This window comes from Emydura macquarii, unplaced genomic scaffold, assembly GCF_026122565.2.
Source record: "Emydura macquarii macquarii isolate MOO-44397 ecotype Brisbane River unplaced genomic scaffold, CSIRO-AGI_Emac_v2 contig_2205, whole genome shotgun sequence".
Taxonomy (NCBI): Eukaryota; Metazoa; Chordata; order Testudines; family Chelidae; genus Emydura; species Emydura macquarii.
In genome coordinates, this window is record NW_027132342.1 from 21,637,698 (window position 1) to 21,744,232 (window position 106,535).

The 106,535-nt window shown below is 43.8% G+C and overlaps 8 protein-coding genes and 1 pseudogene across 9 annotated transcripts; 1 reads left to right on the forward strand and 8 right to left on the reverse strand.

Moving 5' to 3' along the window:
• Nucleotides 1-1,644: 1,644 nt before the first annotated feature.
• LOC137160826 (histone H1) lies at nucleotides 1,645-3,001 on the reverse strand. Its single transcript, XM_067559692.1, has 2 exons — nucleotides 2,976-3,001; nucleotides 1,645-2,381 (listed from the first exon to the last, which is right to left on the reverse strand). Exon 2 carries the CDS (start codon nucleotides 2,365-2,367, stop codon nucleotides 1,714-1,716), a length of 654 nt encoding a protein of 217 aa, XP_067415793.1. The 5' UTR covers nucleotides 2,368-2,381; nucleotides 2,976-3,001; the 3' UTR covers nucleotides 1,645-1,713.
• A 1,557-nt stretch (nucleotides 3,002-4,558) lies between these two features.
• LOC137160510 (histone H2A type 2-C-like) lies at nucleotides 4,559-5,049 on the reverse strand. Its single transcript, XM_067559075.1, has one exon. The coding sequence runs from the start codon at nucleotides 5,011-5,013 to the stop codon at nucleotides 4,624-4,626; it is 390 nt and encodes a 129-aa protein (XP_067415176.1). The 5' UTR covers nucleotides 5,014-5,049; the 3' UTR covers nucleotides 4,559-4,623.
• Nucleotides 5,050-11,330: 6,281 nt separating this feature from the next.
• On the reverse strand, nucleotides 11,331-15,721 carry LOC137160395 (butyrophilin subfamily 1 member A1-like; annotated as a pseudogene).
• A 1,916-nt stretch (nucleotides 15,722-17,637) lies between these two features.
• Nucleotides 17,638-34,953, reverse strand: WBP11 (WW domain binding protein 11). The gene is made up of 12 exons (XM_067559694.1): nucleotides 34,550-34,953; nucleotides 30,964-31,078; nucleotides 30,265-30,296; nucleotides 29,513-29,606; nucleotides 28,793-28,989; nucleotides 27,892-28,025; nucleotides 26,879-27,078; nucleotides 24,149-24,343; nucleotides 23,355-23,456; nucleotides 22,500-22,808; nucleotides 19,649-19,831; nucleotides 17,638-18,786 (listed from the first exon to the last, which is right to left on the reverse strand). Exons 2-12 carry the CDS (start codon nucleotides 31,025-31,027, stop codon nucleotides 18,368-18,370), a joined length of 1,929 nt encoding a protein of 642 aa, XP_067415795.1. The 5' UTR covers nucleotides 31,028-31,078; nucleotides 34,550-34,953; the 3' UTR covers nucleotides 17,638-18,367.
• A 6,395-nt stretch (nucleotides 34,954-41,348) lies between these two features.
• On the reverse strand, nucleotides 41,349-42,026 carry SMCO3 (single-pass membrane protein with coiled-coil domains 3). The gene has a single exon (XM_067559076.1). The coding sequence runs from the start codon at nucleotides 42,024-42,026 to the stop codon at nucleotides 41,349-41,351; it is 678 nt and encodes a 225-aa protein (XP_067415177.1).
• A 4,353-nt stretch (nucleotides 42,027-46,379) lies between these two features.
• Nucleotides 46,380-50,107, forward strand: CUNH12orf60 (chromosome unknown C12orf60 homolog). Its single transcript, XM_067558957.1, has 3 exons — nucleotides 46,380-46,464; nucleotides 47,579-47,583; nucleotides 49,316-50,107. The coding sequence occupies exons 1-3, from the start codon at nucleotides 46,380-46,382 to the stop codon at nucleotides 50,105-50,107; spliced, it is 882 nt and encodes a 293-aa protein (XP_067415058.1).
• A 5,654-nt stretch (nucleotides 50,108-55,761) lies between these two features.
• ART4 (ADP-ribosyltransferase 4 (inactive) (Dombrock blood group)) lies at nucleotides 55,762-59,086 on the reverse strand. Its single transcript, XM_067558958.1, is given in 3 exon segments — nucleotides 55,762-56,215; nucleotides 56,217-56,456; nucleotides 58,875-59,086. Coding segments are annotated over 3 exon segments (906 nt in total).
• A 2,380-nt stretch (nucleotides 59,087-61,466) lies between these two features.
• LOC137160512 (osteocalcin-like) lies at nucleotides 61,467-73,281 on the reverse strand. The gene is made up of 4 exons (XM_067559078.1): nucleotides 73,172-73,281; nucleotides 69,690-69,725; nucleotides 66,067-66,139; nucleotides 61,467-62,828 (listed from the first exon to the last, which is right to left on the reverse strand). Exons 1-4 carry the CDS (start codon nucleotides 73,236-73,238, stop codon nucleotides 62,699-62,701), a joined length of 306 nt encoding a protein of 101 aa, XP_067415179.1. The 5' UTR covers nucleotides 73,239-73,281; the 3' UTR covers nucleotides 61,467-62,698.
• Nucleotides 73,282-85,098: 11,817 nt separating this feature from the next.
• LOC137160513 (matrix Gla protein-like) lies at nucleotides 85,099-92,869 on the reverse strand. 2 transcript variants are annotated; one of them, XM_067559080.1, is made up of 6 exons: nucleotides 92,805-92,859; nucleotides 90,167-90,278; nucleotides 89,611-89,749; nucleotides 88,522-88,557; nucleotides 86,784-86,859; nucleotides 85,099-85,477 (listed from the first exon to the last, which is right to left on the reverse strand). In XM_067559080.1, the coding sequence occupies exons 3-6, from the start codon at nucleotides 89,669-89,671 to the stop codon at nucleotides 85,333-85,335; spliced, it is 318 nt and encodes a 105-aa protein (XP_067415181.1). In that variant the 5' UTR covers nucleotides 89,672-89,749; nucleotides 90,167-90,278; nucleotides 92,805-92,859; the 3' UTR covers nucleotides 85,099-85,332. The 2 variants fall into 2 exon arrangements, with proteins under 2 accessions (XP_067415181.1, XP_067415180.1); XM_067559079.1 differs by lacking the exon at nucleotides 90,167-90,278 and having other exon boundaries at nucleotides 92,805-92,869.
• Between the last annotated feature and the right edge of the window lie 13,666 nt (nucleotides 92,870-106,535).

The window sequence follows — 106,535 nt, forward strand, 5'->3', positions numbered from 1 at the left end:
GTAAGAAAAGGGGGGTTTAAAACTTGCATATTCTCACGAATGTCTTCTGAAGGCTAAAACATATAGGTGTGTGGATTTCAAAAGTCCCTCCAACCCCCTCACCCCCTCAGGCCGAGACCGAAGGCAAGTCTGTTCGATATTATTCTCTAGTGTGTATCCTAGTTGACATACCGCAGAGCAAGCAGGTAACCCAGGATAAGAAATCTTTGAAGTCTAAACTGACTTGATTTATTACACTTTCATTTTCCTCCGGTTCCTGATTTGAGGAACGCTCCCCAGTCTTTTATTGAATACTAGACGTTGGAAATAAGCAGTTGTTTTGTTTGTTTTACAGCGCAGGAGAGTTTATTCCCTCTTGCTTTGATTACAGAGCTCTTTCTATAGACTATTCGTGTATGTCCAACAAAACACTTTATTTTATGCAGTTAATAACTTTCTGAAAGTTACTCCTTCTGCACAGAGAGTGTTTTCGCCATTTTTGAGTATTAAGAAAATGGGGATCGGTTGTCATTACTACTGATCAACGTAGGTTGCAAGGATATTTTTTGAACAGTTGTAAATCCCGATTGAGGAGACGTGCCTAGAGTGTCACAGTGAAAACGGGGGTGAAGTAAATGCATAGTGATCTTGAAACACTGGGAGGAAAGGGCATCTACACTGTACTATAGATACGGACACTCCATCTGTGTAGGGGCTGTCAGCTGGAGGGTGATACATCTAATATCTTCCTACTTGGTAAATATGCGTTTAAAAGGTTGGTACTAATTCTTAGACATGTCCTGGCTTATAAACGCTTGAAATTAATAAATGGCATGCTCGTTCATTACACCATTCTCGGTTAGCGAAGTGAAGAAAAAGGTTGTGATGTTGTACTATGAACTGGGGGGGGGGGGGGGGAAGAGGGGGAATAGGTATTGTGCGGGAGAGAATATTTCTATTGCACTAGGAGGTGATATTCCTAGCGAGTGTGAATAAAAATACAAGGTAAAGGAGTTGGAGAGGTTAAACAATGAAAACAGAGCTACGAAAAATGTAAGCGCCCTCCTATCAGCGTTCAGCATATCTGTGTTGAGATTTTAAACGTGTACAAGTCCGCCGCTCAGGCATGGCCTGGAGTAAACCGCGGGTGGGAGACTCTGACCAATCCTTGCATAGCGCGGGCTTTTCAAACTCTCCCGCAGCTTTAATTCTGCTTCCGGCAGCCACTCAGGTAATTATTGTTTCTATTCTAACCCAAACATCTGTTCACCGTTCCGACTACTCTCCTCCCCTCCACCGCTGTAGACAGATTCGACACCGAATGACAGGAGCGCTACTTTTAAACTAAACGTGTGTCTGACTCATACCCCCCCCCCATTGTCCCTGTGTGTTTATAGGCTTGGTTACTCTTATGCTGAATCTTTTCACTTTTTCATCTCATTTCATTTTTTGCTAGTTTGTCACTTACTAACACGCCCGTACCCCAAGGCGGAGTAAGAGGTGAAGTGTTGAGTCTCCATAAACTAATTTCTCTTCGCTTCCCCCAAACCGTCAGAGTAACTTGTAGAAAGCGATTCTGTATTATTTCAACAGCTAGTCCCCCCGCGCTAAAGTATTTGCTTTACGGTGAGTGCAGGAGTGTTTCAGCCCTTTTGGAAGGGGGTGGGTGGCTCTTAAAAGAGCCGTTGGGTTTGTTTGCACGAGTCAGACTCTCTTTTCCTTTCCAAATCCCTTTTACTTCTTCTTGGGCGCTGCCTTCTTAGCCTTCGTCGCTTTAGGTTTCGTTGGCTTGGGCTTGGCCGCCTTGGGCTTCACCGCTTTGGCTTTAGCCGGGCTCTTGGCTGCCTTCTTGGGCTTGGCGGCTTTCGCCTTTTTCGGGCTCTTGGCTGCTTTTTTGGCCGCGGAGGCCGCTGGCTTCTTGGCTTTTTTCGGGCTCTTTTTCACGGCCGCAGCCTTTTTGGGCTTCTTGGCGGCGCTGACGGGCTTCTTGGCAGCCGGTTTCTTAGGCTTTGCCGCTGGCTTTTTCTTCGGCGCCTTTTCCTTGATCTCGCCCGGCTTCTTGTTAAGTTTGAAGGAGCCCGACGCGCCGGTGCCTTTGGTCTGCACCAAGGTGCCTTTGCTCACCAGACTCTTGAGCCCCAGCTTGATGCGGCTGTTGTTCTTCTCCACATCGTAGCCTCCCGCAGCCAGAACCTTCTTCAGAGCGGCCAGAGAGAGCCCTTTGCGCTCCTTGGAAGCGGACACCGCCTTGGTGATCAGCTCGGTCACGCTGGGACCCGCGGACTTGCGGGCTTTGGCGCCTCCGGCCGCTTTCTTCGGCTTTTTGGTGGCAGTTTTTGCCCCAGGCGCGGACACGGCGGGAGTGGCAACAGGCGCAGTTTCCGACATTCTAGCAGACGTTCCTACAAATCAGAAGAAAACAATTGGGCTAGAGTAGGTCAGATGCCTGGTATTTATAGAGAAGAGCTACTCTGTGATTGGTGCGTTAAAGAGCCCGCCCAGCTGCAAGCCAGAAAGTACTCTTCTTCCCGTTCAGTTTGTGTTTCTTGGAAGTCAAAAAAGTGCGTTTTTTGCAGTATATCCGCCACCAAATCACCCCCGTTTTATAGCTGGGTGAAGGGGAAAGAGGGTATTTTCATTCAGTAGAGTTTCCCGTTGGAGAAACAAAAGATGAGTTTAAAAAGAGTCAATAAACCCTGAGTCCTGGACCTGGAGAGACCTCGGGAGAGAGAAACTTTCGTTTTTCCTTCGAAATAAAAACTACACCGGAAACAATGAAATCTCCAAAGTGACTAAACGTTATTCTTTGAAGGGTCTTCTCCCCCACAAGGCTCAAAGCCAGAAATTTGAATAAATGTTTTCATAGTAAATTGGTTTCAAAGAGAAGGAAGTAACACAAACTCGTCCCTGAGCGTTGAATATGGTTTAGAAATTAGCTTCTGAGATCAAAACCATTTACCCTCCTTAAAACATGAAATAATGTTAAATAAATGCACCATGGAACGATACCAAGAGCAGATTGAAGTCCCGTGAGGGACGGTTTATGCATCAGAAGGGGATGACTTGTTAAAGCAGAGCAGCTCTTAATGTGTTGCTCTGTGTACAATACGGAGCTAGTTCTATCCTATTGCTGTATTCCGGGAACATTCATTATCCTAATAAACAAGGTCATATTAACTTCAGGTGGAAGAATTATTGGCGAGGTTTTATTATAGATTACAAAGAAAACATTAACCTTCATTAATGCAGCACTGCATTTGTGAATTGAGCCAGCATCAACTTTTGAAATCCTGAGCCATTGTCTAAAGGACATGGCTATTGCTAAGGTCTTTCCATTCTTGTACATTATAAACTTCGGCAAATCATCACTTCCATTTATCTTACTTTAGGACTAGAATACTGCATATCATAGATTTTCCTTCTATAAGTAATGCATTTATATTCATTAGGAACAAGCTACAATAGAAATAACAGTCACACATCTCTTATGCAAAGAGATGGAAAGGCTTGATGCAAACTTTGAGAACAAATTTATAAAATCAAAATATGTTGATACACAGGGAAAGAAAAATATTCCCTTATATTATGAAATCAAATGCAGAGCTCTTCCATAATAGGCAAGAACACATCCCTTTGTTAAAAGGAGACTGTCATTTTAAATCACATGTTTTTACCTCCTGTTGTTACAAGTGATTCCTAATGGTACTATATTAGATTAAATTTTAAACCAAGATAGCCATATTAACAGGTATTTTCCTATTACCACTATTTCCCTCCATTTGTGACATATTGGAACCCACTAACCAGTTTAATATGCAATATCTAATCATAAATGGGGACGAAATCTCTAGTATCACATTAACCAATCACCTAACTGGGAATATCCTCAATCTCCCACAAACCTTAATTTAGCCAAACTACAGAGTTAGAGGGAATGGGTTAGGCGGGCAGTATGATGGGCTGTATGTATTTGAAATTAAACGTGTTAAAAACTGTTCAATGTTCTTGAGGAAGAAATGAAAGCCCCTTTAAAAAAAAAAGTATTCAGTTTCACTATTTTGGGTTCAAATGGACTAATCAATATTTGGAAGACAGTTCTTTAAATCTGAGCATAAAACACCCCAGAGAAAATGAAAGATAACTTGGGTAAAATTGTGTATATTTGTTTGATTCTTTGTTGCAGCAACATTTAAAAAAAAACACACACACACACACACACACACACACTGGTCTTTGAGAACAGAATCGATTCAATATACAATGTACCTTAATCACTTGTTTCTGTTTAATATTTTCCTTGTGAGCTTCCTAGGATTTCATATTTATATTTACACCATTTATTGTTTGTTGTGTCCCTAATGATTTTTGTGGAACCTGGAAGAACAAAGGATTAGCGTCTGGCTTCCCCTCCCCCAAAAAGGGTTTTCCATTACTCATAAAAAGTAGTAATGGGGGGGAAAGGTCACTCAGGATAAATTCTAAGTTTTTAATGCAAACCATAATAACTGTGTGAGTTTTCTATTAAACAAGACTGCTCCTTCTGTTTCAGTGACATGCAACTCTTTTTAAGAGCTAGTGGGTGGCTCTGAAAAGAGCCTTTGAATTAACCTTGAAGTCGAAGTGTTTATCTTTTTTCCATCAGTTTCATTTGCTCTTGGCCTTGTGACTCTCAGTTTTTTTAGGCAGCAGCACGGCCTGGATGTTGGGCAGGACACCCCCCTGAGCAATTGTGACTTTCCCCAGCAGTTTATTGAGCTCCTCGTCGTTCCGGATGGCGAGCTGCAGGTGGCGGGGAATGATCCTGGTTTTCTTGTTGTCCCGGGCAGCGTTGCCAGCCAGCTCCAGAATCTCAGCGGTCAGATACTCCAGCACCGCGGCCATATAGACCGGGGCTCCGGCCCCCACTCGCTCAGCATAATGGCCCTTCCGGAGCAGCCGGTGCACACGGCCCACCGGGAACTGCAGCCCGGCTCGCGAGGAGCGAGATTTAGCCTTTGCTCTCGCTTTGCCACCCTGCTTTCCCCGACCTGACATTGTGAATCACACCCTAGACACTAACGAGCGTACAAAAAAGCCTATAGTAAGTGGGTGGCGCGACACTACGAATTCTGTCCTTTTATCGTGTCTGTGTGACTGATGATGTGATTTGTGATTGGCTAAAAAATTAACACGTTTCGTTCAACCAATGGTGATGCGGATCTGAATCTGACCAATGGCTAGGCAGCAGTTACTCTTGTTCCATCCTTCATCCCTCTCTGTCCCTTACTCCCCCGCATTTCTTAAAAACAAAAGCAGTCTTGGTCGGTCTACGTTTCTGTCAATAGTGACAGCTGATTAACCTGTCTTTGTAAACGTGAGGATTTTCTTTTACAGCATGTACTTTGAGCATGTCTCCTAGAATCTTTTAATGCTTTTCAGTCTGCAGAAGTAATAACAAGTCCTTCCACATCGATGTGGTGTGGGATATCTAGTTAACTGTGAAGCATGACTCAAGCATGATTAAAAGGACAACCGAGTAGGATTATTTTTATCATTTTGCCATATATGAGATACTTGTATGTAATTTTCTGCCTGCCCCACACGAATAAAGAAGGGGTAATTATTGTCTTTAACGTCTTAATGAAAGACCCAACTGTAACTTCACACTTAGAGATACTTTCAGCCAGTTAAGTAGGATATATAATGTTATCCAAAATGTATACAGTCAAAATACCATGAGGGTAAGGCAAGCTCAGTAGCCATTCTTCCTTAGCAAAAACTATTTAGAAGAAGTGGAAACAGTTTATCTTCAATAGCAATAATGTATATCTTTTTAGGAATGGGAATAATTGAGTAAACTGTATTTAACTTCTCAGAGATTCAGTTAGAATATCTAGAAAAGTGATCAGTTTGTCAAGAAAAACTAAACAAGAAATTCAGATATTTTTCTCTGGGGAAGGAAGAGTGTTAAATTAACAATATTTGTTACCACCACAGTGACAAAATATGGTGGGTTTAAAAAAAAATAAAAACAAACACAAATAAGAGTATGTTACTCTGGAAACAAATTATCCAGGTTAAGTATTATATTGGTCAAGGTTAGATAACATCCCTTAGAATGTTCTGGAACCTAATATAGTCTAACAGTCACTGAGGAACAATTTGTGATACCATTAGACAAAATGAAAAATATCTGACTATACAAGTAGTCCAAATACTTCAGGAGGACTTCTTCTGGTGTAAGGCTATCACAATTGGCCCTAAAAGAGAACAATCAAACAGGTTCAGCGCCTCAGTTAGGGCAGAGACCATAACCTCAGCCCAGTTGTAATGATCTGCCCATGATAAAGGTTTCATCACAGTACCCCCTGTATTCAGTATTTACAGATCCACCATGAATGGTGCTCCACAAATATCAGCCATCAACCAAATCTGAGTCAGAAACCACCCGGGAGAGTACCATGGAAGCTATGCTGTGTGGTCCAGAGGCAACACAAGAATCAGCAGCAGTGGCGGTACAGTAATAAACAGCAATGGTCTTTGAGAAAGAGACTGTCACTTCCTGTATGTTTAGCACAATGAGGACATAACCTGACTAAAGTTTCTAGATGCTACCACAATATGCATTTTAAATAATAATTAATAATTTGCAATTTCATCAAGCCTGTAAACAACTCAATTAGATTGGATTGAATCCTGATGATCAAAAGGCGGTAGTTTGTACACTAAAAGGATAAGGATTCTTAAATTAAATTTGTCCTGGAATTCTCAAAGTAGATGGATACACTTCAGTGAATCCACCTTCATAGAGGGACAACCCAAAGTCCACAGTCTAGTTCAGATAGTAAATTCTTTCCCCCTCCCTAGCCCTTCAGAAACTGAAATTGAAGTGAGTATGCTGTTGGACAGAGCTATGCCAAATCACCATTTGTTTCAGCCATCCTGACCTCAGTAACACAAACAAGGGTGAGCATCCCATCCTATATTTGAGGTGGAAAGTGACGGTTTTATTAGTAACATTTGTGCTTTAAACAGTAAATTGAAGATTAGGGTCACTGCCTACCATTTCCCCAGGTGCCCAAGCATTGTTAGATGCCCAGCTACTTTAAGATGACCAACAGTAGCAGTGACCAGGATGTTTTGTTTGAAGTGATTTTGGTTTGTTGGTTGTTCTTATTTTGTTTTCCTATCTGAATCTGGTCCAGGATGGTTACAAGAACGGGTTAGAACTTTTCTGATGGAACATTTTTCTACTGGAAAAATGCCAATTTATTAAAATTGAACCTTTGTGGCTGAATGTGTCAATTTTCACAACATTCTGATGGGGGGGGGGGGGGAAAGGCAGGTTTCTGATTAACACTGCCATGGAACCCTGCCTGATTTCTGGTCTGGCTCCTTTGCAGCCCACCTGATGAGAAGCAGAGATGCTAGAAGCAAAGATTCCCAGAGCATCAAGGCCCTGGTTCCTCAGTAGCCCACCTGGTAGGTCACTGAAGAGCCCAGACCCTCTGGGATGCTTAGCTCCCTGAGGAGCCATCCTGGGGGACAGATAGCTGGGAAGCCATTCCATAAAAAGTTCCAAGATTTGTTGTTGTTTTCACTACAGGAGTATTTTAAAAATTTTATGAGTTTTTCATGGAACAGAAAATCCCATTGTCATGCAGCTCTAGTTGTGATCTTTTACATGCAGACTTCCCTTCCATAACTCATGCTTTGGGCACCTCTTAGATGGACTCTTCCAATGCATTCTTTCCATAAGGCTACACTTTAAATCCATTTGTGAACTTAAACTTGTGCAGAATGTGGTAACTCAATTGTTAAGCAGAGTACTTCACAATAAGCACATGAAACCAATGTTCTGGTTTTGCATTGGTGGCCTATATGCTTCCACACAGAGTTTCTATTGGTAGTAATGAAGCTCTACGAGGCCAGGCACCTCCCTTCATGAGGGATCACTTCTCTCTGGTGTCATGTTGCTGCAACTGAGATCAGGGGAAGCACTCACGTTGGTGCTCTCTTGGTCTGTAAGAGAAGGAGTTTAGGAGGACAGTCTCCAGAAGTGCTCCTCAGCTTTGGAATGCATTCCTTCCCTCTCCCCCTCCCACCCCAACTAACTCCAAATTATTGACCATTTAGGCAGACCGCAAATACTTGTTTTTGAGAAGGAACTTGAGGCGTGCTAAAGTAGATATGGGGGAGGAGGAAATGTAATTAGTGGAATATTTTGATTTGTAATATATTAATTAAATATAAAATATGGTAAATAGCATAGCGGGTAGAGAGGGGAGACATGCTACTGTTTTGAGTTTTGTGTTGCATTTTAAAACTCATGGCAAGAGATATCCAGATCTTAAGATGGGTCTTCCACTTTGTTTACTGTATTTTAAATCTAAATTGATAAAGTTGGATCAAGTAGGGCAATTAAATGCCTACCACATAACTCAGTCCTCTTATGCCTTGCATCTCCATTATTTACAACAGGAGTCCTTTCTCCAGAACTGATTTTCCTCCCACCACTCACACTAGATCCTAGAGTTCATCAGTGTTGCAGATTTCCAAGCTGGGGACCTGATAATAAACTAAAGATCATGGTGGAAAAATAAGTCTTGTATATCTGTTGCAAACAAATCAACCCCTACATTAGGCAGATCCATCCTCCCTCAACTCCAGAGCACACTACATCATCTGCTTCCCAAGCCAAAAGAGAACCTATAAACTCATATCCTAGATATTCTTGCTGAGTGGGCTATCACATGATCCTGTCAAAGAGAGCATTGATTCCTGCCCAGTCCCACTACACCAAGACAAGTACATAGTGACCCAATGAGATCTTGCCAAAGATGCATTGGGGGTGGCCAGAGGGAAGATGGCCATGGTAACACATCCAATCTTCTCACCATCCCTCCTCTCCAGCTTCCCTCATCCTGGTCCCAGAAAAGTCACTCCAAGAATGGATGGAACAGAAGAACAAAAAATGGCAGGAACGTTATTTATCATGTTATAGCAACACACACACACAAAACATGCTAGATACTTCATAGAACATATAGAAATGAACTTTCCCCAAAGAGCTCACAGTCTAAGTTTTAGAAATGAGACTATCACAGCCACAAAAGACTAGTCACTTGCCTAAAGTCAATTTGTACCTTAGCACTCACACCAAAGACAATGCTTGCAGCCAATCCTATCATAAACTATCTAAGGATTTATAAACTAAGAAAAAAATTAGAGCATTATCACATGGTTAAACATATATATATATATATTATTATTCAGGCAAATATATACATACCAGTCTATAGTTTCAAAAGGTGGCAAAGTTGTAGTAATCTATCCGACAAGAATGTCATATAGGGCTAATCCAGTTTGACTCTGGGGATCTCTGCTTCTGTTTTGTAGCTCCGGCCCCGTGAGAATCCAAACAGCAAAAGATGAAAAATTTTCCTGTCAGCTATTTTTATTTCCTTCTTCCTGAATTCAAGCTGATAGGATGATCTCTTTTGTAGCCTCTTCATGCTGTAAGGGGACAATTAACTTTTGTACTGTGATGCTCCACAATGTCCCAGTTAGTTTTAAATGGCTTTCTTGATGGGCAGGAGACAATCCCTACTGACTAGGTTCACATTTTCAGAGCAAACATTTTTTTACAGTTACAAGGCAAAAACTTAAATATTATAGTTATGGGATCCTCGGGGTACAACTTGTACTTTGGGGCCGCTGAGTCCTCCAAACACACCATCCTGGCTGCCTCTCACATGGTGATGCCAATATCAAGCTACAGGCCTCTGACAGGCTCTGTACTTACCCAGGTATCCACAGGCAGGACACTCCCAACTGAGTTACATGAATGATCTCCCAGCTACTGATGAACCATCAATAGTGAGGCTTCAGCCAATTCCCTCCAGCCCCAGCCCTACAACCCAGAAGTGTCTCATCTGGCATTGGTCAGAAGCCTCCACTCCCTCAATGTTGAATTGACCTGCACCAGCTTTTGTAATTAGGACTGTCAATTAATCACAGTTAACTCAAGTAATTAACTAAAACAAATTAACTTGTTTAAAAAAAATTAATCATGATTAATTGCAGTTTTAATCAGACTGTTAAATAATAGACTATAAATCACAATGTATTATAAATATTTTTTATATTTTTCTACATTTTAAAATATATTGATTTCAATTACAACACAAAATACAAAGTGTACAGTCCTCACTATTTTTTTTACAAATATTTGCACTGTAAAAAAGATAAACAAAAGTAATAGTATTTTTCAATTCACCTCATACAAGTAGATTTTTTTTGTTACATAACTGCACTCTAAACCAAAAGAACGTAAAACTTTAGTGCCTACAAGTCCACTCAGTCCTACTTCTTGTTCAGCCAATCTCTAAGACAAACAAGTTTGTTTACATTTATGGGAGATAATGCTGCCCACTTATTTACAATGTCACCGGAAAGTGAGAACAGGCATTCGCGTAGCACATTTGTAGCCAGTGTTGCAGGGTATTTACATGCCAGATACGCTAAACATTCATATGCTTTGGCCACCATTGCAGAGGACATGCTTCTATGCTGATGATGCTCGTTAAAAAATAATGTGTTAATTTCTATTTGTGACTGAAGGAGTTCAGTATGTCTTTTGTATGTCTCCTGTTCTGTGGTTTTACCTGCATTCTGCCATATATTTTGTGTTATGGCAGTTTAAGATGACCCAACACATGTTGTTTGATTTACCTTGTTTCTACCTTATTAGCCTCAAGCACACTCAAACACAATAGGCTACAGAGCACCCCAAACTAATAGTTACCTCACAAGCCTTAGGCAGTCTTCAGGCAGTTCAGCCATAGAGTTCTGCCTGGCCGGTCCTTCCATTTGCGGCTGGAGATCTTTCCAATGTGTCCATGAAGCAACCCGCTTGACCCAGACCCACAATTCTCTTCTTATAGTCAAAAAGTTACAGAGATGTGCCAATCAAAAATGTTACATAACTGACCAAACAAAATCAATCACTAGGTAGAAAGCAGTGGTTACAAAAACATGTCACTAAAAAGGAATTGTTAAGCAAGCAATTTTGATCTGTTAGTCTAGCAATATATTTCCCCATAATGACAGTCCTAAAGTATGCCCAGGTTTTCTGTTTTTAAAACATCTACCCCATGCATATCAGAGAGAGGACACAGAGTCAGGTTCATTGCATGTGATTGTTGTCTACCCTGCCGCCCCCCATTCTCACCCCCTCCAGCTGCCTTAGTTATACTAAGCTTCCTACAGAGGCCTATTAACTAGCTAAGTGCAGCAAGCAGAATAATTGATAGTCCATCCCAGTAACTGGTAATGGCTTAGACATCCGGCTGGTTTCTAAAAATACCCCTCTACAGCATTATTTTTGTTGTATAAGGGGAGAGTTCCGCAGCCACATCCTTCCCGTTAGTGCCTCCCAAGTGTTCCAAACTGGAAGTGGGAGGTGAAGGAATGAATGTTGAAGACATCAGATCACAGAAACCAGGAGAAAGAGAGAAGTGTGAGAGAGTCTTTGTTTTTCCCATTTTTGTTCAGACCAGGACAAAAATAAGGATATGCATCCAGAGAAGATTTCATGCTAAAAGTGTACATATGAGACATCTCTGAAACATCATAGAAATCTAACCTCCTAGCCTTACCATCCAAGTGAATCCCAACTACTTTAGATTGGTTGCCAAGTCTTAGTTTAACTGCAAAATCCTCAAAGGCTATATAATCAGTATTGTTAAAAAATCGTATCCCCCAGTACCTATTATATGGCTTCACATCCTGCCAGCCTTTCCTATTAGCCTTCCCATCCATTATCCCAAGATCCCAGTCTGTCTTACTTCCCACATACACTTACCAGTAATATTCCTTCTTAGCTTTGACAATCTTAGATCCCAGCACACAGGCCCATCCATCAAATCTCTCCGGAGAATCTGTCACCTCTTGCTTCTGGTTAGTGTGCTTTACATTTAGGCAATCCGATGAAATATGAACGTTGGGATAGGCTGTGTTAGGATCCAATCTGATTTGCACTGTAGAGTTAAAATGGTGATGTGTGGAAGAAAAAAATAAAAGCAAGAGTCGGTGAACTCTCACCACCTGCATCAGCCAATTCACAGAGGCATCCCCTACATTCACTATTATGTCCTCCTGATTCCCTAAGGTCCTTCTACAGCTTTAATCAATTTTCAGTGTAGAAATACACTTTAAGTAAACATTATTTCTGCTTACTCATCAGATCTGTGCCCAGAATTACATCTGCTTACTTTACTGACTAAAACACTGCTTCTCACTCCTGTGAGTGCCACACAGATAAGAGAGTGAGCTGGATCCCATTCCTTCTTACATTTTATTAACAGAAATCTTCATTAACTCTCAGTTCACCTGGCCAACCCTACTGAATGTTTTCAGTGATGGCTTAGATTTGGAGACAGGCGGGTTGCAAGAAAGATCCTAGCTGGACTTCCAGAGCCCAGACTGTGTTTGTATAGTTGGTGGCTAGAAAAAGTATCTTGTTCTTTGTAAAATGAGCAAATTTTCTGTGGAAATTATTGACCGACAACTATGGAATCGCACTGGACATTTTTACAGAGAATTTTCAGGGCAAAATTAACACTTTGATTGGCAGGGACTCTTTGGGAGGTAGTGTCCGATTTCACACACATTTAAAAACAAACTCTGCTCTCAAAGACACCAGTGTAAATTAGAGTAACTCCGATGATTTACCAAAACTGCTAATTACTAACTTTCATGTGGATTTATTCCTCTGCAATGAGGTCTACTAAGGTCCCCTATAGCACCCAACAAGAAAAAGGAATTTGACACATGGTGACATAGAGATTGGGAACGAGAGCTACAGCTTTCAGAAAGGCTCACAAATTACTCTCTTTTTTATAGGTTCCCTTCCCACCCATGCTATGAATAAACATTCCTCTCCAACAAGAAGGCAAAACACTGGGTTTAGCTTGTCCACCTCCATTAGTGAGGTAACTTCTTCATGTGCACTGAGCAGAGAACAGGCCCTCAGAACCCGGTGTTGGACTAAAAAGAAGGTAATTTCATTGAGATACTGAAGAATAAATAAAATAACTGCTTTTTTGGTTACTTACCAGCTGAGTTTCGGGCCTTCAACAACTCTGAAATGTCAAACAAAAAGTAGTTAGGAAAGCATACCAAAGTTAACTGAGTTTGCATTATAAGCCCAATGGTGACACTCCTCTTACTATCCCCCAAAAAAGAACCATTAGTCTTAAAACTGGTAAATTAGGTATGTCACTGAGGTAGAATTCTTCTCTCGGATTTGAAATGAACTGGACAAGGAGTTCATTAGTTAGGACACCTTAAAAAAGGAAGGCCAAGACTTTCAAATGCTCATACTTAAATTTAGATTCCACCTATATAAAAACATTTAAATACCTAAACAGATGACTTTCTAAGTGCTGTGTACCCAGCAGCTTCAGAGAAGTTAATGGGAGCTGCTGGCTGGTCATAATTTTTGAAAAATTGGGCCTCTGATTTTGGTATTAAAATATGGGCTTAGGAACCTAACTTTAAACATCTACTTAAAAAATATTGGCTATAGGTGCTCAGAGTTACATATAGATATAGACAGATTTATCTATGTATTATCTAGCAAGAAAACAGAATGAGAGAGAGAGAGAGAAAACATAGTTTACTGGATTCACTTAGCTGAAATCTAGTGCACAGGACCAAAGTTTAGTTTAATATGATATTTTAAATAAGTTTTCCAGAATGAAACGTTCACATCTGTCAAGATGATAGGAAGATCTGGAGACCAAACCAAGGAGCAGCAGGAAGCAGCTAGAGAAGTTCTTCACTCTCCATGTCTCTCACATGGAGTTCAGGGAGAAAGTTGGAAAAAATGCCCTTTTCAGTATGCTGCCATTCTCCCTGCCCTCAAAATCCCTTTTTTCTTCTTCCTTATCTGGCATGCATTTTGCCCACTCTTAATGAGAACTTTGACATGTGCCAGAAGGAGGCCCCCCGTTCCTGAGCAGCTCCTAGGGAAGTGTATATAGGGGCAGGGAGAATAGAGACGTCAAGACAGCATGGGGAGCGGTACATTGGAGGGGTATATCTTCCCCCTGCACATACGCCCCTCTCAGTGGACTTGCCAAGGTCTGCTAGAGCTCAATAAAAACTAGTGCATAAAAGAAATGTGCAATTTCTAGATCACAGTGAGATACAAAAAGCTAGATTTTTCAAAAAGCAATGATCATTCAAATCAACGTCTCACATTCCCCAAACTGCCTTGTCAGAATAACCTCAGATTTCAAAAATAAAAATAAAAAACCACCTTCCTGCTAAGAGATCACACATGCCAAATTTCAGGAAGAAAGTTAAGTTTGGCTTTTGTTTGTTTTAAGAAAGTTATAGGCAAAAGTAAAAAATGGGCTTATAATGACAACTCTCTTAGAATCTTAACTATGGAGTCACTAAAGCAGCTCCAAAATATAACACCAGAAAGCCTTGAACATCATTTACAGATGACATAGTTGAGTTATGTCTTTGGCTATGCCTGTTGGTTCACAGCACTGCTGGTTCCGGATACCACCCTTCTGAACTGCAAGCGTCACTGCCTGGTCCTGGGAACGGTGCACAGAGATCGGGGGGCCTGTGGCAACAGCTATGTCAAAGCAAACAAACAACTAACTCTTTGGCAGAGAAACACCACTCCTTAGTTCCCATTGGGAGGAAAAGGATTCACCATAATGGCATCACTAGCATGTGCACTGATGCTCTATGATAACATGTAGCCAACAGAAGAACATCATGGTACTCTGTAGCTACAACCAGTCACTAGGGCCTCTCAGTAACTGCTGCCAGCTCCCATGTCATCTTGGTGACTAGAGGTGGATAATAACTGCTTAGGTACCTGGCACAGATTTGAAATGGCTATTAGCCAGGATGGGCGGGGATGCAAAGCCATACTCTGAAGTGTCCCTAGTCTGTCTGTGTTTGCCAGAAGTTAGGAATGGGTGGCAGGGGATGGATCTCTTGATGATTACCTGTTTTGTTCTTTCCCTCTGAAGCACCTGGCATCAGCCACTGTTGGAAGACAGGATTCTGGGCTAGATGGACCATTGGTCTGACCCAGTATGTCCATTCTTATGTTCTTATGAAACAAAAGAATGCCAGAAGAAAGTGTGTGTGTATTTGTGGAGGATGCATGTCAGTGAAGGACTCATCACCTCCTGAAACAGAAGAGCAATTCACTGAGCACAAGAGCCTACTTTACCTCCAACCTTTAACTCCATAAAGTCTTCCATATAATTCAACTTGCTGCTGATGAAGCAGACATATCTGCCTCCACCTGCCACCTGTACCTTCTCTAACAGAAGAGAGATGTTGCCGTTGGGAAGCTCCTCTTTGAACAGCATTGTCCATCCCTGGTAGTGTAGGTTTTGCTTCTGCAGGGCATCATCCCCAGTCACATAATGATGGGTCAGGCCAGGAATCTCACTGCTATACCATCTCACCTCCATCTGTTTGGCATTGGTGCTAGGAGAAAGCTGGCATGGAAGGACAACATCTGTGCCAACTGTGGCAATCACTGGAGAATCTGATCCTTTCAGGGTAAAGCTTTCTGAAAGGGATATTATGAAAGGTATTAGTGACACCGGACCCTTATTGCCTGTTGAGTACCATCATTACCAAACCCCACCGCCGCCACATTCTGGAGTATCACTATCTGCGTTCCCATCACTGTAGCTCTCCTCACTATTACTACCATCTTCATCACCAAAAAACAAAATCCCAGCCCACGAAAGCTTATGCCTGCAGAAATTAAATTTGTTAGTCTTTAAAGTGCTACAGGACTCTCGTTGTTTTTGCTGTATACAGACTAACACGCTTGCCCCTTTGGAACAAATACTAGAAAGTCAAGGAAGTCAGAGTTAGGTCCCAATCTCAATTCTGCCCAGATCTCTACTCAGCCTCTACCTACTGACTGAAAACACTTAATTGTCAAGTAAAATTTCAGTATCTCTAACTAAGCGATAAATTATACTTAGTATGGATTTTAGTTTTAAAATTAGCTCACAACCTTCCTGCCTATACCAGATAGAGGGAGTCTGTCTACAGATGAGGAAAATATAAGCACAGGTTAAGGCCAGATTCTCGTAACCTTAGGATCAGAGCTCAAAAAGCCGCAGTAGAGGGCACGTGACAGCTGAGCGCTAGTGTCTTATGGCCTGTGCAACCTAGAACATAGAGAATGGACAAGCAAGAACACATTGTGCATGTTTTCACCTCTTCTATTTGTATTACTTGACTTGAGGATTGCCCTGAGGGAAGAGAGCAGGCAGTAAGCAGCAGGTTCTGAGGCACAAGGAGGCAATCCTCCAAAGCATATACACTAGTTCCCCTTTCCCTCAATGGGTATATGAGATATATTGGTGCTTCTAGCAGGTACTTAGACCAGATAAAGGTAGGTGTCCCACTTACTGCTAAAAAGTAGATGCCGGAATAATATCAGGAAGATGAATGGGTTTAGTACACTGCAATATCTAACCATATAAAAAGGGTGGATAAAGTGAACTGGATCACAATTGAATGATATGCTGACTTTGGACCATGTCTGGAGGAAAAGACTTACCAATGGTTGTGGTAGATTCTCTATCATTGGAAATATTTAAATCAAGATTGGACTTTTAGGGGAAAAACTATATTTTACATACATATATACACATACATACATACCACAGGTATTGGATTTGAAGCAGGATTTAATTCAGGGAAGTGCAATCATCTGTGTTATACAGGCTGCAGATGATCACAATTGGTCTTCTGGCCTTAAAAATCTATGAGATACCGTGGGGTTTGGTCCTCATTTGATACAGACACATTAAGGTATTGATATCTCTTGAACACCAGCAGGTGGACTACAGGAGCAGGAGGTCTGTGTCCTGCATGTGGTGGGAGTATAATGGTATATATGGTTAGTATGTAAGCATGTGCTGCTGATAGTAGTCTGTAACTCACATTGGAAAAGGAGATGGAGTATGGTGAATGGAACTAACAGGATTTTATGGCCTATAGGTGGAAGGAGAGTTGGCTTGTGGAGGAAGGTTAAATTTAGAATCTCAATTTATGTTAAAAGGTGAGGAAACCTTAGTGTTTAACTATAACATTTTAGTGCAATATTCTCAAGTTTTACAGAATTTGGGCCTAGAATTTCCTCTTCAGTGAAAGTACTATTCATGCTCTTAACATTGATAATTTGTTTTCACTTCTAACTTGATATGCTTTCTCATCAGTCCGAGGGACATCCAGTGTAATCAAGTATTTTAGGCTTGACGTAAGTTAAAGCTTTTGCTGCATAAACAGAGGAGCTTGTTAACTGTTGCAAGTTCCACATTTCAGGCCTCAAAATTACATGTTCCACCAATGAAGCTTGGTGAGCATGATGGGGATTATAAATTAAAAGTGAGGTTATGAATGATACTGTGAAGTACAGGTGCTGTGATGGATACGGTTTCAGTAGATTTGCTCATGACTTTATACAGCGTTTTTCAAAAGATTGTACTTAATTCACAATCTAGCCAGGCTCTTCTTCCATGGGGCTCAGAGCAACAGTCTCACTCTATGAGCATGCACTGCCTTTCCCCTCCCGGCATTAAAAGATACCAGACTACAAGGAGACAGGTGTCTTAATACATCAAACATTTATTGTTTTCATGAGACACAATGAAGTTTTCCCTGTCAGTAGGAAGTCACCAAGTTGACCATGGAGGGAATAGGGTGCAAAACTCCCATGAACAGAATATGCTTCAAAATACCCTCCCTAATCACCCCCTTACAGGAAGTGATCGAGCAATCTCACTGCAACTAAAAAAACCCAGTATTACAAAATATTTACATAAATCAATCAAAATGGAACATTAAAAACTTAATGACCAGGTGTGGATATGAAATGTTGCCAACATATTTCCAGTACCTCAGGAGTTTATCCTAGCACCCTACCCAAAGCATTCAGGAGGTGAAAAGGTTCCAGTGGGAGTGCCAGACACACTCGTCTTTCAGTACCACCGTGCCACAAAATGGAAGAAAGAGCCAAGAAAGGTTCCATCGTAGTGTCACTTCTGGATTTTAGTCTCTTCCCACAAAGAGGACAGAAGTGGCAATTCTGCATCTCAAACGAAGGCCCCATCAGAACCTGTGTGCAATGGTCTCTATTCTGAGCCTGTTGGTAAGTAGCCTGTGGGTAGGTGGAATATTCCATCACACAACCCTCCTCCCCACATACACTGCAGACGGAGCACAGGGGTGGTCTCCTTCAGTGACTGGGTCTATTACAGGAAAGACATCCCACCCCCACACCATACAGTAGTCTGATCTGAGCTCAGCAGCTAGGAGGGTACCCTCAACCTGGTCAACATCACAGGAGCCCCTCCATTTCCTTCATGAAGGCTTCATATACATCATCCTTAGTCTGCACAGAGACAGGGGCAGAGGAGCCAATCTTAGGGGTTGCTTTGGTTAATTGGAGAGCAGGCTCATCATCATGTTTTCTCTGGAAGACAGTACCAGCCCCCTTATTCTCACGTCGCACTCGCAGGGCCGTGGGTACAAAGCGGGTGATCTCTGCTTTGGGGTTGGTGATCTGCGGCTTGGCACTGATTGTGGCTGTGGCTTTCTTCTCAATGGTAGCTCCACTCGTGTCATCTGCCTTGGGGCGCTGGATCAGACTGGGTGGGGCACTCAGAACCCCTGGGTTTGGAATGGGAGCCGGCGGGAAAAGTCCTGGTGGGGGCACCAGAGGTGGACGCAACATCCCCGGGCGAGGAGGAGGAATACCTAGGGGGTTGAAGGAGGAAACAAAGATTGAGCAAGCCTTATCTGAAAGAGCACTTGGAAACAATCCACAGCAAGCTCATCAGTTGGCGGTAAGGCCCCCAAGTTAGAGTAGCATTAGGTAACCTTACAAATTGCTTTCAAGTCCCTCAGCATCAGATTGTTCTCTATCAGGAAGAATGTGCACACACATTTAGGAAATTCTAGACAGGTACATTAGCCCTGTATGGAGGTTAAGGCCCCTGTGTATTCCCCTCCCTTGAATTCCTCCTATATATATATATCCAGTGCTAGACCACAATGGACAACCTCCCATCGTGTGTGCGAGAATTTCAGAACTATCAGCAGCATGTGATCAGTGGGACGTAAATATAGTCCCTGCTTCTGGAGGAAACAGCTGACAGGACTGTCCTTTTGTTTTAGCCTAGCACAATGGGGTCCTGGTCCACGACTGGGGCTCCTAAGCCCTAAGAAAATACAAATACATAGGTGAATTCTAATAAGGAGGTCAATGCAAGAGGCAATCTGGAACAGTCCTGGGATACAATACAGTGAAAACTTATACCCTGCCATAACAGGAATTCAGATCTGCAGATGCAAGTCTGCACAGAACAGCAGTGACTTATTCATTGATGTTAAAGGGAAAGTAACAGCTCCAAGAGACTTGCAGTGGAGGGCAACAAGTTATGCCACCCAAAGCTGTGCTTGTAGTAATGTAGCTTGAATATAGGCACATAAGTGATGTGGGATCATCGAAGGCCAGGGTATTGGAAAAGTCCTTTTCTCCACACCTCATGTACTAACTCAAGCACCAATAGAAAGGTTTTAAACGAAATACACATAATAAGGAAGCAGAAAAATTTACCTGGTGGTGCTGGAGGTGGCAGACGAGGCGGGGGTCCACGTGGGGGAGGGCCAGGCGGCAGACCTGGAGGTGGGCCCGGTGGAGGGCCAGGGGGCCGACCAGGTGGAGGTCCTGGCGGTAAGAGGCGTGGTAAAGGCCCGCGAAGACCTGGCAATCCTGGCGGTCTCAGGAATGGAGGAGCCCCTGATAATGCACACACAAAACAAAGGCAACTTAACTCATGGGTGGAAAAACATTGTATCATGTAATATCAAACAGCACCTCAGATTAAGGGGAACTTTGTCTTCCAGTACCAACCAACCCTCTACTGTAACTGATCTTCTAAAGCAGGAGTGGCCAACACAGGGCTCTCAAGCTGCAAGCGGCTCTTTGCATGCAGCTCTTTGGGGCTCTGTGGAGGGGAAAGTGAAATTGACAAGCTGCGCTGAAATTGACCCATTACTAATTCTGAAGAGGGTAATTGAGAAGTAAAATTGACAAGCTGTGGCAGAAAATGAGGGAATCTGCCCAAATTGTTGGAGGAGGGTAAGGAAAATGTGGCTCTTAGCATTATCAACAGCTATTTTTTGGCTCTTTGTCTCTGACTGGTTGGCCACCCCTGTTCTAAAGTCTTATGGTTTCTTATCCCTTAAACAAAGGCTACGTGTACACTTCTTGTGTACAGATATTCATGCTTGCTCTCACTGAGCTAGGCAGAGCATAAGAAGCAGTGTGGCCACAGTAGCACTAGTAGCAGGGGCACATCTGAGCCATGTGAGTACATACCGACCAGTTTCAGGCAGGTTTGTACTCAGCACAGCTCAGCCATGCCTCCACTGCCACTACCTATGCTACCGTGGCTACACTGTTATTTTCCACTAGCTCAAGGACAGCTAGCACAAACACATATACATGAAGGTCTATGGTGGTGGCCAGAGGCTGAGGGACCGAAGAGACCCTACAATAAGTTCAGATGTGCAGCTCCAAGACCTTCCTCTTCTTGCAGAAGTACCTTGCACAGTACATTTGTCTTCACTCATTTTAAATGCATATAGTGGTAGTCCTAGACAAACATGGTGGAGTCAGAAGATAAGACTTCTGGTTTTCAGTGACTTAACAGCTGATACTGTTAGCTCCTTAGCAGAGTGGCTTGCAATCTGCAAGTCAGACTAGATGATCGCTATGGTCCCTTCTGACCTCAAAGTCAATGAGTCTATGAGCAGAATCACACCCCTATCCTCGTCGAGTGGGCACAGCCACAGATAATGTGGTCTCTTGGCTGTTCAAGCCAAGTCACTTCTCTGTCTTCTCACCAGAGTCCTCAGTTCTGTTATCTTATTGCAGAGGCTCCCATGCTGAGCTGTGCTCCCAAGAAAACAACATGCTGATGTGATCCTTCTGATGGACAGATATTTGAAAGAATCATTTTGACAAGCTGGTCCCTGAACTAGAGTCATCAGAGGTTTCCCTTTTGAAAAATATGTCAAGATTACATTAAAGTCTATAATCCTGTCATAACTACATTACCAGATGATACCAATGGATTATCCACTCTGGTGGTGCCTCTTTGGCAACTATGAAAGCCAACTACTTGTGGGGATTTTATGCTTTCCGCATGATGCATCTGACTGCGCAATATATTATGATGGAGGGTATTTTCTTCCTGATCCAAAGTGGTCATCAGCATTTGTCATGAAGCATAAGAACTAAACCTGGCAGCCTCACTAATCTTAATGACTGTCATGGAAGAGATCATTGTTCTTATAAAATAAATCACTTTTTGGAAACTTAATGAGTTAATATACTGCAGTATCAAATTCCACAGTTGTGTGGAAAAAAAAATCCTTTCTTCTATTGTAGCACCATCACAGATCGGAGATTGGAAAAAAGGGGAAATCCTGACATTTCTCCTATACAGATAGTGTTTAAAGAGACATTCCAATTGCTCCATATCACAACACATTCCCAAAACATTGCATTCTAGTACCCACAGTTCCTTTTCTTGATGAATCTGCAGTCCCGCCCAGTAACTATCTGGGAGACTCTCTCCCCCACTATATACTCCAGGGACATTTGAGAGAACAGCTATTAAGTCAACAATGCCTAAATTAAATAACTGAAGATAAGGTCTTCAGTGGAAGTCTTTCACTCTGGAATCTGCTTCCCCAACTGGCATGGTGGAGCCAGACTTTGTTGATTACATGGAAACAGTAATGGTAGAGGGCTGTTGTGGGTTTTTTTGGTTTTTAATTTGTGTGTGTGTGTGTGAGGGGGGGGAGGAGAGGGAGAGACAGTGGTGAGAAGAGCAGAACTGAAGGACATGCCTTATGTTTACTTGTTAAAATCATGTTTGTTATTTATTATGTGTGCGCCCAGGAACACAGCACTGGGGGCTCATTTAAATGTCCTAACTCTACCAAAGTCAATATTCTATTTCATGAAATTAGATGGCCCAGAAAACAGGTTACAAAAACTTTCACTTCTAGGCCAACTGCTGCAATGCAGTTCAGGTAGGTGGTGACCAAATCATTCCCCACTGATCTATGTCAAATAAGTTGTTCTCTCCCTCCAGTTCCTGGTGAAATAGGTGCTTAACTGCAAAACCGTCATCAGAAAAGGCAGTAATTGGCCACCTGGCTCGCTGGGGTGTCCACTACTGAATAAGAATGATATCAAATTTCCTTCACCTGAGTATGTTTCCCTCCCCTGGTAAAGGTTGAAACACATTCACAGGACAGTTTAAGAGAAGCCTGCACTGCCACTGCAGCTGGTCAGGGAATAACTAGTGGACTCCTGGTCTACAGGGTTGGAACTGCAACCTGATGCCTTTCAGCAACAGCAAGTTAATTTAAACAAAAATCTAAGTATTCACCTGGTGGAGGGCCAGGAGGAAGACCAGTAGGTGGTCCTGGAGGCCGCAGGGGAGGGGCGGGAGGTGGTCCCAGAGGGGGAGGCCCAGCCATGGGCGGTGCCTGTATCTGAGTTGGAGGAACAGGCTGTGGTGGTGGTTGTTGCTGTTGCTGCGGCTGAGAGGATGTAGTAGATGACCCAGTCTCCGTACGAGACTCCTCCTTGCGTTGCTGCTGTGACGTCTCTTCAGATTCGGAATCATCTTCATCCTCCTCATCGTCCTCTTCTGAATATTCCTCCACTTCTCGCCCCTCCTCAGGGATTTCCTGACCTGAAGACACAGAAGAGAAGATACATTTATAAGCACCGTAGAAAATGAGGGATGAGATGGAGGATCATTTCCTCACCACAAAATGATGATGGAGATGAGGGAAGAAATTGGTCACATTTAGCTACTGTATAAAATAGGTAACAAGAACACAATTCAGCTCTTGCTGGTAACACTACCATGGAGTGCATAAGAGCATGCCATAATAACCCCATATTTTCAGGAGTTAACAATTCCCTTTGGGCTGAAATTTCTCTTGCATAACCTCACATGGTTACAGTTTATATGTCTGCAGAAGGATATTTTATGAGCATCTTAACCCTGAAAGGCTTTAGAATATTGAGAACATAGTAAAGATGCTTCAAGAGATAAATTACTTAAAAAGCAACTCAGTTTTAAGTTTTCCCCCCTTTCCGCCTCTTAAAAACAGAAATATTAATGTTTCATTAGTCTAAATTATCTTCATTACGGATGAGGAATGAAGCAAGCAAAAATAATTTTTACAAAGCTAAATGTTTTGTTCACCAGCTAAGGAATCTATGTTCTCACCTGCCATTCGCAACATCATGGCCTGAAGTGGAGTCAGTTCCTTCATGTTCTTTTTCTTTTTTCGTGACTTCCCAGGCATGTCAGCAAATCGCACACTAAGACCTGCAGAGAGAAAAAGACAGGGGAAGGGGAGAGATCAAACACACACAAGGAAAGTTATCATTTAATGTGGATAGCAAATTAAATATCTCATTACTTTTTTCAAAATAGTAAGAATGTTAACATTGGTATTATTTGCCTTATTACATTCTGCAAACCTAAAATTTCCATCAGTTTCAAATGAATACAGTGTTCCTGACTTCAACTCAAACAGCTGAATGGATGGTTGATACTCTTCAGTGGTAAGTGAAGTAATCTTTGTCCATGATTAGCCTGAAATTCATGCACCTTGAGACTTTTCAAAAGAACTGTGCAAGTCATTCAAGTGTGGTTCTACTCTGACATGGAACTAAAATTGCATTGTGGAGTTCCATGTTTCTGACTCAATGCTTCGGGTCAAGTGTGTATATATTTTAACAAGATAGCTAAATTTGAATACTAACGTTGCAACCTCAGCTTGGGATCTCAAAATCCAGCTGGGTACTTTGACTCATTTATCAGCAGTAATAAAAATTCTGTAATAGGAACTTAAGTAATAATTTAGTTAGCTGAGCCAGAACAGAATTCAGTTTGCTCTCTTTTCAGCCTCATGTCTGCAGAAAAACAGAAATAATAGTGTTACTTTTCATGCTATAACGAAGTCCCATTTTGTTACTTTTCAGACTGTAATGAAGTGGACCTCCCATTACACACACCTGATTTCTTGTCTTCACCACCCTCTCTTTCATTGTCATTGTCACGATGCAGGAATTCTTCGCCTTCGCTGTCTGCATCTGATCTGTCACTATCGCTGTCATCACTGCTATCATCATGCCTGTCTTGATCCATGTCCTCAGGATACCCTTCATCTTCACTGGTACTAGAGGCATCATCATCGTGCCCTCGCTGACCTGAGAAGGAGAGAGCAGAATATCAAGAACCAAAGCACACCGGTGTGGAAGTGTAAGAATATATGACATCTTAAGTTTATTTCTAGTTAGAGAACCCCCATCTATGACAAACGCCATTCCAGAGAGGAATGGACATACATTGTCTAGAATTTATCCTTTCAGACCCCTCCTCCAAGTGGAGAGATAATCAGTTCTATTGCTCTATCAGATACTTGTTTCAGAAGACAGTAATTTCATTTCCCTGTCTAGAAATGGGGAGAGGAGGAAAAAAAAAAAAGGGTAAAAAAACCTGTAGGATGGAGATCTTATTTGAAGTTGTTTTGTTACTAATCCAATTAGTTATCACCATTGCTTGTTTTTTTAGCTACTAAACAATATCTGCACTCTAAAATTCACCAGTTCATTTTTATTTATCCATTTCTACTTTTCTGAAATTCCCTGGTCACCCTATTTTGTGCCTTTGTCCCCTGGGTCCTAATGTTATGTCTACATAGCACTTCATTATGTTCATAAGCTGATAAACTTAGTTTCACTATGCACATTGATGCAATTTATAGGGGTCCTGCAGGAATTCAATGAGATTGGAAGGTTTAATTAGTTTCACTTCTGGTGCTACTAATCCTACAGGTACTAATGGGAAACACTGAGTAGGAATGGAAGAACATTTTCAACTTTTCTGAATGATGCCAGCTGGGAAGATTTTAAAATGTGGGATTCCACAATCTTGCAGCCATCAACCCTTGGAAGAGAAATCACTTCCATTCAACAATACATTAGTGTAAAACCAAGTATTTGAAAGTTATAACTTGAAGCTTTGACATTTGATAAGGAAATGTAATTGATATTAAATTAACTGACATTAAATTACGCAGCACACCAGCATCTCCACAAAAGGGTTTAGGAGTGTCATGCTGTCTGCACTGGGGGGGCATTTACTGTATTTTTTAACATCAATACGTCAGAATCATAATAATTCATGCAGGTACCATTAGAAATACTATAATGTGCTAAGTAAGATGATGATGTTTATGTTCATGTGTTATAGGTGTAATGGAAGGTATGGATATCTGTATTTTATCTGTATTTCATATTGTTCTGTGTTTCTGGGCGACTCCCCAGACAGGATGACTGCAGCACTAGCCTGCTTAATGGCCCATTAAGGAAATTCACAGGTATAATGGGCCCAGGGGGAGAAGCCAGGGAATATACCTGATGAGTCACCAGTCACTCATGTGACCCTGGACTCCATCTTATTCCTGTAAATTTCCACAAGCAGCATGGCAAAGGCCAAAGGACATAAAAGGCAGCTGCACAACATCCATTCAGTCTTCAGCCTACCTCTGGATCAACTCATCTACAACTGAACTGAAGCTGTGAAACAAAGGACTGAGACCCATCCAGGTACTGGATGTATACCAGAGGGACTATACAAGCCTGCAAACACCACAATTCTACTAGAAACCTGATATATATGGACTTCCCAGTTATTTGTATGTATGTGATTGCTTTAATCCTTTAACACTTCTCTTATAGTTTGTCTCTTTTTTTTATAATAAACCTTTAGTTTTAGTTACTAAAGGATTGGCTGGCAGTGTGGTATTTCGGGTAAGATCCAAACTTATATTGATCTGGTAATGTGGCTGACCCTTTGGGGTCAGGAGAAATCTTTTTGGTAAAGAGCATAGAGTTTTAAATAACTGGTCTCTTTACTGGACCTAGTGGCTGACTGGGAGCCGGAGACTGAAATGCAGTGAAGAGGGCTGTGTATATTTTTATTTTGGCTTCTTGATAACCAATGTGGGGAATCAGAGGGACTGTTTGTGGCTGGTTGGGAAGTCTGACTTCAGTGTAACCCACCAGTGCTGGGAGAATCTGCTCTCCTTTTACAGACTGCTCTGACCTCGGCATTTTCAGGTGGCTACCCTAGGCACGGTCGGGTCACAAGGAGCAAAATCATTTAAATGAAGGAAGCCATCTCCAAAGCTAAAGGGGCATTCATCTGTGACATGAGATTTTTGCTCACAGAAGTCTGAGATGGAAAATTATCTATCTTCCAGTAGGATAATTTTTCAGATGGCTTTGTACAATCAAATGATGGATTTTTCCACCATTTCCCTTAGGAATGAGATTTATCTAGTCTATGAGATTTAACTATTAGCAGCAAAAGCTTATTGATATTCAGTCTCATTTTCCCGTTATTCAGTCTCATTAGCTAAGCCATCTGGACAGGTTCTTCAACTCATCGGATTCAACACTCTTCAAACACTTGCAGATTTATCTTATCTTAGTTATCCTTTAAGCCAAGCTATGCAATTATTTCAATCTTTCATACAATAAGAAAATTCTCTGTGAATCTACCAAAGCCAGTTTCAGATAATACAACTGTGCACATTCCCTCCCAGTTAAATCATAATGGCAACATCAGTGCACACCCCATATTCTGTAGCACTATCAGTGGAACAGCAGACAACTCAGGATAAATCTCCAGTACAGGGATAACATGAAGACTGGGGGAAAGGAGAAGCAGCTTTTTACCTAAGTCGGGACTGTAAGAAATCTCTTCCTCTCGCCTTCGAGGGGCCATCTCTAAAGTGAAGCCCACCTTACGGCCATACATCTGCAGGACTTGAGGTGGGGGAGGCCCTGGAGGAGGTCCAGGGGGCTTCCTGCCTGGGGGTAAACGTGGAACACCAAGTCCAGGAGGTGGAAGTACAGAAATGGGACGGACTGGAGGGCTGGAAATTAACAAAAAAAAAAGTGTGTAGAGGAGATAAACATGAAAATCTGTCCTAATTCCTCATGATCACCTTCACAGCAACTGTTTAGACAATGATCCAGCTGTCCCCTTGCCCTAGGCATTATAAAAATATACAGAAATTTACAAAAACAGAGTGAGACATGGTCCTTGCCCAAAGAGTTTATGAACTGACTCAAACAAAGTGATCAACAATTAAATATGGGAGGGTTTGGAGACACTGCTGATGGAGATTGGAGATTATGGAAGAAATGGGCTTAAAGGAAGACAGAAGTAAGTTGGAACTGGTCCAAACATATGGAGACAAAATGAAGAAATCATGAAGCTGATAGAAACAAAAGGATGCTGGAGTAATCAGTAAGAGGAAAGGGATAGCAGAAAGATGTGAGAAAGAGAGAGGCCAGATTAAAAGTTGAATTAGAAGCTTGAATTGAACACAGCAGCAGACAATAAAGCCTATGAAAGTATTTAAGAGAAAAAGGGTATTGTAGTGAGAATAGTAGGAGAAGAGAACTCTAACAATGGAGCTTAAGGTGAAAGAAGAGATGCAGGAAGACCATAGACACAGAGTCAGTATGAGAGATGACCAAGGCACAAAGAAGGGTTTTAACAGCAAAGAGAGGGGAAGGGATTTTGACAGAGGAAATACAGATAGAACTTAGGATTCATCACTTCCCCAGGACTTTCAACTCCCCTCTCCCCAACATCACATCTACCAACAACCCCTTCCATCCACCTACCAAAACTACCTGTTCAGAATTTATTACTCCTCCAGGACACTTCCCCCTCTTACCCATAGGCTGATGTCTTCTTGAGGATAGAAGGTGGCTGAGCCCCAGGTAGTGGGATGTCCTGTATAAGGATGTTGGAGGGGGCATGGGGCATGTCTGGCAGGGGTATACTCTCCACCTCAACGTGTTGTGCATTCTGGAAGAAATACAAACAGCAGGCAGGTTAATTTCTTAGAAGGCAGAGGAAAGAGGATAATGTGCACACTCCTCACTTTATAGAACATGGAGGGTAGGAAGTCCGTTCCTTCCCTCTTATATAAATAACCATTCACTAAGGGTGCCTGTCCAACTGGTATGTCACTCTTTGTATTAGACCCCTGAATAGACATTTGAATAAACAGATCACGAGCATTAGATAATTAAGGCCTGAGTATCTGGGAAGCACCAGTTATAGGAAGTGTTTATAGTTGACTAGGAGAGAGCTTAGGGACTCAGATACTAAAGGAGAAATACAGAAACACTTATAAATAAATGCTGAGAGATTCATCACACGCATACAGATTTAAGAGTTTTAAAACAAAATCTGCTTCATGTAACAAAAGATAGATATCACAAGCCAGGGTACGCAAGGTAGTTAAGGGCTTCTGTTGTAAAATCATTCCGAAGCCATCCTTCACTGTAATCCTCCAAAAAATAAAATCTAGTACATCACAGAGACACTGAGGATGGTCATCTTCATGGTTCATCATGTTGTCCCTGTCAAAGTATAATGACTGAGGTGGAGGCCAGAGTGCATGATATACAGCTTGGTAAAAACACTCAATGTGGCAGGGACTCAGGACCAGATATGGAATATATCAGTCTCTTATAAAGCTCTTTTCTTTTGCAGTGGCCAAGCTTAAATAACAAAGTATGATTACCATCACAGCATTACAGACACTAAAACATGAAGAGCAATGTTACCTTGACAGCATCGAAGTATTGGCTGAGCTGCGATCTCTTCTGCTCATATTCCACTTCCAGCTTGCGCAGTTCCTTGTAGATGTCAGGATTCTCCTTCTCATAGAGCCGCAGGATACGCTCAAAGGTCTCACGCAGCTTCTTACGCTTGTCCTTCAGCACCTTCTCATTAAGTTGTGGTTGCTGTACTGGATTAAACTCTAATCCGGGAAAGCAAGACCAAAGCAACAAACAAATTCAAGAAGGAAATTACAGGGGAGACTTGAAACAGAAGTCATGACTACTCCATTGTATATACTGCACACACATGTTCAATACAGCAACTTCTACAGACAATGACAGTGACTATCTGAATCAGCTTTCCATCAGGTCTCCATAATCTTAAAGTGATTGTCTCCTTTTACACAGCTATGTATAGACAACATGTACCACTCCTATCCCTGTCTTCCACAGGAACGTCTAAGTCATCCAGATTCTCCAATATCCAGTTACCTTGAAAAAGATCACCAACTCTTCCCCTTCCAAGAATTATTTACCCACTTTCCTTCTCCAATTTCTCTAACAGGAAAAGCCCAGTATTTGGCACAGTTTCTGCAGCTACAATCCACGTAGTTCCTAACCTCATCTTGTCCCATCTCTCATTTCTCATCTTCCATTTTATCTGATCCCTGCATCTCCCCTCTCACCCTACCACACAAGTCCCTCCAAATGATACCCACTCACCCATCTCATCCAATTTTTCCATGTCCCGAATGATCTGTTTGGGATCTTTCATCTTAAGTACAGCTGCTCGTACCATCATCCGCTGCTTCTTGTTCTGAGAAGGTCAGAGAATAAAGAGTCAGCAAGTGTTGTTGTAGGATAAATGGGGGAACAGTTATAACCTATGGTATCACAGATTTCTCTTGCAATTTAGGTTTGCAGGACTTTTAAACATGCTCACAGAATTCCCTCAGGAAAGATAAATGAATTAATCCATTCATTTCAAAGTGCTTTATAAATGTTAATCACTTCACACCACCAAATAAGATCTATTCAAAATGTGAGTTAAAATACTTTTGGGTATTCCACATACACAGTTTCCCTGCATTGCCAACCACTGTAATGTTACAGTCTTTTTCCTCCCCGTGTTTAAAAATGTTCCTCCTTCCCCAGTTGCTTTGGAAAAGACACACACAAACAACAGGGAAAAACAAAAAGTGCTATCAAATGCACAAAGTAAACTGGAAAAAAAATCTTACTTTAGATACTACAAATAGAAATAGTACGTTAACAAAATTCATACAAATGTGATTGACAACATTCCTTTAAATTATTTGATCAGACAATATTTTCCCACAAAGAAAATTACTCTTGAGGAGCCAACCAGAAAATCTGGATTCTACCCATTGTCTCAAGCCCATAACAGTTGGCAATGTGATGCATATTAGAATGGTGATAGCCAGATGTTCTTAGGGATAGTAATAGCATCTCACCTTCTTCAGCTCCCTCTTCCGGGCCTCCTTTCCTGCAGAGGAGAGAAAAGGCAGACTAATTGAAAAAGGAAACACGATCATAACTTCCCTTGTGACTACTGGAGTTCTGTTTCTCAACAGCTTGTAATTTGAAAGCCAATTCTATCCACACCCCTTTCAGTCTCGGCTATACGGTTAAAAACAGAATCATATTTCATATTCACTATAGGAAAAGAAAGGGGAAAGATAGCCATACTGGCAACCCCATGCCTCCAAAAGCAGAAATATTTCTATACACACCCACCTAATTGAAGTAACAAGTTCTGGAATAAGGAGACTTTTTGAAACAAGATTGTATGAATTTAGTGCTCATTAAATGATTAATGTCATGGAGACTGAAATATTCTGGTGTACAGAATAGATAAAACACAATTATTTTAATCTAAATTTTGGACAAACTTAAAACATTGCTAATCATAACTAGCTGAATTATTGTATAGTGTGAGTTGATCTTTTTGCTTTTGTTTCTAGATGCTTAGATAAGACCATCAGAATCTTAGTAATTACATTAATGAAGGAATAGGTGTGTATAGTCTTGTTTCCTCCTCTAACTACACAATACTTGTGGAATCTGACCTGACTCCTCAACCAGCTTTCATTCTCATCTTTATCTCAGATGAATTAACCATGTTTACATCAAGAAATGTATTGGATACTTACGGGCCTGGTCTGTAGGGTTCATGAACTTCCCACTCTTGGTGGAGGATGTTGATCTCCGCCCCATTTTAACCACTTTTTTTTTTTAATCGCTTCAATAAAAGGGATGAAAAGACAGCTGAAAAAGAAAAAGCCACATCACATCCCGTATGCCAGTCGTCGTCATACTCCTATTCCGTCTCTTCCCCTTCCCACATTAATGCTTCCGTTGCCAGAAACTCAAATGTCTATCGCCTCCCTAAATCCCAGCTCTCAAAAATGTACAGAATGCCACTAAGCGACACAATCACACCATTTCATCAGCAAGTGACTCCTGCATCTCATTCATTTCAATACTGAAATCAAAAGTGTAATGTTTGTATTTACTAAGGTTTTGCATGCTTTGTTGCTTCTGTAGTGAGTAGAGCCCTACAACTCAACCTAAGCCCGACCCAACTACAAGTATCGGATCTGGGTGAGGGTTGGGTGTACAAACAAATAGACCCTCTTGGGTTCATATTTGCTCGGCTCTGCTCCTGCCAGTGAGGCGTGCACAGCAGCAGCTGCGTGCTCTGCTCCTGGTGACCACCACCACCTCGCTACGCTTTGTGAGCTGCAGAGTGAGCATGCTGAGGAGTCCAAGTGCCTCTCACTCCGCAGTTCTCAGAGCACAGCACCATCAGTGGCAATCCCTCAATTCGAGGATGATCTCTTCGTCAGCATTGAATGTTATTTCCTCTGGTAGAAGCCTGCACCTGATTTCTTTTAACATGGGGAGGCCAGTGTGCCTACAGCGACAAGATCATGACAAGCTGGAGGTCTAGAACCTAGTGGCAGGGAAAGGTCCGACACAACTGGAAATCTCCAACTTGCATCAGCCTTCATCCACTTTCACAGCCATTGAGATCCAGGAAGTCCTCTTCCGCCTGATCCCCCGTTGAGCATAAAAGTAGGCAATGAACAGCATGAGCACGGTATACAGCTGCTGCAACACCACCATCAAGGGCACAAGGAGAACAGCAGTGCTGAATCAGGTTCAAGGACAAATGTCAGGGTTGGGTTGGAAAATTACTCAACCCACTAGGGCTTGGTCAGCTACATTTAGGTCTGGTTCAGGCATTAGGCCTGAGCAGACCTATAGCTCATTGCACAAACCAGAGGCACCTTGCATTCCTCCTTCTCCTCCTACCCCCAACTCTCCATATGCCATTATCTCATCCCCCTCTATTTCAGGGACTCCCTTAAACACTCCCATCCTCATGACAGGATCTCTGAGTCCCCTACCATCCTCCACTGCAGGGTCCCCCATTTCCCCTCTCACCAGGGGTTCTGTGTGCCCCACATTCTCCCTTCCCTCATACTTTTTCGTTCACACTTCTTCACTGGCCTACATGCCATAGCTCTGTGCCCCTCCTTCCCCCACCACTATTACTTCTTTCTGTCTAGGAGAAAAATCATTCAGGATGTCAACATCTTAAACTCTGTTGGGAAGATGGGCAGAGATGAGACACGGGTACTGTTATGTTGCAAGGTGTTAGTGTCATCAACCAGTTCTTTAATCTGTAAACAATTGCAGAGGTACTTGAAGCTGTGGGCAACAGATGGCAGGAGCTCTGCATGTCCCCCACTTTCCCCTTCTCACCCTCCTCAAAATCAATAGGGTTCTTCTGCCCAATGATGCTTAGAAAATTCCCTGAATTTTAGAATTGATCCAGTGCAGTGTACAAACGTTATTGTGTTCCATTAAACAAACATTCAAACAGAAAAATGCCATAAAGTTGAATGTAAGACTGCACAAGCTTGATCAACAGCCCTCTGTGGTCCTGCAGCAGCCTACCATACGTACCTCTCTGTACTCTCTTCCCATACATCCAGAGCCAATCATCTCTCTATCACAGGGATGCCAGCTTATCATCTGCCCTCCTTTAAGTAGGAAATCTCAAAAATGTGCATTGCTGAACATTTCGATTTGGAATTTTTCTTCATACATTGTGTCTCTAGTACGAAGTGTGAAGATTTCTCAGCACACTAACCTTTCCTCTTTGTATGCGAGTGCTCTAATTTCATGATCTGGATCTAAGAACTTTGGATATGACAATGTGCTAACTTATGTGTAATGAAACTTTTAATAGTCTGCCACACGGAATAATAGTTCAACCTTTTAAGGTGCTGAGCAGTGCACTAATGTTGGCATTAGAAGTCCTCAGTATGTGAGAAGATTGGGTCCTTTACTGAAGAGCTAGGAATGATTGCGTTCAATATGTTGTTTTACTGAACATTTGTAAAATACTTTTAATCTGTGCTGTATGACTATAAAACACTGCAACAGCAATGCTGACAACTAAAGAATTCTAGCTTTTGTGACCACAGATAAAATAAACCAAATCTTATAGATAGTTAATGCAGCACAAGTTTGATTCTTCAGATCATTATTTTTCTAACCAGGAACGCTATAAGGGGACATGGAGTTAAGAGTTATACCTCTCACACCAGGGCCCCAACCTCTGCAATTCTCAGGTTTCTAAGGGCTTGTCTATACTTCAAAGATATGTCAACCTATGTTAGGTCAACTTACAGCTATATTAATTACTGCGGAGGCTGATGTACACACTACCCTCCTTGGGTCAGTGGTTGGTGTCCTCACCGGGAGCACTTCCACAGACCTAAGAGGGGCAGTGTGGAGAGCTGAGAACCATCACTGGCACATCCCTGGCAGGAACTCAATGCACAAAAGGCTCCCACTGCCCCAGGGAGTGACATCCAGCCACCTGGGGCATCTCACCTGGCTCCTGCCACCTGGGGTTCAGCCACTCCAGGGGAGTGCGGGGCAGCTGGGCTTTAGCTGCCTGGCTTTCTTAGTCGTGACATTAACAAGAATGACAGCCAAGAGCCAATGTAAGGAACACAACGTTGCATCATCCTACCTACACCAACATAAGCGCTACACCCTTGTTGAGGTGGTCTTATTATATCGGCATAGCAGGGGAGTTACATCAGTGGGAGAAGCATTTCAGTGCATACACCTCCTCTATTTTGTCCACAAAACCTTGTAGTGTAGACCAGCCCCGACGATACCAGCTCCCCCTCCCCCGCTTCGCACTCTTAGGACACCAGACCCTGGGGCCATTGCCCTGTTTGCAGCCTTAACTTTAAACTCCTCTCTGGGCAGGATACCTTCCCCCCCACCGCAAACTCCAGGCCTGCAGGACACGAGGTCCGAGCCAACAGACCACAGGGGGCCCAGGACGCAGATGCGGCTGGGAAGTGGGTACAAAACCCTTGTTCTGCGAATCACAACAGGCCTGACACCGATAGCCCCCCTCGAGAACTTCCCCGCCTCGGCGGCTCCTCCCCCACAGCGCCGCCCGCCTGAGCTGGGCCTGTGCGCCGGCTGGCGGGGGGAGGGGAGGCCTGGGAAGCGGCAGTTCCCCCCCCCCCTCTCCCGCCTGGCGATATCACCGACCCGCTCCCCCGGGTCCTGGGCGGCTCCTCTGCCGAGAAGAGGGGAAAGGAGCAGCCCAGGGAGCCGCAGGACCGCGGGGGAGGAGGCGGGAGTCGGTCTGTCTCTCTGTCTGTCTCTCTGTCTACCGCCCCGCCCGGCTCCTCTCACCCCTCTGACGGGCGGGGGCCGCGCTCCTCTGCCGCGCTCCTCGGCTGCGCCTTCTACGCCAGCAGCCCCCCGGCTCCTCCTCGCCTTCTCGGCCCCGCCGCCATCTTCAATGGTGCTGGACGGACCACGGTGGGGGACACTGACGCGCCGCCGCCACCGCCGTAACCACGCGCCACTTCCGCCCCCTGGAGGAACCTCCCGCGCGTTGTTGGGCGCGCGCGCGAGAGAGAGAGAGAGAGAGAGAGCGAAAGAGCCTTGGAGAGGCTGGAAATCGGATTCTGCAGCCAGAGCGTCGCCTGCCTCGTGCCGCTCCGCCTCACCCAGACCTCCTCCAGCTCTATGGTGCGGCGCGCGGGGCTCCGCTGTCTATATGGGCCCAGTCTGTCACCCGAAAGGGGTCACGTGATCATCATCGTGCTGCGGCGGGAGAGGGCGAAGCGTAGAAGAGCCGACTAGCAGGAGTCGGGGGGGGGTAACAGCGGGGAGGGGGCGTGTCCTAGGCCGTCGGGACGCCGCACGGCCCCTCCCTACCCGCGTTGCCGTTGGTTCAGCCTGCGTGTGTGACCCTCCTTTAACCCCGCCCCTCACCCCGCTCCGCCTCTGCTGCTGCTCAGGCATGAATCCGCCGGCGGCTGCTGCCCTCTGCCTCACTGACCGCTGCACGCGCGGTGGTGGTGATGGCGACGACGCCCAGGCTCTGCTGCTCGGTCGGTCGGTCGGGTGCTCCCGAGCACTGGCGTGGAGCCTTTGCTCCGCTCCTGTTTTCTTAGCCATCGTTGTCCCCCGGATTAGCTGCTTGCTCCGCCGCTTTGTCCCTTCGGAGCGGGGAAAGGCGCTTTTGGTTTGATCGATCGATTCCCCCTTAGGGCAGCCGCGGCGGGGCTTGTCTACACGTGGATCGCCCACCACGGAGCCGCAGGTGCAGCGCTGTTGTGTAGACATGACCTATGCTGACGGGTGGGAAGGGGTTTGCCTGCCAGTGTACCCCGAGATGCAGTCACCAGGTCGAGAAAAGAATTCCTCCATCCCCCTGGCTCTGTCTAGGCTGGGAGGTGGATTTTTCACACCCCCCTGAGGGACCTGGCTGGACCAAACCTAACTTTTTGTGCAGAGCGGACCTAAATTGTAGGCACCAACTAGGCCTCTTGCAGGTTTCCTGCACTTTTAATCTCCCTTCTCTGTTCCTTGCATAGCTTGTCCATTCCAGGCCAGCGCTTCCAATGTGCAAGGGTGCTGGTTTTCCTTCCTTGCACCCGGTCTGGGCTAAATGTAGCTACATGCAATATTACCAACCTCATACAGTAAAGAATCATGAGTCAGATCCTCCCACCCACAAAAATCATGAGATTGTTTTAAAATAATAAATATTGGGTTAGTTTTAATTTGCCTTTTAACGTTTTTGAACTTTATGCAACACCTAATCACACTTTGAGGCTATCTTCCAGAATCACGAGCACTAGAGTCTTCTTTGTTTTAAAGCTGAGATTCTCACATAATTATATGTTTCATGGAGCTGGGATTTTAAGAAGAACACCAAATGTTACAAGAGTTGGTAGTGCTGCTATGTGCCAGTAGCCATTTGCACCCTGACCTGCACTATGGCTCTCATCTTTGCTGCCATAGGGAAGCTGAACTACTAGTAGTAAAACTGGGAAAATTTTTACCAAAAACATAAAATTCTAGTGGTTGCTGTTAGAAATAACCAAACAGGTTGTAGAAATAACCAAACAGGGTGGATTGGGGAGACGGAACCCTTTCTTGCCTGCTCGTTCTACCTTGACGCTGTGAGTGAGCAACGAGGGGTTACTTTACAATTCTTTTATTCATAACAGTATGTAAATGTGTATATTTCCTGCAACTCCCTATAGATCCTCATTTGGTTACATTGACACCTATAAAATGAATATTAACAACTACATAATGAATATAATTATACCCGCCCCTGTTTGTTGTTTACAGGATTATCATACAGAGGTCAGGCACATCAACTTAAAACCTATAAATTTTACACTAACATTCTTTGAAATAAAGGCATGCCAGAGGGGAAGGAAAATAATGCTTTCTTCCCACCATGGCCTTGCGCAGGAGTGGTGATAGACTCATCCCCTGCGCAGATGGCCAGGAAGGGAGGAAAAGAAGAGAGATAACAGACTCTAACAAGAGTTCATACCAAATAGCAAAAACAAGATTTGCCTGTGCCTTGACCCCATTCCCTGTAACATAGGCCTGGCCATTTGTCCAGCTTTTAACTCATTACTCTCCTACAGTTACAACTATAATCTCTGTCCTTTTATTTTTTTCAGTCCTCCCTCAGCTACTTCCAATCTCTGTCATATGCCCTTTGCCCCTTCTTCATTCTCTCCCAATGACTTCTCTTTCCCTCTTCTCTCTCCATCAGACATTCTGCTGAGTAGTGATGGGATAGGGAAGGGGAGCACCTGGAAACTGGGGAGGCTAAAAGAGAGCACCTGAGCTGCAGCCTCAGAAGCCCTCTGGTATATTGAGAGTCAAAAATGGAGGAAGTTCAGAGATGAGCAACAAAATTGACTAGGAGATTGAGCAGGATGAGTTACGAGAAAAGGTGGAAGGAAGTAGAATGGGAAAGAAATACTGACACTGGGGAAACGCACCAGCTCTACTGGTCAAAATGGAGGAGAGAGAGAAGGAAGGATTTGGGACAGAGAGGAAAAGGGGAAAGAGGGAAAACACTAAAAATAAAATTAGCTAGGGTGGCAAAATATAGACAAATTAGCCCGAGACTGAAGGACTCTGAAAAAGTCTGACAATGTATGGAGGTGTAGAAGGTTAAAAGAAGACTGGAGGGTGCAGGGGGAGGGAGAATCAGTCATTTTTCCCCCTATAGTTTTGTTAGAAGATTGTAAAACAATTTGAATCTGGGTTAATGGTGGTTTGACTGCTTCTTGCAACAACAAAAAAATCTGATCATTTTCCAAACTTTGGACAAGGAAAGGTTGACACCCTTTCAACAGACCAGAGCTCCTTTTAGAAGCTACTGATCAGTCATTTTCTTTTGGAGAAGCTGACGTATATATTTAAGGTGATTTTTTTTTAAATGTGTGTTGTAGAAGGGAGCAGACAACAGGTGTTCTGTGGTGGACAGAGACGACCTGGGCCTGCCAATAGTGGAGGGGCAGAGTGAGGGCAGCCAGCTTCAACGGTGTTAGTGAGCATGCTCAGTCTGTATGAGCGTATTCAGTACAAGCCAAGCAGCAAATTTGGGAGCGGCACATGACCCCGCATGCCCCCATGTCGCCTCAGATTGGGGTTATATCAGCATAACTGCTGTGGCTAGAACACAACATTTTTCACAGCCCTGAGCATCATAGCTAGGTCAATCTAATTTTTAAGTGTAAACCAGGCTTAAAAGGTGAGTTGATTATGGTGGATTAGTACCTTCGTGAGGAGAAAATACCAGGTATCAATGGGCTATTTAATCTAGCAGAGAAAGTATAACAAGAACCAATGGCTGGAAGTTAAAACCAGAGAAATTCAAATTAGAAATAAGGTGCTTGTTTTTAACAATGAGGCTGATTAACTATCGGAACAAACTACCAAGGGAAATGGTGAATCCTCCATCTCTTTGTCTTTAGATCAAGACTGGATGCAAACACGAGTTATAGGACTCTCTGAGGCTGAAACTGGATGAAATTCTATGGCCTGTATTATATAGGAATTCAGACTACATGATTTAATTGTCTCTTTTGGCCTTGAAATCTGTGAATACATTAAACAAATTTCAAAAGATTTAGTTTGGTTAAGCATCTACAACTCCATAGACTTTTTCCAAGCTCTTTGGTCTGGGGTTGTCATGAAAACAGAAATTCTAATTTCAGTTAAGTTGGACAGTAAGAATAGCATTTTCTGTCAGTTATTTTGATATTGAGTGCATGGGCAGATGACAATTATAGATACACGGAAAATGTTAATCAAGAATTCTCCCCCTCTTTTCTGAACCTCAGGAAATACCTGGGAGGGATCATGTTAATTTTGGAGTGAAGTTGTAGGTTATCAGAATCAGTCTGACCGATAACCTCATCAAATATATATTTAGCTAAAAATAAAGCTGTGTGGTCAGAAGTGACAAAGTCTGATGGCTCCTTAGTAATCTGCGTGAAATAAGTTGGTGATCATTCAGTCGAGTTCCTACTGGACTTATGCCCACATCACAAAAGTCGACATACATTTGGGACACTAACTGACCCTTGGTAGTTTCACCAGGAAAGTCCAGGACTAAATGAGCCTAGTGAATAAACACCTCTCTACCCCTTAGAAGTAGTCCTGGTGGGACCAGAATAGAAGTCTTGTGAGATTTCCCCCTGGCCGATGATCACCCACTAAGTAACCAGAGGAACAAACATGTGGCCCTGGCAAGAAGGACTAGGGAAAACAGACATTCCTTCCAATTTCAAGAAACACTGATTCACTTGCAGGTGACACTAAAAAGGAGAAACAGGCTGCTTCCACTCAGCCTTCTCTTTATTCACACCAATGATTTGCTGGCAGTTGAGTGCATGCTGAAAGGTGGAACACAAAACACGCAAGTATTTTTTACAATAAATAAAAACACAACTGTCAATAATAAAAATAACCACCCACATTATATTTTGGTAGGATTTGGAAAGAAGAATTTGGTAAATGTCTGGGCTAATTTACAGTTGACTTTAACCTGTTTCAAAGGTAAAGCACAGGGTTCCTCCTGTCTGGTGTATCTGCATATACCTCTGTGAGGTAGAGCTGCCTCATCTCCTGGATCATGCAAGACTGCTGACCTGCCACAGGCCTCTGTGAGGTCATTGCCTCATGCTCTGTATTCTCTGGGACAGCTCGCCTGCCGCAACCTCTAAGATGAGCACCCTCTTCCTTCTTCTCCTCCCCCAGTGGATTTGCCTTTCCTTCTTTGCTACCGTTGTCAAGGAAGTGTAATAAGGTGAATGACATTTGTTTTGTCTTTACATTTTTTTTAATTTTTATTGAGGATTTCCTCATGTTTTATGGTGGATTATCCGGATACAGATTGCAAGGTATCTGTCTGTGAGTCCTCCCAGTGCCCTTTTGCTGAATGGATCATTGTCAGACATGCGGAAGTGTACACAACCACTTTGTCCTCTAGTGGCTGCAGCCTACAGAGGAAATGAAACATAAGAAAGGAAAGGGGAAGGGAGGACAAGGGGAAAAGGGAAGTGGGAAATAAAGAGAAGGAGGGGAAATAGGAGAAGAAAAGATCAAAAAGTGGAAAAGAGAATGGGAAGGAGATGAAAATAGAAGGAAGAGTTACAATCTTCCCAGTCTGGTAGTTTTTCACAGATACGAGCTAGTTATTACTATTATACAAACACACTGCTAAGTATTAATGAATATTTCTGAATTGTTTAGTCATAATATATTTGTTGAGTATGAAAAGTTGGACCTGTGTACAACCCTGGGATGATAATCTATACTGCATAATTTACTGAGTAATTTATATATGGCATCCTATAATATAGATTGTAATCTTTCTTTTAGTAAGTACTATGGATGATATGGTTCCGATTTGATTTTTGAGATAGAAGGAACACGTACCTATGGATTAAATCAGCCACAGATAGGGAGGAGAACTCTCAAAACCTATAATGTGTATTTCTAATTCTTTTCAAATTACAATTTTACTGCAAAGTACAAAGCAGAGAAACAAATCACAGCATGTCAGAGAAAGAGAATATAAATCAAACTTTCTGCTCTAGCCTTTTGTTTTCAAAGTACGCAATTTAAGGACATTTAATTTTGTGCTGTTCCTGTAATGATGTATGAAACTTAGAACTGTATTGAACAAACCCTCTGTATGATCACATCACTAGCATGTGAATCACTTTAAAGGAAAATAAAATAACATAACAAGTCCTATGATTTATAGGCCAACAATCCTGCAAACACTTTTGCGTGTAGTCCCACTGACCCTAGTGGGACTACACACGTACACAAAGTTAATTACGTGTGTGTTTATAGGAACAGGGCCATGAGTATATAAAAAGTTATTAAGAGATACTGTAAATAAAGCCCCCTGGGGTACTTGAGCCAAATTCTCTTAACTACTGGGCTTAGGGAATTTTCAAAAACCACAAAGCTGTCAAGATTAGAATTTATCTTAAGATGTGCACTGTGGCTCCACCAAACTGGAACAACAGTTGCAGGAAATAGCAGTTAAATATTCCTTGACCTTTCCCTATAAAGGTTACTGAAACAAGCTGCATCTACATTATAAAAGTTTTGTCAATATAGCCATAACAGCAAACCCTCCTAGGGCAGATGCAGTTTATTTCAGCAAAAACTTTATTTTATTTTATTGCCAGGATAACTACATCTCCACTAGAGTTCTTGTGGTATAGAAATGTCATTTAAAAATCATGTCTCTAACTAACATTTCTAATCCAGTAAAAGTGTCTAATGTGAACCTGGTCTTTTTCCAGACTGTAGAAACTAGTGACAGTTATGATGGTGGTTTTTGTACTTTGATCATTTGGAAGTGGACTGGAAAATGATCAACTAATTTCACATAAGCTACCAGACATCTGGAACCAGTACTGTCATATACTGCCTACCTGGAGTGGGCTTGAACCAATTACCTATTGAAATATGTCTGTGCCAATTCCCTGAGCCATCAAGACCCCCATTTCCACAGCTATTTTATGTGCCACTAAAAAAGAAGTAAGAGCTGTCACTCTACCATAAAGAATCTGAAAAAATTAATGTAAGTATAATTGTTGTGGTCATTGTGATAGCCAGAGAGAACATTAAAAGCCATTCATTTAATTTTACATTTCACCATGGAAGTTACTTCATTTATGGCACACTGATATTTTTCTGAGGCTGTCTTAAATTCAGCCAGATGCTCCTCATAACTTTTAACAGTTGCCAGAAGTTGATCCCTCTCGACTGCTCCCAGGATGGCCTGGAGGATCATGTCAATACCTAGCCCAAGAATAGCAATGCCGATACCTCCAAGAACAGAAGCACCAATTTGGGCAAGCAGACTGACCAGCTTGTTAACAGCAAAAATTATAGTATTTGAGCCAATTAGTTTTACAGCTACCATACCAGCAATAGAAGTAGCTTCTCCTAGAACAATAGAAAAAGCTTTATGTGCTATTGCAATTTTCTCTACCTCTGCCTCTTTGATATCATAAAGCTTTTGGTACAGCATTGGCTCCAGCATTTCCTTCATTTCTTTGTCAATCTTCCATACTTCTTGTTGGATCTCACTCATGGCTCGGATGATGATGTCACAGTTTTCTTTGATGGTGCCACCTTTTTCCATCTTAATCTGGGCAATTGTGCACCCCAAGTGTGCATTCAGTACTGCAATCAGTTCGTTTGTGGCATGGAAATTAGCCAACATGCCGTCCAGCAGCTCCTGGTGCAGATGTATCACTTCTTGCCGTCTCTTCGGGTTATCAGGATAGAAGAGGTCACTCAGAGCCATTCTTCAGAGAATAGCTGCTGAGAGAGAAAAATAAGGTATGTTACCATCTTTAAAACCCAGAACACTGGAAGGGGACTGAATTGAACTGGGATACAGAACCTCTCGGTCACAGACTCATTTTAGACCCAACAAGTCAAATACATAGGTGTGACTCAGAATGTCTTGAAGTAGTTTTACGATGACATAATTTACAACTTCTGTATCTGTCCAACATGTACATTACACCACTATAGACTTCCTTAAACTTGTATCTGCTTAGCACTGTGCAGCTGACATCACCTTTGAATTTAGCCCAATGACTCTGGCTGACTGTAAGGGAATTTGAATAGGTGAAAATCATGTCATCAAAGGTCTAGAAGAGAGGGCTGTAGCAAGAAAAGCAGCTAAATAGGCAAGTCTGTCCTCTAGCTAATACTTTTTTCTGGTTCTTTGGTGCATAAATTAAACTGACTTGACTCCCTTACACTCACTCACTCGCATATTAGCAAGTTGGTGTAAAATAAGTTTAAGGGAATCAGAGAAAGTCAAAAACCTGTTCCACACAGTTTTTGTACCAGTATAACAATTTCACATGGGGATATGATTTATGATTTATATCACATGGGATATGATTGGATTTAAATGGAGAGATGCTGCTAAACATCTATTTCAGCTGACGCACTGAAAGCAATGAAAAAAAATATGCGTCAATAACAGTCAGCTCAAGTGCAGTTTCCTCCTCTCAACTCCTCTATCTTGTGCCCTCAGGGATCGGTTGTGACTGGCGCGTCAGCTGTGCAGAGAGACCTTTGCAGTTCTGCTGTCACAGCTTGGCTCTCGCGCCAGCTGGGGAGCGCTGGGGTCTCTTCTCCGTCCCAACAGGCCTGCAACCTTTCCTGCACCTGGTGTCTGCAGGGTCTGGATGTCACCAGTCCTACAGCAGCCAAGGGAGCTCTTTACAGCCCTGCTATCAGAGTTCCCAGCACTGCTTCAGGCCGCTGTCAGTGACACCCAATCCCTGCAGTCACACAGTGCAGGGAAGGCTGTGGTCCTAGCAGGGCAGAGCAGAGACACCAGGCCACTGACTGCAAGAAGGAGGAGGATGTGCCCCCAAGCTCCCATCCCCAGACAAGCCATTCAGCAGCAAGGTAGCCTCCTGCACAGCCAGTAGCTCATCCTCCTCCTTGCAGCCCTGGCCAACGATCTGTCCTGTGCCCCGCCAGGACTGCAGCCTTCCTTGCACCTTAGTTGTGCCTACAGGGATCGGGTGTCACCAGCTCCACAGCTGGCCATAGACGGAACCCTCTGCAGCCCTGCTGTCATGGCCCCACTCACCAGCCGGGAATTCAGGGGCCATTCCCAGCAGGCCTGGGGCTCGTCCTCCTTGCAGTCCTGGCCAGGGATCTCTGGTCTGCCAGGCCAGGACCACACCATCCCCCGCACCTTATGCACAGGTGTCTTGGGCCCCACCACGGCTGCATCCTCGCTGTCATCACTCCTCTAACCCCAGTCCCACCCTCCCCCTTAATTTCCCACAATTATAAAAATAGTTAAACATTTTTTGAAAAATATAATTAATGTTAATTGTTAAAATTGGTGGGGGGGAAATACAAATTGAATTCTGCCAAGCCTAAGTATAGTTTATTCTTGTTCCCACAGGGGAATAAGCGATCCTGATATATAAGCACCTTTATACCAATATTACCCATACTAGGGAGGTTGTACTGCTTTAACTATACCGGAACATTTAATATGGTACAACCTTTGTGTGTAGCCAAGGCCTAACTTATACCACCTGACACAACACCTAATATATCTCACTGTATTTTTGTCCTGATATATTTAACATAAACTTTCCCTTTCTTAATTTGATCTAAAATACCTGTTTTTTCTCTAACACCATAAAAATCTTCTCTATCCACCAAGCATCTGAAGACAGTTATCTTGTCCCAGATTTAGAATTTGATCATGCCATTTAGGAACTGCCCATATTATGGTGTGATGCTTGATGGCACTGCCCCAGTAGGAGCACCAGGAGGCATTCTGCCTCAGAGTTAAAATCTCTCTCTCAACTCCCCAGGTGCACAGAGAGAACACATCCACTTCCCCACCCCTGTGGGGGGTAGTAACCTGCTCCCCACTGTGTGCCAGTCCTGCTCCAGTGCAATGGGTGGGAGACCATAGCCCCATCTTCTCTCACGTCTTTTGGGACTGCTGCGTGCCTGGGAAAGTAGGAACTGAGCAGTCACTGCCCCCCTTGACTGCAAAGTTTGCAGTTCTGCCTGAGAGCACAGGCTGCTTGCATTGGCCTAACTTGAGCTCCCATGTAAAGGCAAGGCAGAATCTGTCTCTTAGTTATCACTTAACCAAGCTGTGATATATGATTTTAGCTCTTTTAATCATTCCCTAAAATCTTCTCCCTAATCATTTTTCTTGTCTTTGTCTAGACAGTCTCCCGTTTGTCACTATTTTTATAGCACTAAAGCATAAAGAAGGGAGTATTATTCCCCTACTTCATGACACGTTGCCTTTGTATATGCAGCCTAACATTTATTGGCCTTTTTTGCTTCTGTATTGCATTAACAAGCCATATTGAATGTGTTATTTACCTTCATCCTTGGGCGCATAGGTTTTCTGGTTTGTGTTTTTGCATTATCCTCTTTCTCATTGACAATTGGGGCTTAGGGTTATTTTTGTTTATTAGGTGGCATTTTTCCAAGATAAGTCTCATTTTGTTATTGTGCTTAAATAACACAGTGATGGGCACCTTAGAAACATCTAAGATATGGTAGATCAGATAGCCATTTCTTACTGCTAGGCTCCTTCATGTCATTCTCTGTCCTCAGTAGTTTTTCTCAATATAGAATCAGCTGGCACCTACCTTGTGGTGCTTTACTAGGCACCACTTCCTTCCTCAGCAAATTACAATGCTATATATAATTTTTTCAATTGTCCTTTAACCAGCTTTTGATCCAAGTGACAATGTTCAGCCACAAGCTATTTGGAATTTAAATAAGTAGTAACACTGTGTAGAAAATTTACATTGATTTATGAAAATCCAAATATATTACATCTACTGTGTTTCCTTCACCCACTTATTTTGTAGATCTGCCATACACAAAAACAGCAATCACTTCACCTCGTGCTTATTTTTCTTTTCAGGATGGAGGCGGTATTTTGCGTGTACATTAAGAGTTTGTGCTTTTGATGAAAAGCCATGAACTGAACTGAAGCAAAGTCTTGTGAAAGCAGGTCTGATTTCTTATCAATTCTACCTAAGGAAAATGGAGTACGGGCTTCTTTCTGATTCAGCGTGGTATTTGGGTCCTTTCACTCTAATACATTCTCTGTTAGATGTTGTTGGTTAGTAGGTATTGTACAAATTTGGACAGGATTAATTGTGCTGAATGGAGCACAACTTTTGTGAATGTCATTAGTATAATAGAAGTTTAAGAGATGGAAGAGGTCTATTAGCTCACATTCATTATTCCTGGCCAATCTAGGATTGTTTCAGTTTATCCTATTGCTCCTGTTGACATGTCCTCTGAAGACCATGATGTATGTTATATCACTCCTATAGTCAAATAGCCAAGGTATCCATACATATTTATTTAAATATTCGTGCATACTATAAGTCAGCCTCTGCAGCCCAATATATAATTTATAAGGGATTCTACACAACAAATCATAAAGGCTGCCTACCTGCTTTTTAGTCAGAGCTCCGTAATCAGCTGTAGGTGTGCAGAACAGTGAATTCTCTTTTCACTGGGTTTCTCTGGCTGTTTCTGGTGGAATGTGATGACCTAAGTCTGCAGGGACTGTTGATTCAGCTGGGTCCTGTTGCCTGCCTGGTCTGTAGATAATTTTAATGTAACACTGCTCTCTCGACTCTATACCCACCCTCAACTCATTGTTTCTCTTTCCCCCTTTCAGTTTTAAAATTGTTTAGTTTATTTCAAGTTGGTCAGAATCATTTGATTGACAACCCAAGAGCCCATAGTCTTCTGTTTATGCAATGAACAGGTACAGCACAAATCTACGTGCATCTAACGCATGTTCCATCAAAAATATTTCTAAAAATATGTACTTCATAAACTTGAGCGTCCTGCAAACATAATCACAAACACCTAAATGTTGCTTAACTGCACATCTGTGAATTCTAAATGAAAAATTATGGGCAGTCCAACACAAATAGAGAAGTATATACCCAAAAAAATAGGCTTGGTAGTACAAGCGTCTGTCACAGCAGGGCAGCCTGTACTCCAACACTAATTCCATTTAAACTCCATAGTGGGAATCTCACAAAAAGACAAACTCACTCCTATGCATCTAACTTTGGGTAGGGGGACTTCTTGCATATTAGATGCAATCACCATGGCCATGCCAACTGACAGACCCTTCCTCAAGTCAAAATGGATACATTCTGAGAATAAAAGGAAGAGATCTGTTCTACTGCCAGGTGAGGAAAAATTAATCCATAATTTCCAGTTTGGTTTTCCTCTGAATAATTGGTTCAGTACAGAATCAGGACACAAAACTTCTCTTGACTTCAGAGTTTTGGGTGTGCACAGAGAGAGAATTCTAACAGTGGTGTATCATGGGGCTCCGGCACCCAGGGGCCAAGCCTGCATTTGCGCCTCCTCCCAGGCCTCATGTGCCCTCCGTGCAGGGCAGGAGAGGTCCCCAGCTCCCATCAGATGGCGCTGCCCCCCCAACTGCCCCAGGGAAGGGGAGTCTGTACCTGTGGAGGGAGGTGGGGAGACACGCTGCTTACCTCCTCCTGTGGGGGGGACTTTCTGGCACTTATTGCAGCAGAGCCTGGCTTTGGCTGCACTTACCCACCACGCAGCACCTGCATCTCCTGCTCCAGCCCCACAGCCCAGCGCTGGCTCAGGTGGGGCAGCCTCACCCCTCAGCCAGGGGGAAGCAGGAAGGGGGAGCTCCTGCTCAGCCACAGCTCACCCCCTGCTCCCCCCACACCTGCCCCTGAGCTCTGTCTGGCCATCTCCTGGGCCCCCTGCCCCCTGTGTGTCATGAAGGGCCAGCCCGGCGCCAGCTCGGCGCCGCCCTCCCCGCCCAAGCCAGCACCTGGGGGCCTGGCTCCCCTCCCACCCTTCAGTAAACCACTGAATTCTAACTACATACACACTAATTTCATGCAACAATCTGATTTTTGTTTTACTTGAAAGTCTCCCAGTCAAGTACTGACCAGGGTCACCTAGTTTAGATTGCAAAACCTGATGATATCACATCCCTAATGGGTGGAGGTGCAGGAATGTGCCTTTTCTTCTCTGACTGGTATGGAGAGACCTTCAACTAAGCTTTATTCCTTTTAAGCATTCATCCAGTTTGTGTACGGCTTCCTGCCAAATTCAACTCCTTGATACTCCTTGTAAGGTTTCGGGTCAATGCTAATCCTTCTTTTCTGAGTCTTCATGCTATAGGTTAGAATGTGATTGGCAAGCATTTAACAAGAAATTAAAAGTTATTCCTCCAGGTAAACTAAGAAATACCCTATTTGTAAATATTTTTAAATGTGTTAAATATTTTAAAATATTTTCTTTCTTAATAAGATTTGGTAAGTCCCACATGCCAGGCACTGATACAGTACTTGGAATGCTTCTTGGTTTCCATTTCATTACCGATGGTTCTTTAGTCACTATTAGACCTTGAAGTGTTTTTCTTACACAAGAGCATAACACATTTCAGGCCTGATTCTGCTCCTACTGAAATCAATGGGAATTTTGCAACTGACTTAAAAGGAAGCAGAGTTGAGCCCTTCATGAGCAGGAAATACACATCCAATCCTTCTGCCTTTTTGAAGTAGATCTAAATTAGAGCTGGAGAAACCTCAAAAAATTGACCTTTCTTTTCAATTCAGATGCTTAGCTGTAGACCGTGAAATTTCAGCTAAGATGGGCCTTCTTATAAAATTAAACTACCAAATTAATAAGTGCATATTGCAGAGTATGTGAAATGGTGACTGGAGTCCATTTTGAAAAGGGGTGATTGTTTCTCATTGCAACACACCCATGCTGTCTTTCTATTCTCAAAGTATGTCTGGTATTTCATTAAGATAACTGTTTATTAATTGCCTCTCTGTCTGGACCATTTTCCCTAATGAATTTATCCTCTGGGAGTAACTCATCTATGCAGTAAACAGAAATGTGTTAAATGCAGGGCGTGCTAGACCTCCACGGCTCCAGACCTCTCAAAGCTCAACATTATTAGTTTGAAAATCAGACTGGAAACCTGAAGACAACAGGGTTTTTTGGGAGATTACTGGTGGCTCCTTTCTACGGGGATACAGAATACACACATTGTCTCTCTCTTGATTTTTCAGAACTTCCACTTACAGCCCAAACTAGGAAATTCATGGATGCCTGACTTTTTTGTTTAAAGAATGTTAATTGCAACTCTTGCAGAGCTCTTGAGTTTGGAGAAAAGATTTAGTCTGGCTTGCCCATCACTAATCTTTTTTGTAGAAAATTCAAATGCTAGATCTTACCCTCTGTTGCACGGTGAAGGGGCTAAAAGGTGGAGAAACTTTTACGCTTCACCACCCACATGCACGAAGTAGGGCAGAATTTCTCCCTAGCAGTCAAAAGAATGGTAAAATGAAAGCCCAGCCAGTGAGTTTGCTTGTGCATCAACCTACCAAGAGCTGTGGAATAATGACTAAGTGATGTGTACATAATAGCTGGATATCAGAAGTGCAGCATTCCACAACACTTGTGCACTGAGATGCTCACTGTTCCAGAAAAAGGAAGAAGTAGTATGCCTGACACTGAGCCATTCTACCCTGTGAATGAAGAATGGTGCTTATGTAGCTAGTACCTTTCTGCTTCCTCCACAGAGGACCTTGCTCTAATTTTATGTGGAGCACACAGTATACACATATGGGGGGGGGGAAATAAAATGTTAGATTTAACCAAAACAATTACAACTAGTAAGGGTGAAGAAATGTATATTTTTTCCTAAAAACAATAAATCTAATCAAGCGGAATGCTTTCATCCCTACTCTTAATTCCATTTTTCTGCTTACACTTAAAGGGTCAGATTCATTCCTAGTGTAAGCACCAAAATCAGTTGAGTTGCACCTTTTTATATCAGATCTACATTTGGCCCAGGGAATAAGGCACATGAAATGTAGAGCTACACTGGAGATACACTGTTTAGGAGGAGTTGTATTGTAGTTTTGATTTGAAAAAAGAAAAGTGTATGGTATTATTATTGGAGATGCATAGCTCAGGATAAAGGTACTGTATCTCTTAGATTCCTCACTTGTGTTTTTTTGGTTTGTTTTTCAGTGTCAAATCTCTTCTCTGGAAATGTTGTCCATCTTTGGTATGGAGAGAGATAAACAAAGGGTGCTTGCAGCCAGCCAGACTCTGTATGATTTCATATACATATATGTCTCTTCCACCAATACAATATTCCGAATCCTCAATCAGAATCTTGGCACCAGCCTCCCGATCATTACAGTGAGAGAAAACCTGAGCATTAAAGAGAATCTTCAGCTCCTGATCAGTACTCTAAAAGAGATGCAGGCTGTTGTGGAAATGAAAGACAAAGATGTGCAGCAGAGCATCAGCCACCATTTATATACTAAGATTGCTGGGCCCATCACTTCTCTGCAGGAGAAGATTACAGTTGTGAAGGACCTTTATGAGAATTATAAGGGAATTTTAGGAAGCATCGGTGGTCCAGTTGCTGCAGTGCTACTGAAACATGGCAATCTCCCTGAGACAGTAGAGTCTGCCATTCATCACCTAGTGACTTCTCCTGCCCTGTCCCTCCGAGTGGCTGACCTTCTCGTGAGCCATGATGAAATTGCCAAAATACTACCAACATTCACTGAGAGCTACCCTTCAGGGAGTAAGACTCAAGAAGCTAGACCTCGCAGTCCATCAACTGCCTTCTCGTTTTCCAACTTCCTGCAGACTGTCCTTTGGGGACAGACTTCTACGAGCCCCATGAAAATAGCTGCAGACTATCTGGAGGAGGCTGTCAGAGTGCTGAGACCATCTTGTCAATCTTTCCAATGCATTGTTAAACTGGCTGAGGCCTATATCTCACTGATAACAGACAAGTTGCAGTGATCCATATGGCAATTGTTCATGTGTTAGAAATACACATCTGTGCCTTCTTTTCTTACAAGGGAAGTTGTACAAAGAAACAAAAGAAGGCTTGCTGCTAATTGCTGATTCCATAATAATTTCTGCCATCACTTTTAGTGTCTAGATTTCAGCATTGCACTAAGGAGTCAAGGTGGAGTCCTTTTGCTTTGTTAATTTAAAACCTTGATAAATAAAAATCAACAGGAAACTAGCATAAATGGGGGGGAAAGTGCAAGCAAGAATCAAAATGCTGAACCAGTGTCTGTTTTAATAACTATGTTTGAACTTTCTGGACAAGATTTTTAGATTATTCTGATAGCAACAATTCACTTTGACAGGTCAGGTTATAGTGGCTAGCTAACAGAAATTAGCTTATTTGAAATAAACTGTGATAGTACTGATCATTGGGAGGTTAACCACCATGATTGGATTTTCATCTGATTGACCAACTGGGAAGAGTAAATCACTATGATTTGAGATGAAAAGTAACTGGATATCTTGTTATCTGCCACAGGCTTTATGTGCAATTTTTGGTCAAGTCGCTTAATCTCATTTTGCTTCTGCTTGCTCTCTGTGAAACTGGCATATTTTTTTCCTACCATAAAGGAGTGTTGTGAGGCTAAATCCATGAATGAATGTTTACCACTCTGAGATTCTTGAATGGAAGGTGCTGTATAAATGCAAATATTATTATGGGGACTAAACTTTTATGATGAGGCAAGTAAACCAGAGAAACATAATTTATGGAAGGGATATTTGGAAGCTCTTCCATATTTCAAGCCTTCGGAAACTAATTTATTTTCTGTAACTCTCTTTTGAAGTCAAAATAAAACCTGAAAGAGACTTTGCTGCTTTAATGCCTGGGCTGGAGGAATAACACAGTGGCCTGGGTTAGTCTTGCAAAGCAGACCAGATGAGTAGGTCATTGAGCAAACTGAAGGAGGAACCTGGTGAGGTGATTTAGGGGAGGGATTCAACAAGGCGAGCTAAAGAAGGGGCACAGATGATAGGCTGGAGGAAAGGCATATTGAGCAGGTTAGTGGAAGACCACATCATCTGAGATGCACAACAAAATTTTAAAGGCAGAGTAAAGGTGATAAACAGCTTCTAAAATGGAGGAAGGTTGAGTGAGTGGCCTGAAACAGAAGGGAGTCACCTAGATAGTTTGGGGGGAATCCCAGCTGCTATGAGCTATGATAGGAAGGGACACTGCAGGGTGAGTTAGAGGAGAGATTTGACTGTATATTCTAACAAAAAAAAAGTCGTGGTTTGGCTTGGTTGAACTAGAAATAGAGTGAGGTAGTTGGCAGGAGGATTTACTTGCTGAACTGCTGAAAGACCCAATGTGTTGGGCTAGAGAAGGAGCAGAGTGACCAGACTGGACACAGGACATAGGGGTGTGGGCTGGAGAAGGGCACTTGCTAGCCACTTGATTTCAAAGAGAATAATAATAGAATTTAATTCTTGAACAGTGCTGTTCATCCACAGATTTCAGGAAGCTTTTCTCCTCAACCACTTCTTTATATTCAGCTATCCAGTGATCAGCAGTTTTGGGGAGTCAAAGGGCGAGGCTGTTTTAAGTTCAAGTCTGTAATTTAGACTACTAGATCTGTGCCTACTGCATGGGGCATGAAAATTCTTGCCTTTTGATCACCAGTTCCATGCCAGCTCAGGTTGATTGCTACCCACCTGACGGCTGTTTGTAGCTTATATAAAATGTGTTAGTGAAACAGTTCAGTCAGTGGTCAGATGTCTATATTACAAAACGAAATCATCACAACTGGTCCTTTTGTTAGTAGTCTCAGCTCTGTCCAAAGACTCAATGGAACAGAGGCTATAAAGCAATCTCATCTCCAAGACGTGGTCCCTTCAGGTCAGGCATATTGGAGAGAGGCAGTAGGAGTGGGAAATTTGCATTACCATTAACATGCTGTGTCTCTTTTGGAACTAGAGAATTTCAGGTTTATTGCCTTGGTGCCTTGCCAGAGCAATAAATTAACATTTAGAAGTTAGGGAATAATATAGTTAAACTGGGAATGGGAATTCAGTAAGGGATGTGAATTTCATCACTGATATTACACATTGAAAAACAGAGTACTAGAAATATATATGTATTTAATAACATCAACCTCTCTTTAAAAGCGACACTTAATCCAGTAGGCTCTAGAACAGTGGTTCTTAACCTTGTTGGAGGTACTGAACCCCGCAAGTTTCATACGTGCATTCACTGAACCCTTCATAGTTGGAAAAATAAAATGTTTTTTTTTTCAAATTCAAAACATAGATATATATATATTTTATTAGTGCACAAAATGAACCATGCATCAGTTGCACATAAAATCACTGTGTTCAAAGAACAAAACCAACAAAACATGAATGTCACACAAAAACAAAAACATAACTCAATGAATATTTACTGCAAATCAATGTGACTTTTGCTGTTGGCTTTCAGAGACAAGTTCAGAAATGCGCGGCTTCACCTTGGCAAGTGCCACTCTCATATCATTTTCGCAACAAAGTCTGTTCCTTTTCTTCGTTTTTATGTCTACCATCCTCGAAAAGGATTGCTCGCAAAGATATGTTGTAACAAACGGTATGAGTATCTCAAGGGCTTTCTTAGCAATAAGAGGGTACGGTACGATTTGGTGACACCAAAACGTTGAGAGCGTTGTTGTTCTGAAGAGCTGCTCTTGAACCTGGCTCTGCTGAAGTTCAATGATTTCGTCGAGGTACTCATCATTGACATCTGCTGTCGCAACACTAAACGTGAACGGCTGTCTCACCCATGCTGGATATGACTCTCTGGTGGGGAAGTATCCGTCGAGAGACTTTGCGAACTCATCTAAGTGCATGGCAATTGCTTGCTTCAGTTCCCCGGGTACAGAAATGTCTCCGATTCCAGACACGTCTTCGATCTTACTTACACAGTCGTCCAGCAGGGGAAAGTTTGCGAAGTTATCATTCTCTGTTCGTCGTTTCCATAACGGTAGCTTTTTTTGAAAAGCCTTCAGGTTTTCTTCCGCTTCGATGATATTGACTCCACCCCCCTGCATCTGTTGATTGAGATGATTGAGAGCATCGAAGATATCGGCCATGTACACCAAAATGAGAATGAACTCAGAATTTTCGAAGCAATCTGCATGACAATGTTGGTGCTCTTGCAAAAACAGGGCTAATTCCACACGCATGGCAAAAACACGATTCAGCACCTTTCCCCGGGATAACCACCGAATGTTAGAATGGTACAGAAGTACCTCGAATTCAGAGCCCATTTCATTACGCAGCTTTTGAAGATGCGGTGCTTCAGAGCACTATTTCGCACATAGTTCACACATTCCACTACAATTTTTAATACTTCTGCCAGTTTTGAAGGCAAGGTTTTTGTTGCCAACGCATGCCTGTGCAGAACACAGTGCGTAACAATGATGTGTGGAGCATCGACTTTCACCAGCGCACCAAAACCAGAGTTTCGTCCCAGCATGGCTGGAGCTCCGTCCGAACAAATTGCAGAAACCATATCCCACAAAAGATCATTGTCTCTGAAGAAGACATCCACAAGTTTCTTCATGTCGGCTGCCTTAGTTGTTGTTGTAAGAGGCTTACAAAATAAAAAATCTTCCTTTATCATAGTCGTCTTTCACATAGCGCACAAATACAACAAGCTGGCTTAGATTGGAAACATCGGTGGTCCCGTCGAGTTGGAGGCTGAATTTTGCTGGGCTTGATATCAGATCTGCAACTACTTGAGCCAAGATGTCATTGCTCGTGTCATCTATTCTGCTGCTGATGGTGTCATTTGAAAGAGGAATTTGGGACAACTTATTTTCAGCAGCTTTTCCCAGCATGATATTCGCCATCTTCAACTCAGCTGGTTTCACGAGTATTTCACCAATGGTGTGTGGTTTTCCCTGCTTTGCGATCAGGTACGCAACTTCGTATGATGCTGTTAAGATCGGTTTGTCGATGGGTACAAAGCCGAGAACAGGCAGAGTAGCCCTTTCATCGAATCTGGCTCTCTTCACCTTGAATTCAGCAAGCGTCGTGTTCTTGTATTTCCCATCTCCATGCAGCTTTAGGAAGTGTTTCCTTAGTTTTGCCGGTGCTAGACTAGAATTGCTCAACTTGGCATTGCAAATCATGCATTGAGGACGCTGACTCCCATCACATTCCGTTATACATGTGAATCCATATTGTACGTATTCGTCCGACCACTTTCTTTTTTTGCTCGACATAGTACGAAGGGATTGGAATATTAAAAAGGAAATCACAAATGACGTACAATCACGACAGTCACAAGTCGACTACTGAGCGACCAAGTTCTCTGCAGCACAGATATCAAGGCCAAGCGAGCAGCCAATGACGGCCGTGCGGAGCGTGACGTCACGAATCATAGGAGTGGGGTGAACGGCAGGGCTGCCAGGTCGTGCCATGTATGGCATTTTTTGCCATAAATTACGCAACAAATTTTAGAATTTGCCATAAATATTCGTCAATATCCTTCAGTTTCTTATGGTGAAACATTGAAAATGCCATAAAAGTATTGTGTGAATGCCAAAAGTATATTAATGCACCTGGCAACCCTGGTGAACGGAATGGACACACACACACCTCTGCCGAACCCCTGACACTGACTCACCGAACCCCTGGGGTTCGATCGAACTCAGGTTAAGAACCACTGCTCTAGAATTTCTAGTTACCTTCATGGGAATTTACAGGTGCTTTATTATTGGCCACCAGAGGGCGCTATTACTACTAACTCAGCAAAAACAACTAGAGTTCTGTAGCACTTATAGACTAACAAATTTAATTTCTGCAGGCATAAGCTTTCATGGGCTGTAACCCACTTCGTAACTCACTTTTTTTGGCCTACCACAGTACTGAAAGGAGTTAGCAAGGAATGTTTAGGACCCTTTTTATTGACTGAGATCTGCATTGGAGCTGCAACTTGCTACCGTGCTGTCAACTAAGTGAACAGAATTAGTCCATGCTTCAAGTCTACCTACTATTATGTCATAGTAGCAGGTAATTGCTTTCATTTTCTGAATGGCGCTCTGTGCTTAAAGGTTGCATTGATCATTATTGTCCTGGGACAAAAACCAAGAGCCCTGTGTCAGTGATGTGCAAAGTACTTATTCCTTCTCTCCAGCAAGATAGGGAACCGCAGCCTGCTCCAGCCAGGACTTCTGCTCCAAATGCGAGTTTTCCTGCTCTTTGCCAATTAAATGTTGTCCAGACTGTAATTCTTACAAACCCCCCAAACCTCTCACTGTCACTAACTCCCTTTAATCCACACCACTGTTAGCAACATTGGGAGCCCTGCTGTAGATTGCTCTGCAGCTCTGGCAGTCATTCCCAGCAGCATGCTGGGAATTTGCCAAGGGAATGTAAGTGGGAGTAATGGAAGCCTGGAAGGAGGAGCAGATGGTTAAGCCCACGCTCCTTTACCGGCAGTCTCTGTTAGAACTTTCCCCTGTACAAAGCAAAACGTCCACTTGCTTCCCACACCTTTCATAGCAGCCAGAAAACACCACGTGCACATGCAGCCAAAGGACACTCCTGGCTTCCTCTGCCCCAGGGAAGATATTAGGCCTGAAGCATGAGATGTGGTGCAGCAGGATGAGCACTTAGGGTGCCTGTCAAGACCATCCTGGATCTCTATTATGAGAGTTGCTATATACAATATCTCTCTGGCTGTCATTTCTCACAGAGAGCAGATACAGCCAGTTATCACTTGGTGTCCGGTTGAAGTTTGGGACCTGGACTATCTCATAGGGTGGGATAAGGACCTCCCTCTCAGAGAAATAATGGGAGAAGCATTGCACAACTACCCCAAAGCAAGTCTTCAGGGTGAAAATTGTTTCATTCCCAAATCTCTGGGTTGCCTTCCAGAGGAGTGAAGTGGAGGTGAATCAGCCAAATTGCACTTTGGTGCCGAACTCAGCCCCCAAATACAGGCCTTTTACCCCCCGGTGCACCTGGAAGCACTTTTTTCTAGTTGTGCCACTCTTCCATATCCTTACCAGTTGAATGGCTGTAGTCAGGTAGAAGTGGAGCTATTTGAAGGGGAAGCTGTGTCTATAGTGCTCCGGATACAGCCCAGTTCAAATCAGAGTGCAGCAAGGTATTCTTGGTGTAAGCCATGAGGGCTATGGTATGATTCTCCTGCATCTCCCTTAGCAGAGCCATTGGCTTTTTGGACCAGATCAGCTTTGCTTTCTCCCAGATGCTGGAATAGTTCTTGTTATTACCCAATTCCTTTGGGAAATAGTGTCCTCGTTCCAGCTTTTCCATTACCTGCTAACTGCATCCCTGGTACTGGTCATCAAAGGAACTGGTGCCGTATCCATGACAATTTGGAACACGGCCTGCAACATAAAGGTAATAGACATTTATCCTCAAGCATGTGACCCTGTTAGTTTGTGTGTATATGTATGTCAATAAATCAGATTTTTTTCTACTGTTTTTGTCCTGCTACAGAGATCCCAGAGTGCATGGTGGAGCATTAGAAGCTCACAGCACAGTGAGTTGACAAATATTGCAGTCATTTTGATGTCGTCAACAGCACATATGCAATCTCGGACATTTGTACCAGTTTCACTGTGAGATAATATTGGCCAGGACACTACCATTATTTCACTTCATGAACCTCAGCATTAGAGGCCTGAGAAATGTTTATAGGTAGGCTGGGAATGCGTGCAATATTGTATTGCTAGAGGAGGTTAGGACACATTGAGGGGGCTGGTGAAAGGAGCATTCACTTGGGTCTCAGATAGATTTGGGGTCTGGGATGTGGTAGAAGTTCACTCATCTAAGTTCCAGACAGACTAAGAAACTTGAGGTGACTGGCTAGTCAGCTCAGAGCTATGGATCTAGGTTGCCTCTGACATTGTGTTCCCTGCACTGGGTACAGAGAGGGTATTACTTGTGAGGCTTTCTGCATTTTGCCAGTTCAAATGCACAAATGTGCTGTTGGAGACCCATGTGCACCCATGGGTATTCATCTCAGCTCTGACAAGTGGGAGAAGCCCCCTTAATGAATGAGAGTAACTATATCTCCAGTGTCTCCACTCCCTTTGAATGAGAAAGGTAGGTAGGTGAATGGAGGTCGTAGGGTGGACCATAGGTAGCCTGCCTCTGCCTGGCAAGCACCTCAGGGGAAGGGAAAGGTACCCGTAATGTACTATGTTTATTGTGCAATGCTGTGAGTGCACCAGAGAGATGAATTTCTTCCCAATGTTCTGCTTAGAACTAGTTGGATTTTTTTTTTTTTTTGTCAAAACAGTTGTCCATCAGAAAAAGCCCTTTCACCAAAACTGAAATTTTTCACAAAATTGTATTGATTTCAATGAAATTTTATTGAGGGAAAAAAGTTTTGAAAACATCAGTATGTCTTATTTTGACATTTTCAGAATAATAAGTTTTGATTTTTTTCATTTCAAACTTTATTTTGTATTTGAAATGTTAAAAAGGGTTGAAAATGAAGCAAAATGCTTTGATTGAACTAAAACAATTTTTTGTTTGTTTGTTTGTTTGTTTTGGAATTGTGGAATGTGAAAATCATAGAAATTTTGGCTTCTTGATCTGATTCAGGACAAAAAAAATTCAAAATCTCAAGATTTTTCATAGCATGGAAAATCTATTTTTCACCATCTCTAGCCCTGTTGAATCAAACTAGATGTTCTATCTGCAAGGCCTTTTACATAACGTGAGATAATCATAGTACAATAGCAAATTATCAACAAAATATGGTCCAGATCTGGGAAACCCTTAATTACCTGAATAGTCTTTACTCATATCATGCATCCTAATGGAGCCAGTTGGACTAATCATGTGAGTAAACACTTGACCATAGCTGGGCTGCAGGTGTGCTGAGATTACAGCCTATCATTCTGATCACTATTTTGTCATTGTTTCCATTTACTGCCCTATCTGTATCCATCTGTTGTCTCTTGTCTTAGATTGTAAACTCTTTAGGGCAGAGACTGCCTTTTTGGTCTGTGCTTATACAGTCTCTAGCACAATGGTCTGTGGCTGGGGCTCCTGGATGCTACGATATATGATATACAATATAATTGGGTCCTATAAGAGGACAATAATATCTAGTGTGTTCAATTTTTTATGTGATTGTACAGCTGATTAACCGTTCATATTGTTTGTCACTAAAAACTTTCTGCAATCAAACATCAACATAATGCATGTGAAAATATCATTGATTGTTCTTTTTGCTGTTAGGGTTCTAAATGGGCTTTGGCCAAACATTCTATCTCTAGTTATTTGATATTTGGCTGAATACAAGTAAGATATTCAGTTCACCGTGAACATTCATCCTCACTCCTTATTTGGAAAAGGGCCCCCGAGTGAATGCACCAACTGGGCCTGTGGAATTAGTAGCATGAACTGCAGTGTTTTGGGACTCAACTTCTCTGCCCATAGTATCTTAAATATCTTTTGGGGGAATCCCGAACGTAGTCACATGGGATGGAGAACTTCCAAAGAACATCTCTGTACCATCTAAGAAAGATTGTATCCGCTGGAGCACTTCTTTGAGCCCGAACCAAACATTCCCTGGGAAAATCCATGACTTGAAAATGGAGAGCAATTCTAACAAAGCAATCAGAAGGATTAGAGCAGATGAGAAATGGAAAACAACAAGTGAAAGCAAAGTAGTTCTCATGCTATGCTTGATTCAAAGCCCACTGAAGAGAATGGAAATACACCCATCATCCTCAATGGGCTTTGGATCAGCCACTCTCTTCCCAGCTTCAAATAAAGCACAGCCTTTTCACCTCCCATCAGCCTCAGCAGGAAGAAGATCAGCAACAGCAGGCTGGTCAATAAATCAGCTGTTATCCCAGAGTACACAGGAAGTCTGCTGCAGGACTTCGAACTCCCACAGAACCAGCAGAGGGGGCTACTCTCTCTTTTTTGTAGCTGTTTTTCTCTTTTCTCTTTTAATGTCATAAATTGAATTCCAACAAATCAGCAGTGTGAAATTTACACTCGGATATGAGTCAGTATTCTTTCTTTGCCTTTCTCAGAGCTGGGATCATGTATTGGACTCTTGCTGCAATTTGAAGGATAGTAACTTAGAACCAAGGCAAGGACAAAAAGAAATGGCCTGGGTCCTTTAAACAACAGTTTCTTCTCCTCTTCAGTCCCAGTCAATATGCATTCACCTTTATCAGTTCACTTAAAGTTGAAATTTCCTATGTTCTTTTTCTCTTTTCCTTCTGTTTCATGAAGGTTTCTTATGCCAGCCCCTGTTCAAATCCCATTGATAGTCCCAAAGGAGAGGAGACTCAGACCTTCGAGATATCCCAGACAGCTCTCTTTCATGGATTTACATGACAAGATGAGGTTGAGTGAAGCAAGCTATCTCCAACCAAGAGTTTAATGAACAGCATTAGAAGGAATGCAGGGTTCTGATAAAGGCAGAACCAAGGTGCCTCTCTGGTTCAGAACCCATCTGGCATCACAGATAACACAGCTGCCCATCCCTTCCTTGTCCCCTCTCTGTCCGAGCCCCTCAGAGTGCTGCCAATCCCACTCTCATCCTTTTTCATGTATATTTTAATTAATGTATTGCTTGTGAAAGATGCCTGACTAGTGGCCACACAACCAGGCTCTGGTTGCCAGCTGCTCCACACCAAACAAGAGATTGCCATTCCTTGCCTCCCTTGCTAAGACTGCCAACAAAGGAGCCTAACAGTGGCCAAAGCTGAAGGTGATTTTTGTGATATGGGCATTTGCCCCATAAAGGCACTAGACTGAGATCCACTAGCTCATTTTACACATCACAGAACAGCAGGCAGAAGGTAACAACTTTCTGTCCCTGCTGACTGGGCTGGATACCAACTAGTACCCTGGCCCTTCCCAAATTGCTAATTAGACTAGTCTAACTAGTCATGACTAGATCCCAGCTAGAGTGGAAAGAGTCCTGGTATAAAAAAGGTTGAGAACCACTGTCTAGGGTATTTCAATTTTTGCAGTGCTAGTTCACTGGGGGCCCTAAGCAGGAATATCCCCTCCCCTGACCCAACACATACTAAGAAAGAGAATAGGGGCCCCACTTGAGCTGCTCAGGGACCGAAGCAATTGCTTAGTCTGCTTATGCCTAGCACCGGCATTGCTTGAATAATCAGGAGATAACTCCCACATGTATCTGGTTTATAATTTCAGAGTTGGTAACAGCTCACAAATTTGACTGTGCATATCATGCCCACTGTCCATTTATCCCTTCCCACTGAACACTAAGGCCTTTGCCTCTAAGTATATTTTAGTGTGAAGATAATGGGAGATTAGCCTGAGTTTGTAGTGCAGTGCAGAGCTTTGAAAACTTAAATGCTTTAGTCCTGCCACCTACTATTTCAATGAGTGAAATGAAATGGCCATAAGGTGGCAGCAGAGGATACGTAATGACAAGACAGAGATGCAAAACCATAAGCAGCTTGTGCCACCATGAGTCCTCCTCTGTGCTGACTTTACCATCCACTCTCAGCAATGCATGCTTGCTCTAAACAAAGCCCACCCCAAAGTATACAAGCTCTACTAGGTTCAGATTCTCTCTATGAGCTTGTTAGGATGCCCATGTCAGCAGTACATCGTTATTTCAGTTTGTTAAGAGTGTATCCCACACACACATGCTGGCCCCAAATGGGGTGGGATTCCACGTGAAGAGGGAACAATTGGTCTATTCCTTTGAAGGAACTCCAATCACCCAGTTCAAATCTATATTTGGGTCTGTGCAGACTGAAAGGCCTAGTTCATTCTGACCCACATGGTACAGTACAAGGTAGTTGTCTGGGGCTAGAAACTCCTGTAGCCGTTCCTTCCACTGCAGAGCCAAGAGGGTTAGGCATTTTGTTTGGAGCCACATCTTCTCTTTCTGTTTACAGTTGGAGTGAGACTCTCCGAGGAAGAAAAACATTCTTTTCTCAGCCCAACAGAGGACGTTTCTCCGGGGGAGAGTTGGGATTCCCATTAGAGTCAGTGGGAATTAAGTCTATTTCTACATCAACATGGAGGCTAGTTCCCCTTTTATGCAAGCAAGAAGAAGGTCTCTCCAGGGGAAGGCTAATTCAAATTATGATGGAGTAGGATCCACCTCTCACTTACACAGTCTTATGCTGTTATCACTTCATTGATTTCAGTGTAGTTACTCCTGATTAACACTGGGGTAAGTGAGAGGAGAATCAGCCCAAAGTTGTTGTTCAGTTCCCATCTTAGCTACAGAGAGAGAGCTTTATCTTCCAGACTTCTCTTTCACCCCAGCTGACTCTCACCACTTCTCACTCCCCACTGGCAACTGTACAGATGAACAGAGAGAAGCAGAATACACATCTGCTTTACATAACTAGCGTTTATTACAGACAACCGCTGAGGATGACTTCACCAGCCAACATGCACATTGAAAGATTTTCCTCACTCCCAGTCTTTTGCTGCTGAGCAGACACCTGCCCCTCTAGAGAGCATGACATCTCCCTCACCGAACAGAATATATGACGATACAGGAGAAATCTCAGAAAGTTGCTAATGCATAATATTTATAAAGAATACCTGCATGAATTTGCAAAGAGGGAAGATACATATTAGAGATCGGCAAACCAATTCGGATAAAACAAGCACTGACCCAACTTCAACCCAACTGAATCCTGAACTGACCCCCCCCCCCCCTTTTTTTTTTTTTTTTTGGAAGATTCATAAAAATTCAGTTAACTTTTTATTTTATTTTTGCAGCTGCCTTGGCATTTTTTTGTTTGTTTGTTTGTTTCAACCAGAACCAGAAATATAAGTGCCAAACTAATTATGAGGAACTACTTTTTGTTTGGGTATTTCCAGCCTGACAAGAAACAGGGTGTGCCAGAAGCACCAGAGATTTCCAACCCAATTTTTCAGCTCCAAGAAACTCAGAGAAGTATCTGAAATCAAGGTGCTTAGTTGAATGAAACCACCAAATCTTTGGCGGTTCACTTATTGTCTCTAACATATACTTGGGTTGATCACCCCATCCCAGAACCTGGCAGTGGCAAACTGCTGAACCATCACAACAGGAAGCAGCAGGATCCCTTCCTTTCCAGTGGGTACATGAGGATCAATGTCTTCCACAATATATGCACACGGTTGCATTTCTCATATTATTCAACCTTGACCTTGTATTTTTTGGGGGGGAAGCAGGGATGGGAAGCACAAAAGATCTTACTTCCATCCTTTGTCATATTTTGAGTTTCTTCAGAAGAATCTCCTCTTCCTACACTTGCTCTGGAACTTTTGTGGCAAGCAGATAAGATGGATTTTCCTCACCCTTTTCTCCAAAGAATCTCAAAATACCATGGGAGGCCATAGGAGTGGAGGGGGGGTATGCCTCTGGTAAAAGGATCGCAGTTAGTGTTCCTCAATCTCAGGCTGGAAAATGGACCCATGGGAAAATATCGCCATTGTGCTCTGATCAGTGCTGAGCAGAGTTGAAGTGGGCCTAATCTACCTCTCCCTTTTCCTTCCTTCCCTCCCACTACCCCAGTCTTTATGGAGGTCAGACTGGACCCTAGTCAGGTGAGGGAAGGAACAGTCTCTTCTTCAGATTCTCCCAAAGTAACGTTGATATGCAGTGTAAAATCCCACATGGTCAGAGAGATAGTCACAGGGGGCATAGTTTTCACACTGTTCTTTCTTCAGCTCCATTGGGGACTTGTGCAATTCATAGTACCTGCAGCAGACAAAGAAAAAGATACTACTCATCAGACTCTGCTACCTGCTGAACTCGGGGAGAGTGATTACCCAGCAGTCTCCAGATATGGACTCCCTTATGCTGAGTACAGTATTTATCTACAAAGGACTAGAACCTGATCCCTTAGATTAATATCTGCGGGTGGGAGGGAGCTCTATCAGTTGGGGATTGAAGCCAGTTTCCCATCTCATCCACAAGGCTCTAACAACTGAAGATAGAATCCAGGCTCCCTGGTTACTGTTGTGGGAGGGTCTATCACATAGGACTTTAACCCAGGACCCTTAGTTGTCATCTCAGAAGCTTTATTAACTGGTGACTAAACCCAGGCCTTTAACTACTGTCCAAGATTGCTCAACTAGAAATGTTTTGTCCCTCAGGGCCTCCGTGAGATGTGGTTTGCTGACCTCTTCCAGGAGGTATGAAAAGCAAGTTCTTGTGTCAATCTGTCAGCTGAAGTTCTCAGAGTCCCTGTCTCCAGGGGTGTTGTTAAAAGGCATCTGCTTGCTATAGAATCTGGCCTTAGTGCCAGTCTGATCTAACTTCTTCCCTCCAGCAGAGCTGAACTCAGTGCAGGAACTGAAGACAAAAATGAAACCTCTGTGCTGTGGGTTGCTTCGGTCCCTGATGCAGGCTAAAGCAACTTCTAATAACTTGTGTCCCACTCTCCCTAGCCCCTATGGACAGTTCAAGTAGCCAGCAGCCTAGGAATGCTGGCCAAGTACCCTCTGTGACACTCTGTGTCTAAAAGCAGCACTCTGGAACCCCCATATTCACCCGTTATATAATTATGATAGATTTTGTGCTAAGTGTGCCTTGTGAGATATCATTATAAAAGTCTTAATCTGCTGAACATTAATATGTTGTTGGATTGTATGTGCTATCATTGTATGTGTAGTTATAAAGTACTGCTGTATATGATAATAAACTATGTTGTGAAGTGGGAAACACCTACAATTAGCCTTTCAAGTATAAAATACAGTAACCAGACAGTGTTAATGGTTCACCAACACCCATCCAGGAGAGAATCCATCCATCCAGGAGAGAATCCATCCAGGAACTGTACACAATGGAGGTTTCTCAGAGGAAGCACACAGACATTGAACACTGCTTGACCAATGGGGGCAAACCCTCATATCACATGCGAAGGATCCTTCCATCAAGCTGAAAGAAGCTATAAAAGAGGTGGGGTAACATCATCACTTGGTTTCTCTCCCCCCAGAACTCAACACCTGGAAACACATCTGGAGGACAAAGGACTTTGAACTGGTGGGGGGATCCCGCACTGGAGGAACGTCTAAGCCTGTGTATTAAGAATCTGTAACCTGCTTGTACCATCTTTCAGGCTGAAACATTGCTTGATTTAAATTCTGTTTAGTTTGTAGATCTTTGACTGCAAAATTCCTCGTTTTTAAAGTAACCAACTCTGATCTTTTAGACTTACCACTTAAAATCTATCTTTCTGTAGTTAATAAATCTGTTTTATAATTTACCTAAACCACTGTGTTTTGGCTGAAGTGATTGGGAAATATGCTCATTTAAAGTCCAAGGCCTTGTTCTTTGGCTAACCAACTGCAGCCATATTAGGAGAAACAGCAACCATAAGCTAAGTAGCAGGTAGTCACATCCCACATTCCTGAAATTACATCAAACAATATCATATCGGACTGTTAAAAAGGTGCTGCTGTCCTATAGAACCTACCACCACCAGCTAAAGAAACAGCTCTTAAGATGTTTAAAGAAAACTTTGTTTGATAGCATTCTGTCTGACAAAGTCATTTATCAACAGTTGTGGTTGTAAAATCTACATTTCTGTATTGTTTGTCTTATGGTCCCCCCTTCTCTATTGTTTATCTGAATGATTTCTGTCTGGTTCTTTAATTGTTTCTGTCTATTGCATAGCTAACTGTACAATATTTAAATCAACTAAGGTGGTAGGATATGATTGGTTAAAGAACTGTTTTGTAATGAACTAGGATTGGTATTTTGTAGTACTTTATTTTAAAATGATTGGTTAAGGTATAGCTAAGCAGGCACCAAGGTTAGTTATATAACGGGGGTCCAAAAGGAAGTTCTTTGGAAACTAACTCCAGGAGACAGACCAAGATCAGAGCTGCTGGACCTCAACACCCTGCCAACTGTATTTACAGAAGCTGGAGTCCCCAGATGATCTAATCCTGATTGCCCACCAGGAGAAATTTGTCTGCCTTATTGAGAGTGGTGAACATTGTATGCTTAGCGCATGTATTCTGTTTTGGTAACTGTTACAAAATTGAAAATAAGGATATTACTGTGTAAGTTTCCTTCACTGGCAAATATTCCCACAAGCCCCCAGATTACACCTGGAGCCCTACAAATTGGGAAAGGACAGGTACTTAAAGTAACCAGGTTACACCCAGAGCCCTATGGACTGGGAATAGGTGACCCTGAGCCCTAGAATGTGAATTGGGTAAGGATAGGTGCCTTTCCCCCAGAACCCTATGGATTGCAAAAAGGGTGGGGGTGCCTTAACCAGGTTATGCCTTGAGCCCTATGGACCGGTGTAAAGGTAGGGTGCCCTAGTGTGTTCACATAACTCAGTTAACAAATGTTGGTGTATATCCTCTCCCCATCAAGGGAATGGCAAATTGGTAAATGAACTTACACTAGCCAGGCTTCTTACCAGACCAAGATGGTATAATTCTGGGGTACAGTGCTGAAAAGTGCTGCTGTTGGTTCATGAATAGTTGGAAAGCATTCATGTAACTCCGTTGGGTGTGTCCCTGCCTGTGGATATCTTTGTAAGTACAATACCTGTTACAGATTTGCAGCTTGATTCAGCATCACAGTGTGAGGAAGCCCAGAGGGCTGAGTGGTCCCACAGTTTTCAGGCTGCACCCCAGGGGACCCCATCACACTCTCCTTCCTGAAATACCCCCAGCAATGCATCTGGTATACCCCATGCTGGGGGCTCCTACAAGAGGTGATGTAAAGCTGACTGTGGTCCCTCTCTGTCTATCAGACTTCCCAGAGGATATTTATGGCCCTTTGAGTAAGAATAGGCCATCTGTCTCCAGTAAGTATCTCCTGTATCCCCTTTTTTCTGTTTCTGCATGTGAGGATGTTGTCCCAGATATGAATCAAATTCCTTGCCACATCCCACTGCCTTCCTATCCCCCTCTTAAATATTCAGTACAGAGTTCAGTCCTGAGCCCAAATGATGAGGCAGGGAAAATTTTACCTTTCATATAAGGAGTAGGACCTCTTCTGCCTCCTCACAAAGGCATTGGCAGTTTCTCTTTTTGCCTTGATACCTGCCATAGGAGAATGCAACAGTGGTTAGAGCCATGGGGCTGCCCTCCTATAGTCCAAATACTAGAGTGTCCTCTGGAGATGGAACATCTGCTATCCTTCATCACAGTCCTTCCCTGCCTACTTCCCAGAGAACATCTACCCACCCCAGCCTCCACAGGAGCACAGTTCTGCCTCCCAAACATCCATAGCTGCTGGGACCTATCTCCCTTTCCACTCCAACCTGCTTGGTCTCAAGGGCCAAGTTCCCCCTTGCACATAAACACTATGAGCATGATTCTCTTGTCACTTACCCTGATGTAAATCTGGAACATAGCTATTGAAGTCAGAGGAGTCACATCCATATGAGAAGACACTCAAGCCCCAAATCTGCAGGGACATGGCTCCCTCTCTCTCTGGTCCTGATGACTTCAGAATTTTGCTGCCTTCTCTACAGTCTGACCCAACCTAACACGGACTGTCCCACTGGCCCCTGCACAGTGAAGCCTTGGTATCAATGTCTGCAGAGCATCCTATCCTATGGTGACTGAAGGCAGTGGAGGTTGTGTCACTGTTGCCTGCTGAGACACTGGTGTCCATGCAGCCACAATACCTTTAAGGGACTGGTAAGAGGGCTGTGCTTAAAAATATTGGTGCACATGTGTGCAGAATGCTATGAAAGATTTTGAGAGTATTGTCAACGGGGAAATATGCCAGTAATCTCTGCACAAAGAGATTCTGGTGCTCATGTGTGGAGAATCTTGAGAGGACAAAGGACTCTGCAATCCTTGCCCCAGAACACTGAGCACTGCATGGAGAGTTTTGGATACGCATGTTTGGGGAATGCTCAGAGAGGGCTGCCAGACCTTTCCAGCATAGAGGCACCATTCCCAACTCAGCTCAGCTCCCTAACTCAGGCTTTCAACTGCCAGCAAAATGTCCTTGCTGATGCCAGATTAGTTGGCCAATGACAGAGCCCAGCTGTTTATCTCATGGGGAGGGAAGGGGTTGTATCTGTGGACCAACTGGCAAGCTGAGCTCAGGTCAGGTCTGAAATACCACCTACAAATAAACCTTCTTTAAGAAGCACCAGAAATTACAACCTTCCTTGTAAAGATGTTTCTCTCTCTCTCTCTCTCTCTCTCTGTTTTGATTGGCTCTCTGGGCAAATGCCAGCATTAATGATCCCCTGCAGCAATTTATCTCTCAATCTATTGGACAAGAAAGGGGATAGAGGGGGCTGAGAGAGCCAGGGGATATTTTCCCTAATGGATGTCTGTAGTGAGCCAGGTTGCAGAGCAGAATGATGGACAGGGGAACAGTTCAGATCCTAAAGTCTGGTCCCAGCCTGAACTGAACAGTCAGTACATAGTCCAAATTTACCCTTTCTCTGGTAGTTGAAATTGCAGTGATACAACATAAAGCTCAGGCTAAACTGTCTCCCAGCACTTGGCTGTTCTTAGGCTTTCCCTGAAGGGACTTCTCTGGCCCAAACCCTAGTTCTCTTTGTCACTGCCTTACATCCAGGTGGAGCTAATAAGCCTCTCTTGCCCCAGCAAGTCAGCAGAACTCACTCAGCAGCTTGGTGCAGGTTTCTGACTCCTGCTCTGATAAGCCAATAGAGGAGTACTGCCATTCTGTGACACCCATTATAGGTATATGTTCTCTCATCCAGCGCACACTCTAATCCCGATGTAGCTCCAAAGGCAATGTGAGTGTGGACTGGGCCTGCCTCATGTTCTGTTTTATCTGAGAGTTGAAAAACTCATCCCGCTCATGTCACTGTTGCTTGCTTCCTACTGTTTGCAGGATCTGCAGTTCCAAGTCATGTGAAAATTGGACCTTTGGTTGTCACAAGTGCTCTGCTGAGATGAGAGGACTCATGATGACACCTGCTATAGATCCTAGTGTTGGTCGAGGAAGGAGAAAGAAACTAGAGCAGTGGTTCTCAACGTGCGGGCCACTTGCCGCCCAAACAGCACACAGCTGCAGCCCAGCTGTGTGCTAAAAAAAAATCAGTTTCCCGCTCCAGGGTCCTGGCAGCGAGCAAGCCTGGCTGAGGGGGAGATGACACCATGCAGCACTGCTGGAGTGCTCCTTGACAGCAGGGAAGGCAAAGCAGTCCCTCGGGGTGGGGAAGGAGGTTAGCTGGCAGTCAGATGGCAGCCTGCTGCTTCCTCCTTCCCTGGCTGCAGGGACACACTGTGTTTTAGGGTTGCCAGGTGTCCAGTTGAAAAGGGCAGGGGGAGATAAGTGCCCAGCAGGGCTTGCTCTGCTCAGCCTGTCGGGAGGAAGGAGGCTCACTTGGCCCCTGTCCTTGGCTGAGGCTGGCAGCTCAGGGACACTGCCGCCTGGGTCCTAGTGCCTGTCATTATCCTCTTCTAGGTTTTCTGGGTCCTGTTCATGTACAATGGTGAGTGCCCCTGGGGGGGGCAGGGCAAGGGACTTGGGGGGAAGAGGTAGTGGGGAAGGAAGAGGAATGGGGGAATGGGGCAGAGGGAAGAGAAGGGGATGGGGGATGGTGGAGTGGGACAAGGCAGGGGACAGTGTGGAGAGGAAAGAGGATGAGATGGGGGAGAGAAAGGGAGAAGAGATGGGACAGGGGGAAGAGAAGAGGATGACTGAGAGTGTCACCGCTATGGGAACACTGCCTCCTCGTTTCTGGACATCCGCGCCAGAGGCAGCTGGAGAAATGGGAGGGGCATGTATCCTCTCTCCCCCTTCCACAGCTACGTGCCACCTCTGTGGGGGTGATGAGCATGCTCCAGGCTGCAGTGTACCCTGAGTAGCCTGAAGCAGACAGAGCCCTGCCTGTAAGTCACGTCGCTGGAGGGAGAGCTGTGCGGGCTGGAAATTTTTCCCCTGGGCGGCTTCCCAGCTAGGTTCCCCATGGCTCCATGGATGGGATCACCCCTGGCTCTGACTGTCTGGGAGCAGGCGTGGAGGGACGTGTACCCGACCAAGCAGCCACAGCAGGCAGGTGGGGAGGAGCTCTCTTTCCTTTTCCCCCTCCCCCGTGCAATCTCTGCTCCAGGGCTCTAATGACCTGCACAGCAGTGACCTTCTCTGACCTGGACAATACCCCAGTGATTCCCCGCCACCCCAAGTATTCTATATCATGGGCACTGGTACTGTCTGTCTCCCAGGACTCACACACTGGCTCTCTCTCACATACACACTTCCGGTCTGTTTCACACAACTTACACCTAAACACGCTCTCTCATTCTCATACACATGCCCACCTACTCAACCACAACTATATAGACCAATGTGTTAACAGAAAAAAAACTCTTTATTTCAATAAATAGAAATATTGGGCTACTTTGGGGCTAGTTTTTAAGTGACTTACAGTGATGTTAAGTTATGTACAGGTAGTATTTGTTATATATTCTGTGGATGCGGCCCACATAACACATAGAGAGCTGCATATGTGGCTCACAATGGTAACCACTGAACTGGAGGATTCAGTACATATCTCATTCATTCTCTAATCCTGATAAAGGGAAAGATGGAGACAGATGCAGGGTTTGAGACAAGTACAGAGATGGGGGAAAGTCATGGCAAGATACTCACCTTCAGCACCATGAGATTCCAAGGAGTCCTTCGAATCTGGAAAACAAAGAATAGAAGGAGTCCGGGGATACAGCACAGTAACCAAACATATGACTCCAATCGCTGGCCTGCATTGGATGACTGTATCTCCCTCCCTTATGGGGCAACGCCATTTCCCTTCCCATATCAGGAAGTTTTATCTCTCTGCCCCCACTAGGGCCTTGTCTACACTAGAAGTTTGGGGCAAAAATTTCCCACCATTGCTAATACTGGTTCAACTCTTGTCACCAGAGTTTATAGGGCATGTCTACATTAGAGCTGGAAGGTGTAAATTCCAGCTCAAGAAGATATACTTGTGCTAATTCTTATTGAGCTAGGGCACTAAAAATAGAAATGTGGCCGCAACAGTGAGAGCAGCAGGAGGGGCTACCCACCCAAATACAGTCCTGTCCAAGACCATAGGTATGTACATACTCAGGATGGCTTGCCCTCCTGCCAATCAGAGTGAGCACAAATATGTCCACCAGCACTGGAATCACATCACCAGCTCTAATGTAGACATACACATAGCATCATTGCAACTTGCTTGGAGTAAGATGACATAGTGATAAAAATGTCAATATGGGAAGCCTCTCTACATTAGGGCTACTATCAATAGAGCTGCACTAGTGGTAGAAATAATGGGAAATGTTGTCCAAAATGCCTAGTGCAGACACAGCCTGAATGGTGCCATCTTTCCTCCTTCTCCACTGTTTCTTTCTTCGCCCTGAGCAGCTGTGAGCCTTTGACAAAATGTGAAGAAGAGGCAGGTCTGAAAACACTTAGGAATAGTCCTGTCCTCTGAACATTGTAGACCAAAATTGAGATATATGGAAAATTATTATGCCTGTGATCGTGTAACCCGCTAGCTTTCCAGTCATCTAGAGAGAAGCCCACACACCCACTGTATGTACCAAGATCAGTCTTAATTCTAACCGTTGAAGGGCCCTGCAATCACCCAAGGGGAACTCCCTCTGATCTTACCAGGGGATCATGGGACCCATCCTCTGCTTGCCTCTCCAAACCTCCTGGGCTCTGCTCTAGTTCTTCACTTATGGCTCTTCCACCCACAATACAAATCCCAGCTGCTGTTATATTAGAAGTGTACTTAAGGGGACAAAGAAGATTAGTAAAATAAATAACTGTGTTGATTAATTGCTAGATTGTAAACTCTCTGAGGGAAGGATTGTGTTCTTCCCCTGCCCCCGAAGCACCATGGGCATTTACGTCAGCAGGACACACTTGTCTGATCATACCCTGCAGACTATTTGTGAAGAAAGATGCTATTCAGCATGAGTCTGGGTATCACAGTTTGACCCTAAGTCACTTAGGTCCAGCTTGTGACCCTCAGGCTCACGTTAAAGACACCTTACTCTTACTTACTTGACTTCAATGGGTCTGATTTGCAGAGTAATGTCTTACTCAACAAGAGCAAGGGCATCAGAATCTGGCCTTTACCTAGCAACTTCTGAGAGCTAACTGGCAGTTTTGCTCTGTCACAATTACCACAGTGAAGAGAAAGGGGAAACTGGCAGATGTCTCTTTTACTGTGCCCCAAGTGAACTCTACCCCCAAATAGACCCCAGCTCCCATTCTCATCCATGCAGACAACCTGCCACCAGAGGCAGGAGGGGGAAGCTAATCTGGCAGACTTTCTTTTGGGCTAGCCTCTTCCCCTAGAGGAGATGGCCAGGGAGATGGCCAGTCTTCATATCTGCCCTGTGAACTACCAACCCCATTTTTAGTGATAGCTCCCTGGGCAGCCTTTCACTGTCATCCTGCCTCGCTACTCTCGTACACACCCGGCCCCCAGTGTTGCTGTTCATTTGAAACTCATGTCCTCTAGAGCACTGACTACCACAGTGCATTGAATCCCCCAGCAATTAGCCACAGAGAGCCCAAGAGAGCAGCAACCCCCATTGTAGAGATCTTCAGACTCTTAGTAGTAATGTAATTAATAACAACTCCAGTGTTTTTCATGTGAGGTTCTCCAGGTGATGTACAAACACTAACTAGTTAATCCTCCCAATGCCCCTGTGAGTTAGGTAAGCACTATAATCCCCATATTACAGCTGGAAAAACTGAGACACAGAGAGGTAAAATGATTTGCCCAAGGTACCACAGCAGAGGATTGACCCGAGGACTTTTGACTCCCAGCCTTTTCAACTAGACATTATCAGCAGGTGCGGCAGGTAGATGCTACTGAAGGATTGTAGTAAGGGAGATAGAAAGCAGTGACCAAGTTGATAACCCCTTCACCTCCTCTTCTGAGGAGAAGGTGGCAGTTGAGCGGGAATGGGGCATCTTTAACTTAATGCTTTTAAACCTTAGAAATATTCAGGAGTTTGACTGTGAGCTTAGGCAAAGGTACTGGCCGGATCTTATTCTATCCAAACCGTGCCACCTATGCCAGGAGACAATGGCTCTTAATGACATGTCAGAGGGCAACATGCTGTCTGCTGTAAAATGGAGCCCTCTGGAAATCTCTAGGATGGCTTGTGGAGCCAATCTGCATTTTGCACTCCACATGCAAACTAATAAAGGGTTAGACCAAGACTACTGAAGAGACTGGAACACAATAGCTACTTCAGAGCAGACCGACCAGGAATGAGGGAGAGAAGCTCTCTGAGAGGAAAACAATCAAAGAATACAAACTGTATTGCACATATTAACTAATTATTAATTTATCACAAATCTGATGCCAGTGAGAGTGAGGAATTTAACACTGACAAGAAGTGGTATAGTATAGGCAAGTACTTTTTACCCTTCCTGACTAAGCCTCTCTGTCTATTCTGCCAAAGCAGAGAGATATTAAACACTTGCTATTTCAGATCTGGGTCTCCCATCCCTCTCCAGCTCACTCCTGATCTAAAGCACTGTGGCTCTTTCAGCTATTTCCTATTTAAGAGGGATAACTTCCTATATTTTTTTAACTGTATCACTGCCACTCTTTTTTCACTGTGCCTTCAAAAACTCTCCCAGTCCAACGTATTTCAATGGAATTAAAAGATGTAGCTCTGTTTTTCACTCCAGATGTCTCTAGATACTGTATAATTCTCCAGTGTTGGCAGATAATACATACCCTTCCCCATGCCCCATGCAATTCAGCTAATTCACCTCAATTCTGGCCTGCAGCACAGTCCATTAGTCCAAAACTGAGGACCCAGCTTCGCTAATTCACCCCAATCCTAAACTGGACTTCTGAGTTTGCCAGTCATGCCCAATTGTGCAATAGTTTGTGTTCTATTGGAGACAAATGTCTATTGGGGATTAGCCTGGAGACCCCCAAACCCATTCTTATTTGTGACCTATATAGTATAACACATTGCCCGTGCAATAGCCCATTGTATGCTGCCTAGCCCCAAAGCATGTCTTCTCCTGAGCAGGCAGTCTTCTCAGGTTTTAAGTGTTCAATAATCCACTCAGAGAACACTCCAGGTAGGATCAATGCTGTGTCCCCTTACCTCTTTCACAACAGCAGAAGGCTGTCAGGGCCAGGGTCAGAAGTAGCATCACCAGAAGCTTCCTCATCTTCTCCTTTTTGTCAAATACAATTCTACAGCTTCCGAGCTTCCCTTGGAGGGTTTTGGAGCTTGCCTCCCAGCTGCAGTTTATATCTTATGACCATCTGGAGAGATCAGGCTTCTGGCCAGAGTCTCTCAAACTTTGACATTCCTGTGTCGCAGCTCCAACACAAAGCCTCACATTTGGGCCAGTAGATATTCGGTCCTGGCAGCCATTTGCACATCCATCTCAGTCCAAACGCTCATGGCCCTTCCAGATGTCTTTATGGAGCTCCAAACCCTTCTTTAACATTAAAAAAAAAAAAAAAAGCTTAATTACAAACATCCCATAGTTTAGTGTTAAGCGGGAAAGTGATTCCAGCTGCATGGCGGAGAGACAATGGGAGAGAGCCAATATGACATGAGATGGTGCAGGCGATGAAGGGAGTTTAATATGACCCATTTTTGCTAATGAAACAACTTACACCTCTGTCAATCTGAGTTTAATCAACTCCCACTTCAACTCAAATAAAATGATCCCAATCTTGTCCCTGGCATGCTGAGGTCCGCGTAGAGGCAGTTTCTTTTCTGATTCAAGTGGAAAAGGGTAACAGTGGAAATGGCAAGCTCAGCACGTTGGAGTGCGTGGAAGGAACTCACCATATCACTCTTCACGTATTCCTCAGGAACTCCCTCCAGACCACATCATATGGAAGGATCCACTGTGCAGTGCTGGGCAGGGATGGGAGGGTGAGGAGGAGGAGAAAAGGCAGAAGGGGGAAAGGAGGGTTAGTAATCTGATTTTTTACAATCTGAGAGGGAAGCAGCATTGTGCCCAGTTGTTTCAAGATATAGTCTTGGTGACCCATTAGGGGATTGCTTTCATCCAAGTCAAGACTGATTTGAACTAATGCCCCAGAATGAAGCTGGGGCACTATGCTGCAGGAGATGGCATCATTCAGATAAGGTATAAAACCAAAGCTAAATTTCTGGGGCCAGATCTTTAGCTGATGTAAACTGGCTCCACTGACATCAACATCGCTAGGCCTATATATACTACCTGAAGATCCCATGATGCTTTTTGAAAGAGAATAAACATTAGCCCCAGTATCCTGGCCAAATTGCAGTTTGAGTAGTTACATACTGTCGACCTAAATTTCCCCTGTAGTGTCAAGTAGATACAATATTTTATAGTTCCTATCCTAAAATGTTGTGCGGTGTTGATGTACATTATTAAATATCTGCCAAAGAGATAGCTGCATGACAATGGGAGGAAGACGTGATCCTTACAGAGACGAGTTTTAAAAACTGGGCACTTTACTCTATTAGGTGATTTTAGACACATCAAAGCATACTTATACATAGGAAATGGGGAGGAAGTGGCAGAACCAGGGGGCAGAAGAAACAATGATTTGAAGATTAGGAAGAAGGAACGAGGTAAAATTACATAGGTTTGGGGAGGATGAAAAAAGGAAGAGATGTACACAGCACTGAAGGATGAAAGGGAAATGGACGAAAAATGACCCTATAGAGACAAGGTGCATGAAGTCATATATTTTATTGGAACAGCAGAATCCAGTATCCTGGGTTATCTGATATCCTGGGACTGACACCACTACAGCAACACTGCATATGAAAGATGATCCTGTAAGACAAAATGGATGAAGTAATATCTGTTATTGGACCAATTTCTAATAAAAGATATAGAATCATAGAAGATTAGCGTTGAAAGGGACTCAGGAGGTCATCTAGTCCAACCCCCTGTTCAAAACAGCACCAACCTCAGCTAAATCATCCCAGCCAGGGCTTTGTCAAGCTACAGCGTAAAAACCTCTAAAGATGGAGATTGCACCACCTCCCTAGGTAACCCATTCCAGTGTTTCACCACCCTCCTAGTGAAAAACTTTTTCCTAACATCCAACCTAGACCTCCCCCACTGCAACTTGAGACCATTGCTCCTTGTTCTGTTATCTACTACCATTGAGAACAGCCTAGCTCCATTCTCCCTGGAACCCCATTTCAGGTAGTTAAAGGCTGCTATTAAATCCTCCCTCATTCTTCTCTTTTGCAGACTAACCAAGCCTAGTTCCCTCAGCCTCTCCTCATAAATCTTGTGCTCCAGCCCCCTAATCATTTCTGTTGCCTTCCGCTGGACTCTCTCCAATTTGTCCACATCCTTTTTGTAGTGGGGGGCCGAAAACTGGACACAATATTCCAAATGCAGCCTCACCAATACCGAATAGAGGGGAATAATCACCTCCCTTGATCTGCTGGCAATGCTTCTACTAATGCAGCTCAATATGCTATTATCTTTCTTGGCAACCAAGGCACACTGCTGACTCATATTCAGCTTCTTATCCACTGTAACCCCCAGGTCCTTTTCTGCAGAACAGCTGCCTAGTCTGTCGGTCCTCAGTCTGTATTTGTGCATGGGATTCTTCCGTCCTAAGTGGAGGACTCTGCACTTGTCCTTGTTGAACCTCATCAGATTTCTCTTGGCGCAATCCTCCAATTTGTCTAGGTCATTCTGTATCCTAACCCTACTGTAGTAAGAAGTGAGAGCTTAAGACCTGTAAAACAGGCTAAGGCCTAAATGGAAGAAGCCGAGTGAACAGAAGCATAAGGGGTCACTCAAGTTAACTGAGACTGGTATAGGAAAGTGCTGATTCTGCAAGGTTGTAAGACTGCCAAAATATTACTAAAATATGTAGTAGGTATAAGAGGTACCAAGATACTAACTTTTTGAAATGACACTTTTATGGGTAGAAATGATACATGGAGTCATTTCTCACTGTGCCGCACGCAATAAACCTGGCCTGGGCACCTTCGTTGCTCAGCTAATCTGTGGTCGTGTCGACTCATTCGATCGTGAGAGCCATCTCAGTTTCCTGGCCAGAGCTGGGACAGCATCTACACAGGAACACACGCACGCAGCCTACACTGATAAACATCGGTGACCAACACACCGAGTACCACACCTACCTTCCAGGGTATCTACCATTCCCCCTAGCTTAGTGTCATCTAAAACTTGCTGAGGGTGAAATCTACCCTATCCTCCAGATTATTAATGAAGATGTTGAACAAAACCGGCCCCAGGACCAACCCCTGGGGCACTCCACTTGTTACCAGCTGCCAGCTACACATCAAGCCATTGATCACTACCCGTTGCGCCCGATGATCTAGCCAATTCTCTATCCATTTTGTAGTCCATTCATCCAACCCATACTTCTTTAACTTGCTGATAAGAATACTGTAGGAGACTGTATCAAAAGCTTTGCTAAAGTCAAGGTATATCATGTCCACCGCTTTCCCCACATCCACAGAGCCAGTCATCGCTTCACAGAAGGCAATCAGGTTGGTCAGGCATGATTTGCCCTTGGTGAATCCATGCTGACTGTTCCTGATCACATTCCTCACTTCCAAGTGCCTTAAAATGGATTTCTTGAGGACCTGCTCCATGATTTTTTCAGGGATTGAGGTAAGGCTGACTGTCTGTAGTTCCTTGGATCCTCTTTCTTGAAGATGGGCACTATATTTGCTTTTTTCCAATCATCAGGGACCTCCCCCAATTGCCACAAGCTTTCAAAGATAATGGCCAATTGATCTGAAATCACATCAGCCAACTCCCTCAGCACCCTCGGATGCATTGCATCTGGCCCCATGGACTTGTGTATGTCCAATCTTTCTAAATAGTCTTGAACCTGTTCCTTCAGCACTGAGGGATGTTCACCTCCTCCCCATTCTGTGCTGCCCAGTGCAGTAGTCCGGGAGCTGACCTCATCTGTGAAGACAGAGGCAAAAAAGGCACCCACATTGTCTCTGTAATATCCTGGGACCAACAAGGCTGTAACAATACTGCAAATGACCCTTTAAGAGTCGAAGAGGATTGGAGATGGAGTCCCACCACTCTAGGGAGTCTAGGTGAAACTAAAATGCTTTCAAGAGGAGTCTGAAGCACTGGATAGAATGACAGTTGGGTGGTCAGTTGAGCTGAGGATGAGGTAGAGAAAGGTTCTTAATGTAAGGGAGGGAAGGAAGGAGAAGGAGAAAGAAAGAGAGATGAAAAGAAACAGAAGAAATAAAGTCTGGTGAGAAACAGATGGGGGACAGAAGTAGAAGTGTTTTCACTGACGTAGAGGAAGGCAGAAGACAGAAAATAGAGTACATAGAATTTGTTTAAGGATAGTAGTTAATTTCTACCTCCATATCCTTATTCCCATTAGCCACCCTATCACTATTCCCAAGCTTATCATTAGCCTTATTAAAAACAGAGGCAAAGTATTTGTTTAGATATTCAGCCATGCCTAGATTATCCTTAACCTCCACCCCATCCTCAGTGCTTAGTGGTCCCACTTTTTCTTTCTTTGTTTTCTTCCTATGGCTATGGAACCAAAGGTCCATTATATATCTCTGTGTGTGTGCTATACAGCTAGATCTCTGTGTATGAGTCTGAGAAAGTACAGTGCATATGTGTGGAGTACATTTATTAAATCTTTTAACTCTACCAACTTAAATGTGATTTTTCACTAGACCGAAAAAAGGCACATATGCAACCTAGGGACCATGTTTCTGCCAAATTTTAAGATTCCATCAGCTCTGGAGTTGTTCAAAGAAAAGGCATAACATTTTTCTTAGCAGAAAAGCTGCATTTTTCACTCTTCTTTCATACTTGAAAATGGCTCACTTGTTTTGGAAGGAACTTTTATTAATGTGTCCCTTGACTGAGAGCAAACATATCAAATTTTAGCTGAAAATAAAAAAGCATTGAAAAAACAACTGAAAAATGCCTTTTATAATGGAAACACTTAGGCAGCCTTAAGTATAGATATTATTATGATTCCTACCTATAATATCTATGTGTGTGTATGTGTTTAATAATATATTTACTTAGAGTATATTATTCAGTGGCTAGATTCCTCTGTGCTCAGAACAGATTTTCAGAAAGCATGTGCTTCCTGGTTAATAATGGAGACATAGCTGAAACTCAAGATGTGTGGAAATCTGCTTCTTTGAGTCTATAGTTTATATTTATTTAGTTTAATAAGTGCCTCCTAGTTAAGATGGAATGTGATCCCATTTATCATAGCAATGGAATACATGAAGATGTGGGGTGCTATAAAGGATTTAAAAGCATGAGCTTTAAATGGCTGCATTGCTCATGGTGCAGTCATGAGTAAATTATGCAGATGATCCCAAATGAGCACTGTTAAAATCTTTATACCATACCACATTATGCTATATTATCTACATGCCATATATTGTATGGGAGGGGCGGGTAAGAAATGATTTTATAAACATATCAGAACCTTTTTTTTATTGCATAGTGACTATTTCTTGTATCTCTCCACCTCTAACTCCATGTGCCTTAATTGGCATTTGTTCATCTGTTCAGAGCTCAAACATAAAAATGTCACACTTTAAGGTCTGTTATCTTGGGATTTTCAAGATCTAGAAGTAAGTTCTACTTTGAGCCCCATTGGAAAGTTGGAAATTTCCCCTTTCAAATTGTGTAAAGAATCCATTTCTAAGCCTGAGGCATCATGAGATCAGACCACTGGCAGAGAACTAAATACTGCCTGTCCTAAAATCTCAGACTTGGGTAAATTTGTGGTCTGGCATATGGGGAAATTGCATATTTGGGGAAAAGAGGCAGGGTGTTTTTTAAGCATCTATATAGAATGTTAGAGTCAGTCCCAGAGGACATGGATTTTTTGTCAGAATGCAAATGAGATGCTCAAGGGTTGATGAAACCTCAGCAATATGCACTCCCTCTTCCCTCCCAGGGATGTTATAAAAATTTCCTATGGGCTCATTTCAACCGATCCCATGACCAGTTTACAGATGCTCTCCTCCTGTCCTTTCCCTTCCCCTTTAGGACTTGTGATTAGCCCCTGTGCTCTTTAAAAAAAAATAAAAAATTAACTTTTAATTTTTTTTTCAACTTCTAAAAACCCGTTTTGCCTTTTGAAAACAGCTCAATTTCCCCAGGCTGCATTGCATATGCCACAGATTATTTCAGTTTTCTGGGAAAAGCACAAAGGATGGTCTGGCCTGAGGTGCAGGAGTTAAGAAAAAGTTACATGGGACCTTTCTATACATCTCCGGACAGTTCAAACTAAAGGCAGCCTAGCTACCATCATGCAGTAACTTCACTGCTAGAGGAAACTTTGGTGATGACCACCCTTCCTCACTCCCAGTTGTCATTTGGTGTCAATTGGTGTTTAGTGCTCGTCAGTTGTTGGCTGTGTGCATGTGTCCTTGTACATGTGTTGTCTCGGCTTTGCGCAGTAACCGAGACAGTGCTCACAGTCGAATGAATTGACATGACCACAGATCCACTGAGCAACGAAGGCACCATCGGCTGGTGGCAGGTCCAGAACTCCTCAGGGTTGTCAGCGGATGGCAGCTCCTCCAGGTCACAAGGTCCCAGTGGGTCATCCGGCACACCGGGCTCAGGCAGCTCCAGGTGGCCCCCGGTGACAGGCAGCTCCTCCAGGTCAGGGCCGGCCTCGGGGGGTTTCTCCCAGTCAGTGGTCTCAGGTAGCTCTTCCCAGTCACTAAGGCCCAGCGGCCCGGGCAGGCCTCGGAGGCTCTGGTCAATGGGGTGTTTGTTCCGCACAGCCGCGGGGCCTGGGTCAGGCCCAGACTGCAACCGCAGGGAAGACACATCCTTCTCCAGCAGCAGCTTCCCCCTGACTGAGCTCCTAGGCTGGTTTTTATATTTCCCCTTCTTGTCCTGGCTCCGCCCCTCTGCTCCTCAGGTATTTGGCCTGCAGGGCCCTGATCTGCTCAGCAGTGGCGTTGTGACCCTTCCTCAGGCTCAGGCTCCGAGGAACGCCACAGCGCCTTGCTACAGTGCCCTTTTGCAAGGGAACGGCTCAGTTAACAGCAGGGCTCTCTGTTATCCCTTCAGCCGAACAAAGTCATTCCCTCTGACATCCGCTTTTATACACTGTTACAGACAGTTTCATTCTGCCCCTTTGACTCTGGTAGTTGCCACCCTCTCAGCATAGTCTGATATTACTCATACCCTTGCACTGGGTGGTTCGGGCAAAACATCTCTATTTATCATATTAAGAAGACATTTCTATCCATTAAAGTGTCATTGGAGAGGTCAGATGACCCTTGTTATCTCTTTGGTGTTAGGATGTCCTGGCACCTTCTGTTTCTGACGTGTATTTTTAGACTCTTACATATTTCCAAAACATAGGAGTATGTTTACAGTATCAGCTTACTTCTTACCAGTTTCTGTAAGGTTGTAAATTCACGGCCTGACTCCTGCTAACTTGGCTTTATAACAGGCATGGCCAATTTTTCAGCTTCAGCCTTCTGTCTTGGCCTATTCCATGAGGCCTCAGGCCTCATTCTTGGCCTGTTATGCTAGGCCTCTTGTTTCAAGCTCTCACTTTCTACTCCAACACACCTACCCTACACATACAATACCACCATAGAACAGGAACCATCAGTAATGCCTGTTTCTCTCTTCTCTGTTCCCTATCAGAACTTCACCTCTGTATCCACAACAGGAGCCATTAAAAAAAAAAGTACTCGTGTGAATGGATATGTAGAAGAAAACTGTAAATCCATTGGATTTAACTGGCATTGTTTCTCTACAGTGTATGCTTGCTTTTTTCAGCAAACCTAATCCACATTTTCCCTTTGATCTGGGAATGGCTAGGGTTGTGTGAGTTTGTATGTCAACCCAGCCAGCGCTTTTAACCTTTTTATTACAAATTAGCTTTTGCCTGAGAAGCGCAGGACTCAAGTCTCCTCTCACTGTGAATTTACACTGCTTTAATTCTATTGACTTTACTGGAAGTACTCCTGAGTAGTGTAAATGAGAGAAGAAATAACCCAAGAAAATTAAACTAAAATGAGCTAGATTCTCAACTGGTATACATCAATTTTGGTTGATGAAGTTTGGCCGTGCCACTTCCCAGCCGCTGGAAATCTGGCTGTCTCAGTGAGGTTTGCTTTCTGCATGTTTTTACTTGTAGATGTGATTTATTTGTTTGTTTGTTTGTTTGTTTCCCTGACTGCTTGAGCCAAAGACAGAGAGCAGATTTGTTCCTTCTTTTTCTGCACATTTTTTTCCTATGTTATTTCCATGCTTTTGTGCAAGCTAGTAAGTTTAAGGCAACAATAGACCATTGCTTACTTTAGGGTACAAAAGGCTCCTGAATTCTCAAAATAACAACTTTCTATAGCTTTATAATAACCACTCTTCTGGAAGGGGCAGTGATCATCCTTTGTTTAGAATGTGCAATTCAGCACTTCCGATGCTATATCATGATCCGCTCCCTGCAGTTTAGTGAGGCAAAAGCTTCTTGCCCAGGGTTAAGTCTTTATTTTGGAGCTGTGGTAGACTCTCCAAAGATAAGATTGAAGCCTGATTATGAACTTGGCATTGACCCCTGTCCTGCTGAAATAATCAACCCATCTGAAATGTCTCATGTGTGAGGTGATCGCAGAGAAGACTTTTGCTGATGAAAATTTAAGGTAGTTTATGCAAGGCACTTTGGAAAGATGAGCCTTTTAAAAAAATGAGATGTTTTTTGCATCCTGGAAAGTTTTCCTAATTTTTTTTTTTTTTTTTTTTTGGCTTGCCATATCTCAAAAAGACTTTACCCAGAGACTCCACATCGGTGTTATCCTGTTGGGCTCAATAACCATTGGTGCCTTTGGCTAGTTTAGAAAAGTTAAGAATTTAGAGTCAGCTGGTTGGCTGAAATATATACGTGTCGAGGGAGGGAGGGATACAAGAAGCCATATCCCCCTTGTACATGCCACAAGAGGCCCAGGTATGGTTACAGTCTCTGTGCTCCCTTTGAGTGCCCTAAAGGGAGTGGCAGGGAGCAGTGACCAGGCACATGGAGGAGAGTACGCTGCAGCCACAGATGAGGTGTAGAAGAGGCTGCGCTGCGCTCTCTGTCTGTGCTCCCTCAGGGGGGTGCAGATCCACAGTATTGCCAGCAGTGGGCTATTAGAATTGGGTGGGGAACAAATTTCAAAAATGCAAGTTTTTTGGGTAACATTTTTGAAATTCTTTCCAAGTTCAAAGACGTTAGAAAGTCAGTCAGCATGACAGGCTCTGCTCTAACGGCACCATTGAGCCCTCAGTTGTTCCATGCAGGTTTGATAATGTTTTGAGCTCCATGTGGTTGCATGTTGGACATTGTAATCCAGGCCTGATGCAACGCAGGTATTCTAGGGCCTGCATGGCCCTTTGCCAGCAGACCATGGTCTCTTGATCCGCAGCCTTCATGTTTCCTAAATCTAAGATCAGAACAGCTTCTTCACATATAACTTCAGGGGAAAGTGCCTTAAAAAAAAAGAGATTGAAAGCATATAAATGCACAATTCAGGTGACCCGAACAACCTGAAATTGGTTCCTATCCTTTGCCATCCTTTGTGATTATCATGTAATCCAAGAAATAAATTCTGTTGTAATGTATAGTGATGTAAATCCAGAGTAACTCCACTGAAGTCTATGGAGCTACTCTGGATTTACACCAGTGAAACGGAGATTGGCATTTGAGCAGAAGGATACTAAATCATGCATAGCTGCACTCTGACATAGCTGGTTAGTAATCCTGGGCTACATCTGTTCTGTGTTTTTCTGAGTCCAGTGCTTGATTTGTGCCAGGGCTTGCCAGGGCAGAGCCCTGGCACCTCTAGGCTTGGCAGTTCATAGCCCTGACACCTCTGGGCTTTCTGCATCAGTGCTGAATGTAAAAAAATTATTTGAGCTCCAGCATCAATTTCATTGCAAATTAAGCCCTGACCAAATCTCAGAGCCTGGGTCAACTGACTTGGGTTTGGACTGCAGGGCTAAAAATGATGGTGTAGATGTTCAGGCTTAGGCTGGAGCCTGGGCTCAGAGACTTTCCCCCTCTCAGGGTCTCAGAGCCTGGGCTCCAGCCCAAGCCTGAACACCTACACTTCAATTTGTAGCCCTGCAGCCCAAGTCCCACAAGCCCAAGTCAGCTGATTCAGTCCAGCTGCAGCCTTTCATTGCAGGGTCTTTCATTGCAGCATAGACGCGCCCTCAGAAATGTTTTGATTAGGATTTCATATATAGACATGGAGCCATTGATCACTACTCGTTGAGCCCTATGCTCTAGCCAGTTCACTATCCATTTTATAGTCCATTCATCCAACCCATACTTCGTTTTGAATGCTTCTGCGGTGTGTATGTCCCAAGTTTGCCTGTGAACTTGACAAAGTCTGATGTTTGTTGATGGAAAATATGTGTTTATAATATGTAAAATAGATGGGTCTATGCTTAATCTCATAGTATATCAACACATTGGCATTTTATACCACATAGCTCTTGGTGGTTTTCCACGTCTATATTTTTGAGTATTTGCATATGTCCCAAAGGAAGCTTGGAGCCTGGAATACTGAAGCAAGATATATTTAGCAGATAGGGAAGACTTTATGTGTTTTAAGATCTGGACAGCTGCAGATATCCAAACGGCTGGCCTGGGGGTATTTATATTCTCCTGTATGGCAGGCCTGGCTTCTATTGATAATGTCAGAAAGGCTTTGCCCATCTCTTTGGTGTTGATATAACTGATAGTGTGTCATATGTTTTTATTCTCCATGTGCAAATGAGGCATGAATACTTGTGTGGTCTGTGCATGGTGTTCAGGGATCAGGTTGCCTCTTGATTTTGAATGAGGTGTGGACAGAGCTGGGGGCAAAGTTAAACCTGTTTGGGTGAATTTAGCTGGGCATTTCCAAATTTGTGGTTTTCAACATAACCTTAACTTTGAATTTCCTGGCTTCCTAAAAACTGGGGTTAATGTTTTATTATTTGTTTGTTTATGTTTAGCTACCATACTCTTTTAGGACATTTTCCCCAGCAGTTACCAGCTTTTAATCTTAGATTATTTTATTTTAAAATTAATATATAAGCTCCTTGTCAGCCTATATGATAGATTTTCAGCTAAAGCTACACATAGACTGCCTGCTACAAGGTGTACCAGGTACCTATCTACCATCGAAATAATTTCTGAGGACACACAGATTACAGAAAGCCCTTGTCATACTGTCTGCTGTCACCTAAAAGGTTCAGTCAAGAATACAGTATATTTACTCCTAAGCATCTACCATAGTATATCTGCAAATATATGCCAAATGTATACACTGTGCCCTGAGGCTCAGTGCTCCTTCTGTTCCCTGGGGCCTACAGTTTCCAGAGGAGGCAGCAAGAGAAAAGAGGGATGGTATTTTGGCCTGTGAGCTCTGTCTAATTTCCCTGCACATCAAGAAAGAGGAGCTGAGCAAGAAAGAAGAGCGTCTGTTTCATACAACAATTTCTCATTTTATCAGCTAAGAACAGGTCTGAATTATATTTCAGAGAAAAGGTGAGGTGCTTAAATACAATTGAATAATCTCCAAAGGGACATGGTGGAGGTTCCATTGCTTGGGAATAAACTTTGGGCTGTAGAATATACTGTAGCATTTAGAACAGAGCTGCATCATCACAAATGGGGAAGTTGTATGGACAGTGTCATTTAGCAGGTCTTTTGCATCATTAACTTCTCTGCCTACATTTTCACAAGTGATTAGTAAGTTTGGGTCCCACTTGAGACACTTTGAAGGGGCTTGATTTTCAGAAAGTACTGAGAAGCCATCCACTGAAAATCAGGCCTCTTTAAGGTGTCTCAAGTTGGACACCCAAAATCACTAATCACTTGTGAAAATGTAAGCTGATTTCAGACTCCAGAGTATAGAGATCAGAGACCTGATTGTGTTGCATCCTTTAAAACACCTCTGATTCATAGATGTTCAAATTTACCCCAGTACTGTTGTTGAGGATAGAGAAAAAAACTAACCTTCCCTATAGAAGATCCCCAAAGAAAAGCTCTGAGTCACAAAGAGACAGTATCAAACCAGCAGTTTATTGTATAATAAATTCCCTCATCCTGGTTCCTGTCCAATCTCCTCTACAAGGGCACTGGGCTAATTAACACAAAATCTAGGAATCCTTGACTACAGGGGAGTGAAGCAGTGGGCAGGGTAACATACAGTTAACAAGCAACTTAACAGGTTTCAAAGACATCACTCTTTCTAAGTACAGAACCCAGGCTCCAGGCCCCGGGGATGGAAACTCGTCACTCGAACATGCCCCTCCTCTGCCCAAAGAAGCGCTTGTAGGCAGCAGCGTAGCCATGGCGCATGGCATAGCGGTCACAGAGTTTGTAGTCCTCGCAGATCTCTCGCTGGCGTTCCTGGGGGGACTTATTTTGTTCTCTGATCCTGCATACACAAGTAAGGGGGAGGGGAGGAGAGAGTGAGTTGTCATTTTACACTTTGCTGTTTGTAGTCAGGTCCTGCCCCACCTTCCCACATATGCCTCTGCAGTTATTTCAGCTCTCTTTGACTCTGCCAATGCAATAACCCTGCATCGAGCCTTTTCCCATGTACCATTCACAGCAGATGGGGACTGTAGAGGCTTTCGTTGGTGGAGGAGCAGGTTTCACTTCCCCAGTCGCTCACACCTGCTGACATAAACTCTTCAGATCTTTCATGTTGCCAGGGATAGGACAGGAAGCTGGAACATCCCATGAAGGGGCCATTTGGCACCGTTAAAGGGGGACATGTGAACCCATCAGCTTCTTTGGAAGAGAGAGCTCACAGGGCTAACTTAATGACAGTGGAATTCATTTCTGTTATTCATTTGAGATAGCTACATGGAAATCTCAGAATGAGGAAGCCTTCTTCCTGTCCGATACCAGAGCAGATACATCCAGAGTAAGGGAGGGCATTCCCATTTCGGACGCCAGCACAAACTGTTAGGGAACAGTTTTGTCTTTGGAAATCCTGGACATAAAACCTGAGCCTGTTTCTGATCTTTGTTACATTTCTGTACTCCAGAGTAGCTACACTGAAATCAGTGGAGTTACTCTAGATCGACACTAATGTAAGAGATCAGAACTAAGGCCTTCACTGCCTTTGGGTCTCTCTTATACAGAACAGTGCATTTCAGCTCCGTGTTCCTCCCTTCTTCTCCTTCAGGACTCATCCCCAATCCGATTCTGACTATTTTAGCGATTTGTCTGGCCCTGGTCACTGTAGTCTCTGAGCACCTCATAATCTGTAAAGTATTTATCCTCTTCACACTCCTGTGAGGTAGGGCAATGTTGTTATGGGGAACTGAGGCACAGAGAGGGTAAGTGACTTGACACAAAGGAAGTCTGCGGTGGATCAGGGCACTAACGCATGTCTCCCCTAGGCCTAGGCTGGTGCCTAACCATTGGACCATCCTTCCTCTCAAGATTTACACCAGTGATTTCCCCACTCTCCTCTAGTGCTTCCTTCAGACTGATTAATTAATGCCCCATGGACACAGAGAGAGTTCTCATACTCACATACACTCCATGTTAATCTCCATCTTCACTCAGTTTGGGTTCCCCAGTGAGACCCCCAAGCTGAGAGGGAAATTCAGTCTCCAAGCTAATGGCATTAGCCTTCCTCAATGGCACCAACATAAGCTTGCTTAGGAGAGATCTTCACCTCCTCTGGCCCCCCTCTATCAGTATCCTCAGACCCTATGAAAACATACCTCTCCTGAGCAATGTAATTTCGTCTTTGCTGATTTCTCATGAAGGTGTTGGCATTTCGTCTGGTAGTGAAGGGATCTGATGAGGTGAGAGTATTTATTTATTTTTTATTAATGTATAGTTGAAGTGAAGATCATCAGATACTTATAACAAATCCTGCTCCACCAATGTCCCATTCTCACATGGTCTCCCATTCACAGTGAAATCCTGGACCCCATTAACCTTCTATTTTCACTAGCCTCCTGTGCTCCAAAGGCCTGTAAGCTACCAGCCTGTTATTGTCATGGGCCTCACATGTTCCGCTGGCCTGGCATTCTCACCAGCCTCCTATTCTTCATGGCTTCATGTTCTCTGCCAGCGTGGTACTCTCACTCCATAAATAAAGGATGGAAAGAATCCACTGGATCATCCCGTTCAGCCAACTTTAGCGGCTTGTCTCTTAGAGTGCATTCTCCAGTACAACCTTAAATAACCAGGCAATGGGGTTTCCCTCATTTCTCTAGAGAGCTTATTCCACATTCTTACAGATCGCATAATTGGATCTTTTCCCTTAATATTCAGCCTAAATTGTCCATTGGCAAGCATCATCTCTTCAAATCTCATTAAACAGGTTCTTCTCATCTCTCTTTATGATGTTTACATTTGTTAAATACTTATCCCTGATTATTCTATTTCTCTGGGCTGTCATTTGGCCAAGGCACACATATCTAGTTCTGTTTCTCTTTCTTCATAACTCAGTCTCTCTAGCATGCTAAACATTCCATTGTTTTTCCATGTATTCCCTCCCATTCACTGAAATATTTCTGGTATTTAGACTAAATACATGCCCCAAGGGCTCTCCAGTGCCCCATAAACAAATCCTATCACTTACCTGCACCCCAATTCGATTCCTCTGTAGATACAGCACAAAGTCATAGTGGCTATTTTTGCTGCCATTTCCTATTACAGGAATATGTCCCATTTTCTGATCACTATAAACCTAAGAGCTCCTTTGTAATGTACTGCTTTTCAAGTGTCCCCCTGCCACTGAAGATCTATATTTTGAATTATTTTTTTCAAAATGGACCAACTTGCGTTTGTCCAGGTTAAATCTCTTAAACAAATAAAAAATAAAAATTGTACCCATCTATATTCTAAACTAGCTTAGGTTGCACTTTATTATTGCTCCTTCCCCAAATTTATCATCCTCTCCAGATCGAGTCAACATGCTGCTGATGCTTTTTTCCAGATCAGTAATAGCTCCACACTCTAATGCCTGCCTCGCTCAGCTGTTCCTTATAGTAAAGAGGGGAAGGCAGTGGCGCATGAGGCTCCCTTACAGTATCTAATTAATGGTTTAATGCCAGATGTGGCATTGATCGCGGAGGCAGCTCTTCCCAAACTCAGTACATTGATGTTTATCAAAAGTAGTTTCTAAGACCCTCTTCAGGTCACATGTCAGTGATCAAAGCTAATTCTAGTTAGTTTACAGGTAAGATTTTGTAAGACATTGTGTCAAATGCTTTTCTGGATTCAGCATCTATTTTATCTTTTTTTGTTTCCCTCCATCCTGAAATTTTGTCACCAAAGAAATCCAATTTGTTTGGAGTGATTTATTCTCCCTGTTCTAATTTCCACCAATCCCCCACTCTCATGCCAGTCAGTCTCAGCTGAACGCCTAGCAGAGTGGTGAAGACAATGGGGTATGGGAGTCCCTTAAGTCCCCTCCAATTTAAACAAAGTAGTAAAATCATCTCTTACTGATAAACTCATGGGATTCCATACTCTCATGGGACTCTGGAGAAAGAAGAGAAAAACATTCAGTGAGGCACTGTATTTACAGAACACAGAATTTTTGACTCACTGTTAATAAACAGAAGGGAAGAAAGACTGAGAAGTCTCAGTCTCTGTTTAAAAGGAAAAGCAAGGAAAGGAATTGTGTGACCTAGTGGTCAGAACAGAGACCTGGTAGTCACAACTTTGGGGTTCTATCCATGATGGTGCCACTGATTTACTATGTGATCCTTGGGAGCATCACTTCTTTCTGTTCCTTTCTGTATCCATTTGTATAACAGGCATGACACCTTCACAGTAGGGGCAGGATGCTTAATTAATGAATTTGCACTTGTAAAACCCTTTGAGATCCTTAGATGGCAGATGCTACAAAAGTACAAATCATCACCAAATATGCATATTTCAGTGCAAGTTCAGACCCCTCCATTGATATGCAAATGCGTGCATTTTACAGAAAATGGGAGAGACATTACAAAAGGAAAAAGGGAAGGTGGGAGGAGAAATCTTGCTCACCATTAACAAAGGAAAGGCAGGCAGCTGAGGATGCAACAGAATAGCAATCCAGGATTCAGAGAGTCACCTTCTTATAGGAAATAGGGCCCAGGATCTATATAAGGAATTTCCCTTACCAGCCCCTGCATCACTTTTATATGTAAACAGCACCTGGGATCTCCCCTCCAGTGTATCCACTAGTTGTGCTGACCAAGTGAGCACAAATTAACTCTCTTCCATCTTCTCTGTCTATGATCCTGACAGACTGGGGATGTGGAGATAGTTCACAGTGGTGACAACAGTGGTCTGTGGTAAAGTGAAAGGATCTGAAGTGCAGGGGGCTCTAGACTGGAGGCAGAAGTATCTAGAGTTGATTGATCGCTGGAGTAAAGGCAGAGCAGTCTGTCTGACCCATTGGCAGACGGAGTTCTGGGGTGGAGGACAGGCAAGAGGAAAGCAACAGAGAAGGGGAGATAAAAATCAAGGCAAAACATCTGAACAGACCAAGACATGCGTGTGACTGGCTGCCAATCCAAACAAGCTCCAATAAAAGAGATCACCTACCATAGCAGAAAACTGCAGCCATCAAAACAGCCAGGAGCGTGAAGAGGATGAGGGTCCGCATTGTGTGGGAGTCACTCTCTCTTTCTTGCTCTCCTTCTTACTCTCTTTCCACTGAGAGCAGTGGGAAATTCTGGGCAGGCTGCAAAGTTAGCAACGGAATGTTTATTATGAAAGCAGCAGCTGGAAGGGGAGGAATCAGATGAAGGGGTCTGGGAAAGGTAGGGCCTGGCTGGCACTCGCTCTATATGGGACTGTTACAAAACACCCTTTCTGTAAACAGGTCTAATCAGCCTTTGGTGGTGGGGTAGGCACGCTCCTTCCCTGCCCTGGCTGCAGGGGGAGGGTGCCATAGTTCAAAGGGAGGTGAGCTGTTAACTCTGCATGTCCAGAAATGTTGAACTATATGAGTGGAATTCCAGACACGGAGGAGGGCTACACATGTTTGCCTTCCTAATTCCTCCTCTAATCTCTCCTCCTTGCCGTCACCACACCTGGTCCAGACACACAGAGACCACACTGTCTGTCAGCTCCATGGATGAAGGAAATGGAACCAAACCCGTTTCCAGGAGAGATGGGGGAATTTGATCTCAAATATTTGTTCCATCTTTGGCTTCCCCTCAGACTGGTCCTTAATGTACTGCAACCCTGCTCTGGTCGAACTCCATCTGCTAGGAGTAAGAGAGAAATCCAGACCTGTTGTTTCCCCCACACACACCCTACTGTCCTTTAATGGTACTCAAACCTTGAGGGGATCTCCTCTGCTTGGATTATTATTACTTCACATTTATATTGCAGTAGTGCCAGGAAACCTGTCTCTGTGTTTATTCACTGGGGTCCCACACAAACATTGCTCCTAAGTAGAATGGGGCCCACCTCTTCTTTGGGTGAAGGCCGAATCCATCGCTCTGAGCTGCTCACTCTTGGAACATGATTTAGTGCTATCACTCTTCCCTGCCATACAGGGGACCCACGTTTGACTCGAATCCATTGCTCTGCAGGCCAGCAGGAGCCAGAAGGCTGATCCAGTGGTCCAGCAAAAGTATTCTGACTTGCTACGTGGGAAACTCTAGCCCATTTTCCAATCCCAGTTTTTCAGGCTTGCTGGCCCTGAAAGCAGTATGAAGGCAACACAGGGCCTACCCAGTTAGGGGCAAGGAAGGGGTGTGCTTTTTTACAATGCGCTATAGCCAAGGAGCAGCACTGAGGGACAATAAAGAGGAGTTTCATGCTGTCCGCAGCCAGACTGAAGGCTGGAGATGGTGGGATGAAACAGGAAAGAAGGGCTGTGGCGAAGGGGGCTATCAGGATGGCAGAGTAATTGCCCACATTTGTTGAGGAGAGAAGGAAAAGAATTTGTTCCTGGTGGCCACCAGAGGTGTGTGAAGGGGGACGGGGGCTGTGCACTGTGCTCTCTAGCCTCATGACTGCCAACACAAAGAGAAAAGAGATGGGATCTGTGATTTCACATAAACCACACATGAAGCCATGGCCAGAGTAGTGTGTGTGAATGCAGAGCTCCCCTTGCACTTGGCCAGCCTGTGGGATTGCATACAGAGTTTTCCAGCTGTCATACAGCCTGGGTACAAATCCAGCTTGGTTCATTCCCTGAGACTAGTGAGACAGGTGCTCAGTTGTCACCGTTCTCCCTTGACATTGTCGTTACAGTATTCAGTCCTGTCCTGGGAGATTCACACTCTGCAAGTGCTTGTGGTAGAGTGTGCAGTTACATGGTAACAGGGACTTTGTAATGCACCAGAATTTTGCTAGGAACCAAATGATTCCCTATTGGGATGAGCTTGGACCTGTGAAAGAACCAGATTACTCTGGACTTTGCAAATCACCCTACCAATGCCAAGGAATAGCTGACTCCAAACTCACAGCTCTAGTCCAGGTCCTCTAATCCTCGGCGAGAGAAAAAGACCTGAAATCAATAGAGCCTGTAACCAGAGTCCCCACTGAAAATAAGGTGCTTTTCTTCCTCCTTTTTCCCAACACAGGAGAGGCTGACCACACACTGTGCCTCCCCGTTTCTATCACCAGCCCCATTCCAGCTCTCACACATGCACAGATTCTGCATACACAGTATTCAGCCTGGGATGATGAGGAGACCCAAATTATTCTGTGGTAAAGAGCAGAAATGGGGTCTGAATATGCCCTGCTCCAGTTTTCCTCTGATCCTTTTTCCCTACCTCCCCTCCTCTCCCTGCCCCCCAGCACCTCCTGGATTTGAGAGCAGTGGCTTGCTCTTTTTAAGGGAATTTACTGGCCTGGGTGAGGATTTGTTGCAGTCCATGCTGTTCAGGGCTTTTTACAGAATGTGGATTTTATGGGCTTAAATCATGGTCGCTCCAGCAGCCCTGTGGGTCTCACCATGGCCAAGAAAGGAAGGCTGAAGCAAGAGGGATAAGGAGTGAGCCTGGAGAGATGGTGAGTGGCACACAGAGGGAGATGCTGGAAGGACATGCAAAGAGACATGCTGGTGATGGCGACATACAGTGAGACAAATGCCATAACCAACCCCCCTCCATGTACCTGTCCTGACCTTCAGTGCTGAGTCCTCAGGGACACTGCTCCACCCTCTGCTTCCCCCCTTCCCCCCCACGAGTCACTCAGGGCTCCCAGAATGCCTGTGGCATGACATGTCACCATGCAGAAGTGAGGGCATGTCATAAATGTGGCATTAGCCCAAACATTTCACTTTTATCCACAGACATTATCTACAGGCAAATTAAGCCCCCTTCTGCGCTGTCCCAGGGTGAGCTCCTGCACTGTTGCTGCGGGAACTGCATACACTTGAAGAGGCTCATCACCTGGTCTGCCCCCCACGAGGCTCCTTACACACCTACATCCCTCCGTGGGGTCTACAACCTGCCCCACAAGATGAAGACACAAATGCACACACCCCATGGAACACACCAAGCCCAACACCTGACTCCCAGCCATTGCTATCTAACAGCATCCTCTGGTGTGCTGTACGCACAGAACAGGAGCTAATATTAACTGCCTGCAAACTTTGTAGAAATTTCTGCAGTCCCAGGGTAAGGGGTAGAGCTGAAAAGGCAGCCCTGGGGCCCTTGTGATGTGGATGAGATAATAATAGCACATTCCATAGCATTTCTGAACATTTTAATGCTGCAAAGCACTGCACAGACATTAATAACTTTTGAACTACAGAGAGGTATCTGCATACTCACTATGGACTTGCTTCCTTTTCAGTCTGCAGCTCTTGTCCAAGGGTGAGTTCTCCCACCGTCTTGTAGCCTTAGCTAGAGAAGAGGGAGCCTTTTTATTATCATCAGTGATCAGTGACTCCTCCTCTCCTCTGTCTCCGCCGCTGGATCCACCCTCCACCCTCAGGCTCCCATCTTCTCTGCCAAAAACACCTTCAGCCCTCAGTCAGGAAACCAGAAACCTCAGGAAATTGAGCCAAGAGAGAGTGGGGGAGCCAGAGCGGATGCCAGTGGCTAATGGGGTCATGGCCACGTCTAGAGCAAGCCATCTGGGTCCAAGCCATTAACCAGCAGTGGGCACAGGCACCCTAAAGGGAGGTCTAGTCTCTTTCCTTGATGGCTGAATTCACCTCCTCCTCACCAACTCTTCCAATAATCATGCACTGAGTTAGAACCACTCTCAGCAGAGCTGGCCAACAGGAACATCTGCAGTGCACTGTGGGGTAAAGTCAGAGGCTCCCTCCTCCGTCATCCAGTCCCCTCACACCTTCCTCACTATTGGCTGGAGTCCATTTTTAGTGGCACAGGAAAGTAGGAGAGAAAAGCTCAGGTGATTTGAGCTCCCTGCTGCGGAGGGGCCTCCAACAATGCTTTCTTTTTCCTCCATTAGCCGAGAAATGCCCCAGCCCCAGTGAGAGGCACCCATGGACAGACTGAGCTCAGAGGAGCTGGAACTGGGGGGCAGCACCTCACTGCCAAGGATGGCAGCTTCTAAATGAGCTGTGAGTGAGACTAAACTAAGGAAAATCCATTACATGCACTAAACAAACAACTAAAAAACTTAGCTTCCCATTTACAAATAAAGATCAAATTTAGTTTAATTTAGTATCCGGTCACAGAATAAAAACTGCAGTGTAACTATTGAGTTAGAGGGCCAGCAGCTGATTAACCCAGATGGGGGATCCCCAGATTATATGTGACTACTGCTCTCTAGCCAAGTGTCATGAGCTACTGCTCGGTGTGTGTTCCAGGTCTCCCCTTGCCCAGTACACAGAGGTGGTGAGACTGTTACAGCCCTCTGCTACAAAGACTGGCTCCTTAGCTCAAGATGTAGTAAGTGACTCATGCTTTTAGCTTGGGAGGTCTCCGGTGTGTCGGCCAAGATGGCAGCTGTCACACACGTTCCTGGTGCAAGCACCTCATGGAACCTCAGAGCCCAGGCAGAGCATCTTGAGGCCAGAATTTCTGAGCAGGCGAACAAGAGAGCAATGCAGTTGTTCACAGAGACAGCATGGGGCTGGAGCAAGGACCAAGGATCTCGCCCACATATTCTTCTCGGGCTGTTCTTTGCATAATAGGGCTGAGCAATGTGCTTCCCTCCCCCAGCACAGAGGAGAGGAGGGCATGCCTTCACGTGTTTCCTAGGGTGGAGAGCAAGGGGCAGATCCTCACCTCCTCCATGCTCCCTGCTACACAGAGCAGGGGAGCTGGAGCAAACAGGTCCCCTGCCTTTCCTACAGTGCAGTGAGAGTTGTTGCAAGCCACCCTCACGCAGCTGTGCAAAGAGGCAGCTTCTTGCTTCCTCCTGCACAACCATGCAGGGCCCACTTGCAGTCCAGCCCTGTGTAGCACAGAAGTTTGAGGGAGATCAGACACAACTAAGTCTAATAAAGCAGCAATAATGGATAACTTCCGCATTGGCATATAACGCAGTCCAATGCTAGAACGGGACAAGACTTAGACAAGTAATTCCTCAATGCCATAAATGATTGCTTCTTGGAACTACTAGTTTTAGAATACACAAGAGAACTGACTTTTTTTCCCTCCACTTAGTCCTAAGTAACATATAGGCGTTGGTTCAAGAAATAACCATAGCTGAACCACTAAGTAACAGTGTCCACAATGTAATTAAAGTCAACACCCTCCTGGAAAGAATCCTACCAAATATTAGCACCGTTTAAAAAAATGAGAGCGCTATGAATCAAAAAGACCATAGGATCAAAAGTGGACTAACTAGATTTTGTTGATATGTGTGTCTCTACATGTGTTTACTCATGTAACTCACCTAACTCACAGAGACTGGCAAGACCTCTTATGATGAAGGGAATCTACCAACCAGGCTAAACTGTGTACTAAAGTACCAGAAGAAGCACTAAAGAAACCTTTGCTCAGTAGTAGACACTTCAAAAAATACTGCTCACGTCTAACCTCCAATTTCCCAGTAGGCCTATCAAGAAGCAATGAAGCCCCCTAGAGCCCCGGAGCCTTGCACAGGCCCGAGCTGCAGTGCACAACGCCCCCAACTCTCACATGCCGCCGCAGGAGGAGTCAGCGCCGCATGCCCTCAGTGGCCACTTCTGTGCATGGCAGACCCAACCTGGGACGGGCCCAGTGCTGCAGCTACCACCCTCCAGTAGCACAGGGAGCACAGTATTGGGCCTGACACAGGCAGGGCATGGGCTGCACCACTGGAGAGCAACGGGCACCCACCTTCCCTGCCTGCACAGAGCCTAGCCGGTGCAAGGGGCCCAGATGGACCCCATTCCTGCTCGGCCCTCTCCCCTGAGACCCCTCACCTGAGTGAGCGGCAGGCAGGAGGGGGCAAAGAGGTGCAAGTGGCAGATGGGGAGCCTGGGGGTAGGGGGCTGAGTGGGAGTGGGGCCTGGGGCCAAGCGAGGATGGAGCATGGCAGGGCTTCAGGAACGGGGGCAGAGTGCCGGTGCCCTCCCCCCGCCCAGCCTCCCCAAAGGCAGGAGTCACATGCCTCCCATGTAAAGGGGGGATCTATAAAATCATGACTGGTGTGGAGAAAGTAAATAAGGAAGTGTTATTTACACCTTCTCATAACATAAAAACTAGGGGTCACCCAATGAAATTAATAGGCAGCAGGTTTAAAGCAAACAAAAGGAAGAATTTCTTCACACAATGCACAGTCAACCTGTGGAACTCCTTGCCAAGGATGTTGTGAAGGCCAAGACTATAAGAGGGCTCAAAAAAGAACTAGATAAGTTCATGGAGGGTAGGTCCATCAATGGCTATTAGCCAGGATAGGCAGGGATTGCTGTTTGCCAGAAGTTGGTGATTACCTGTTCTGTTCATTCCCTCTGAGGCACCTGGCATCAGCCACTTGTTGGAAGACAGGATACTGGGCTAGATGGACCATTGGTCTGACCCAGTATGGCTGTTCTTATGTTCTCATGTTCCTATTGTTGGTAACATAGGTCATCAGGAACGCATCACCCAGTTGTTTCGTTCTCTGCACCATCTCTCCATTGAATACAGAGGCCATCTCATGCTTTTAATCCTAATATTAAAAGTTCTCCATAAGATTGGCCCTGGTTACCTGAAAGATCAACTCTCTGTCTATGCCCGTGACTTCTCACAGCAGCTTCATTAAACTGAAAGATTTGAACAATAAAACTGTTGACCAATAGGAGGAGAATTGTGAGCAAGGGAGACAGACCTTTCACAGAAGCTGTACCTCGACTGGGGAACTCACTACATAAAGTGACAAGAATGACCATGGGCCTCACCATTTTCAGAACTAAGTGCAAACTTCATCTCTTTATTTGGCTTTCCCTCAATGAGCTCTTCATCACACACTATGCAGGCAAACTGATTAAGCTATTTCTTCCACAACCTGGGAAGGAAGGAAGGAAGAAAAGATTGCTAATGTTATATGGCTGGAGCTACATACTATGGTGTAGACAGACATATGAGTAACTAGACAGAATTTGTACTTCAAGCAACACATAAAAAGTAGGCTAAAAAAACAAAATCAAGACTCTCATTAAAAACACAGGATGCCACTGAGCTGAGCTCCTGTGAGACAACAAAACAGAATTCCTCCCTCCTCTGCACTTCCTTCCCACCTCCTTGCCACTCGAGTTGCATAATGTCATGATCTGACTCATTCTCTGGAGCCAGATGAGTTTTATCCAGCCACGTTTCCTGTCCAGACTTGCAAAGAGATAAGAAGTGATCTCTGTTCAAAGCCGGCATCTCTCATTCATCTGCTGGAAAAAAAACATGTTTTTTTTTTTTTTCTGGACCAAAGAATCTAGATAGGTTTTTAGATCTAAAATCTGCAATTGTTTTGAGGTGCAAAATTGGACTGAGTCTGTTATTATAAAAAACACCCCTATTTTGTCCACCTGGAATGGAAATACCAGGGACCTACCATCTCGGTACACGCTATACATGCTTTTTGCCTTCAGGGTCTCACGTGCAGGGTTGACTCAAGTCTATGCCACCTCTGAAAAGCCTCACCCTAGATTTCTTCTTTCATAAGAAAATGAGATTTGCTGTACCAGATCAGACCAACTCTGGTTTTTGTCTCTGTTTGTAGCCATTAAGTTCAGGGGACGCTGCGGGCGAGAGGGAGAGGCATAATATACCCAGCCTATTGTGCAATGCTGTATGGGGAAAGTAGGATAAAAAATCCTAAGCACTGAAGCATGAGATTGGATTACTCTTATCTTTATACGCATAACTATGAATGGTATTAATGCCCATAACATTAAGTTCCAGCCAAAGTATTTGACCTGATGACCTCCAATGATAGTGAATTCCACAGGCTAACTACATGCTCTTTGAAGAAAAGGTTATTTTGTTATTATTATAATAATATAATAATTCAACTGTTATTTTTTAGCAAGAGATTCCTTGTTCTCATAAAATGGGAGAGGATGAAAAAGGATTAGGGTCTGATCAGTTTTCACTATACTCCTATGAACTATTTCTCCCTCCTGCCATGGGACTGAGGTCCAGGGCTAACTATGCCACTGATGGAAGTTCCTTTCACTAGAGGTCCTGATTTTATTTGAATGGGAAACAGAAAGGCTACCAATGGACTTGGGTTAATTTTACTCCAAGCTCCTGGAGTAATAATCCACATCCCAAAACTATCTCATACAGTTCTACAGAGTTTGTAGTTGTTCATGTACTGGGAAAATTCTTTAATCTTGGAGACCAAACTCAGTTCAGCTCTATGGTAGGACATTGAGAGAAAACCCATGACAGAATAAACACGGAGACTGAAGGAACGGGTGCTGCTGTATGTGCAGAGATTGGGTCCACATGTTACTTTCTCAAGACTCTTTGGATTTGGGGTACATGGATGACACTGTTTGGAATCCATAAGACTGCAATACTTATGTTCTCATTTTCACAAATACTTACCTACCACGTAAGACCATGTTTGGGAAAATGTGTTGTGTTAGAAGCACAAATTGAATTTACAAATGTGTTAACTGGTGATAGTTAACTCAAGGGTTAGTGAACACATTTCTAGCATAATGTAGTTTTACATTGTAGACAAGGCCTCAGAAATCATTTTCTACTTTTTTAAAAGCATGTCTATACCTCCCTTCTTTCTTCTACCTTTATCCTCTGCTTGTTGCCTGGTGTATTGTCTGTCTAACTCAGATTGTATACCCCTTGAGGCAGGTGTCACTTCTGACTCTGTGTTTTGTTCATTGTTGAACCTGCTCAGGACACTCAATGAATAATAAATAAAGACATATTTATTAGATTTTTGAAAGACACCCATCAGGCAGTCACTGAGCATGTCTGCCTTGGATACAGTCCCTATAGATCCCATTCTTACTCTGCTCATGGGAAAGCATAGGCAGTCCAGACTGCCTAAGGCCATGTCTATACTAGCACTTATATTGGCAAAACTTTGTCATTCAGAGGGATGAAAAAATACACCCTTGAGCAACATAAGGTTTGCCGGAATAAGCGCTTGTGTTCACAGCGCTATGTTGGCAGGAGGCACTCTCCCATCAACATAGCTACAGCTGCTTATTGAGCTGGTTTTATTATGTCGATAGGAGAACTCTCTCTCATCAGCATAACATGGCTACATGAGTGCTCTTAGAGCAGCACAGCTGTATCAGTACAGCTGTGCCACTGTAAGCTGGTAAGTGTAGACATTGCCTAAAACATCAACAGACAGATTCTGCCTCAGTTGGTCCAACAGGAGAATGTGTTCCAGAGTCAAGGGCCTTCCAATGTGATGTCTGAGTTGTAGGGGTAACACTGTCTGGACTCTCTGAATCTTTAGGATGGCATCTGTGGATCTTTAGGGCTGGAGTCTGTGGCTGACACTGCCTAGAAGCCTAGAGGCTCTGTGTTCAAGTTATTCTATGGGTGACACTTGAAATCCCTGAGACCTTCTCAAAGCACTGACACTATTCTGAGTTGAGGGCTCCAAGCCTACTGAAGGGTGTGTTTTGGTGGCTCTCATGATGGGAGAAGGAGAAAGGACAGGACGGGTCTAGTCCTGGGAAATTTCCAGAACTCACAGACTTCCATGGTAGACTTCAGGTCTCACGGGATTTGGCCTGTAATTTGGAGCCATGATAATACCCATGTGCTCAGAGGCACTTCCTGCTTGCTGGTTTCCAGTAGTCAACCCCCTCTCCTTCCCTTATCTCAGTCATTGTGGGCTGTGCTATTTGCCAGTTTGGGGCTAGGAAGGAATTTTCCCTATGCCACCAGATTGGCTGAGGCTGGTTGGTTTTTTTTCACCTTCTTCACAGTGAAACCTAAGGATTGGGTTTTGGGCACCCATGGGGCTGGAATTCTCCCCCTTCCAGAGGTCACCATTTGGACCTACGTGAGAGTCATTTAGTTGCCACAAATTTGGCAGGGGGTCAGTGCAGAAACTTGCTGATTTCGATTCCAGATCCAAAAAGGTAACATAATGGGCATCCCGAGGGCATCTCCTTACAAGATGGGGCACCATATATAACCCCCTGGGGGAAATGCAAAGCAGGGGCTGAAGCATTACCCTAGGGGGACCGCCCGACCAATGCGCTTGATGGCGGTGCTGGTTGGGTGTCAAGGTCTCTGCTCACTTCAACCCCCTAGAGGAATGCTACTGGGTGAGTGGAGGTGCTCAGAGACCTTCCTAGTGTGATGATTGGCTCCCCCTGCAGTGGGAGCCCCTAAGAATTGGCAAAAGATGAATGGGGTGCAAGTGACTGTGCTAGGCTGATCCCAGATGAGAACCTTGGATATAGTTTGACTAATAAAGTTGCAGCCCGGTTAAAACCCATACCACATGCCCTTACCTTCTTCCACATAATGACCACCACAAATGTAATCTCTTTGACCTTGTCTGCAGTGAGATTTCTGTGAAAATCTCCCACTATTGTTGCAGCTCCACCATTATAGCAATACTTGGAAACATTTGTGTATAGTCCAGCCACTGGTGTCTTTACCACCATGTTGTCTTAGACTTACTCTGGGCAGCAGGAGATGATAGTCTTAGGCCTTGTCTACACTAGCACTTATGTCGTCAACACTTTTGTCAGTCAGGGTGTGAAAAGCAGGGGTGTGAAAAGCATAAGTGCTTGTGTAGCCGTGTTATGCCAACAGGAGAGAGGTCTCCCACTGACACAATAAAACCAGCTCAATGAGCTTGGCTATGTTGGCAAGAGAGCATCTCCCGCTGACATAGCGGTGTGCACACAAGCGCTGATGCCAGCAAAACTTGTCGTGCAAAGGGTGTTTTTTCAAACCCCTGAACAACAAATGTTTTGCTGACATAAGTGCTAGTGTAGACAAGGCCTTAGTAAAACCACCAGTAAATAGTCTGTGCTAATGTTGCACCACTGGGAACTGCACCCAGGCTATAGCAACAACAGGAGATTTACAAAAGGCTCAGAGTAGACACAGCAAAATTAGAAGAGAGAAAGGAATGTCTCACACAGACAGAGAAGTAACTAAGAGGTATACTTCAGCTTCTTCTCACCTACCTGAAAATAAACACTCATGTTTGTGTTATTGCCTTTATCACTCTTCTGTCTCCTCCTTGGCACATTCAGCCCTAGCGTATGAAATTGACTTTAAACTGCTCCTGACAAACATGCCCCAGCAGGCCTTGGGATTCATGCCATTTCCCGTCCTTTGCTGCCTGGCTGATTGCACACCCTCATTCCAGGATCTTCCTGAGAAGGCCCCAGGCTAAGCCAGCATTCCTCCTATACTGCCTAATATAGGTGTTGGCTGCTCCCCTTGAGACATGAAACCTCACCATATGGGGCTGTTCTCACTGATCCCAGCAGAGATAAGAAGCTTTATGCTGCTCAGGACAGGAGGGGAGAATACAAATGGCTCTCTAGAGAGGCTGGCAGCTTGAGGAAATCAAAACAAGAAATCTAATTTCCTAGGTAGCTGAGAAAAGGGATCTATTCTAATTAGCTTCAAAATCCTGCATTAAAGGTCCCAACTAAGGCTATGTCTACACTACAGACCTTACAGCACACAGCTGTACCAATGCAGCTGCACTGCACCGCTGTCAGATTTCCCGTGTAGCCGCTCTATGCTGATGGGAGATAGTTGTTCCGTTGGCATAATTAAACCACCCCAACAAGCGGTGGCAGCACCGTTGGCAGGATAGCGTCTCCTGCTGACATAGCACTGTCCACACCAGCACTTTTGTCAGTGAAGCTTATGTCGGTGAGGGAAAGACACTGAAGTAAAAGTCCTGTTGCTGTGGGTCAGTTATGTGACTATGCCAGGCAGAGGTGCCTGTTTCCTATTCAGATGATGACGATTAATCCTTTTTCTGTCACATCGATATTGTTTGAACATTCCTGATTGATTAAATGTTAAGAGTCCTTCATTACTGTGTGTCCCATTCATCAAAGACCCACTGGGCAGGGGCTTGAGTGGGACTCCCTCCTTCCTAAGCAGCTGGGAGCAGGGGAGTGAGGGATGTATACTGGGGAAGCAGCTGGGGCCCATTCCCCATGCTAATGCTAATCTGGCTGTGTACTCATAGGAGGGAGGCGGAGGCTGGCAATGAGTTCCTATTTACGTGAAATAAGAAACAAGATGAATGTCTGGTTTGGCAGCACCCTGGAAAACAGCAGGAACACTAATGCCAATCGCGGCGGGGAGTGGCTCACAAAACCCAATCTGTCCCATTTGACATGTGTATTTTGGCTCTGGGGACTTGGCTTGCCATCTGATAGAAGAGAAAAAGGGCTCTTCCCCTCCTCATTGCTTTCCCTGCCTCCTCCACCTCTTTCCACTCACAAACACAGTCAATTTTGGTAAACAGCTAACCAAATCTTTCCAGCCTGCCGTAGTGACTATACTTTATTTTGATAGTTAGTTTCCTTTAGCCACTGGGCACCTCCCCTTTTCCCCCTTCCTCATCCCTCTTAACACACCATGCCCCTCTCCCCGGTAGTCTGGGGTTAGATTGATTGGACACTTGGTGGTAGACCATACCAGCACTCTTCTGGAGATCTCATCCATTTCTGCAGGTTTACAGTTTCATTTGACGAAGTAAAGCTGGCATATTTTAGCATAACTCCATTGAAGTCAACGCAGCTATGCTGATTTTCTCTGGCTGAGGATCAAGCCTCCAATTGCTGGCCCTTTCAGTTGTGGAGAAAAACGTCTGAATTTGACTCAGTGCCTCAATGTCTGCAAACAATAGCTCTGCTCGTGGTATGAATCTCTTGGGTGTTAACTCTGAAGCCCAATGATGACCATTCACATGTCAATAACAGTTTCTCCACGGCTAGTTTTAGCAAAATCATCTAATTGAGGATTGGTGTCTGAACTTGAGCAAAGTACCATCACATTTGCCCCTTAATCTGACCTTTCCTAACCCATCCCTCCCTTCCTATCCCCTCAAACTTCCCTGCAGATACTGAAGCAGCCAGATTAGGGCTCCTTTACCCATGACAGGAGTGGATTAAAGGTTGAATGTGTTCTAGATTGATCAAAAATATGGGATCCAAACAACGCTCTCTGAACAGTAGAGAGCAAAACAAAATTCACAAGAAAGGAAGAGAGAATAGTTTGTAGACTCTGTCGGGCTGTGTCTACGCTTACAGCCAGGTGTTGAGTACATATGCTTGCTACATGCCCCACAGCATGGCTATAAATAGCTGTGTAGGCGGTGAGGCACTGCTGAGGTGAGTAAAGACATTCCAGAACCTTAGGGAATGTGCCCCACACAGCTCTCTTCATGCCCAAGCAGTGCATCCCACATCTCCACTGTTATTTTTGACAGTGTAATGTCCTGCTGCCTCCCTCATGCTGAAACCTTTCCCTGCTGCAAGGAGCTGCCAAAGCCATTGCCCACTTCAGGGAAAGACTCCAGAAGCAGAGAAAAGTTCTGGTGTGGGGAGGCAAAGGGGAAAGGCTTTGGCAGCATCTTTCCCCCCTGCCTGAGCCTTTCACTGCTGCATGTAGCTAAATAACGCAGTGTGGACATAGCCTGTTTTTCATTGTGGTGTATACCTACATGTATCCTATATGCTGCCGCAAGTGTATGCAAGGCCTTGGAGTGTGGGGGCCTGAATGTGACCCGTCCTCAATCCACTGCTGCTCCTCCTCCTGCTAGATTACTGGAAACAGTTTCCATATTATGTCACCCCCTTGTTTTCTGCATCTAGCTGACTACAAAAAAAATCCTCTTTGTAAGAAATCCCTTGTTAGTTTCTTGCTCTCCTTTAATCTGCTGTGGTTTCCTTTTCCATCCCAGCCTCTCTTGGTGTTGCCAACTCTCCCGATTTCAGCACGAGTAACGTGAAACATGACTCTGGACCCTGCTGGTGCCAGTCTGACAATGCTGTGGGGAGTGTCAACTGGCATGCAATCTCTAAACCAGCTTTCACACCTCCTGGGAAAGATTCTGCTAGCAGAAGGCAGGCAGAGAACTGATATAGAGACTTGGAGGGCATAATTCATTACTGGGGTGGAGGATGGGCCCACGTGGGGCAGGGAAGGGCACAGACTTCATTAATTAGAATTTGGGGTTTGGGGAAAGCCAGAAGCTCCACGCCACCAGGCAGTCAGCGACAGCTCTGGCATTGGGGCCCAGAATCACCTTCCTCTCTACATTTGGGAGAGTTGGCAACTTAAGCTACCCCCCCATACCTCCCCCCCCCACCCCTCCACAAACACACACACACTGCAAAGGGTTAAAAAAAAACTAAAGGCAGACTAAAACCACAATACAATTGTTAAAAAAATTCATGATTGGGGGGGTCAATTTCATAATGTTGGGGGAGGGTCCGATTTGTGATTTTTTGGGGGTTGGCAATGCTGTCAGACTTTCATTCTTAGCTGCCCCCCTCCCCTTTTGCTGTTTCAGAACGATTACTTGCACCGTGTGTCAGTAACCAGGTTCCTTTGGAGCTTGTCAGGAAGGGAGAGGGGGTGGCTGTTTACCATGAAATAGAATCATAGACTCATAGAACTGGAAGGGACCATGCGAGGTCATCTAATCCAGTCCCTGCACTTATGGCAGGACCAAGCATTATCTATGAAATAAAGCCCCCTCCCCCCACACGTTCCCAAACATAACATAAACGGTCTGGAACTTGTTTGCCCATTGCAGACAAATTCTTACAGACACATTTAATTTATTAAACAAAAATAAACTGGAGGCTGAGTCGACTAGAAATAGAATGAGCCACTTCAGGGTTTGGGTTTTGGACGCCCTGATTTGTAATGCAGGGATGGATTGAGGCCAAGTTAAGTTAAACACCCACTCATATATTTCCGGGGAAGAATTGCAAAATATGGGGGCTCCTTCGGTGTACAAGTCTAGAAACGGGCTGATTCATTTGCTCTGGTGGGGTTTTTTTTATCCCTCCTTTCAAATTTTGCCTCAGAGTATGTTCTGGGTAAAAGGATCTAATGAGGACTAGTGGGTGTGCTGAACAGGAACAATATCCATGGCAACAGAGACATCATGTGCAGCTGCTCACTCTGTATAGCTCCAACCTCTGACACAACCCCAGACCTCCTCGCTAGTCTGTCTTTTTGTGCCTCAGTTTCCCCAACTGCTGAATGAGAAAAATACTTCACTGCCATAAAGATGTGTTGTGTGGTTTTAGTTAATGTTGGCAAAGTGATCTTTAAGTGCTAAATAGTATAGTTTTTTTTATTATTATTAAAAGATTAATCAAGCTTCTAGGTTTTTCTGCTTCCTGAGGCTCACAGGGCAGGGCCCACTGACAATAACCCTACTCAAATATCAGAGCCACACGACAGTAGATTTTGCAGATTTTTCTTAAATCTATTTATCTTCCTGTTCTTCCTTTGGTAACCACTAGTGGGAATGTTTGGCCCTTGTCTTCTCTATAACATCCCTTCCTATATCCACAGACAATTATCATGCCTCCCGCCCACTCCCTGCCTCAGTTGACTGAACATAATTAATTCTTTCAAGTTTTCCTTTTGAGTCCTATTCTCTAGAACTTTTCTGCTTTTCATCACCCTCTGTTCAACTCTTTCCCTGTCTTTTCTGAAATGTGATCACCAGAACTAAATTCAGTCCTGCAGAACCAAGTAGAGTGGAATAGTTACCTCACTTGTTTTGCAGATGATACACAGAATCATAAAATCATAGAAGTGTAGGCCTGGAAGGGGCCTCTCTAGGCCATCTAGTCCCTACCCCTGCAGTCAAGGCAATACTAAGTAATAACTAGCCCATTCCTGACAGGTGTTTGTATAACCTTTTCTTTAAAATCTCCAATGACAGGAGATTCCACAACCTCCTTAAGCAATTTGTTCCAGTGCTTGACTATTCTGACAGTAAGGAAGTTTTTCCTAATGTCCAACTTAAACCTCCCTTGTTGCAATTTAAGTCCATTGCTTCTTGTCCTATCTGCAGTGGCTAACGAAAACAATTTTTCACCCTCCTCCTTCTAACCACCTTTTATGTACTTGAAAACTGTAATCATGTTCCCTCTCAGTCTTCTCTTCTCCAGACTAAACAAACCCAGTTTTTTCAATCTTTCCTCATACATCATATTTTCTAGAACTTTAATCATTTTTGTTGCTCTCCTCTGGACTTTCTCCAGTATGTCCACATTTCCTGAAATATGGGGCTCAAAACTGGGTACAATACTCTGGCTGAAGCCTTATCAGTGCAGAGAAGAGTGGAAGAATTACTTCTTGCATCTTGCTTACAACACTCCTGCTAATACATCCTAAAATGATATTCACTTTTTTGCAACAGTGTTACACTGTTGACTCATATTTAGCTTGTGATCCAATATAACCCACAGATCCCTTTCCGTAATCCTCTTTTAAAACAGTTATTTCCCATTTGTGTGCAGTTAATTGTTTTTTCTAAGTGGATTCTTTACATTTCCAAAGCACTTACAACCCGCCCTCCCTCCCCATTTGGTATTGTCCCACAAACTTTATAAGTGTACGCTTTATGTCATTGTCCAAATCATTTATGAAGATATTAAACAGAACTGGACCCAGGACTGATCCCCAAAGGACTCCACTCAATATGCCCTTCCTGCTTGACTGTGAACCACTGATAACTACTCTCCAGAAACGGTTTTCCAACCAGTTTTGCACCCACCTTATAGTAGCTCCATCTAGGCTGTATTTCCCTTGTTTGTTTATGAGACGGTCATGCAAGACAGTATCAAAAGCTTTACTAAAGTCAAAATATACCACATCTGCTGTGCCCCCCTATCTACAAAGCTTGTTACCTGTCAAAGTAAGCTATTAGGTTAGTCTGACATGATTTTTTTCTTGACAAATCCATGTTGACTATTATTTATCACCTTATCATTTTTTAGGTGTTTGCAAATTGATTGCTCGATTATTTGCTCCATTATCTTTCTGAGTACTGAAGTTAAGCTGATTGGTCTGTAATTCCCTGGGTTATCCTTATTCTCCTCTTTATATATTGGCACTATATTTGCCCTTTTCCAGTCCTCTGGAATCTCTCCTGTCTTCCATGAGCTTTCA

Coding starts and splice junctions, on each gene's coding strand:
- LOC137160510 (XM_067559075.1), bottom strand. CDS start 5,013: ATGTCAGGTCGGGGAAAGCAGGGTGGCAAAGCGAGAGCAAAGGCTAAA.
- LOC137160513 (XM_067559079.1), bottom strand. CDS start 89,671: ATGCGGACCCTCATCCTCTTCACGCTCCTGGCTGTTTTGATGGCTGCA. Junction 88,558..89,610: donor GGCTGCAGTTTTCTGCTATG/GTAGGTGATCTC, acceptor TTCTTTCTCCAG/AGTCCCATGAGAGTATGGAA. Junction 85,478..86,783: donor AATTACATTGCTCAGGAGAG/GTATGTTTTCAT, acceptor TTGTGTATGCAG/GATCAGAGAACAAAATAAGT.
- CUNH12orf60 (XM_067558957.1), top strand. CDS start 46,380: ATGGCCATGCCAACTGACAGACCCTTCCTCAAGTCAAAATGGATACAT.
- SMCO3 (XM_067559076.1), bottom strand. CDS start 42,026: ATGGCTCTGAGTGACCTCTTCTATCCTGATAACCCGAAGAGACGGCAA.
- LOC137160512 (XM_067559078.1), bottom strand. CDS start 73,238: ATGAGGAAGCTTCTGGTGATGCTACTTCTGACCCTGGCCCTGACAGCC. Junction 69,726..73,171: donor CTTCTGCTGTTGTGAAAGAG/GTAAGGGGACAC, acceptor TTTGTTTTCCAG/ATTCGAAGGACTCCTTGGAA. Junction 62,829..66,066: donor TCCTACTCCTTATATGAAAG/GTAAAATTTTCC, acceptor TGTCTGCTGCAG/GTACTATGAATTGCACAAGT.
- WBP11 (XM_067559694.1), bottom strand. CDS start 31,027: ATGGGGCGGAGATCAACATCCTCCACCAAGAGTGGGAAGTTCATGAAC. Junction 30,297..30,963: donor GAACCCTACAGACCAGGCCC/GTAAGTATCCAA, acceptor TCTCCTCTGCAG/GAAAGGAGGCCCGGAAGAGG. Junction 29,607..30,264: donor GGAAGAGGGAGCTGAAGAAG/GTGAGATGCTAT, acceptor TGACCTTCTCAG/AACAAGAAGCAGCGGATGAT.
- LOC137160826 (XM_067559692.1), bottom strand. CDS start 2,367: ATGTCGGAAACTGCGCCTGTTGCCACTCCCGCCGTGTCCGCGCCTGGG.